At 39.2% G+C, this 144179-nt stretch overlaps 1 protein-coding gene and 1 long non-coding RNA gene across 2 annotated transcripts; one reads left to right on the top strand and one right to left on the bottom strand.

Moving 5' to 3' along the window:
- Positions 1-46388: 46388 nt before the first annotated feature.
- Positions 46389-102400, bottom strand: LOC122490372. Its single transcript, XR_006299141.1, has 3 exons — positions 100505-102400; positions 99579-99646; positions 46389-47113 (listed from the first exon to the last, which is right to left on the bottom strand). It is a non-coding gene; the product is annotated as an uncharacterized LOC122490372 (long non-coding RNA).
- Positions 102401-111066: 8666 nt separating this feature from the next.
- Positions 111067-140905, top strand: TBX18 (T-box transcription factor 18). Its single transcript, XM_043593038.1, has 8 exons — positions 111067-111809; positions 112965-113169; positions 115350-115451; positions 118442-118613; positions 126506-126673; positions 130139-130203; positions 136250-136344; positions 137897-140905. The coding sequence occupies exons 1-8, from the start codon at positions 111503-111505 to the stop codon at positions 138619-138621; spliced, it is 1839 nt and encodes a 612-aa protein (XP_043448973.1). The 5' UTR covers positions 111067-111502; the 3' UTR covers positions 138622-140905.
- Positions 140906-144179: the final 3274 nt, after the last annotated feature.

Below are 144179 nucleotides of genomic sequence, written 5' to 3'. Positions count from 1 at the left end.
CAAAAAATTGAAAACAACTTGACTTGCAAAAGTCAGTCATTAAAATCAATCACTGTCTTAGCATTTATATCACTATTTTGAATTCTTCCTATGCTTGGCACTGTGGGGGTTTTTACAGTTTTATAGGATTTTTGTTGGGTAAGAGGTGTGCCATTCTTCTGTAAACTGGGAGAACGCTGATTGCTAAGGGAACGCCTTTATCCTAGGTGAGGTCTCATGCAGATCAATGCTATAAAGGAGCAGACCCGGAAGCAAAGGATCTGGAAATTGATTACCTCAAAGCTACCCTCAACTTTATGTCCCTTGAAAAGTTTTGTCCATCTTGAAGGGTGTCCACACCCCAGTTTAAAGACTGGTACAGCCAGCAAGAAGTCAGAAGCAGGAGAAAGTATAGTTGGATGCCCCTTGGGGGTGGGGGGAAGGAAAGCAGATACACCGAGGCATCCAGAACTTAGCTGGACCTAAGAGAATATGTAAGCTTTAGGTATTCAGAAAGAAGCAAGGGAAGGCATTTCAGTTGGGGGACTCACTTAAACAAAAGCATGGAAACAGAATTGACATGTTCTCTGCAGGAGAAGAGAAAGGGACTGACTGAAACATACATGCTGTGTGGGGCCAAATGAAGATCCAATTGTAAATGCAATACAGTGAGAAGGGTCCTCAAGAAACATTTTTGTTCTATCCCTGAAATCTAACTTCATCAATTCCAAATGGCAATGGACATATATGGTTAAGAAGAGCTTTCTAAGATCAGATCAGCACTTGAATTTAACTTCATGTTCAGAAAACAGCTTTAGGGGAATCACTTTATTTTCTAGGTAAAGAGGTACATGGGTACCTGGAATCAATTCATCAATCACACATATTTACTGAGTCCATTATTATTAAGTCTATACCATGTGCCAAGCCTTGGGTGGCCTTATAGACATCCTTTCAGCCCATACTCCAAAATCTGGACTACTTGACATACTGAGCTACTCAGAACTCTCCTGCTGAAGAGATTATGGATATAGGATACTAAAATTGTGTGCAGGTGTAAAGGGCAGCCACAAAATCTCCTTGGTACTGTATCCTGTTTGTAGGGCCTTGTGCCTCTCCAAAGTCTACAGTTTCTATGCACATGTTCCCTAAGTTAAAGTGACCTGGATAGAATAAGAGACTGTCTTTCTTCATCTGACTGTTGACTGTAGTTGGTATCAGCAATGTAAAAAAGATTTTTTTTAACCTGAACATATATATACATAAACACACATATAGGAATGTCTGTGTCCAAGTTTATTCACCTGCAGTTGGCGAAATAAGCCACATCCAAAATACAGACTTTCTGTAAGAATTTCCTTTCAAATTCATTTCTGTCAGAAATAGTCCCCAAGTGGTTTGTGGTTACTGATCTTATTTTTAGGGTGAACCATACTTAGATCAGCCCAAAGGCTTTTCAGTCCCTTTAGGAGGATAACATAAATGGGAGGGGAAGTTTATACCTAAAAGTCACCCCAACTTAGAGAAGGATTTTGAACCCATTTTCCCTCTCTATGCTGTACTCAACTTCAACCCTGCAAGACTGAGTCTCTTCTTCTCTAATTTCCCTTTTATGACTTGATACCTTTGTACACGGCCTTGCTGCATTTAGGATGATCCCTTTGGCTACTCTCCAGAAACCCCTCTAGCACTCAGCTCTAGTGCCACCCCATTTTCCCGATTCCTTCAGGCCAGGCTTTACTCTGTTCTTCCTGTGCTTTCTCTGAACTGAAAGTGCGTGTTCCCCACACGACATTATTATAGCTGTGTTACATTGTTATTCATCTTCAAATCCTTGGTACTTAGCAGGGTTCTTGGAACGTGGGTATTGCTCAATACATGTTTGTCGAATGAATGAACAAACTACTAAGGTCCTAGGACCCACCACGTAAATAAAAAAGAAAAATAGCTCAACAGCAACCATGGGTTACAGTTTTGCGCAGGTATATTCTTTAGGATTCATGATTCGTAGTGGGCCTCTGATGTGCAAAGTGAAGGGTTTTTGTTTGTTTTTGTTGGTTTTGTTTTGCCTTGCAGCAAGTGTGTGTGTATGTGTATAATGTGTATGTGGTATATGTGTATGGTGTATGGTCTATAAAGTGAGATAGCCTTCATTGTCTCCTGGAAATCCTAGAGTTAGATCTTACTTTTCTACCTTTATTATACTCATTCACAATTTTCTGTTCTGTTACCATAAGCCACACGTGCACGCGTGCACACGCACACACACACACGCGCGCGCGCGCTTCCCCTAAGGTTAAGTGGTAAGAATGGGCGATAAAATACAGAAATGTGGGAACATCAAGATCTCCCCTCATGTTTCAGTGACTCATCTAGCCAACTCAAAGTGAGATTTACCATTTTAATTGCCTCACCAAAAACTCTCTTTTGGTTTCCTTGATCTTTTGGGGTAGTCTGTGGGTTGGGGTGTTAGACATTAAATGTAGCGATGTTGGAGGTAGAGACTAAGCTGGATAAACATGAAGGACCCTGAGGGTCCTTAGGCATGTGGAGCCCCTCTGGTGGAAAATGAACTGGCATCTGTAAGATGCCTGCTGATGTGGGGTAGGGGCTTAGTAATGACCCAGCTTGTGAAATCGGCCCTTTGGGGCTGGCATAGAGTCATAAACCAAGCCAATTAAATTCTTAGAGGAAAATATAATTGTGTAAACTTCAAATGTTGAGTTGAACTGTTTAGCAGTGAGCTGTTCTTTTAACTGCCAACCGCGCCTGAGCCCGCCTCTTCCTGTTAGGTCAGCAACAAGCAGCAGCTCCAGGCTTGGACGTCTGGGTAATGGGAGTAACAAAGCTTTTTTGCCCAGAGTTTTAATATCCCAAAGGCAAAACTGAACTGATAGTGATAATACAAATAGGATGTTTGCCTTAGAGTTGATGCTAGAATTGGTTAAGACTTTTGGACTATTAGGATGGGGTGAATATATTTGTATGTGAAAACTGTGTGATTTTTGGTGAGCTAGAAGGTAGAGTGTTATGGGCTGAACTGTGTCCCCAAATTCCACATGCAGAAGTCCTAACCCCAGTACCCCAGAATGTGGCTCTATTGGGAGATAGGACCTTTACAGAGGTGGGCCCTAATCCAATTTGACTGGTGTCCTTATAAGAAGAGGAGATGAGGACACAGACCTGTGCACACACAGAGGAAAGACCACATAAGGACACAGCATGAAGGTGTCATCCGCAAGCCAAGGAGAGAGGCCTCAGAAGAAACCCATCCTGCCAACACCTTGATCTTGAATTTCCAGCCTCCAGAACTGTGAGAAATAAATTTCTGTTGTTCAAGCCACCCAGTCTGTGGTATTTGTCATGGCAGCATTAGCAAACTAGCATCGTCACCTAGTCCAGGAAATATTATTTTCTAAGTCTTATTTTTTCTAACTCACTGAGCTTTGTAAGAAATAAGCAGTATGATACTGGGGAAGGAGAAGGCTCCGGTTTTGAAAGGCCTAAGGCTTATATAATTTTGGAGAGTCCTCCTCAACAAAAAAAAATAAGTAGCAAAATGATTATTTTTAGAATAAGACAAAAAATCACAACAAATTTTAAAATTGTAAATAGGAGACAAATTCAAAAACACATATCATCTGATCACGTGAGCCAGGCCTCACTGGAGGGTTGGGCAGGTCGGGGCGCTGAGGCTTACACAAGGTTGGCTGTGTGTCAAAGTGCCTGTTTGAAATAATAGAGAAAGGCTGGACCCCTTTATGGTTAGATTTTCTGTCTTCCCATATTCCCAGGTACTCCATCACAGCACATCTGTAGACAGGATTTCATTCGCAGGAGCCTCCACCAGGCCATTAAGTTACACTGTCAGTCTAGCCAAGTATATAGTGCCTTCTGGGAGAATCCTTGCAAATACCCTGCCCTGTGCAGTAATTAACAATGGTCAGTTACTCTTTTCAGTAGTATGTGATGTAGATCCCCAGAACTGGGTTTTTCTGGCTGTCTGCCACAGGTGACAGAGCAAAGAGTGGGGCTTGGTGCCCTGGGTGCAAAGATAATCTCCTCTGCATTTGCACAGAAAACTGGGGAATTTTGGTGAAATTTTTCAGTTTCAGAATTCATTGGATCTCAAATCAGGTTGCCAGTACTGAGGTCATTGGTATGACCCTTTTTCCATTTTCACAGGCAAAGCTTCCCTCCTTGCTCAAGACAAAATTCATAAAATGGTGCCAGAGAAATATGATTTTTTTTCACACTTCACAAAGCTGTCAAAAAGCCTGGGTTTGCCAGTTTTGCTTTTAATGTGCAAAACCTTTCACATGGCTCCAGGAACAACCCAAGATCTAGTGGCCAACAAGTTGCATTTCCTTCCAAAGGAAACAGTAGAAGCATTGTTGGAGAAGAGGATGGCATTGACTTCAGCTGGAGCTGGTAAGGGATGGTATTCACATTCAAAAGAGCAGAAGCATTGGCTTCTGCAACAACAAACTTTATTTCAGTGGTAGGTTTAAGACATACAGGCATTGTGTGTGTGTGTGTGTGTGTGTGTGTGTGTGTGTGTGTGTATAGGGTGTGTGTGTGTGTTTACTCACACATGATAATCTTCTCTCTCATATGGGCCAAACTTTTTGTGTCCCTGTTGTAAATGGGACATCTGAGAAGCAGCCCTTTGCCAGGCCTAGGGACATGGGGTGATGAGTTTTATCAAATTTTCTTTGACTCTATTACACATGACTCTCAGTCCTAATAATAGCTTGTCCTGGACTTCTTCATGCTTTCCTTTTTTTTTTTTATACTTTCCATGCCTACTCTGAGGATATTTAGATAGCCAAAGTTCCATTATATTTTGCCATGTGTTTTCTTCCTCCTTTCTTCTGTTTTCTACACCAGTGATTCTCAAAGTGTGGTTCCTGGACCAGCAGTATCAGCATCACCTGGGAACTTGTTAGAAATGCAGGTTCTCAGACCTCATCCCAGACTGACAGTATATTAAATGGGGCTCAGTATTCTATATTTGAACGAGCCTTCTAGGAAAACCTGATACTCCCAGAAGTTTGAAAGGTACTGTCCTACATCACTTTTATCTGTCCTGAGAAGTAGATATCACAGCCTTCAAATGCTTACTCACAGTGGGCAATGTCCAAAGAGAGGGGACTCAATGGTAGTTGTGATAAGCGTTTCATACACATTAATCTGTGGAGACCTCACAGGCTCCCTGTAACTATCCAGCTTCTACAGTTGACACACTGAGGCTCAGGGAGGCTATGCAACATAACCATAGCCAAGATGGCTTCAGAGGGTATCTCAGAAGAATGTTCACGTGACCACCCACTGGGCCTCCTCTGTGCTTGCTCTGCAACATAAGACAAACTCCCAAATAGCTTTACTCCTTATGGACAAGTTCTTTATGATAAAACTTCTAGCAACATTAGCTCTAAGAGCACTCAGCTGGTAAGGGATGGAGCCAAGATGCAAAGACAGTGTATCCATATTTAATCCCTGTACTTTGGCCTGTATCTTGCAACTCTCTCAGAATTTATTGTTCATAAAGTGCAGGACTGGGCTCAGTGGAGGATACAAAGTTGAATGATAGAGTCATGACCCTTAAGAAGTTTAGGGTCTATCTGAAAACTTTGGTCTGTGGCTCTCCTCATGCATGGGTAGGCAGATCCAGACAACCCAGAATGGTGTTATGGAAAACACCGAGGCTTGAGTCAACAGCTCTGGATTTGAATCCTGGCTCTTCTAGACCACATGTTGTGACCACAGGAAAATTATTTAACCTCTCTGAACTTCAGTTTCAACATTACTGGTGCTTATTGTGAGCCTATATTGGGATTATATTTTTAGAAGTTTCAGTACAAAAAATAAATGAAATGGACTGAAAGAATGTTTTGAAATGTTTCGGTACAATGCTTGTTAATGAATGTCATTAACATTCTTGTATTATTTACTTACTAACAGGATTGTTGGCTGAGGAAGAGATAATGAAAGTAAAATTCCAGGCACAGCTTGGGTGCCTGAGAAATGGTAGTTACTTTTCTTTTTTTATTAGTAAATGCAATTACATTCAGTAGTACCAGCCACAATGTCATCTTTCCCTGAACAGAAGTTGGGCCAAGGCTGGCAGAGCTAGAAGCTGGGAATAAGGACTGTGGAACAATGAGGGAGTCCCACACTGGATTATACTGAAAGTGTTTCAGTGAGTGTTAAGGCGTGCTGTGGGTTGATCACTTGAATATTACCTCTTTCACTTTCTTTGAAATATTGAGTTTGGAGAAAAGAGCTGGTGAATGGTCACAAGATGTTGAAAATAGAAGACATTTCATAGATACCAAACGGTTCTTGCATATCGTACTAAAAGGGATATAGCCAAAAAATTTAAAAAGTTGACGAGGTACAAACTGAATTTGTTGCCACTACACTGTTTTTTTTTTGTTTGTTTTGTTTTTTAAATTTTTTTCTTCAACGTTTATTTATTTTTGGGACAGAGAGAGACAGAGCATGAACGGGGGAGGGGCAGAGAGAGAGGGAGACACAGAATCGGAAACAGGCTCCAGGCTCCGAGCCATCAGCCCAGAGCCTGACACGGGGCTCAAACTCACGGACCGCGAGATCGTGACCTGGCTGAAGTCGGACGCTTAACCGATTGCGCCACCCAGGCGCCCCTGCCACTACACTGTTTTAATCACACTGGACGTAAGCAGTCCTTCACCATCTGCAGTGTGGGCTTCAACTGCAGACTCATTGCCCAGAGATAGTGCTCGAATGTGGGGTTTTTTTTTTAGTTTTGGTAAATTTTACTAAAAATCAAAATCCAAGTCTTACAGATAGAATGCAGGACGTAGCTTTGGGGTGAAAATCTTCATAGATTTAGAATCTATGTATTGCAGAGCTAATTTGTTTCCCAGACTGTTTATTTTCCTTTAGGAAAAAAGTACATAAGCCTAGAGTATTTCGAGTTTTGAAAAAAAAATTTTTTAAGGAAAGGATGGAACATGTGAAACACCCCATAATCTCTAGAGAGATGAAGCAGGAAATACCAGTTTGAAGCTAACAAAAATGGTAATGACCAAATTTCCCAAGAAAGTAATCTTATAACATTTTATGGTCATCAGTTCATTTTACACATGCGTAAACAGTGATAAAATGAGGTGATATATAAGCAAGTTTGTAACCAGCTGTGCCTTTTATAATTATATAGATGCCCTAACTCTTGATTGAACAGGGGTTAATTTTTACAGTGGAAAACAATTACCACATTCATTCATGTAATTCTTTGCAAAGAAACAATTCTGTTTAACTAAGGGGTTAACATGTGTGTTGTTTATGTTTTTTTTTTATTTTTTATTTTCTGTATATTGTGGTGTTTTGATATTTGAAAAACCTGTCTGGGGAGAGACTGCTCCTCTTGGGTTAGCCAATTCTTAGACATAGCATAAGGCCAGCTGGGAACATGCGTTTGATTTACAAACCACTCCAAAACCATACCTCCTTTATCTGGCGGCAATATTCCTTCGCCTTAATCACCCCAGAGCTAGGTGCCAGGCAACTAAGGACCACTCCTATAATTTAGAGCCCACAGAAATTATTCAGACTAGCCAATCCTAAGCTATTGTACACTTCCCTGCCTTGCCTTTCCCACAGAAACTCCAACAAAGGCTGTGGCTTAGATTCTCCTCTCTCCCCTGCCACTCTTGCCTCCTGACTACCATTGATGCTTCCCCATGTGGTCCTGTGTGGCATGCCTCCTGTCTTTAGGACCCATGAGTATAGTAGGCTTTGTTTCCCTGACTCTCTCCTGTGTCTCCTCTTGTGCCCACACCCAACTGACCACCATCAAGAACACAGAACTACACGTAACAATACTGTTTACATCAGGTTCCTGCTACCAGGTGCCATACTACCTTTTCCGATTGACACAAGCAACTATAGAGCCAGGCCATTAAATTCAGAAAGCCTCTGGACAAAGCTGCACACAACTTTGTCCCAGTTGGCCCCTTCTGCTTCCCAGTGTCTTTCTCTTTGCCGATCCTTTAGACCTTGATTTCACCTTGATGATTTTTGTATACTCCCTGCTTAAATCTGGTACTCCCCTGCTGACACGTGGTTCTTGACACTGGAGCTCTTCCTCCTCTACCTGACCTCAAGGGCATTACAGCCCAGTTCCCCTCCAGCCACTCATCCCTCTCGCCTCGCTGCTGACCTTAGTCTATACCATATTACATCTTACCTTGCTTACCTTACCCTTTACACTCCACTCACACATACAGTAAAATGTGCCATTTGCCATAGCTATCTAAAATAGGCGGCTGAGTTTAGTTCTAAACACTAACTACATAGAAGTTTAATTAGAAAATATGCTAGCATTTTTTCCTACTTTAGGATATTTAGGAGCTATCTACATTCAATATCATATTATGTATGTATGCAAGTATACTATCTTTATATAAGTTGTGGGACTATAATTACCATCTCACTAATTAACACATAACATAAAGCTGTTTTATATTACTGGAAAAAAATGTTTAATTTCTTCCTATTAACTGCTAACCGATATTTATTACTATACCTATTTTAATGAATAAAAACTTCATTTCCATATGTTATATTTATGGAAATAAAATTTTCCATATAATTGATGTGCTAAAACATAAAGCAAATCAGTAGCACTATGTTCTCTTAAAGCTAAACAAGCCTTTTGAAATCTTTCCCTACACTGTTACGTTGTTTGCTAAGTATTTATTTATAAAAGGTATAAGGATCAACTTAAATTTGGATTAAATAACCACAAATGGAATTAGTAAGCAAGCTTTGCAATTTTGTTTGCTATATCTTTACTTATACATAGTACAAAGATAAACTTGGATCAAATAAGCACAAAGAGAATTAATAAATAAATCTTACAATATATATTTTCATACACAGACCTACAAAGAGTTTTTAAAAACTCTACTTGGGTTACATTCACCATTGCCACTATTTACCATTTCCTCCAAAGGAAACAACTCACCTTCTCACAGCACTAGTTTGAGTAACAACAGGCATGATGTCTCATATCTACAAAGAACCCACTATGTTGCAGATGCTGTTCTACATGTGATAAATGTGCCAATTGCTCCTCCAATTGTAGGTACTATTGTTATCTCCATTTCACAGATGAAGGGACAGACAGGAGAAAAGGCACTCATCCCAAATCACACCCCGCTATAGGTGGTCAGGGAAAAATGAAGCCTGGTCTTCCTCTGGAGCCTGTGTTGGAGCCCCTTTGCTCTTAATGAGTTCAGAATCTCACCATGAGTAGGGCTGCAGAGGCCGCAGAAGGCAAAGGGAGAGATGTTTGGGCAAAGGCAGAATCAAGTAATCATCCATCTACCTTCACTTTCTCTCTCAACCCCAATAAAACAGCTATAAAGGGATTTTTTTTTAAGACAAATCCAGAAAGAGGAGGGGAAATGGGAGATAAAAGGCACCAACAAAATTTAGGAAACTGGAAAGCCAAAGGATGAATAGGAACTGAGTGGCTCATCCAGAAAACCAAATCCTAAGCTCACAGTGGGGAACCTAATGACAACTAATAAGCACCCCAGAATGGACCAAAGTCTTGGAATTCACCAGGAATCTCTGGATGGGGAGTAAGGGAGGGAGGAATGGGTGAATTCTATTGAGAAACAGATCCCCAGATCCTCAGATCCCCAGATCCCTGTTGTGCCCACCAGAGTTCTCTCACCCTCTATTTTCCTGAAGAGTTAAGAGTTCCTTGCATGTTTGATAGTGTGAACCAGTTAAGGAAGCTGAATTCAGAGTTTTCAAATTTTTAATTAATAAACACCATTTCATGCTCATGAAAATGGTTAAAACATAAAAGACTGGCGGGGCGCCTGGGTGGCGCAGTCGGTTAAGCGTCCGACTTCAGCCAGGTCATGATCTCGCGGTCCGTGAGTTCGAGCCCCACGTCGGGCTCTGGGCTGATGGCTCAGAGCCTGGAGCCTGTTTCCAATTCTGTGTCTCCCTCTCTCTCTGCCCCTCCCCCGTTCATGCTCTGTCTCTCTCTGTCCCAAAAATAAATAAACGTTGAAAAAAAAAATTAAAAAAAAAAAAACATAAAAGACTGGCAAAACCAAATATAAGTGAGGTTCTTGAACAACCAGAACTCTCATATGCTGCTGGTGGAAGTATAAAATAGTATCAGCACTTTGGGGAATGGGTGGGAAGGTAAATTTACATCTATCCCATCACCTACCAATTCCACTCCCAGGTATTGATCCAAGGAAAAACTAAGTGCATGTCTACAAAATGATTTACATAGTAATGTTCATAACTATCCTATGCAGATTTGCTAAAAGCTGGAAACATCCTGAATTTCCATTAACAGGGGAATGAAGGCAAAACAAAACAAAAAACCCTGCCAAGTGGCCAAATAGTGGAATACTACTCAGTAATGGAAAAGAGTGAAAAGCTAGTATACTCAACATCATGGATGAATCTCAAAAAATTGTGTTCAGGGGCGCCTGGGTGGCTCAGTTGGTTAAGTGTCCGATTTAGGTTCAGGTCATGATCTCGCAGTCAGTGAGTTCGGGTCCCGCATCAGGCTCTGTGCTGACAGCTCAGAGCCTGAAGCCTGCTTCAGATTCTGTGTCTCCCTCTCTCTCTGCTCCTCCCCCACTCACGCTCTCTCTCTGTCTCTCAAAGATTAATAAATTAAAAAAAAATTTTTTTTAATTGTGTTGAGCTACAGATCCCAAACACAAGATATTTGTACAGTGTATATGATTCTTTTCATCTGGAGTCTAAGAATAAGGAAAGCCATTCTACAGTGATAGAGTCAGACAGTGGGATAGAAGTGAGGAAATGCCTGAAAAGGCACATGAGGGAAACTCCAGGGATGATGGAAATGTTCTGTATGTTGTTTGAGGAAGTATACACAAGAGTTCAAACTCCCCAATCTGAATACTCATAATCTGTACATTTTGTTTAATGTAAAGTATACATAATAACTTTGTAATATTCATAAATAGCAAAATATATTAAAAATGTGCACTTATAAATCTGATTTACAATAGCATTTTATGTTCAAGGCACTTTTTAGAGCTTTATAAATACAAACTAATTCAGTCTTTGTGATATCTCAATGAGATATTATTACATCAATTTTACAGTTAAAGACACTGAAGGCTATAAAGTAAGAAACTTACCCAAAGTTATACAGTGAGCCAGTTGTAGGGCTGGGATTTGAAGCCAAGTAATATGACTCTAGAGCCTTTACACTATTTTATGGTACCATGCTGCCTTCCACTGACTAAAGAAAGAGGAGGGTGAAGAAAATGCAGTTGAAAAAAGTGACATTGAAAAAAGTGACACCTAAGTCTTAAAAGAGTTCCTAGGTCCTTAGTTCAAGTTGGGACGGCCCAAGCTCCTGGGTTAGAACTGCCTAGACAATCGGGATTGAGGAGGTACAAGACCTGAGTTTTGTGTGATCTCATTGCTGAGGCATGGCATGATATAGTTATTCCAGAGCATTACCTTTAGCATCAGGTCCAAAGTCCAGTCTATGCCTAGGGTGTTATATTTGTATGGCCCTCAAAGCCTTTGTTTTCTTAACTGTAATCTCACGATGCTGATATCTATGCCAGAGGTAAGACATGTGTAGCAGATACAGCTAGGTGTCTTCCCAGTGTTCACTTTCTCCTTCTCCCTCATTAACAGACACCCTAGTTTGTTAAGAGTGGTGATATGCCTGGGGTGCCTGAGTGGCTCAGTTGGTTAAGCCTCCGACTTCAGCTCAGGTCATGATCTCACGGTTCATGAGTTCAGGCCCTCATCAGGCTCTGTGCTGACAGCTCAGAGCCTGGAGCCTGTTCAGATTCTGTGTCTCCCTCTTTCTCTGCCCCTTCCTTGCTCTCTCTCTCTCTCTCTCCCTCCCAAAAATAAATAAACATTAAAAAAAATTTTTTTTAAGTGTTTAAAAAAAGAGTGGTGATATGCCTAGTGAAGGACCTTCCCAGATGCCCTCACAATGAAGGCTGTCATGTGACACAACTCTGACTTAAAAGAAAAACACAATAAGCAGAATTCTGCCAGGGTGTTCGAGCAAGTTGTGGGTCTCCTCCTATTTATACCTGTCTGTTCTCCCTCCTCTTGTCTGGAACTTCAGTGTGAGTCTAGATGTGAAGCCATCATATTGCAACCATGAGGATGAAAGCTATATAAGAATGGGAGAGCAAAGATAAGAGGCCAAGGACACTGCTGACCATTGGAGCCCCTACCTGCCCAGGATGGTGTATCTCCATACTTCTTGTTACGTGAGGAAAAGAAAAAAATCCCCCAGTGGACAAGTTACTATATTCTGGGTTTATGTTACATACAGCTGAATGTCATCCTTAACTTACTTACATCCAGACGGTAAGAACCATTAATGGGTAGCAGTTAATTTCCCCCCAGATGAACAAAGAATATGTCTATGTTATTTCTACTTTTGGTATGGTGTTTCTAACAACAAAATATATCAGAGATATGGCTGTACATCACATCTCCATCCATACATGTTGCTGGTGTTCCCAGGCATAGGCATTAATGTAACCATTTTCAATCACGGTTTCAAGAGATTGTTTCTGTTAGTACTTTATTTCTGGCACAGTTAAGAATAATGCTTGATCATTTTTCAGTCCCATGCACTTGTCTTATAGACATTTGAAGGATTAAATTATCCTTGTCCTCCTTTCCTTCAAAGCCAATTTGTTTAGTATGACGTTATAATACAAATAAACTACACTTACTAGGCATTTTTCATACTGATCAATGTTTTGAATATTTAACAATTCAACTTATTTGATGTTCACAAATATTATTTGAAAGGACTATTATTATAAATACTCAACAAAATCAAGGCTCCATTATAAGTATTTTTCAAAAATGAAGCATAGAGTGATTAGGTGGAAGGTGGAAGAACTAGGATTTGCGATCAGGTGCTCTGACCCAAAGCCTTCCTAACACAACTCATACACTGTTTCCTTAGCTGCTGTCTAAAGTGACTTGGAGTCAAAACTGGTCAACAAGATTGGAACTATTCAGTAGGTACACATGCAATTGTGTGTAGGCGGGTGTGCGTGGATGAGACAGAGAGAGAAAGAGAAAGAGAGAAAGGGAGGGAGAGAGAACAAGAAATGAGAATGGATGGTAAGAAGTTTTGTTCAGGGGGAGGGAGAACATTGTAAATAAGGGGAATTTTTTTTAAATGACACTTATGACATGTAAAATGAAAATGTCATTTTTAAGCCTCTTGTTCATAGTCTCGGGATGTCAGAAATTTAAAACTGATGACCAAACACGGGCTGAGTTTTCAAAACTGAAAAGAAAGTTGAATAAAGTTATCATTTGATACAGTAAATTCCAGGCTGGAAATGTCTTCTGTCATTTAGGGAGCAAATTAGACTCACAATTCACAGAAAATGAGATTTTATGCAGAAATAATGGTACAAAAAACATACTTCTTATCTAAAAATAACTAATCTTTAAATGAATAGGAATTATCATGAGATAAATATTAGCAACTTACTAATTTATCTAACATAATGTGAGTATTCTTTCCTATAATTCAATTTATGATAGATATAAGAAGATTGTTACATGAAATGAGACTTAATTAAGAAGTACAAGCAGAGTATTATATATAACAAGCATTCTTACTTATTTATTATAATAATATATAAGATGCTGTACTATAGGACATAATGGAAAAACCTGCCTTTATATTTTATTTATTTTTTTTAATGGAGGTAAATGGTGAATTAACTGAACCAGATAGATTTAGCCCTTCAAACTGAAACAATGTTATATAAATGATTTTTAAATCTCAGGTTTTGATCTCTCTTTGAGTTGTTTTGGACTATTGCATCATGTTATTTCTGGCTGAGGATTTTTGAAACTATGAATATGCAGGAGTAGTCCTAGACAACAGCAAATACAGTCAAGTAACCAAGAGGTAGAATTGGAAGAAGAGGGAATGGCTGTTGGCTAGCCAAGGTCAATATTGGAAAGTCATAAGGACATCTTAAGAGCTAAGCTAGAAAGTGGAGCATGCAAGCATTGTAACTAGTTTCCAATCTACTGATTGGAAATACACATATTTGCTTTTGCCATATGTTATCTTAAATATTCTCTCTTAGGAGATTCACTGTAGAGTTGTTGAGACATTTAGTTCTCTGAAATTTACCAGTATCATTTATGTAGAAAAGGTAACTGAACATGTTCTGCACTCATTCCTAATTAGAAATCTAGGAATGGGCTAGAAATAACAACACAATAAAAAGTATGTACATTAAACCTACAGCTAATACCATAATTAATGGTGAAGCAATGGCAGGGGGCCCAAGAATGTCCAGAACAAACAAGACCCTGCTCCCTGCTACTATTGGTAAACTTGGGTTTAAGTTTCTGGCTAACACGGTAAGATAATACTGAGAAATAAAAGGCATGCCTAAAGAGAAGAGAAAAATTATCATGTGCATGTCAATTCTTTTAGCTTTAGAACTAAAGTAACACAACTAAAAGTTCTTAAAATAAGGAAGACAATTCAGCACAGGGGTGAAGTAGGAGATAAATATCCAAAGTAAATTTTCTTTACGTGAGCAATAACCAGTTAGAAAATTCTATTCACAATAGTAACCTGCAACCTCAAATAGCTAGAAAAAAATAATAAAAACTAGCAAAAAGAGTGACTTTTATGAAGTAAACCACAGAAGAGATTCAAAAGATACAAAAGAAGAGAAAGACATGCCATGTTTACGAATGAGACTACATATTCAAGATAAATCATTTATTCACCAAAATGTATGAATATTTCTAGCTTATCAAAACTGAGTCTAATATTAAACTAGGTCATAAAAATAGAGATATGAGAATGGGTTATAAAATCCTGAAAAAGGAAATACTGAAGGCACACTCACACTACCATATAATAAAATGTAATATAGAGTCCTGGTGATTAAAACCACATGATATTGGCAAAGAAGTGACAGATGAATGAAACAAAATGGATAACTTTAGAACAGACATAAGTATATAGAAGAGCATATTCCACAAGAGAGGGAATGTCACAAACCATTGAGGAAGTCTTTTTCATCTGACAAATAAGATGGAAAACATTAATAAACTTCAGAGAAAAGTAAGATCCTCAGAGAAGAAACAGAAATGGTAAATAAAAATATAAAAAGATGCTCCATCTTGCCAGTAATTCAGGAGACATAAATTGAGGCCACATTGATTTACCTTTCAATATCCACTAGATAGGCAAGAATTAGGAAAACATACTGAATGCTGGAGAAATGTGGATCAAGGAAAAATCATATATTTTGTTGGTGCAAATATAAATTGGTACAGTCACATTGAAATTTGCATTATCCTTTAAATTTAAAGCTTACATCCCCTACAACCTAGCATTTTCAATCCTCAATATACACTTCATAGAAATTGTTAAATGTGTGCATCCATAAATTTGTACAAAAATTTTGAGAAGCATTGTTCATATTAGCAATAAGCAAACAAAACAAAATATTCATTGTCAATAGAATAAAAAATACATTGTGGCACATTTACATAAGGAAGTAATATATACCAGTAAAAATAGATGGGAAAAATCTTAAATGAAAACTAAAAACAGTTAAGAAGAAAAAAGCAAGTAATAGAATACTATATACAACTTGATACTATTTTTACAAGACCCCCAAAACAGCAAAATTAAATGTCAAACTCTTAAGATCGTATGTGTGACAAAACTATTGTTTTAAGCACAGTCGTGATAAATCCAGCACACAGAAGAGAACAGGGTTGTTCAACTTTAGCCCTCTTGACATTTGAAGCCAATAACTCTTGGTTGTCTGAGACCATCCTCTACATTACTGGATGGTTAGCAGCATCCTTGGCCTCCTCCCACTAGTTGCCAGTTGTAAACCCCGCCCCAGCTGTGACCGCCAAAATGTGTCCAAATATTGTGGAAAGTCTCTTGAGAGATAAAATTGCTCCCAAATGAGAATCCCTGGATAGAGGTTATCTCTGAGTTTGAGACTAGGGAGCAAAGCAGGCAGACAGTAGGGGAGGAACCCAGGGGAAAATGCCAAGTTAATCATAACTTTCTAGTCCCTGCTTTGAGTGGTAGGTTCAGCAGTGCCAGTTTATTATTATGCCTGACGGCTTATGGGTTTTTTATATGTCAGATAGTACCTACATGATTTTAAAATTAAATATACATGATAATACACAGTAAAAATACTAGAATAAAATACCCCCAAATTAGCAATATACATTCTTAGAGACAAAGGTTATTGGTTTCTAGTTTCTTCTCTATATGGTCTGTTTTCAAAAGAAAAAAAAAGAACATGCATTAGTTGTATAAAAAATGTTTTTAAAACCTCTACAAACGAGTTGACAACAACTCATCATTTGTTAATGAGTTACCAACAAATGAGTTGATAATCAACACTTGATTCATGGTGGACTATGACACAAAGAAAATCATTTCAGAACTCATGAAAAAGTTCTTTTCTTTATTTTGTTGCTTGTATTTATTACACACCTAATTTTAAAAAATAGCATTTGACCTGACAAGATAACATGTTCTTCTTCTGGGTGTTCTATATCTCAGAGAGTGCTTATTAATCTAGTGTGCACCCAGCTTTATTTTTATAAAAGATAATAAAAAAGGATTTGAAATTATTTACGAATTTGCTACATTTGAAACTGCGGCTTGGTGGGTCCCAGGCTGTGATGAAGCATGCCGTTTGTTTAATCTGTTCTCTACCAGCAGCTGACGCACAGCATGCTCTGCTCTTTGTATTTCTAATTTTTGTGATCCCTTTGATCAAAATCTGATGATGTAAAAAACAAAACAATAGGATCAGTGGCGGTGGCAGCTAAATGAATTCAAGAAGTTGCTTAAAGCATTGTCACAGTTGAGAACATGATTCCTTTCCTTCAAATTAGATCCAAATTCTAGATGTTAAGGGAGAGAGAATTAAACATTATTTTATTTATTCCTGGTGAGAACGTGCTGTCATAGCCCAACTGGTAAATATTCGATGTGAACTCCATGGAGTCCCAATTCAAGGGTCATCTTAGCCAACACGTACTGAAACTTCTTTATCACAAGGAAGGAGATGCTTCTCTTCCTCTATTCATGGGATACATAACTAGATAGATTTATGGCACAAACATATGCCACCTGTTTCCATTTAACCTTCATTTTTAAAAGGAGGCAGAACAATAGAAACCCTGGATTTGAAACAAACCCTTCCTGTATAATCTAGAAAAAAATCACCTAAACTCTCTGAAACTTAGTTTCCTCAGCTGTGAAAGAGAGTAACCAGAACACGTGCTCATCTGACTTTACAGGTAGTTGAGAGAATTGCTTGAGGTTGTGTTGAGGAAAGTGCTTTGGGAAATATTTATATATGCCTACCTATACCTTTATCTATATACCTATATCTCTATAGAGATGTAATGTGCAATAATTAAATAGATGGGCTTATTATTACCAGAATGTTCCTATTCGAGCACAAACCATTTTATTGGGGTGGGGAGTCACAAAGTGTAAGTGAAACAGTTTACTTATTTTGTGAGTGATCCCATTCTATACAGTTCACTGCCCCTCTTTTCCTAACAGTCAAGCATTCTCGCCACCATTCCTACACTTTGAAACACTGTTGCTTAAGTGAAAGGTCAATCAATCCCTGGCCTCTTATTTCAGGCTGCAGACACTGATATGCCTAATTCAGTATTTCTCAACCACAGTCAATTTTGTTCTTCTCTCAGGGACATGTGATAATATCTGGAGATATTTCTGATTGTCACAACTAGGGTGGAGGTACTACTTGCTGTCAGCTAGTGGGTAAAGGCCAGGGTGCTGCTAAACATCCTACAGTGCCCAGGACAGCTCTGCATCCCCGGCAACAAAGAATTATCTGGCCCCAATATCATCAATAGGGCCAAGACTGAGAAACCCCCATCCAAGTCAATATTGGGCAATTGTGAAATGACTCCATTTTTTTTGAAGTTTATTCTCCATCCCACTCATGTATCCAAGGTAACTGCTGATTAGAATGAAATTCAATGGTCCTACTTGCTTTGGCTCATTTACACCACTGTATCAAGAGGTTTGAATAGGTATATGTCTATCAGACAGTCTCCAGGAAACTGAGCCAACTGAACATTTTAATATTGGATTCAACTGCAGTCAAGTAGAATTCTTTTTGGTCTAATAAATACCTCTGATTTTCTTTCCATTGGCTCTCTCCAATTGGTTCCTTACCTTTTTGTCTGATTGTGGGTGACTCATTCTGAGTTTAGGTAGAAAAGCTCCTGTTTAGGGGTGAATCGCTCCACTCTGTCTTAAAGACATTCAGTCAGGCAGGGTCCTCCATTACACTGGAAGGGACTCTAATGAGCCAAAAATCATGAAACTAAGCAGACAGCGAGGGGTGTCGGATGGTTTTCTAGGCAAATAAGGAGGCAGCTGCTAAGCTGTACCGCAAAAGCAAACAATCAAGAGGCTAGGGACACCCATATCACTTTAACACCACAGACAAGAACCTCAGAAGATTATCACTTTATAGTACATTTAGAAGAAAATGTCTCCCTGTAATCACCAATATACGATAGAGAATAATAAAATAATTAGAAGAGTCAAAGTTATGTAGCAAATAAGACACCACCCAAAGTAGTCTTCATTTTATTCTTAGTTACCATTACATAGTAATGTCTTTATTAGGCTGGTGATATAATACCCCAAGATGACCTGCTACAGATGTCATTACATATTCTAAAAGAGCTCTCTTAAATTCCACTGGAATTTAGGAATCAATTTTGAAGAAATGCATCCACAGAAAAATCATTACTGATTCTCATAGGAAGATAATAGTTTCCCCTCCCCCCTTTTTCTTTTATATCTCCTTGACATTGACAGTGTGACTAATGTACTCACTGGTATGAGAAATCTACAAGGCAATGACATCACAACATGTAATTTTTCCCTTGTGCACTCAGGAAAGTCAAAGTTCTCTTGTACACTTAAAGAATCAAAAAGCCTAACTTGAAATGGGAATAGTATCCAAAATAAACAAGTTGTATTATTCTCTTTCCTCCTCAACCCAGCCTTTTCCCCTGTAGTTTTAAAGTTTGGAATTAGGTTGTCATAATAGTCTGACTTTCATTTTTAATTAGCCAATGATTTAGAAAAGAAAGAATGAAAGAAGAAACTCTTGCTATATATTAAAATCATTGATGTGTAGTTTTCTTTGGGTTCTGGTGTTTGATGAAGTGCCTTACGTTGTTTTTTCTTGTTGCCAGCAACTGAAATACCTACTAATTCTTTCTGGCTTTAAAAGAACTGCACAGCATTGGCTACATATGTTTACCATTATCCACAGAACTGTCAGACCCTTTATTCCAGTGGAGGCATGCATGGAAATAGGCCAGAATGCGAAGGAACACAGTTCCGGTAGTGAAATTAGCAACTGGACAACATTCCCAGGGAAGTGGCTGATTTCAGTTCTGGCAAAAATCCCATGGCTGCTGGTACAAAAAACAAACAAAAAAAAAAAAAAAAGAAGAAGAAGAAAAGAAGAAGCAGCAGCAGAAGAAGGAAAAAAAAAGACAAGAAAGAAAAAGAAAAACTGTGGCTAAAATTTATCCCAGGGAACAAAAGGGAGGCGAAAATATATAATTTGCACAGCCTATCAAAAAATAATCCTGATAATTCTTTTCATTATTGTAAATCTTTGGTTATTGGGTGACTTCTGATTTTGAAATGGCAAGACGCTTTTCTGAATCCAGATTATGCATGAAGGTTTAATGCTTAAGACTGGCAGCCTTTTCACCTTTGAAGTGAATTTTAAGAGTTTAATCTCCTTCTTGTAGTCACAGGATTTAAAAGCCATAATTATGGATCAATTACATTGTGGCCATTGTTTTTATTTCCCCCAAATTGTATGCATTCGCCAAACCAACTATGGTGAAATAGAAAAAAAGCCAATTTTTCATTATAATTTGTAAAATGTTGGTAGGAGTAACTTAAAACCTGGATAATCAGTAAAAGATACATTACCAGTAATTTCTGGTATTTCTTTAGTGGTCAATTAGGTTGTTAGGTAACATAGATGTATTTGTGAAATACTGCTGAATATTCAAAATATTAAGGAGGGAATTTTGATATCACAAAGCTTTTGGGGACCAGACAAAATCCATAATTATACAAATCTGTATAACCATAAAACAAGAATGTATCTTGGCCTTTCAGATTAAAAAAAATACTATGTGTTAATCATTGTATATTTGTTATTCTATTTAAACTTAGCAACAATTGCTGAAATAGGTTTTATTATCCCTTAAAAGGTAAGGTAATAGAGGCATGAAGACTCACGTGAGAATTATTTGCAGAGCTAGAATTTGAACCCAGGTCTGAATCTGAACCTACACTGTAGACTCAATAAACCCATTTCTTCTTTCTGGACCCACAGCTAGACTTCATTCTTAACCTCCCTGGTAGTTAGATATGGCCATATGACTAAGTTCCAGGCACTGAAATGTAAATGGAAGCAATGTTTACCATTTCAAGACTGGCCTATAAAATCTTCCTTGCAGAACCTTCCTTATGCTATTTCCCATTCCACTGCTTTGAGGCAAGTATGCATGGACACCTTGGATAGGTTGAATATGACAGAGGCACAGGAAAAAAGGTCCTGTGTTCCTGTATTTCCCCTTTGAGAAAAGTGCCATCTGCCAATCAGACACTTGTATTTTGGAATTTTTGTAAATAATAAACTTCTATTGTATTTGAACCATTATACATTTGGGGCTTTGTTACAGCAACTAGCATTGCTTACCTGTTTATTATAATAACAGGTCTTTCTTCATATTGAAAAGACCTAGGGAAGTCCATACAAAAGGGCAAACCTATAAATAACTTTTAAATAGGGATCTGAAGAGAAGAGATGTGAAGGAACAAGGGGACACTTTATCAACTCTTTTAAAGAAACTTCCTTTCAGAAAAGACATCTCTTATTTTTTGTATGTAATCAACAAACATCTCAAGAACCTGGTTTAGAGTCATAAAATCAACTAATGGATATTTTAAAATTGTATATACTGTGTGAAGACCAGTACTATGTACACAGAGATGTTCAATAATTCTTTTTTTCAACAACCCCTCTTTAATAATTATTTTTATTTTATAGATTTTATTTGAAAAACTTAGAAAGCAGGGGAAAAGAAAGCAAGAAGCCCTATTATACCTCAATGGAATCATTTAATTTAGAGCAAACAGGAGTTGTTTATAATTAGTTAAAATCTTCAAACTCTTAGGGGTATTACACTTCACTTCTGTAAATTCTGGTGATCAGGAATGAAATGAGACTTCTCTAAAAATCAACATTAATGTGATGAGGTTTCAGGTTAGTTATGGTTGTATGAAGAAACATCCCTTAAAGCTTACATTTTTGTGCATCTATCTTTTCCCATAAGAGAAAAAATGTATTTTAAAATGTCTTTTGGATAATGCCAGAGCTTTGTAGAATTGTCATAAAAATATTATATGATCTAAAAGCTAAGTCTTAATGTCTTCAAGGAGAATAAGGTTGTTCTAGGTAGAGCTGGGACAGTGGAACAAAGACTGCTTCTTCCCCAGCTGTCCAAATCCAGGCCCATTCTGGTCTGGCATTGATCTCTGAGGATCCCATGTGCTGGCATCTCTGGAAGAGAAGACCCTTACGCGTCAGTGAATTGTGTCAAAGTTCCAGAGAGGAGGCAGAGAAATAGAGTAGAAAGATCATAAATTCTAGAATGAAAGACACCTGCGTTTTCTACTCGTTAGCTATTTAGCTTTGGTTAAGTCATCAGGTAGCTCTAATTCTGAGTTGTGGTTTATCTGCTAAAGGGGACGATGCTCATATCTTGAATGGTTTTGGTGAGATTTACAAATAATACAAAAGGATCACTTTATAGATAATAAGGGGAAGTGGTTATTGTCATTGTTGAAGCACAGTCTAATCTTAGAGCACTGTTCTGTCTCCAGGGGAGGTAAGTTGACAAGGCTTGTCTGGAAGGCTCCAATCTATAGTCTAAGGGCCAGACTAAGGTTTTAGTTCAAGTAGGGAAAAACTGGTACAGAAACACATAGAAAACAGATGCTCAGTCATAAGGATAGAGAGAAGATTTCAGGGAGAATGTGAAGCCACTCCAGGATCGCTAGGTACTAGGTTTATGACAGCGTGATTGCTCTAGACCTTAGCCACTGGGAATGGAGCTCCTAGTGTATGGACAACTGTGGACAGGACTGTCTCAAGAACTGGCAAAAGATAAGCCTTCAGGTTATAGCTATATAATATCTGCATCTACATGAGTTTGAGGCAGGCAGGGACTGAAAGTTGTTATGAAAAGTAAGTCATATTTCTGAATTTTATTTTGCTTTATTTTTATATCATATTCAACTATAAGCCATTTTCAAATTCTTATTTGCAATCATGAGAATTTTTTTTTAATGTTTTGCTTTTTTTTAGAGAGAGGGAGAGAGTGCAAGTTGTGGAGGAACAGGGAGAGAGAGGGAGACACAGAATCTGAAATAGGCTCCAGGCTCTGAGCTGTCAGCACAGAGTCCAATGTGGGGGTCAAACTCATGAGCTATGAGATCATGACCTGGGTTGAAGTTGGACCTGTAACTGATTGAGCCACCCAGTTGCCCCGATAAAGAATTTTTCAATTCTTTCAAGTACAGCATTGTATTATGAAATCTGAAACTCTGTACCTTCTAATTTCTAAATTATTTATGATCCTCATTGCATTTCTCCTTAAACGATATTTATTTGTGTATTTAATTTCATTTGCCTACTCAAATAGCTTTTGAAGATAGAGAATGTGTCTTACTGTCCTCAGTCAGTGTCCCATAAGAAAACAAATGGCCTTCTCCAGAAAGACAATTGTGTCAAATGAAATGAAGGACTATTTACAAAGATATGAGCAAGGCTCAGGAAAGTCAATAAGGGACACTGCAGTTCTCTGGGACTAGTAATGTTGGGAAGCTGGTACCACCCATAGGGCTAAAGAGACAAGGGAAGGAGAGAGTAAGGGTCATATGATTGAGACTGTGGCCTTTAGTAGAGGTTCACAAGCAACTGAAGAGAAAGAAATACTCTGACCTCATGTCCCCCATGCCTTCTCAACTCTAACTTTCTCCCATTGCCTGTTATTGGCCAAATCCAACCAGAAAACAGAGGGCAAAGGTAAAAAAAAAAATCCATACTCTTCCTTTTAAAAATCTCTTACAGGGGGAGCTCAGCTGGCTCAGGGCATAAAACGTGTGACTCTGGATCTTAGGGTTGTGAGTTCAAGCCCCACCAATAGCATGGAACCTACTTAAAATCTTAAAAATAAAGAAATAAATGACAATAAAAATCTCTCATAGATACTGAACATATTATTGAATTTAACTTTATGCTTTATTGGTTTATAAAGGCAAAACAAAAAAAATCTACTAAATTACACTGCCAACATTGTGTCTTCCTGAAGCCTCTTCATATGAATCCCTTACCCTCCCTTTCCTTCCTCCCCTTCTTCCTTTCATCCTACCTACCTTCCTTTCCTTCTTCCTTCCTCCAATGGAAACTCAGTCTCATGGGGGTCGCAGATGTAAACTGATGCTAGTCAATAGGATGAAGTCTTTAAATGGAGGTACCAAGATGTGTACAAAAGGCTATGAGAATAGGGAAGAGCAGTCCTGAGACTGCCACAGGGAATCAGAGAAGTTGATGCAGGACCTGCTCTTGAAAGAGTATTCCGGATATGTCAAAATGAGAAGCAGGAAGACTGCTAGGGTGCTGGCCAACCATGATGTTTCTCTTACCTCTGTGCTCAATCATGAGATGTGTCAGCAGAGCGCAGGGACAGCCCCAGAGACAATCACTTCTAAGGCCCCCTAACTCCAGTGAGAAGGAGAGAGGACACAGGGATGAGCGTCTCTAACTGAAGAAAACTTGACTCCAGAAGTCGGCTTTCACTACAGACCTCCTAAGGTTGGATATGGATATGATTAGGGTCTGCAATAAGTGACATCTGTTTGCTCTGACCTTTGGGTAATGTGGCGTTTCTTTCTCTGGGGCAGATGCTAGAAAGGTGTTTATTGTGAGTTGACAGGGGTCTTGGTGGGTGGTGAGGTGTGAGTCAAAATTCGACTATGCATTTTGGCATTTTGTCTACAGATGTTTCTCAGATGTTTGTGGGCGGGCATGTCTTTAAATAAAGAAATACTAAATGTATGTTTCTTTTGTAGAGGAAAGGAAAAAAACTCACACTTAAAAGCTTGGCCCTTTTATGACTTCAACGGCACTCTAGTTTCATGGCCAGATTAGAATTAGCTATTGCATGTATTTTCTGAAGAGAAAGTTTGATCATTTAAGGAAAAATCACCTGTTAGTTTGAAATTAACATGCTGATGAAGAACGTGACATGGCCATGGGGAAAGTATGGGAAACTTCATGAGGTACCAGATACTAGCTTTATGTGGGCTAGCTTTCCTTCATCCTTCTGGGGTACCCTTCCCCCTACTCATGCCAAAAAACTGGATTTGGTAAGGCTTATTCCTTACTCCAAATGTCCACTGCAGTTAGAATTATGGGGGGAGGGAGGTGTCTTCAGAATTCACAATCTATACCCATTTATTATACCATGGAAGTCGTATCTTCCATTGTAAGTGATGATTTTATAATATTAGAGAGAGACTTGACAGATATTTAACTTTTAATTTCCTCAGAATTATGTTGAAATATAAAAATTGATTTACAAAGGTAAGGAAAGTCCAATCACACTTTTGAGATTATCTTTCTCTTTTTTCTACTTTAAGAAAAGTAAGTAAAAGAAAAATAAAATAGCCCATTTTGATTTTTTTTCCAGAAATAAAAGTTTTAAAAGAAAGTTTCTCAAGTTTCTGAAGAAATTTTGTAACTTTTAGTTTGAAAAATCTACTTGAAAAACTTTACAAACAGATGACTAGAGTTGATTAATCTGCTTAGTGAATAAGTGAAAAAATAGTGATGATGGAATGAGCCTGGAAACCAAGAGCTTAAACATTATGTAGAGTTTCCTGCTTCATATCAAAACTTCTTGAAATAATGTTTTCGACAGACGCTTACTTTGACCTCGACTTGTTAGCAGTTATATGGACTTTACCCCCCCCCCCACCCAAAAAGTTTATTTTCAAAATAAGTTTGTTGTGTATGGTTAACTTTTTCAAGTTAGCTCACTTAAAATTTGTAAACCTTAATGACTATCTTAACAAGAAGGGAATATTTTATCTAATGCTGTGGCTTAAAAAAACAAACAAGAATATAGCTGATGAATGATTATAAGGATGATTGCAAAATTCTAAGACTTATTTGTTACTGGCTATGTTCTGATATGGATATAAAGACTGTTTCTTCAACTTAGCTATTATACAGACCTATACTGTAGGTCTTCCACAGAAATAAAACTGATAAATGTGAAATGTGAAAACCCTCATAAAAATTTGCTTACAGTCTTGATTTTCTTCCCCCCAATCAGGATAGCATGTTCCAGCAAACCTAGAGAATAGAGCCACCTTAAAATATTTAAGGTACATGATTTCTTCCTTTTAACTCATTGTTACACTAATGACTGACTTGTTTCGACACCTTATGGAAAGTGGGCTGTCTTTACTAATATTTGAGGACCTCACAGAGTCTAATTGTGGCCAGTCAGTAACTGTTGCTCAGTCAGAAAGCTGCATTCTTTTTCGTTTTCCCTTTTTTCCTGGGTCTTATCCCACTCCTCCCATCTCTTTCCTCACCTCTCATCTACTTGGAGGTAAAAATTGTGGTAAATAAAGATTTATTTTTCTTTACCCAAAATATATTCAGCAAAAGGTCCTGAGAACAGATAACTTGGCTTTACTGCTAATGTAGCAGGATGGCAGTCAGTGTTTATGAGGTTCAGTATTACATGTTGGTCCAGTATTTTCAAGGCAAATGTGTCAGTCAGGATAGGGTAGGTTGTGTTGTGGAAGCAAACAACTCAGCAATCTCAGAGGCTAAAATGAACAAAGGTTTATGTCTTGCCCACGCTATATGCCCAAAGCAGATGGTGGGAAGTTCTGTTCCCCAGACCCAGGCCAATAGGTGCTCCTCATCATGGAACATGAGAACATGGGGAATTTGAAGCCATTGTCCTGGAAGAGACATATGTCAGTCCCCCTCCATTTTGTTTGGTCAGAATACGGGTCATAGTCATGCTTACCTTCAAGAGGACAGGGATTGAAATTCTCTACATTTCCACAAGTAAGGAGAAATATTAATATTACCACAGTAAGTCTGGGATTTGGGGGAGAAGGTTGTTTTTGTTTTTGTCTAAACCGGCCCTCTAGACAAAATAAAATTAACTGAAATAAAAGTTTCTGTCTTGCATGTAATAAACATTCAATAAATATTTATGAGTGGTGGTTTATTAGTTTTCTATTGCTGTATAACAAATTAGCACAAATTTAGCAGCTTAAAACAGCACCCATTTATTATGTCACAGTTCTGTAGGCCCAAAGTTCAGCATGGTATGACTAGGTTCTCCGTTCATAGCATGTGAAGCTATAATCATGATGTTGGCCAACCTGGCTTCTCATCTAGTGGCTCTGGAGAATTCACTTCCAAGTTCATTTAGGCTATTGATGGAATTCAGTTCCTTCCAGTTGTAAACCTGAGGTCCCCATATTCTTGCTGGCTATAGGCAAGGTCTCTTAGCTCCTAGAAACTGCTGGAATTCCGTGTCATTAGGAAAGGTTCTACAAAGCCAGCAACAGAGAATATCCTGCACATCAAATCATTTTTGTGCTTCAAATCTCTCTGGCTTCCTCCATCTCTTATCTCTAGACCCGCATTTTTTCTTTATGTTTATTGATTTTTTTTGAGAGACAGAGAGGGAGACATAGAACCCAAAGCAGGCGCCAGGCTCTGAGCTGTCAGCACAGAACTTGATGTGGAGCTCGAACCCATAAACCATGAGATCGTGACCTGAGACAAAATCAGACGCTTAACCACCTGAGCCACCCAGGCGCCCCTAGACCCACACTTTAAGGCTGCTATGTTTAAGTCAGGCTTACCCAAACAATCTCTATATCTTAAAGTCAACTGATTTGAGATCTTAATTACAACTGCAAAATCTCTTTTGCATATATAGTAACATAATCACAGGAGCGATATATTATTCTATTTACAGTTTCTGGGGACACTCCGGGAGAGGAGATTATATAAAGGTGAGGGGCATTAAGGGTCATTTTATTTTTTATAATTTTTTTAAAGTTTATTTATTTTGAGGGAGAGAGAGAGAGAGCATGAGTAGGGGAGGGGAGAGAGAGAGAGAGAGAGAGAGAGAGAGAGAGAGAGAATCCAAGCAGGCTCTGCGCTATGAATGAAGAGCCCGACGTGGGGCTTGTACTCACAAACTGTGAGATCATGACCTGAGTCGAAACCAAGAGTCAGACACTTAACCAACTGATCCACCCAGATGCCCCATTAAGGGTCCTTTCAGAGTTCTGTCTAGCACAGCAGCCTGGCCAGAGTAGAAAAAGTATTATTAAATTAATTGTCCAGATGACTTGGGTTTAAGACCCAGCTCTGCTGGTTATTAACTGGATAATTTGAAGCAAGCCATGAGCCTTTCTTCTCTGTCTCAGTTTCCACAATTGTAAAATGGGAGTATTATTCCCTGCCCTGCAAACCCCAGAGAGTAGTTGTGAGACTCAAATGAGATTATATGAAAGCACTTTGTAAACGTTAAAGAGCAACACAAATGCAAGTTATTATTATTTTCTTTGAATTTAACTTTGCTTCTGAGGGCCTGTGAGACCAGACCTTTTAAAAACAACGCTGGAAGAGGAGGCAGGCATAGGGGTGGAGGAAGGGCCTTGAGAGACACAGGCTTTTTGGCTTTCTATCCTCACAGAACACAAATTTGATGAGCTAATCGTAAAATAAGTGAAAGCATATGCTACACATTTCTTTTTTTAATGCATGAAATAGGTGTAAAATTTTAGAGGATCACTTTGGCAAGAGGTTTTTGGCCTCTGCTCTATATAATGATAATAATACATTACCATATATTTATGTGGTGTTTTCGACAGGAACTGAAACACTTTATGGATAGTACTGTTCCTCTTCTGAATATGACAGTGAGGTAGTAGCAGATGTAAAGCATTTATCCATGTATAATATTAGCATATAGACAAGGCCATTCCAGAACACAGGACCCCAAAGCCATACATAACTACTTTCTTTTTTCCCTTTGATTTATGATATCTCCCTCGGTTAACGAATAGTTCAGAACTTTTACGAACCCCAAGCCCACCTTATTAGCACATGCCTACTCCATATTTTTTAATACTAAGGTTGAACATCAGAGTAATTGCTTGTTTCCAGTTAGACATTCTCATTTTGTTGTAGGATCAGATAAATAAAAGTTCACACTGATTGTTTCTATGAAGGTATCACTTAATACACAGCCTTTGAATTTGCCAGCTTAAACACAAATACACTGAGTGATTGTCAGACACCCACTTATGTCTTGAGACACAGGACTAAATCCTGTGGTCCAAATCCATTACCTTTGATCTGAATCAATTATGAAGGACAGTACCCAAACAGGTGTAGCCACTCTGGAAAACTGTATGGAGGGGCCTCAAAAAGTTAAAAATAGAAATGCCCTATGATGCAGCAATTGCACTACTAGGTATTTACCCAAAAAAATACAAAAACACAAATTTGAAGAGGCACATGCACCACAATGTTTATAGCAACATTATCAACAATAGCTAAACTATGGAAAGAGCCCAAATGTCCATTGACTAATGAATGGATAAAGATGTGGTGTGTATACATATATCTATACACACAGACAGACACACACACACACACACACACACACACACACACTGGAATATTATTCATCCATCAAAAAGAATGAAATCTTTCCATTTGCAATGATGTGGATGGAGCTAGCGTGTATTATGCTACGTGAAATAGAGAAATACAAATACCATATGATTTCACTCATATCTGGAATTTAACAAACAAAACAAATGGGAAGGGGGAAAAAGAAAGAGGGAAACAAACCATAAGAGACTCTCCATGATAGAGAACAAACTGAGGGTTGATGGAGGGATGTGTGTGGGGGATGGGCTAGATGGGGGATGGGTATTAAGGAGGGCACTTGTTATGATGAGCACTAGGTGTTGTATGTAAGTGAGGAATCACTGAATTCTACTCCTGAAACCAATATTCACTGCATGGTAACTGACCAGAATGTAAATAAAAAATTAAAAAAAAAAAAAGAACACTATAAGGGGCACCTGGGTGGCTCAGTTGGTTAAGCATCTGACTTTGGCTCATGTCATGACCTCACTGTTCATAAGTTCAAGTCCTGTGTCAGGCTTCGGGCGGTCAACTTACTTTGGATTCTGTGTCTCCCTCTCTCTCTGCCCCTCCCCCACTCATGCTCTCTCTCTCTCTCTCTCTCTCTCTCTCTCAAAAATAAATGAACATTAAAAATTTTTTTAATAAAAAAATAAAAAAGGACACTTACAAAGAATGTTTTGAATAAGCTCATCACTTATGGAAAAATAGTCTCAACATCACTTAAACTTTGTTTCCTCTTTAGTACTTTCTCCTTATCCCATGGAAGTAGGAATCTGGATGATTTTATTTCCAATGAAAACTACACAAGAGAAAATGTTTTTTAACATGCACCATGAGAAAGGAGGTTAGCTATAAGGAAGAACTTTCTGGCAATAATAGTTGCTTTGTGATTTGCTACCCAGGACGATTTTAATGTCTGTGGTATTTGTCCCGGTGTGAGCCTAGAGATGAATTTCAGATTAATTTTTCATGGCTATTTTCTGTGATTCTCTTATTCTTTTTTGATTTTTTTTTCATTTTTCTTATTCTTCCCTTCTTCTTCTTCTTCTTCTTCTTCTTCTTCTTCTTCTTCTTCTTCTTTTTAAGAAAGGCAGACTGCCACATGCAGCATCTCATTTGGATGTGTCTGGAGTCTTTAAAGCTTGACTACCCTACCTTCTCCTACAAATGGACCTTGAGAGCTTGTTTGGAGGTTCTAGAAGGGGAGCACAGTTAGACATATACCCTTTACAGAAGAATGGTCCTCCTCTATCAGAGATGGACATCCTCTTCCACTGAGCACACAGCTTAGGGAGGGATGCACATGGAGTGATGAGGGAGGAAGGAGACACCCAGGTCGGCCAAATCAACCCTGGCCATCAATAGAGTGACAGATGTCACAGCCAGATTACCATCAGATCCTCTCTTATTCCTTTCTTTAACTATGAATTTTTAGACTGAACTTAGAATGGCCACACATCTACTCTAAATTTTCTATCTAAAATAATTTTAAGATTTTGTTTGTTATTTTAAAATCACAATTCTCCCCTCCCCAAACCATGGGCTCTAGGTTTGAGGTTCCTAATTTGTTCCTCACCTGCTGGATTTGTTTTCTCCCAGTTCTAACATTTCTGACCTTTGACACCAGAAAACCAGGTTGTACTAGATTTTGCAAGATTGTCACAAGGAGAAAACCACTCTGGGGGCATAGACTGATAATCTGCCTGCTCTTAGTTGTCATCTGGGTCCATATTCCTTAAAATAGAAATAGTAATACTTTTCTTATTGACTAAAAAATATACCTCAGCAGTTAGAAACACCCAAAATGTTAGATCATTTAATTTCTGAAGCTGTGAAAAATTTTGTGGCATTTGTCTTTTACCTCCTAGTTTTGTAAAATTTCAAATACCATTTAGATGCTTAACAATTAGACAGAGGGTCAATTTAAAGCTCTTTCTTTTTTATTGAAGTATAATTAACATATAATGTAATATTAGTTTCAGGAATACAACCTATTAATTCAACAATTGAATACATTACTCAGTGCTCGCTGAGATAAGTGTAGTCACTGTCACCATACAACATTGTTACAATATTATTGACTATATCCCCTATGCTGTACTTTTCATCTCCATGATTTCTTTATTTTATAACTGGAAGTTTGTACCTTTTAATCCCCTTTGTGTTTTCATTCTCCCCCAACCTGCCTCCTCTCTGGCAGTTTGTTCTCTACCAGCTTGTTCTCTGTATGAGTCTGTTTTTGTTTGTGTTTGTTTTGTTTTTAGATTTCACATATAAGTGAAATCATATGGTATTTGTCTTTCTCTGCCTGACTTATTTCACTTAGCATAATACTCTCTAGGTCTATCTGTGCTGTCACAAATGGCAAGATTCCATTCTTTTTTATGGCTGAGTAATATTCCATTATATATATATATATATATATATATATATATATACATATATATATATATATATTCTTTATACATTCATCTATTGATGGACACTTGGACTGCTTCCATATCTTGGTTATTATAAATAATGTTTCTATAAATATAGGGGTGCATATGTCTTTTCATATTAGTGTTTATATTTTCTTTGGACAAATACCCAGGTGTGGAATTACTGGATCATATGGTATTTCTATTTTTTAATTTTTTTGAGGAGTCACCCTACTGTTTTCCACAGTGGCTGCACCAGTTTACATTCCCACAAGTAGTGCATGAGAGTTCCTTTTTCTCCACATCCTCATTAACCTTTGTTATTTTTTGTCTTTTTGATACTAGCCATTCTGACTGGTGTGAGGTGATACCTCATTGTGGTTTTGATTTGAATTTCCCTGAGGATTAATGATGTTGAACATCTCTTCATGTGTCTCTTGGCCACCTGTATGTCTTCTTTGGAAAGCTCTCTCTTTTTAATAGCAAGTTTCTAATCTTGCACATTCATATGCAACTGTTTAGAAATGACAGCAGGACTTACAAGTTTCAGATATGAGTAGAGTTTGACTAGTAATGAATCCTAATAATGTGACATAATGTCAGATAGCAGGTTGTTTCTTTCCTTTTTTTTCCCCTATGCTAAGGCTAGATATACAGCAAGATTTTTTAAAGTGAATTATAGTCAACTAACTTTGGAAAAGAAAATATAATAAAAAGACCACCCAGTTGATAGCCCTTAAATAACCTGTTAAAAAATATTTATATACCAAAGTGAGATCCAGACACAGTTCTGGTTATTTTTTAAAGATTATTTGTTTACTTGTTGGTTCAAAAAAATCAACAGATAACAGTGATTTCCCAAAGTGCTCACATAGCTATACAATATTTAGTAACCTAAAGATATTGTACATAGGGAACAAATTAAGTTTTCTAGGCTGTAATTCCAAGATAACAGGACAATAGTGTAGAAAACATGGACTGCTTAAGCACTGAATAGGATACAAAGCAATGAATGATTAATTCCATCTTCCATCTTACTCTTTCTTAAATGAAATACACTATCAGCCTCCCCCTTCCCCCACCCACACACACACTCCTTCCGGACACCCACAGATTCAGCTTCCCAACACATGAAGGTGTAGAGAGAGAAATTGAGAAGACTGGCATGGCCTGAAAAACCTGAAGTGTCCAGCTCCAAAATCCTCTCCTGCTTACTTGGACCTCTGTAGGGTTCTTCTCACATAAGAATGAATAAGTCAGGGGCACCTGGGTGGCTCAGTCAGTTGAGCATCCACCTCTGATTTCAGCTCAGGTCATGATCTCAGGGTCCTGGGACTGAGCCCCACATTGGGCTCCACGCTAAGCGTGGAGCCTACTTAAGATTCTCTCTGTCCTTCTCCCTACTTGCACTCTGTCTCTAAAATTAAAAAAATAAATACCAAATGAGTCACTTTGAACATATTGCTGGCTTCTAAGCTAAGCTATGCTTTTTTTTTTTTTTTTTAATCTCTTTGATGCCTCCATCTTAGTCCTCAGCAGATTTAAGAATCTTCTGGTTCCTGACTGTTTCCATATTTTATGAGCAGGCTTAAAACTGATCTAAAGTTATTATTGCTTTGTCGTATTCCTTTAGCCAAGACTGGAGGAAGCAGAAGATAGCAGGACAAATTCTGAATCTATATGACTCCCAAGGGCAAGGCCATTGACACCAGCATGTTGACTCTGCTCACTAAGCAGCCTCACAGATGAGTTCTGATTGTAGAAGTGTCATTGCCTACTTTACAAGTGGGAAATGCTTTGAGGTCCCCAGACTTCTGCAGGGTGTGTTTCATATTTAATTCTATCAAGAACCATAGTTGGTGTATTAATACCTCCATTTTACATAAATGGAAGCTGAGACTCCAAGAAAATGAGAAACGTGCCCATAGGAAGCTGTGATTAAATGTTAGTCTGACTCTCTAGAAAGCTCACACCCTTTTTTTACTCTTTCCTTCAAGCTACTTGAAGAATCCATTGTAAAATTTCCCTTTTATCATCCAGTACTATTTGAATGCCTAGTTAAACATCCATCAGGGCATCCATATGCTTTGCTCAGATGTCTTTCTGGCAAGAACTAGAAAACTGTGGGGTGATAGACTTCCAGATGAAGGGTTAAGTGAACTAGCTATAACAACTTAGACTGTCATTTATCAAATCTCTATCTAAGCCTTAATAACCTGGGAAAGGATGACTCACAGAGCCCAGAGGCTCTTGTTGGCTTAAAGGAGAGCTGCAGTGTGTCAGAGGCAGGTCTGCTTAGTGCAGCCTGTTCAAAGAAGCGCCTGAATTCTGACTCACACGAGCTACATGACTAAAATGGCCCCTTCTAAAAAATCTGGAAGCAATGCTGCCCTCTTGGACTGCACTCTTCTGTGGCACCAACACAGGGTTATTGTCCTAATGTGTTTATAACAACCAGAGAGACATCAGAATGTGAAGTCTTCAGGACACATATTTCATAGTGGTTTTGGCACAGTGTATTCCACCGAGCCTTGTATGTTTATGGGAAATATTAAATAATCATTTGATTGGTGATTGGGGATAACAGACTGAGAGCTGGGGGACATAAAAGCGTGGGGTCAGAGAGATTTTCTTGACTACAAAAGATAAGGAGCTATAGGCTGTGGGAAGTTTTTATGAGAGAAAGCAGTCTCTATGTAGAGATTCTAGGCTGGCTGTGTGGGCATGAAGCAATTAGGTCTGCAGGTGAGGTGAATCAAAAAATATTTCTAAGAAATTTTAAAGGTGTGAAGAATTTGAGAAGACAGATAGAAGAGGAGAGAGGGCAAACTGATCTGACAGACCTGCTGGAAGACTAACTGAAATTTCTTGACCAGTGCTAATGAATAGAGTCATGCATATTTACTCAAGAAAGAGAACACTACAGAAATATCACAAAATTCCAGAAACACTAAAATCACCACTTTTTTTATGTGGAAAGGCAAGAAGCTACAGACAAAAAAGGCCAGGTGACTTCATAACAATTCTGGCCCTGATTGGGGCAAGGATAGAGATATTCCAGTTATTTCACAGGTCTACAGGCAATACTGGGCCCAAAGCTATTGTGTTGCACCATTGAGTGACCTAATCAAATGAGTACTCTCAGATTTACAATGGAACTTTAGATCCAAGTGTGGAAGAATGGTGTGATTTTGCATAAAGATGAATTCCGAAGGCCCTCCTGGGTGGCTCACTTGGTCGAACATCCATCTCTTGATTTTGGCTCAGGTCATGATCAATTTGGTTGTTGAGATGGAGCCCCATGTTGGGCTCTGAGCTGACAATGCAGAACCTGCTTGGGATTCTCTCTCTCCCTCTCTCTCTCTGTCCCTCCCTCGCTGGTGTGTGCTCTCTCTTTCTCTCAATATAAATAAATAAACATTTTAAAAAAGATGAATTCAGAAGACACATGGGGGGACAATGAAAAAGGACTCTTCATTTCATTTATCAACACTGCTGAAGTATCTCATTAAACCTTATCTCACATCCATGTTAGTCATGTCCAGTCCAAGTCATCATCAGCACAGGAGAATCAAGAAAGATTATATAATGATTCCTTTAATTATTCTAGTCTAATTCTTACATTTCTTGCCTGGATCATTGGCAGAGCTTCCTAATTGGTTTTTCTTAACTGTGGTGACACACTGTAAGGTAGCTTCCATGCTCCCCAGCTTCCTGGGATTCACACCTTTGTGTAATCTCCTCTCTCAAGTGTAGGCAGGGCCTGGGATGTGCTCCTGACCAATGCATTTTGGCAAGGTAATGGGATGTCACTCCCATGATCATGTAATGCTGTATAAGACTCTGTACTACTAACAGACTTGCTCTAGAGTTTGTCTGTCTCTATCTTTCTCACTCTCTCTTTTTCTTTCTCCATGGCTGGCTTTTAAGAAGACAGCTAAATGGGGGCGCCTGGGTGGCGCAGTCGGTTAAGCGTCCGACTTCAGCCAGGTCACGATCTCACGGTCCGTGAGTTCGAGCCCTGCGTCGGGCTCTGGGCTGATGGCTCGGAGCCTGGAGCCTGTTTCCGATTCTGTGTCTCCCTCTCTCTCTGCCCCTCGCCCGTTCATGCTCTGTCTCTCTCTGTCCCAAAAATAAATAAAAAAAAAAGAAAAAAAAAAAAAAGAAGACAGCTAAATGAATCCTACAGCTGCAAGAAAATGAATTCTGTCAACAACCAGAGGGAGTTTGAAAGCAGACCCTTCCACAGTCAAACCTCCAGATGAGAACCCAGCCCTGGCTGACATCTTGACTGCAGCCTAGAGAGGACCCAACTGAACTTACCCACTCCTGACTCACATAACCTGTAAGATAATACATACATGTTATTTTAAGCCACTAACTTTGTGGCAATTTGTTACACAGAATGGAAAATTAATATACTGATGTCACCCTCTATTCTCAATAATATGTATTCTCAACACAGCTGCCAGAGAATCCTGTTTATAAGTACTTTCTTTATTTAAACCCTTCCAGCGGCTTCTTCAACGCAGAGAAAAAGCCAAAGTTTATACCACAGTTCACAGAGACACATTGCCTCTCTCACTGATCTATTGCTCTCTCATTGCCCAGTTTATCCCTCTTGGCCATCCTGCCAACTCTCCAACATGCCAGGCACACTTTCTGGGCCTTGATACTTTGTGCCCTCTGATATCCACCTGTCTTATACCTTCAGCTCTTGCATGTCTTGGCTCAAGATTCACTCTCTCAATGAGGCCTTCCCTGATAACCTTATAAAAAGTTGCAATATTCCTCCCACCCCATCACTCTTCACTACTTTTCGCTGATTTTCTTTTCTCCATAGTACTGGATTGGCATCATTGGATATACTATGTGTTTTATTTATTTGCTTATTGTCTATCTTCCTGCAATAGTCCATAAACTACATGTGCACTGTTTTATCTCCAGCACCCAGAACATATACTACATGCTCAATAAGTATTTGTTGAAATAAATTGCAAAACTGCATCATGAAATCTGCTTTTTAGGCTATATTTCCAAATTAAAGTAAAATTTTCTGTTTAAGCATGACAGAAGCATCATCAAAAATTCTCAAGTCTATTATCTAGATTATTTGCCATATGACCAAAGGCATGGACCATTTCAGAAAAACAAATTTGTGCTGTGGAAGAATACCAAGATCACCCTGACTCACTGAAACCCACCACATATTCAAGTTTTCCTTTGGTTTTACATATCTGGCACCCAACTCTACTATCATAAGATCAGACTTCCCAATAGGGAACTGACATAAAACTAAAGCACCAAAATCAAGATACTTTCCACGTGACAAAGTTGGTCACAAACCAAAGTTCTATCAACTAACTTTTTCTGTATGGTCATAAAATGAGTAAACTTATTTCTTTAAGCAATCGTAAGGCTAATTTTGTCAACACCTACTTGTCACTAACTGGCACAACCAGATCTCTAAGACCTTAGATCTGTAATCTTATCCAATACCTGGGGAGCAGCAAGAGTCCAGGCTTGGTCCTGTGGCTCAGCCCCTAAGCTGGACAGGCCTTGTGGGGCTAGGAAGGGTCAGGATACTTCTATAGCTGCTGTCTTAGCAGCAGAAGTACAATGATTTTACACATTGGAGAATAATTGTTTGAAAAGAGAGAGCCTTGGGGTAGTGGAAAGAGAGTGGATCTTAGAGTCAGAAAGACTTGCTTAGTTTAAATACCAACTGTGGTCCTGACATCCTGACCTTAGGGAAATTATAACTTTTCAACTTTATTTTTTAATTTTTAAGATGTGAATATAGTTCCTGAATTTTGGAGTTGCTATAATAAATAAAGGTGATAGTAAGTATAAATTGCTCAGAATGGTGCTGACCTAAAGTAGGGGCTTGGTCAATGGCAGCTATTATTAATAATAAAGGCACATTAAAGGACAACTTCAAACATTGCATTATTGGTGTGGAATAAAAGCAAACACTAAAGAACAGCTCTAAGCAGTGTGTTATTGGCAATAAAAAGAGCATGGCTAGATTTGAATAAAAAGATGTAGATTCCCAGGTGAGAGCACAAAGCTGTCTTCATATACATACAATATACACATTTGCTCATGTATGTATTTGCCCTTTTTATGACCCATATGGATGATGACTGAATAGCAGAATTTTCTACACTATGTATTATACTGTTTGGTTGATGATTCATGTTTCTATGTAACTAGAGAACCAACGTTCTGCCTGGTTTTTAGTTCATTTATTTGTGGTTTACTATAGATGTTCTTCTCTGTACTGGCAGGATGGAGTAGGTAGCTTCCAAATTCCCCTCAAGCCCCAGCTCTAGGAAAAGCTTCATTTAGAATACTTTTACTTTATTAGAGTAAACTTCTGGAACATGCACAGACTAATTGAGACAACTTAACCTTTCATACTACATCACACCTAGCAAGAATACATTGCCCCTATATTAGGTGAGGGATGTAGCAGCATGAGAGACCCTACTTCCCAGAGTCTGTACTCTACGGCTACCATCACACAGAGCAAAGGAGTCCCACAGGGACCTTACAAGCTGATCCAAACAATAACCAGACTCTCCAGCTGGGGTGAGGGCTCTCAGCTGGGTGTGGTTTCTACAAACAGCTTCCTGGACCCTGGCCATATTTTCTCAGCATGTGCTGCTTTAGTAAGGTTTGCTTTCTTATGGTAATGGTGGTGTTCTTTGCAATGGGGGGTGGTGATAGCACCAAGGTAACAACACCCCACCATGGTGTCATGAAAGCTACAAAGCCTCCCTCTTTGGTTCTTTTGGTGCTGTGGTCAGTGACTTTGTGGAAGGCTCTGTAGTGCTATCAGATTCTCACCTACCTTTACAATCCTTGACTGTGCTGACCCCTCAGGAAAGGCAGTGGTCCAGACAAGGCATCTCAAGCCCACCCACACTATCTCCTGCTATCAAGGCTATGTGCAATGCAGGAGCAGATACAGTGAATGGAGACGAGAGTCTATTAGTTTCTGTACTTTGGGATTTCAAGACAAGTTTTCCCAAATAAATGCATTAACAAAAAGCAACTGCAATCTAATAACAGAAAACAGTACCATTTAGCCTTTATAGTCACACTATCTAGGTTGTATCCAAATTAGACACTTAACAGTTGTGGGACCTGGGAGAAGATGCTTAACTAGGCTATGCCTCAGCTTAGTCTCTTCAGAATGGGGATGATAGCTGTACTCCCCTCATAGTCCTCTCCTAAAAATCACAGATGAATTATCTGCTACATGCAGCCAAAGCACTTAATACAGGGCCTGGCACCTATTGTTACGCTCATTATTATAATTTCATAAAAGAAAGATTATTTGGGAGGGGGGTGTCTGGGTGGCTCAGTCAGTTAAGTGTCTGACTTCAGCTCAGGTCATGATCTGACAGGTCAGTCCATGAGTTTGAACCCCACAGTCAGGCTCTCTGCTGTCATCACAGAGCCTGCTATGGATCCTCTGTCCCCTTCTCTCTCTCTCTGCCCCTCCCCTGCTCTCTCTCTCTCTCAAAAATTAACAAAAATTTTTTAAAAAGGAAGATTATTTTAACACCAAAAAAGTAGAAACTATCTCAGAGTAAAGGACAATCTTTCCCAAAAAAACACAGCTGGCAAAGTAAATACATGTGTGTGTATATATGTGTATGATCACTTAAAGTTTCATTTTATAAATGATAAAATACAACGATTTTCTTAAAACCTCTTGGCTAGTTTGCAGATATAGTCAAGAGTGTTATTTGAAGTGAAAGTCAAATTCAGCTCTGTCCTATAATCTTATTTAAATGCAGTGTTGAAAATATAGTTTCTCTTAGGCTTATTTTGAAAAATGGAAGTAATACAATGGCAATACACTCAATTCAAATGTTTGGAGCTGATTAAGAAAAGTCAAATATAAATAGCCCCAAGGAGCCACGATAATATGCCAGTTTCAGCCTCAGGAAGGTATCAGGGAGAGGCCTACTGGACAATCCTAGTTCAGAGTCTCTATATCAGGGCCCAATCCATAGACTGGTTGTCCACCATTTACCAGTGACTACTTCTCTAAATACCTGGTTGGGAACTTCTAGCTCTAGAAAGCCTTGAATTACAATACTTTTGCTCCCCTCTCTTTGTCCATTACCCTTTCCTGTCCACCACTTGGAAGAAGAGTGACACAAGATTGGATTCATTACTCTATGTGCTGAGTGATTTTCATACTGTTGACTTTTGGGCTTATGTTACCGTATTTTAATTCTCCCTACATGAAGAGGATGAAGGGCATAGCAGTGTAGATTCCTGTCTGTCCTTGAAACATATTTTATACCTTGAAGCAAGAGAATAAATTGGCCAACCTCTCAAGGTTTCTGCTAGCCTCAGTAACCAAGTACCAAAAGTCACAGTATTAGCTGACAGAATTATATTGGAAAGACACAGAAGCAGGACAATGGATAGTATACTGAAAAATAGAAATTCAAAGACCAAGATTTGGAAAAAAGTTTAGAAGTAGCTGATAATTATAACAATGACACAGTAATCACCATTATTAACATTATCCTCTTTGTCCCTAACCAAAAGGAGTGTTTTAGTCAGGGTGTCAGCTGAGATTCACCATAAGGTTCAACTAAAGACATTTTAGTGAAGGGGCACCTGAGTGGCTCAGTTGGTTAAACATCTGACTTCAGCTCGGGTAATGATCTTGTGGTTCGTGGGTTCAAGCCCTGCATCAGGCTCTGTGCTGATAGCTCAGAGCTTGGAGCCTGCTTTGGATTCTGTGTCTCCCTCTCTCTCTGCCCTTCCCCTACTCATGCTCTGTCTCTCTCTGAAATAAACATTAAAAATTTTTTTAATAAAAAACTAAAGACACTTTAGTGAAGATACTTTTTGTCTAGATGTCGGAAATAATCAAAGGATGTGGAGGCATCCAGAGACTAGCAACAATGGGAAATCCTAAAGGTCAATGGAAGGAAATAGTGTTGCTGGAGCTCACTGAGAAAAAGCTGGGGCAATGGGAGCCATGGATAGAGAGAGACCCAGCTGCTGATGAGAAAGCAGTTCTAAAATAAGGAGGGAGAGGAAAAGAAATACCCCAAGCCCTCTCTTTCCTCCCTCCCTGGAAGTCTCTGGCCAGTACCTCCTGTTGGGCTACTGGGCAAACTCAACTGGGGGCCAGCGAGCAAGAGGCATTGGGAGATGCCATCTGCAGGCACAGGACAGAGCAGTACTAAGAAAGGACATGGGGGGCAAACAGAGAATAACCAGAACAAGCACTTACTATCTGCTAGGCCCTGGGCTGGGTGCTTTAGGTAGATTATCTTATCTAATTATCAGAATGCTTCTGTGAGGTAGGTACTACTGTTATTCTTGTTTTTACAGGCATGAAAATTGAAGCTTACAGAGTTTTTTTGGTACTATTTCTATTATAAGCCAGGCTTCAAGAAACATCCTTATAGATCAATGTTTGAGTACATCTGTGGTGATATGCTTGGATTAAATACATTCATAGAAGCAGAAATGCTAGAAGAATGGGAATAAACGTTTTTATTTAGATATAAGTCATCAGCTTATCCATAAATCAGCAAGATAAGCATGAATACCCATGTCCCTGAATCGCCACTCAAATTGGCCATTCATGATAATAATAATAATCCTATTAAGCTAAAGAATAGCTGCTAGCTGTTACTAGAAATTAAAATTTTTATTACTATGAAATTTGAATTTTTCTCATATTGTTCAGTCATTTGAATTTAGTTTTGAGTGACCCATTTATTTTCTTTGGAAAGTAAACATTCTTTAATAACTCTCCATGTTACTGATATTGTTTAAGATTTAAGCTAAAGCAGATCCCTGTTTCTGAGCCTTGTAATTGAGTTTTATGAATTTCTTCCAACAAAGAGACAGAATCGTACACTGTAAATGCATGGGATTGTCAAGTTCCATTTCCCCGCAGAGACTTGTTTCAGCACACCGTCTAGGTTGGCTATTTGAGCTCCCAGTGAATCAGTCTCCTAGTTGGGTCAGCATACTTCAGCAGCATCTATGCAAATGTTTTCGGTGTCTCTCTCTCTTCCCATTGTCAATCTTGATAGCACCAGAGAGGTCAGATGGTAACTTGCATGAAATCCCAGAAAGCCTTTATCTGTTGCCTCAAGAGCAATTGGTAAAATGAAGTTTGTTTTAATAGTTGAGCCCTTGAAGCAACTCCTTCAGAAAGTATTGTTTCTGAGCATTTGCTTCTCCCCAGTTGATGTCATTAGAATCTGAGTTGAACTGGGATCCAGCTTTCTTGTGTGTACCTCAATGATTTTCTCTCCAAATCCCTTTCTTTTCAATATTTATGCATTCTCATTGGTCAAAGCTACCTGTCAATGTACAATTTAATGTTCATTCCTCTGCTAATGGCACGCAGATTTACAATAAAATTGTGGCAAGACTCTTGTCTATATTCCTACCTGACTTTTATTAATGAAATTTTTGTATAAATTGTATGTTTGTGGGGTGCCTGGGTGGCTCAGCCCATTAAGCATCTGACTCTTGATTTCAGCTCAGGTCATGATCTCATGGTTCATGAGTTGGAGCCCCACTTCAGGCTCTGTGCTGACAGCGTGGAGCCTGCCTCAGATTCTCTGTCTTTCTCTCTCTCTCAAAAAATAAATAAACATTAAAAATATTTTTAATTGTATATTTGTGTGCAGGTATGTATCAAATGTATTTTGTTTTTACTATGGGGTTGCGTCCCCAAAATTTTGAAAACCAATGAATTAGCAGGCCAAGGAAGATTACAAGAACTAAAACAATAAGAATGGAGAACTACAGCCGGGTTTGGATGGCCAGGCCATTTCTACAAGTGTTCCAGCTAGTAAATCCACGTGAGCTGGCGCCTGAGCTCCCATTGGCTGCACAGGAGCAGTACTAGCTGCATCCGAACATAAGGAGCATGGAGAATTCCTGAAAACAGCAGCAGGTAGCTCTGTTGGGAACTCTTTCTCCCTGGCTGTACAGGTTCGACAGGGAAAGCCCTGCTTTCAACTGAGAGCAAATGACAGAACTTAGGAGCAGAGTGTGTTAAGCTTTAAAAGACTTTGAAAGCCACGGAACCCTCATTTTATATTCTGGCCAAGAAGGGTGTGTGAAAACCTCCTGGTGTCCAGGATGGCTTGCGAGCTTCTTTCCTTTTCCCCTACCGATACTCCTCTGCTAGATAATCCTGCCTGACATGAGGGATTTGATAGGATAGAAGTATGTTGGCATCCTCAAAATTGGGACCTCCCCATCTTAAAGCTCATCAACATGAAGTCTTTCCTAAGCTGAAACTTGCCCATGATTATCAAATGATATACGGTTGTTCGCGATACAGATAATGTTCCAATAGGGACCTCACTAAATATCCTCTAAAAACTCCTATTATACAAGACCTCTGGCTGAACTTCACCCCTCTGCTAAGGAGTGAAAAAGAATGGTGCTGTATCTTCTAACTTCTCTCCCCAGCTCTACTCTAAATGCTGGAATCATTAGGCAAATTATCCTATTTACCTTGTAAAAAGTTGGACAAAATGAGGCATCAGCCTCTAGAAGAATGTAATTAATTAAAGATAACTCAGTTGGTTGAATTTAATATCCAACTCTGGAGTGCCTACAAAAGGACAAGGTGACCATCTATTATTAAGTTCTTAGTAGCTTTTGGCTTTCTTTATAACAGATGTTTTCCTGTGTTGGTCAATAGTATCCTATGGGTTATAAAATAAAGAAAGAAGTCTGAACAATTGATTGGCAAATTTCCCAAACTTAGGTCAGCTTTAAGTATATGAGAAATGGTGCTACACCGAGGGCAAATACCAAAAAAAAAAATCAATTTGATGTTATAAAATCTATTTAAGTTTGGCTGCATGCTGCCTGAACTCCCACTGCAGAGAATGGCAAGCAGTCAGTGTATAGTTCCAGACATCAATATAAAAAAAGTGTTTATCTGATAGTAGTGCACAATCTCCTTAGATTTGCTATGTAAATTGCTGTTAATACAAGAGAGTTGTTCTGTGTTTATCAGTGGTATTTTCCCTTAGAGTTCATACTCTAACTGCAAAATTATTTTCGTAATGAGAAGATTGAAAATCTATCCTGACCAACATTTTCCAAATATTAAGTGTGATTACAAAAGTATTGAGACTTTCTAAAAAACAGCCATGGAAGGTTGAAAATATCATCTAACTCTACTTTCCTTGTTCAGGATGTAACTGGAGCTCCTTTTTTTTTTTTCCTACTTAACAGTTGTATTATCTTGGGCAAGTATTTTAGACTCTCAGAGCTTCCATTTCCTCATCAGTGAAATGGAGATTTGTCCCACAGATATCTGCTAGGGAAACACAAATACAGCATCTTTGCAAAAATATTTTTTAAGATTAATGAAATAACATGCAAAGTTTCCAACATAGCAACTAGCTCACAGTAAGTCTTCAATACATGGAAGATGTCATTATGCCTGATTTATATATGGCTCCTTCTACAAGACATAAATCTTACTCTATCATCTACAATAAAATCTTCAGAAGTGAAACAAAAAATGAAAATACAAAGGACATCATTCTGCCCACCCATCAGCACTGTGCCCTTCTGTCTATTCCTTGCAGTACAAAAAGTTTTGGTGTGTGGGGCGGGGAGGATATCCACTTAATATCTCTGCTTAAGGACCTTTTCAACATGCTATGCATTTAGAATTCTTTTTTTTTTTTTAATTTCAATTCCAGAATACTCTCAGAAGCATAATATAAAGATTCAACAATTCCATACACCACCTAGTGCTCATCATGCAATTAAAATTCTTAATAATCTGGCCTCTACCTGCTCAGCCTAACTTCCATACTGAGAATCTAATCACTGCTGCACCATCTCATTCATGCCTTTTTGGGTTTGAACACAATGCCTCTCTGCTTGCAATGTCTGTCCCTGATTCTCCATCTGGCAACCCCCATGTAATAGCATTTCTTTTTCCCACCTCTACCTTGCACATTTATTCTCTCTTCTGTCCTGTGCTCCAGTATCACATTGTGTATTCTTGATGTATTAAAATTACTTGCTTGCACACTTATCCCCATCAATAGAGTACACAATAGTATCCCAGAGTAGAAACCATGGGAGACATGATTGTTTGGAGATTAAGAGCAGACACTCTAGGGTAGAATAAACTTGGGCTCTTGCCCTTTACCATCTTGGGTGGGCTACTTAACCACTCTAAACCTATTTGCTCATCTGGAAAAAAAGGATCCTACCAGTACCTCCTTTATAGGGTTATCATGAGGATGAAGCAAAATGATGGACAGTCAACACTTCACATCATATCATAACATCTATAACTGTTAAATGCTTTGCTTATTTGTTTGTTGGTTGTTGTTTATTTATTCCTTGAGTCTTTCTAGTAGCTAAGGCCTAGAACATAGCAGGTGTTTAGTTAAAGTGGAATAAACAAATGAATGGGGACTCAAAAAACGCCTCAGAGTTACATCTCCTTATGTATAAGAAGCTTTTTTTTTTTTTAAAGTACTTCCATGATTCACCTGAATAACATACCGAAGTAGCTTACAATTCCTAAATTGAGAGATGTGACAGAAGAGATGCGATAGAATCATTTTTGGAAGAAAGATGGTTCATTTACAAAATGTATACTTGTTGGAATTTTCATGTTGTTATGATTTAGGTATGACTCAGCAAAAGTGCTACTTTTCTGAAAAGTTGCTCCTATGACTCCAATAGACTTCACAGAGAAAGGCCTTTCCATGGAAAAATCTGATTGCAAAAGTATACTAAATGGGGCAATAATCCCATCTTTGGGTCATCCTCAGACTAATTTGTCTTTTTGTTACCACAATGTCCTCTGGTGTTTTAAAGCTTGTGGGTACTGTTGGATACCTAAATGGGAAGCCAGGTACCTGCCTAATGAGTCCCTAACCTGGGATGGGACCTAAGGATCCTGGTCCAAGATTTGTACCAATGCTTCCCACAATGCCACATGAGTGATAGGAAGACAGACGGGGAAAGAAACCCCTGATTCTTCTATCGCCTTGCATTATTCCAGGAGTTCTGTTAGAAATATGAGAATATGGATCCCTTTTATTTTATGCTTTGCTGTTTTACAATGGGACTTGGTTTAATGGGGCTTATCTGCATAATAATAATAATAATAATAATTATTATTATTATTATATTCATACTTTTTAAACAAAACCTCACCCTGTAAATTTTAATGCATTACATCTTGGATTTTTCTTTAAAATTTTTAAAGACTTTTTTAAAGAGCAATTTTAGGTTCAGTTAAGAGAAGACACAGAGATTTCCCATCTACTCCCTATCCCTACACATGGGCAGCTTCCCCCATTATCAATCTCCCCACCAGAGTGGTACATTTGTTAGAAGGGGTGAAGCCTATATTGACACATCATAATCACCAAAGGTCCACACTAGGGTTCAGTCTTGGTATTGTACATTCTATGAGTGTGACAAATGTATAATGGCATGTATTCCATCATTGTAATATCATACAGCGTATTTTCACTGCCTTAAAAATCCTATGTTCTATCTATTCATCCCTCCCTCCACCCCCTGCCAAACCCTCACTTTAAACATTTTATTTTATTCCTGTGGCTCCTCCTCCTATCCTACTATCTCCTAAATCCACACCCTTGTTTCTTCACTGACAGATAGTATATGGTGTAGACTTTGTTTTGTATATGCAGCAGGCAACATTTTCATTATGTTAAAGATTTGTGCTCTGTACTTTTCCTTAGCAATATGTTCATTCTTTATGAGTCTGGCCCTAAAACTCCATGGATTTTAATTATTCCTAGAGTCTGGTTATACATCAAAAGATCTCTCTCGCTCTCTTTTTCAGAATATGGTGCTTAAATGAAAAGCTGCTAGGTTGTTCACACACTGCTTTGAGGAACAGCTTTTCACAGATGGAAGGGCATAAAAATGATGGGCTGTTATCTTGTAGCCTGAAACTCCACTCTCTGAACACATGAAATATTGATATTAAATCAAGCTGTACCTGGTTTCCTCCATATGAATCCTTCCAAGTTCTTGACCTCTGTTCTATTGCTGTTTCATTTTAATCAGAATTCCAGTGTCAAGGTGGAGATGGGGGGATATGTGGGCTCTGTGAAAGAAAAATTGAAGTTGGACTAGCTTCTTGTGTATTTTTGTAAATTCAGGGATGACATAGAACAGTAAAAATCAGTGTAGCGATGATGTGGTCAAATAGATAAACATTTATTCACTGTGAACTATTGCATGCATTTGCAATGACATCATTGAAAGCTGACAAGCAGCACTTCTAATGTTAATATATAATAAATTATGAAAGAAAATAAATTCTATACTAGATACTAATTAGAATACTAAAGTATTGTTTTCTACTATTTAAAAACAACAACAAAGCTTATAATGGCTCCAACACTTATTTCTCACTCATTACCATCAAAATGAGTGTTCCTGATTAACTGGGGCTCGCCTCTGGGCACTGATTCAGGGTCCTAGGCTCCTTCCATATTGTGGCTCCACCAGCTTCAACATACAATTTCTAATGTTGCCATATCCCTCTGCATCAATTCATGTGAAGGAAAAGAGCATAGAGAGCCTATCATGGGAGATTTTTTATGCACCAAGCTCAGAAATGCTACATATCACCACTTTTCCTTCCATTGACGAGAACTCAGTCATCTGGCTGCACCTTGGTATAAGACGCTCTGGTATATAGTCATCTGGCTATATGCCCTGGAAAAGGAAGAAAAGCTTGTGTTAATCATCTAGAAGCCTTTGAATAAGAGCACACTTTCAGTAAGAGCATCTTCAAAACTTGTTTTCACTACTCCTGAAGCCAAGACCATCCTGTATGCTAACTAACTTGAATTTAAATTAAGAAAAAAAATTGTCTTCATAGATAATTTGACAAGATCATGAAACACGTGGGTTTTTTTTTTTTTGATATAAAACATCCCTTCCATTAAAAAAAAAACTTATATTTTCAAGGCGCCTGGGTGGCTCAGTCGGTTAAGCGTCCGACTTTGGCTCAGGTCATGATCTCACAGTTCGTGAATTCGAGCCCCATGACGGGCTTTGTGCTGACAGCCTGGAGCCTGCTTCTGATTCTGTGTGTCCCTCTCTCTCTCTCTGCCCCTCCCTCACTCGTGTTTTCTCTCTTTCGCTCTCTCTCTCAAAAGTAAATATTAAAAAAAATTTTTTTTAACTCGTATTTTGAATACATTCTGAAAGGCTGTCTGCCCTTTCATTCCCTGTAATTGTCTTACCATTCTGTTTAGAAGCAATATAGTAAAAGGAAGTCATATACACCTGGATTTTCCAACTTCACATAGACAGGAAAGCAGAAACTGTAACCAAACCCATATCTGTCAGTCTTCAAAGCCCAAACCATTAAACTCTAGAGGATTTTGCCTCTCATTGGCTACACTGTGTCTAGTCCAAACTCTGGTTCTTAATATCTGGTAGCACAGCCACAGCATCATGAGGACATGAAACAAAATCAAGAGGAAAGATTTCTGAAATATTAATCATAAAAACTTTCAGTGTCAGTTATTTCCTGTGACTCCTCTATTATTATTTCAAGTTCTTTTTAATGACACTTGTCCAATCACTTATGTCCATCCTGGGGATAAACTGTACACCTTTTGGAGGTTAACTATTTCAGAACCTGACATACAATTTTGAAAAAGTCACTAATTGGCCCCACGAGGGGCCTAACCACCAACAGGAAGATTACTTTATTTTCCACCGTCACCTTTGTAACCAAATTCTATTTATACAAGTTTTATTTCTAGCTTTAAAAACTTGTACTTCAAAATCAATTTTGTACCTGTTCTTCGAGGTACGTTAGCAAAATAGAAGGCTGACATTTTTATGCCGAAATTCATGGAAAGCTTACTATCTATCCCTTATATTGGTTCTTGCAAGAAGCCTCTCCCTCTTCCATGTTCTGCTGTGTTAATTTATCAGTTTTAAAAATCACTTGGAAAATCAGAAAAATTTTCAATGTCATTTACATATAATCAATAATTATTTCTTTCTAAACACAGGTTTCTGTGGTTCAAGAATTGAGATTAATTTTGCTGAGTTCAAGAAAAAAAACACATGATGAATTAAATACATATCTTCAGCTTTCCATCTGATTATGAGAAGTTTTTTGAGCATCTATTAAGTGAATACATCATAACACATTGAGCATAAGAGGAAGAAAAGACATACTTTGCTTCTAATAAGGCAAAGGTGAAGTAGTAATAGATTCACTCGATTTAAACCAAGAATGTATACTAAGTAAAAAATAATAAATAATATAGGCACCTGGGTGGCTGAGTCAGTTGAGTGATTCTTGATTTTGGCTCAGATCATGATCCCAGGGTTGTAGGATCAAGCCCTGAGTTGGGCTCCATGCTGAATGTGGAGCCTGCTTAAGATTCTTCTCCCTCTCTCTCTCTCTCTCTCCCCCCTGCCCTTCTCCCCTACTCATATGCTTTCTTTCTCTAAAATAGAAAAAATATATATATATAAAAAATAAAATGTTTTTTTAAAAAATAAAAATAAATCCTCTCATAAGAAGCAGTAAGTCAACAAATGATAAGTCCTCTTACAGGAAGGCAGCTTAGAGAACTATTTACTTTTAGGTTAGATTATGAATCTCTAGAGGAATTATTTAACTGATATTCATAAGCCCTTGATGTGTTATTAAACAAAACAGTTAAGCAACCTAAGGAGAAATCTAATAATCTGCTTTAATATTTAGAATCCATAAGACTGAGTAAATAAAGTGATAGAAGAATATAATAATTAATTCCATAAATAAGTAAGTTAAAAAAGAAGAAACACCATTAATGAGAATTATTTTCTTTCTTAGAATTGCCCTATAAAAATGTTTCTAAAAATCCCTTTGATTTAGCAAAAATAGATGAAAAACTCCTGATAACTTCAGTTTCTGTATGCTTATCTTTCTTGAGAAAAAAAAGTTGGTTCCTGATTGGATAATCCTTCAGAGAAAAGGTGTTTTGTTTGTTTGTTTGTCTTTTAAATGTTTATTTTTGAGAGAGAGAGAGAGAGAGAGTGAGAACGAGAGACATAGTGTGAGCAGCATAGGGTCAGAGAGAGAGGGAGACAGAATCTGAAGCAGGCTCCAGGCTCCAAGCTGTCAGCACAGAGCCTGACACGAGGCTTGAACTCATGAACCAAGAGATCATGACCTGAGCCAAAGTCGGACGCTCAACTGACTGAACCACCTAAGTGCCCCAGAGAAAAGGTGCTTTTAAGAAATGATCCACAAAGGAAAACCACGGGAGAATGCACATCGATTCCCCAAAAGCAGAACCTTAATAAAATATTTTAGCAGGAAACTTTATTTAGTGATAGTATAGCATAGTGTTGATACCATCAGCCAGTGCTGATGAGTATTCCAACTATGGATATAAACTAAAATTAAAAATACAGATTACTCTTTAGGTAAAAGAATTATTTCACCAAATGAATGAGAGAAGCCTAGGCCTGAGTTACATAGCAATCAGAATATGGCTAAAAAAAAAAGTGGTGATCAAATAAAGTTGGAAAGCAGCTGCACTCTTGGTCTAAAATCCCTTTCAAAATGTAATGTCACCAAATTGACAGATTATCAGTTTGTTTTGATTCGAGCTGACTCAGTTCTACAATTAATAATTTGCACTCCGAATGTAAAATGATCACAAGCAATGTGGTAAAGGTGACACACTTCTGGACTGAGTCCACATGCACCGTTGATTATTCCTCAGCCGTGTGACCTTGGGCAAATCCTTTTAACCCTCTGGGTCTTGCCCTGAAACAGTGTGTATTGGAGGGCTCTGCATCCTGCCTGCTGCCTCCTACTGTCCATCACTCTGCTCTCAGGGTTCTGACAGGCTCGTGACCCGAAGATGTTGGCTGACTGTGGTAGGGTGAGTCTGGAAGATGGGTGGTCACACAAGAGAGCTCTGGAGGGAAACTATACTAAGATGAGGTCTTTGAAAGTTTTTAGAAAAGACAGCTCATGCATTTCCAGAGTCATAAATTGTCACACAAAGCCAATGATCTCATTTTAGTGATATTTGCTATTGAAAGAAATATGGATAACAACTTGTCTTAAAATCATTTCATGATGTTGTGGTAAATAATATCAAACTAGCCTGGAGCGCTGGCATTTTACACCGCCTTTAAATATTAACAAACAAACAAAAAAGAGACCTCTTGATCTTCCCTGAATAAAAACAGGTGGAAATGTAAAATCATCATATCTATTTGAAAATCAAGAGTATATCTCCATTTTTGTCATGAAGTACAGTGCCATGTTTGCAAAATTATTTTTATTTTGTATGTACCCTGTAGTGCTCAACATTTTAATTGCTACTTCCTCAATAAAATTATTGGAACTCTTCCATCTTGCCATTAGCACTTGCAAAATAACTGTTAACAATATGTTATCCAGACACAGAAACTTTATAATTAATGTTGGAATAGTCTTCAAAGTCTAGTGACTAAAATATATCCTATAAAAATTACTGGACTTCATTCAATGCTGTTCTGCCATTTTAAAGTTCAATAAATGTGTTGAGAGGGAGATATTTGGCAACCTAAGTTGGGCAGTCTGGCAGCGAGAACTGAGATGCTGGAAGTTTTGATTTCTGTTGTGTGGTAAATATACCAAAAGCCTCCAGGGTTTTAGTGCAACCCCTGAATGGCTAAAGGAGATCTGACCAAATGCAACTCCCAGTGGGAATCTGAACAGTCATTCGGGGCTATATTCCCACCTTGTCAGATGATGAGGCGCTGGGACAGGTTCCATTTAAGCAATAAAACACAACAGGCCATGTATATATCTGGGTGATTATAGCATAACTCAGATTGTGTTATAAGTCATGAGGCTGAAGGCCAAGTGTCTTAACTCCATGAGAAGTGCAATATTGGCCCTGAAACACACTGCCTGAAGTGTCTTATTGCTGTCAAGAAATGGAATTTCTACAGTACATTAAGAAAAGGAAAACACTTAGCACAGTGGATTTAAAATAACCATGGCTATGACATCACTGACAGCTAATCAAAACTCTAATTGCAACCAGAGTTCTGAGGCTATTGTATAAAAGGTCTTAACAGACACAGCCATGGATACAAGGAAGAACAATGCCTTATGCCATGAGAAGAACCCCAGTAGCACAGGATCTTGAACAAAGAATGGGATAGTTGGCAGTTTTCATTCTCATTAGCAGTGAATTGGTAACATTGCAGTTAACTAGCCTTGAACAATTAAGCCAAAAAAAAAAAAAAAAAAAGCAAGCAACGCAAACACTTTTCGAATATTTTTCATCTTCATTCAATTCAGTTTCAATATTCATTTTCATACAGTTAAATATGTCTTTAAACAATTAAGGGATGAGACAGCATAAATGCGGGAAAAATCCAGTTCAGATGCCTTGGAAGAAATGAAAGATTATAATGAACTGAGAAGAGTTTGGGGGTCACATGTTGCTCATGATCCATGCAAGGAATTTCCAGTGATATTAAGTTGAAGTTATCCAAAAGGACTGAAGTCACTATGTGGTCATAAGGACCCAGTTCAGATTTTACATCTGAATCTGCCTAACACCACAAAGTGGAACGCACCATTTCAAGGTCCAGTTAACAGCCTCAATAAATTTAACTATGCCAAAGCACACACTGAGAGGTATGTTCAGAAGGTGCCACAGGGAGGCATATAACATCATAAATGAGAGTGAAAAAAGAACTTGTCTCAGGAGTCAAAGGATTTGGGCTTAATGATTTTCTGGGTCACCATGGATAAGTATTTAATTTTTGTGGGCTTTAGTTTCCCCCCCAGTGAGCTCTCCTTGGACTCTGGTTATAGGCATTCCTTCCTTAGGCTCAAAATGAAGCTACCTAGCCATTTCCTGCAAGTTCACTGACAAAGTCATAATGAGGTAAAATATATGTAAGAGATGCTGCCTTTGTTTTTTTTTTTAAGTTTATTTATTTATTTTGAGAGAGAAATCAAGCATGAATGGGGGAGGGGCAGAGAGGGAGGCAGAGAATCCCAAGCAGGGCATGCTATCAGCACAGAGCCTGATGCAGGGCTTGATCTCACTAACCACAAGATCATGCATGACCTGAGCTGAAATCAAGAGTCAGATGCTCAACCAATTGAGCCACCCAGGTGCCCAAAGAGATGCTGCCTTTGATACATCGTGGGACATACATGTATATTTGTAAATAAAATTTACATAAGAACTTTGTCACCAGTTTCAGCAAAGATAACCTTACAGACAAGCAATTATCAATGCACTTTTACTAATGATATTAGAGCAGCAAATTTTTCATGTTCTTGTGAGTAAAAGCAAGTAGCAGTTTGTCCCATCAAATAGTACACTTAACTTCTGGAACAAAGGCCCCACAAAATCATGTTTCTCACTTTCTTCCCAATTTATGGAAAATTTTTCTCTATATCAGATCTGTCAGCCATGGCTATACTAATTTACAGGTAATAATTGTATGCTACCTATAACAAAATATTTCTAATAGTTTTGTTTATATATATTTCTAATAATCTTTATATCAGTCTGGATTTTTTTGTTAAATGAGTAACCAAATGACTAAACTTGGATATAAATAAAATTTCAATTCCTTAAAAATATCATCCTCTTATTTTTATGAAATAGAGCAAACACTTATTTTATTATGTCAAAGTTTTGTATATATTGAGATTTTTAAACTTAGCATTTGTTCAGCCAACCCATTTAAGATAGTTAAGAATCCTGGTGGTTTTAATGACTTTAGAGGTTTAATATATATTTTAGTATAACTTGAAATGATCTGCATTTCTAAGTTCCAATTTAACCAATGATCCTATAACAGATCTTTCAAAAATAAAATTCTTCACAATTATAATAACCTATGTTTTGATAATACAAAGAACTAGATTCCAATATATATTCAATTAATGACAGGATGTAAAATATTGTCACAATTTCCAAGCTTGTCACTGAATATGTTCAATAAAAAATGTTTAATTAAAACCATTATTAAAAGAGTGTTGTGTCCTGTAAAAATGAAGTATTATACAGACATAAGCATTAGGTTCTAATGACCAGCTAGTAACATATTAGTCAGAGCCACTAAAAATGATATTATCTTTTGTTGTGCATCAATGCAATAACTACGTGTAAAGCTGCTTTCAAAGTACATGCTGCATATCTCCAGTAACAATGTAACAGTTTCACTTTTGAAATGGCCTGCCTGGGATCAAACACGGGCTGCCAAAATTCCCAGTTATTTGAACGAATAAATGGCCTAGATACGTTAAGTCCACAAAGCAGCTCTCTTATTCTAGACATTGTTTATAACATACTTGTTAGAGAAGTGTTGCTGGGTTGTTCAGGATATTTGGCTAAAGGATCCAAAATATGCATATTCTTCACCCACAATCACCCTTCCTCAGAGGCTCCTGCTGAGACACAAGTGCTAGCACACACACATGTAAAAGGGAAGCAAAGTGCAAAGCACTAGGAGTTTTGTTTCTCTTTTATTGGCTTAACACTACCCAATCACATCCAGTGTGAAGTGAAGGTTAAAGTAGGTTGGATTGTGCATGCAGCATAGTCTAAACAGCTAAGTGGAACCTCTTCTTATCCCTAGCCCCTAATCCATATTAGGCTGTTACCATCTTCTGACCAGTCATACGGTACAGAAATCAAAATGATGACTGACAAGTAGAGGCATGCTATGATGGAGAAACCAGACGCATTTGGGCATCTCATTGCATAGTAGCCCAATGGAGGACCATGGAAGAGAGCCCATGAATGCGTGAGCATGAACACAATAACTCTGATCATCAGACCACCAATCAATCATCCCCAACTGAACAATTGGCTTGACAACCCTTCCTTACTTGGGGAAGGGTGGGGAAGAGGCTAAACAGAGAGGGACTGGAAATATAAGATTCTCTCTCTCTGCTTCCATGGCTCCTCTCCTTTCCAACAAACCGTCGACTCTACACGTTTAATACTGTTAATATACATATGCTGGGAAATGGGCAAGAATTGTGAGACTTTTTAAAAGTGATATATTAGGTGGGGCTAAAAGGAAGTCTGTTTGCCAAGGATATCCTCTGAGGAGTAGCTTCAAGGAAGAGAACATGAGGAAGGAAGAAGTTGTGGGGTGGGCAACAGAGAGCTGGGAATTACCTGGCTGGGTATCTCATCAAGGTCTCTGGACTATAACACACCATGTGGAGAAGCCTGCTGGCAGCTCATCATTCACTGAAATCTTCTTTCTCCAGCAACCCATATCTTCCATAGAGCAAAGAGATAGTGAAAATGTAAGTCTATACCACATGGGGTGGAGGTGGGGGTGACAAACCACTTGTCCCACAGACAAAGCCTGTCTGCAGTGTAATCGCCAAAACAGTGTAACTTAAATCTTTCTCCCCAGATGACCAAATCAAATAAGGAAAAGAAAAGAGGCTAAAAAGAGAAATAAAATATTAAAGAAGAAAAGAAATAAAATAGCTTAAAAGAACCCCTAAGAGATGAACCAACCCTTGAGTAGTTAGGGTGACAGACATGATAATGGATTGAATAGTGTCCCCATAAAATTCATGTCCACTCAGAACTTTGTGAACATGACCTTATTTGGAAATAGGGTCTTTGTGGATATGATCAAGGTAAGATGAGGTCACGGCCTATATCGAGTATGACTGGTGTCCTTATAAAAAGAAGGAAATTTGGACACAGACACACAGGGAAGATGACCATGAGATGACAGAGGCAGAGATTGGATTTAGGCTGACACAAGCCAAGGAAAGACAAAGATTGCTGGCAACCCCCAGAAGCTAAAAAGAGGCAAAGAAGGATCCTCCCCTAGAGCCTTCAGCGAGAGCAGAGCCTTGTTAACACCTTGATTTTGGACTTCTAGCCTCCAAAACTGTGAGATGATAAAATTGTGTTGTTTCGAGCTATCCAGCCTGTGATAATTTGTTATGGTAGCCCCAAGAAACTAATACAAACACTAAGTGTGTATTACTAGAACTTGTATGTTACATTGCTCTTTCTTCACGTGACAATTTATTCCACTCACATTTTTTTTTTTAATTTTTTCTTCAACGTTTATTTATTTTTGGGACAGAGAGAGACAGAGCATGAACAGGGGAGGGGCAGAGAGAGAGAGAGGGAGACACAGAATCGGAAACAGGCTCCAGGCTCTGAGCTGTCAGCACAGAGCCCGACGCGGGGCTCGAACTCACGGACCGCGAGATCGTGACCTGGCTGAAGTCGGACGCTCAACCGACTGCGCCACCCAGGCGCCCCTCACTCCCATTTTTAAAAATAGCCTTTTGCACAGGAAAATAATACTATTTACCTGCTCAGAGAAAAACATGCACTTGGATTTTCTTATACTCATGAGAATTGATTGGTACAAAATATTCCCCCCACTTTCTGTTCATTGTTCTTGTGATCATTATCATTCATTTGCAAGTTGGAATATCAGGCTATGAGTACAGATTTCAATCATGCAGAAGAATATCTCTTTGTGCTATGAGGCCTATGTGGAGATAAAACCTGTAACTCAGCCTCATGAAGACTATTATCTCCTAAATGACCAAATAAATTAACTATTAAGCCATAATGGGGTCATGAGAATCATTATACAGATAATGTGGACAAATTGCAGCATTTCTTTTAAGCATTGTTTTCTTTCCACTATAATATATTATATATTTGGGAATTATGACGTATTGAGAATGAAATAAGCCATGCTTCTATAAGTTGTAGTAGTGGCTTTTTAAATCCTTAAAGAGTTTTTTTTCCTCTACCTCATGCTACTGATTAAGAATTCCTTCTCTAAATTAGCTTAATTTGCAGCAAGGGATTAATAAATGGGAATAGCATTAACCTTTGGCCTTACAAATACACTCAGAAATAATGATCAGAACTATCCTGCTGGGAGTTTTATCAATCACAAGAATTGGCAAAGGTGGATTTATCATGTAATGGGTCTAATGGGACCCAACCTTTGGTTGCACGTATGTTTTGCCAAGTATCTTGAGTTGAGTGGAGGTTTTGGTGGGAAAGTCGAACCCTCAACATTCTTATCTTGGTCCCAGTGTGACTGGCTCCTGAATAAAAATGATAATCACAATGATAATAGTAATGACAATGACAGTTAACATTCACTGAACACTTAATGCCTATGTTTTAGGAACTATACTAAAAACTTTACTTACATTACCTCTCTTAACTTCTATGATATAGGTGCTATTCTTACCACTGTTTCATAAATGAGGAAGCAGATTTAGAGATTAAAAAAAAGGATGGTACCAATAGAGATCCATCCCAGCAGGGAAAGATGGCACCCTCAAAAGGGGCGAATAGAGTTTAATGAAGAGACTATTTACAAAGTTGTGGACAAAGTTAGGGGAAACCAACAAGCAACGGTGAGGGCCTAACCCTATCAGGAAGTTTTTACTATCCCCAGGTGAAATATTGCACGGCCAGCTAGCAGAAGCCAAAACCTTTGATAGAAAGACACAGCCACTGTCAAACTGTGACCTGGCAGGCCCGTGGCTGGGAGAATAAATACCCTGACCTCTCTCCTCCCTCTCTCTGATCTCCTAAAGCATTTTCCTTTGGCTGACTCAAATAGAAACCAGAGGGCAAGAGCACTTAGTGATGTAGTCCCTAGAGGCCAGCTTTCAGGATACAGAGCAGGGTGGAGTGGAGAATAGATTTGGAGGGGCAAATAGTGTTTATGCAGCACAGGAACTACTCAGAACATACAACTACTCCTCATTGGATGAAGGCAAAATGCAAATGTGGGCAGACTAGATGGAACTAGGCCCTCAGGCCCACCTTTGATGGCTCATCAACCACCACTAATTGCTACAGCTCATGACCTGACTCCAACTCTGTTGGGATAAATCAGGACACCATTAGTCCTGTGACCCTGCCAAGCCTCGTCCCTTCTCTATCATTCCTCCCACTTATGCTACTTCAACCTGAACAGCTGATATCTCTTCAAACTCTTATGCTCTGATTCATCAACCACCCCCTGTATGACTGCTGGAAAGTTTGCTTTGTGTTACAGACTCCCAGAGGCAGTAACAAAAATGTGCTGTTCAAATCTACTACTGTTGGGAACAGAACTGGCTAATGCTCCTCCTCTCACTGCTGCCTCTTTGGGCTGCAAATTAAGCTAATTTACACTAAGAGCACACTTCCCACGGGCTCCTCCCAGACAATGACTGAGCACTGTAGGGGCACTCAGGCAGGCCCCATCCTGAAAGAGGTGGGAATTTTCCAGAGCTGATGTTGCTTGAGGCCTCCTCATTAGCCTCATTAGTTCAAGACTCCTCCTTTCCAATCCAATTTCCTTCTCTCTTCTTTCTTTCATTCCATAGATGTCAGACCTACATGTAGTCTAAAGGCTCTCTCCACCTTTTCCAGCTTCTCCCAATAAATCTCTTACATGTCTAATTCCATCTTGGCATCTGCTTTCAATAGGCATGAAGTAATGCAAGAGGTACTGAGGGGGGTCTGAGAAAACAGATGGTGAGATGAGAACATGAGGCTGGCTTACTCATCACCTGAGGGCAAAGATAATGCCATCTTGAATGGTAAGTTGAGGCATAGACAGTCCCTGGAACAAGTTAGCAGCTCAACTGCTAACGATTTCATTAGTGGTGATCTGGAAAATGAGTGGAAGTAAACGCCTTGCAGATGAAACAATCCAGGCATTTGAAAGATCTGAGGTAGCAATGACCACAAGAATAGTGAAGGTGGCCACTGCGAGGTTGTTTTGATGCCCTAAGAGGGATGATGAGAAACTGATCCATCAACAGACAGTTAAAAGCTAAGTATGAGAGCCAGAGCATCTCTCCGGTAGCTTACAAAGAGGCCCTTACTTCCTGGAGTGGAAGAGCAGACACAGCTGGGCAGCATACTGCAGCTCAGAGAGTTGCATATCAGAGTTCCAGAGATGGCTTGAATGCTCACCCAAGGCAGGTCCTTATGCTAAGGACCCTCTTGGGAAAAACTGAGACCCTCAAATATGGGAGAGAGCCATCTGCATGGACACCACTGAGGATGGATACTGGCTGGCTCTGCAGAGCTCCCTTGAGACTGTTGGAACTATGTGTCTTCTCATTTTGTGGAGGGGTCAGAATTTCTTCACTAGTGAGCAAGAACTAGGGAGTGGTACTATTGAGACATGGGAGGTCTTATGTGTAAGAGTGTATCTAGAGCTGAACAGCTTCTGTTGGTGACCACCCCATTGCAGTCTTCCTGTTAACACTGGTATGCTTCAGGACTTGCCCTGGAAGTGGCACCCCAACTTTTCCTCTGTGCCTGCCCACCAGCCTCAGCTCGCCTAAACTCCTGCTGCCTGACAATGACAGACCACTCTGACCCAAGAAACCCAGTAAACATCCCAACCAGTATTGGCAACCACATCTACTCCAGTGATGTCTGAAGCCTAGCCATGCAGAAGGACTCTCCTTCCAAGCTGTTCTTTCCATGGGGATGCTTCCTCAGGCCAAGGGTTCTCTTTGGAGTCCTTTCTATGCCTGGGTGGGTCAGTCAGTTAAGCGTCTGACTCTTGGTTTTGGCTCAGGTCATGATCTCACAGTTTGTGGGATTAAGCCCCACCTCAGGCTCTGTGCTGACAGTGCAGAGCCTGCTTGGGATTCTCCCTGCCCTTCCCCCCTGCCTCTCTCCCTCTTTCTCAAAATGAATAAACTTAAAAAAAAATTTAGAGTCCTTTCTATATCCTTACAGTTACTCCTCTATATAGTTTAATAATTCTTTATATTAAACTGTCCCTGTTCATATTACATTGTAGTTTCTGTTTCCTGATTAGACTCAGACTGATACAAGGTATCTAGAATGTATACCCAGGTATCAAGAATATAAAATTAAATGAGCAAAAATTTGTTGGCTTGGGGGTACTATCTCCAAGCTAACATATTTATATTTAAGTCCTTGGTAAGGACCCCAGATGATGCAGCAAACTCACTACTAGAGTAGCTCCTAGATGCTTAGAAAAAGTTGTGGCCAATGCTGAGAGGAATGGAAATGTGTGGGTTGCCTAGGCTGATGGTACAGGAAGAAATAAAGAGGCAAAGGGAAGTGGGCATGCTGGAATAAGATTACATTCCATAGTAAAGCCTACAGAACATATAATTTACTAAGGCCACTAAAAATGCAGTGGTAGAAGAGGCATGAGCATCACTAGGAGGAATTCATGGTAGCTCTCCTCTGTAGGCTGGGGCTGACTGAAGAAAAGGCAATCATGGAACTAAGCTCATTAATATTTATAGGAGATGATGGGGCTGTAAAGTACTAGAGGCTAGGTATATAACCACCAGAAACCAAGATGTTACAATCACCATAATAAAGAACCCAAATAGCCAAAGCAATCTTGAGAAAGAGCAAAGCTGGAGGTATCACAATCCCAGATTTCAAGATATACTACAAACGTGTAGTAATCAAAACAGTGTGATTCGGACACAAAAATAGACACCTAGATCAAGAGAACAAAGTAGAGAGCCCAGAAATAAACCAATCCATTATGACAAAAAAGGCAAGAACATACAATGGAGAAAAGACAGTCCCTTTAATAAACGATGCTGGGAAACTGGAAAGCTACACACAGAAGAATGAACTTTTTTACACCATATACAAAAATAATCTCAAAATGGATTCATTAAATCCATGAAATAAATGAGAGACCTGAAACCATAAAATATCTAGAAGAAAAGTAATCCTAGAAGACAGTAATCTCTTTGACATCAGCCTTAGCAACTTTTTTCCAAATAGGTCTCTTAAGGCCAGGGAAACAAAAGCAAAAATAAACTATTGGGACTACATCAAAATAAAAAGCTTTTGCATAGTGAAGGAAACCATCAAAACAAAAAGGCAACCTACTGAATTGGAGAAGATATTTCCAAATGATATATCTGATAAGAGATTAATATCCAAAATACACAATGAACTTCTACAATTCAACACCAAAAAACCCCAAGTTAATAGAATTAAAACTTTCTCCAAGGAAGACATATAGATAACCAATAGACACTGATATTCAACAACACTAATCCTCAGGAAAACACAAATCAAAACCACAATGAGATATCACCTTACATCTATCAGAATGGTTAGAATCAGAAAGACAAGAAATAAATAGTATTGGCAAGAACAAGGAGGAAAAGGAACCCTTATGCACCATTGGTGGGAATGTAAATTGGTACAGCTACTGTGGAAAACATTATGGAGATTCCTCAAAAAATTAAAAATAGAAAAAAAAATTACTATACTATAGTAATTCTACTCCTGGGTCTTTACCCAAAGAAAACAAAAACACTAATTTGAAAAGAAATATGCACCCTAATGTTTACTGAAGCATTATTTACAATAGCCAAGATATGGAAGCAACCCAAGTGTTTACTGACAGATTAATGGATAAAGAAGATATGGTATATGAATATATATATATATATATATATATATATATATATATATATAAAATGGAATATTACTCAACCATTAAAAAGAATGTGATCTTACCATTGCAACAACATGGATGGACCTTGAGGGTACTTTGCTAAGTGAAATAGGACAGATAGACAAAGACCAATACTGTATGATTTCACTTATATGTGGAATCTAAAAAAAAAAACAAACAAAACAAAAAAAATGAACAAATAAAAAGAAACAGGCCCATAAATAAAGAGAACAAACTGAAGATTCCAGAGGGGAGGAGGTGTGGTGGGGGGGGGGGGATGAGCAGATTGGGTGAAGGGTAGTGGGAGATATAGGTTTCCAGTTATGAAATGAATAAGTCTGAGATAAAAGGTACAGCATAGGGAATATAGTCAGTGGTATTGTAATATCATTGTGTGGTGACAGATTGGTAGCTACACTTGTGGTGAGCATAGCATAACATATAGAGTTGTGCAATCACTACGTCATACCGCTGAAACTAATGTAACATTACATGTCAACTACACTTTGCAAAAGAAAAAAAAAGTGAAAAAAAAGTTACCATAATGATAATGACATGCAAGACCAAAGGAGTAGCCAAGGGGTCTTGATCTATAACAAGTTATGGAGATGGTTAATGGCACCTGTAGGGACAAAATGGACCAGTAGCCAACAAGAATGGTGCCTAACTTCTATAATCAGAGAAAAGTTACAAACCCTTAGTCACTTTTCAGATCCAGAGTTCCTTGACTTGAAAGGGTCTCTATAAGGAAGAACACTGTAACATTGTAAAAAGTACAAATTGTAATGATTTCCCCCAGTCCTTCCCCAGTGGGATCTAGGGTCATATACTTGGGTGACTGGGTACACTGGGGGAAGGAAAATACCAACTTATTAAGGCTACTGGATTCAGAGTCTCAAATGACGTTGAATCCCAGAGACCCAAAGTATCATGGTCCCCCTTTTAGACTTACAAATGCCAGGTAATAAATGCTAAAGTCTGACTTCCAAGTTCTATGGACCCACCTAGTGGCCATTTCCACAGTTCTCTACCATATAGTTGGAAATGACATGTTAGGGAGTTTGAGTAACCCCCACATTGGATCGTTGGCTTGTGGAGTAAGAGCTATCATAGTGGGGAAAACCAAATGGAAACCTTTAAAATTGCTCTTGTTTCATGGACCAAGATAGTAAATCAAAAACCATGGAGGGATGGTGGAGATTAGTATCATCACCAAAACCTAAAAGATGCAGGGATGGGGGTCTCAATTATATCTCTCTTTAATTCAGCAGTCTGGTCCCTGCAGAAACCAGATGAGGCCTACCAAGCCTTAGGCATCTTTATCCAGAAACAGAACACAGTTATTTTGTGGTAACGATTATCGGACACTCAAATTTCATCATGTGAACTCTGATTTATTACTCAAGTTATGGATATCTGTAGATCATACCAAATTAGAACTTAAGAGGGAGCATTACGGCTATGAATTTAAACAAAGAAGATAATATGCCTTCTGGACTTATTATAGTCATCCTAATTGGGCTCCATCAACAATGATCTCCATGACAGTTTCAAAAAAAGCACATTGCTACTTGGTGCTTTACTGCTCCAAGCTTCTCTACAGGGACTATTAATCTTTCTATATTTTGCCAGGTATACCACAGCATGAATTTTAAGACAACACGAGAACCACCTTTACCAAGAAGTCTCCCTGAAATCCCATCTGCACACCAGGCTGGTTTAGAGGTCCTTTCTTGGTGCTCCAATAATATCCTTTGCAGTTTTATACTTGCCAATAATATCCCACCTTGTTTTATAACTGCCTGGTAATATACATCTGTCCCCTCACTGGACTGTGAGCTACTGGAGGGCAGGGACTGTATATCATTCGTCTTTGAACCTCAGTGGTTTAGAAGAGTGTCTGGTTGGCACATGGTTGGCATCCCATAAATCCTTCTTAATGAAAGAATAAATGATTAAGTACATTTAAATATGCCATGTTGATGTTTGGATTTTGTACCAGTTTTTCAGAATGCAGCACTTTATGGCTGATTTCTGCCAGAACACATGAGACTTGTTTCATGAATGTGTATGCAGGCAAGTTTCCAATTTATTCTTTTGAACTGGAACAATACTGTTCCAGACCACCCAGCAAGGACCAGTCTCTGTGGTCAGTGCTCTGCAACAAGATTGAAACATTAGCCTTCAGTCTACTCTGGGTAGAATTCTTGCACACATCATCTCCACAGAAGGTCAGAAAAGTTATCAGCAGCAGAATTCTTGATCTAGGGTGCTCCCAGATGGCTTGGGGTAATGAAGTAGCCCCACACCTGGCTCACTTGCACAGAAATGCCTAGTCTGCCAAAGTTCTCTTTAGGTGACATGGCTCTTCATTCTCAGCTTAAAGCATCACTTTACCAGGTTCCACAGAACTAGGTCTGCCATGTGTCTGAGAAAAGGAAGCTCTCACATAGCAGTGTGGTCAGTTGTAGCTCAACCTAACTAAAAGCTTTCACAAGTCAGATTTTGCATTACTTCTCAAGCCACACAACCCTGATTTTACCATCTGGAAGAAGGACCTCTTCAATCAAAGCTACAACTGGGATTTGAGTACACCACTTACAGAAAGTCAAGTATTACAATATAATTAACATGAGTGAATGAACCTTCAAACATTTGTACACAGCAACTAATATGTTCGTTATTCTTTTGAACCTGTTTCCACTGTCTGATTTATCTTCCCAGATTTGAAGTGTAAAAATATGAGACATCAATAAACCTAGATGTATGTCGTGACCAGTGCAGAAAGGATCCAACTATACATTAGGACCAAACAACATCACCATCACATAACTTGATCCTTTGTCATTCGGGAATATGAAGGAAGGGAGAGTACTTCATAGTACTCTCATAGTAATTCTCTTTTGAATTACACTAACCTGGATTCTCATCCAGACTCCATCACTTAACAGCAGTATGACTGGACAAGTTACTTCATCTGATTAATTCTCAGTTTCACTGTCCATAAGATGGGACAATCTGTTTAACTGCAAAACTTCACCTCCTTCCATCATATCATGCTGCTTGTCATTATAAAACATGATCTTTGCCCTTGAATATATGGCTCTAAAAGGAAAAATAAGACAGAAAAACCAAATAATTAAAATACAATCTTAACACTTCCCAGTTGCTCACTGAAATCTCAGCCCAGGTTTCCACGAAAACATCACAGGTATAAGAATTAGAAACAGCATAAGCCAATGTCTATCCCAGGGTCTGATACAGAATAGATCCTATGGAATATCATGACCATTTAAGTTCAGTTGGATCAAAACTACACACTTACCCTTCTGGCCCTGGGTGAGTGTTCACATGGGGCAGGCTCCTCCTTGTTAGTGATGTACTTTTTTATATGCAAATGAAGCCTCATCAAGCCAATTCTATATGCCCGTGTCACAGTACTCTGCCCTCTGGACTTCTGGGCAGAGTTGGTGTCAAATTGAATCTTTACTACTTACTAGCTACGTCAGCTTCTAGTCTATAAAATTGGGTTTATAATACATGTCTCATAAAGGGTCAGTGTGAGGATCAAATATAATAGCATATTCATTTAAAAACATTCCACAAATAATTACCAAGTTCTCGCTTGTGTCCTCAGCTGTATGGCTGCAATGATAAGAAACAATAACCATTCTAAAGGAGACTTAAATGAACATTTAAGGGTACCTGACATAATATATTCCTCTAAAAATAGTTGTTGATATAGTTAGAATTCTGATAGCCAGAATGATGTCCAAGTGTATGTAATCATAAGGGAGACACATTCCCTTGTCATCTCTTGAACCCCTTGTCTACAAAAAGATTCTGTGCCTGGGTCCCCATAGTCTTTATTACTCAATTTTGTGGGTATGAGGACACTCATAAAGATTACTGCAAAGCATTTTAGCTCCAGAAGACTCCAAAGATAATTTATACCAACCCACATTAAAAAGATATGTCATTATTTTCTTTTAATGCTACCTATGTATATATCATTTGTTCAAACTTCATAAAAAAAAAGAGCATTTGTTTCTAAAACATATTCCCCCAAGTGGGATAATACAACTCATTATCTATGCATAGTTTTAGGTACATCAACCTAAAGTGTATTTTATAGTATTTCTTCTGGCTGAGTTTCTGTTTTTCTCATTCCACCATAGAGTAAGTTATCAGATCTAATTTTGAAATATGAAAGCTATTATCCAAAATGCACCAATATTTCCAGGTGCACTTTATGGAAGTGTAGAACTATTTCTCAGAAGCATAAAACAGTTGTTGAAAAATGCTTTAAAGTGCCAACAAGTTAGAAGTCTTATGAGTTGAGCAGGGTCAAGCTCAGGGGAGTGGAACGCTGAAGTCTATATGCCCTAGTCTTACACTCTTGATAGGCCTCATATTCAGACCCATGACAGTCTATACTAAAAAGGAAATATAATACATTTTATTTTGAGAGTCAAAAGCTTTATTTTATTCCATATAAACGTTTAAAATACATCACATCACATTATTTTTACTCTATTTGGCATTTCTTTATTGTTTAATATACTGCAAGTCTCAAAAATCGCCCAGGCTCTCTCAAACTTAGAGAAGACCGAGAGGAGAAGAAAGATCCTCAGGCAGCCAAATACATTTGAGCAGCAGAGCTCCAAGCAGAGCATCAGTCATCAAACAACTTCTTTCACGATCATACTTTTGGAAAACTCATTCACATGACTGAAAGTCATGAGACTTATCTGTGGCAACGTCCCAATTTAATGATTTACAATTACTGTTAGAAGTACTGTATACACCTTATGCACAGGTGATTAGTGCATTCATACGAAGAAAAGGAAAGATGTTGGGAAAGCCCATCATGAGCAGACAGCAATTTGCTGATTTTTCTCTTTTTTTGTAAGCAGCACTTATTGAATACCTGAAATATTCTGGGTTATATACCTGGTGCTGTTCAGAAGGAAGGAAGGAAGGAAGGAAGGAAGGAAGGAAGGAAGGAAGGAAGGAAGAAAGAAAGAAAGAAAGAAAGAAAGAAAGAAAGAAAGAAGAAAGAAAGAGAAAACAATTGCTTCAATTTATGGGGACTTTGTATATATTTATGTCAAATATTTTGCAAAAATTATCTCATCATCTCATTTAATTATTACAAAAACATGAAAGATTATAAGGCCCACTGTAACAAATGAGAACATTGAGGCTCGAGAAATAAAGTGACTTGCATAATACACACTAGTAAGTAGAACCAGGAATCAAATCCAGATCTGTCTTTCTGTAAAACTCTAGCTATTTCTATCACATGATGCTGCTTTTAATTTAATTTAATACAGGGTTCAGCAAACTAAGGCCTGGGTTCAAAATCTAGCCTAAAGCCTGTTTGTAAATAAAGTTTGATTAGAACACAGTCACGTCCATTCCTTTACTTATTATCTGTGACTGCTTTCTTGAGAGAGCCTCAAAGTTGAGCATTTGCAACCCAGACCTTATAGCCTACAAAATATTTGTTCTCTGGCCCTTTCACAGAATAAGATGGCTGAACCCTGATTTAAGACACGATCTCTGTTCTAGCATCAATTCCTCATTTACTATAAGCTGCTTCCATGCCCAGCTCAGCAAATTAAGGCCAGGTATAGACATACTTGCCATACAGACATGACTGGATCCTGAAATCGTATGTGAGATCCCCATGATAATGAACTCTCTCTTATCCACTCACATACTGCACCTTCTCCTAGTTGGCCCTCTGATATCCTCCATGTCTTCTCATGCTCCTGCTGATACGTGTATATATCCTGGCTCTATAGTGCTTTTGCCATGTAACTGTTTCTTCCTGAAGCAGCCTTGTACTTCCCTCCTCAAGCTGTGCTGAGACCTGATCCAGGTTTTTATCTGAAGGCAATGAAATATGGTAGGTGACAGACCTTAATGACAACCAGCATCATCTTCTGAGGGATTATCCTTAAGGTTAGGTCATTGAATACTGTCCAGGGAAGAGGAGACTCCTGGCCTCTGGCGAGAAATAAGGACTTGCTTCGGATGGCCAGGGAATTCAGAGAAATTAGGAGTTAATGGTCCTCAGGCTCATTCACACAAATGTTCTCCTCCCAGTTATCAGGATCCCAACTCTTTCCCTATCAGACCTCAAGAACTATTGAGGCTGCACATTTAGTTTTCTCTGCAGACTTGCCATCTTTATACTCAGATCAAAGGCCCACATTTTAGCCTAGTCACTCCTGTGGCTGCAGAAGATGAAAGTTTCTCCAAAGCTGCCACAAGGTCCTCTGGCTATCACAGCATGACACAGGTTAAAAATTGTCTTTAACCTATAATTTTTCTTTTTGCAAGGCTTCTGGTGATGTCAAAAGCAGCCACCCGGCACCACAATCCTTATAATTATCATTGTTTTCATAATATTAAAGTACAGTAGACACAATGTTCTAATGCTATGTCATCCACCTGCACCTCAACCCAATCAACAAGAAGTGAGAGCTTTAATGATTGTAATGCCACAGCATACCAGAGGTTGTTACCACAACATTTCTCATACCAGCTTTGTGACCCAAAATCTGGTCCATGGACGAGCAGCATTGGTATCACTTGGGAGCTTGTAAAAAAATGCAAAATCTGAGGTCCCAACCCAAGAATATTGAATCAGAATATGCATTTTATTGAATTCCCCAGGTAATTATTATGAACACTAACATGTGAGGACCTTTGCTCTAAACAAAAGCAGATCCTGAAGCAAAGCTAATATGCTGCCACATTTTTGGAGAGTATAATCGCAATGAAAAAACAGAAAGGGGAGAAGGAAACAGGCAGAGAAAAAAGAAAGCAAATGCAAGAAGGTGCATTGCCAGTTTATCACAACTTCTCAAGAAAGCACAGGCTGCATAATTGGTCACATGGTATTTCTGCATGGAACCATAACAACTTGGAACAGTCTGCTGTTGAGAGGAAGGAGGCTGAAAAGTGAGCAATTTATTTGCTGGTTCATTTCTTCTTTTTTTTTCTTCCAAGTTTTTATTTAAATTCTAGTTGGTTAACATATATGATAAAATTGGATTCAGGTGTAGAATTTAGTGATTCATCACTTATGTATATAACACCCAGGGCTCATCACAAGTGCCCTCCTTAATACCCATCCCCCACCCCCCACCCACCTCTCTCCATCAACCCTCAGTTTGTTCTTTATAGTTAAGAGTCACTTATGGTTTGCTTCCCTCTCTCTTTTTTTTTCCTTCCCCTATGTTCATTTTTTTTTTGTTTCCTAAATTCCACATATGAGTGAAATCATATGGTATTTGTCTTTCTCTGACTTATTTCACTTAGCATAATACACTCTAGCTCCATCCACATTGTTGCAAATGGCAAGACTGCATTCTTTTTGATGAATGAGTGATACTCCATTGTATATTACATATATACAAATACCACATCTTCTTTATCCATTCATCAGCTGTTGGATATTTGGGTTCTTTCCATAGATTAGCTATTGTTGATAATGCCACTATAAACATTGGGGAGCATGCGTTCCTTGGAATATGAACTTTTAAAGGTTTATTTATTTTGAGACAGAGTGTATGTGCATGCAGGAGAGGGGCAAGAGAGAGAGAGGGAGGCAGAGGATCTGAAGCAGACTCTGTGTGCTGATGGCAGACAGCCCAATGTGGGGTTCAAACTCATGATAATGATCATAACCTGAGATGAAATTTAACTGACTGAGTCACCCAGGTGCCCCTCAAATTTGTATTTTTGTATCCTTTGGGTAAATACCTAATAGTGAAATTGCTGGGTTGTAGGGTAGTTCTAATTTTAGCTTTCTGAGAAACCTCCATACATCCAGAGTGACTGAACCACTCTGTGATGCATTCCAACCAACAGTGTAAGAGGGTTCTCCTTTCTCCATGTTCTTGCCAACATCTGTTGTTACCTGTGTTGTTAATTTTAGCCATCCTGACAGGTGTGAGGTGGTATCTCATTGTGATTTGGTTTGTATTTCCCTGATGATAAGTGATGTTGAGCATCTTTTCATGTGTCTGTTAGCCATGTGTATGTCTTCTTTGGAAAAGTGTGTATTCATGTCTTCTACCCATTTCTTCACTGGATTATTTACTTTCTGGGTGTTGAGTTTGACAAGTTGCTTATAGATTTTGGATACTAACCCTTTATCAGATATGTCATTTGAAAAAGCAATCAAGGAATTGATCCAAAAACAATATTCACCAAAAACAATAAGATACCCAGGAATAAACCTAACCAAAGAGATAAAAAGTCTGCACTCTGAAAACTATAGAACAGTTATGAAACAAATTGAAGAGGACAAAAATAAATGGAAAAATATTCCATGCTCATGGATTAGAAGATCAAACATTATTAAAATGTCTATACTACCCAAAGCAATCTACACATTTAATGCTATCCCTACCAAAACACCACCAGCATTTTTCATAGAGCTAGAACAAACAATCTTAAAACTTGTCTAGAGCCACAAAAGGTCCCAAATAGCCAAAGCAGCCTTGAAAGAGAAAATCAAAGATGAAGGCATCACAATTCTGGACTTCAAGTTATATACAAAGCAGTAGTGATCAAAACAGCATGGTACTGGCACAAAAATGCAATTGTAAATGGGATCAATTCCTTGACTTCTTTTTCAAGTGACATTTCCAAAGAAGACATACAGATGGCTAACAGACACATGAAAACCCAGAAAGGGACCCACAAGTATATGGTCAACTAATCTTTGACAAAGCAGGAAAGAATGACGAATGAAAGAAAGATGATTGATGTTGGACATCTTGTCATGTGTCTGGGTTTTCTATTCTGTTCTATTGATCTAGCCAACGTCCAGCTGTGTCCTCACATGGCAGAGAAAGAAAGTAAACTCTCTGATGTCTCTTATAAAAACATCAATCCTATTGGTTTAGGGCCCCACCCTTATGACCTCAGATAACCTTAATTATACCTAAAAGCCCTATCTCCAAATATCTCCACATTGGGGGTTAAGGCTTCAACCTATGAGTTTTAGGGGACATAATTCAGTCCACATCAGATGTAAGCCCAGAGGAAAAAGCATCTTAGAAGAAACAGTACAGTGAGATGAAAACTTGGGAAAATAGTCACAGAGAAGATAGCTATCACTTTACAATAAGATAAGAAACAGAAGATGGTGCATTCATAAACCAAAACAAAAGGACTTTTAAAAGAAACATTTCATGAAAAAAATAACTTTTGGTAATTAAAATATGATAGGAGAAATAAAAAACCATATAGAAGAGATGGAGAATAAAATTGAGAAAGTGTCCAAAAAAGTAGAGCATAAGGACTAAGTAAAGTAAAATAGGTGAGAAAAAAAATTTAAAAAGTTAAAAGGTCAATTTAGGAGGTCCAGCAATCAAACAAAAAGAATTTTAGAAAATGACACAAAAAAAGACACAAATGTATATCCAATTGTATTAGCTGTTACATGGCAGTCAAACCACACCCTGAGACCAGTTTGTGTTGCCCAAGAAAAGATGGGAGACATAGTACATCTATGCCTCAGAACCCAATTTCTAAGCCTTAGTTTGATCTGCTGATTTACCTAGCTTTTTAACCTTGAAAAACCTAGGATATTGGTCTTAGCATTTTAAGTCCTGACTTTCTAGTTCTGAACTATAGCTGCTTGTTAATCCTTTCCTCCTCTGCCTGGATATCTGAACTGCTGCTCTGTCTGACCAAATGTAATTGGCTATCCTTGATCACTGACTGGTTCTTACTGTTCCATCCATACCAGGAATCCTTCAACCAACTGTTGTAGACCCCCTTGTTATAAAGGGTATGACTCTACCTTATTCAACCAATAGTTTTTAAAATATAAAAGAAGTAGTAATGAGGTCAGATAACAAAATTCTAACAAGCAAAGCAAAGGTTAGAATTTTCTATAATTAAAAAGAATCTAATTCTGTTATTGATTTTTAGTTTAATTCTGTATGGTCTGAATACATACTTTGTCTCATGCCAATTTTGTTAAATTTTCTTAAGCTTGATTTGTGGTTCAGAATATAGTCAATTTTGGTAAATATTCTAAGTATACTTGACTTTTTGGCTGATGTTGATGGAGTGTTTTTCTAAAAACCAATTGAGACAAATTAGTCTTCACTGTTGTTCAGATCTTCTATATCCTTACTGATTTTCTATCTACTTGTTTCATTACTTACTGAAAGAAAAGTGTTAAGTCTTTAGTTATTATTGTAAATCTGTTTATTTCTTCTTTCAGTTTTATCAGTTTTTGCTCTATGGATTTTGAAGCTTTGTTATTAAGTATATAAAAATTTATCATTATTATGTCCTCTTAATGAACTGACCTGTAATTTATCATCAAGAAATGTTTCTTCTTTATCCCTGATAATATTACTTGATCTGAAATCTACTTTGCTATTAATATAGTGACTCCGGGGAGGGGCCAAGATGGCAGAACAGCATGGAAGTTCTCTGCTTCTCTCATCCCTGAATTGCAGCTAGATTAGCATCAAACCATTTTTCACACCTAGAAAATTGATGTGAGAATTAACACAACAATCTGCACAACTTGAGCCACAAAACATGGCAGGTATGCAGTGCAGAGAGGTGAAATGAGGGAGAGAGAAGCCTCAGGGGGTAGGGAACGATATTTTCAGAGAGGACAGAGAAAGTGGGGAGAGTACAGGAAAGCATTCCCCCTGAAAGTACCTGGAGAGAAACAGAAAGAGCAGAAGCACCCACACTTGCCTGAACCAGAGGGACACAGGCAAAGGACACTGGAGAATATGATTGCTGGTACTGGAACAAAAACGCCAGGGTGCAGTGAAACCTGATGTGGTTGTGTGTTGTGATTTACCATAATCCCTGAAACTCTGCTGCTACTTATTCTGGGGCAAGCCAGCATCCAGTCACAACCTCTGAGTCTCTCCAGCAGTGTGATCGCAGGACTGTTCCGGCACTGGCCATTGTTCAGCAAGATGCTCCCCCAGAGGGTCAGAGCAGGTCCAAGCCACAGGGCCCTCAGAAGTGAGGGCTTTGGAAACACAGCCCCATCCAAGATAAATGGAAAGGGGTGCTGCCTGGCAGGCTGACAGCTTGGATGCAGATAGTGTAGAAGGAAGCCAGAGACAAAGGAGGGGTCCTTGATTGCCAGTTGGGTAGAGCACAGAGTTCTGATGCTAGAGACTGGGAAGCTGGGTGATCCCATTTTCACCTCTCCCGCGCATGCACACACATGTGCACACGTGCCACACCCATCTGCCCCATTAAGCTAAGGAGCGCCACCTGGTGGAGAATGGAGCCATTGCACCAAACCCCATCCAACTGCACCAACCAAGCCCTAGAAGAGACCACAAGTCTCTCTGCCTGATTAGTGTATGGACTATAAAGTGCTTCATAGTTTGATTTCTAGGGAAAACTGTATGTAATTTCATAAGGATTCTGTTCACTGGTTCATCTACTCGGGGGTGTTTTGTTGTTGTTAGCTTTGTTTTTTCTTTTCTTCCTTTTTTTCTTTCCTTATTCTTGGATACAGAAAGAGAAACAAATATTTTTTATTTTCCGTTTGTATATAAATTTTTTTTTAATTTTTACTATATATTTTTTGGAAATTTATTTTTTTATTCTATTTTACCTTATCCAATTCATTTTATTCTATTTTATTGTATACATTTTCTTAATTTTAAATGCTCTCTTACTTTCTTTTTTTCTTTTTCTTTTCTTTTCTTTCCCTTTTTTTGTCTATTCATCAAGCTACTTTTAACAACCAGACCAAAACGTATCCAGGATCTAGCTTCCTTAATTTGATTTCTTTTTGTTGTTTTGAATCTTTTTAATTTTCTTTTTTAATTTTATTAATTCAAATTGACAAATGACAAAATGACAAATGACAAAACGAAGGAATTTACCCCAAAAGAAAGAATAGGAAGAAATGACAGGCAGAGACTTAATCGACACAGATATAAGCAAGATGTCTGAATTAGAATTTACAATCATGATAATAAGAATACTACCTGGGGTTGAAAATCCCCACAGAATCCTTTTCTGTGGAGATAAAAGAAGTAAAATCTAGTCAGGACGAAATTAAAAACGCTACGACTGAGATGCAATCTTGAAATGATGCCTCAGAGGCAAGGATGGATGAAGCAGAGCAGCAAATCAGCGATACAGAAGACAAAATTATGGAGAATAATGAAGCAGAAAAAAAAGAGGGAAACTAAGGCAAAAGAGCATGATGTAAGAATTAGAGAACTCAGTGACTCACTAAAAAGGAATAACATCTGAATCACAGGAGCCCCAGAAGATGAAGACAGAGAAAGAGGGGGAGATGTTTTATGTGAGCAAATCATAGCAGAAAACTTTCCTAACCTGGGGAAAGACACAAACATCAAAATCCAAGAAGCACAGAGAACTCCCATTAGATTCAACAAAAACTGGCCATCAACAAGACACATAATAGTCAAATTCACAAAATACACAGAGAAGGAAAGAATTATAAACACAGCAAGGGGGACAAAAGTCCTTAACCTATAAGGGAAGACAGATCAGCTTTGCAGCAAACCTATCCACAGAAACGTGGCAGGCCAGAAAGGAGTGGCAGGATATATTCAACATGCTGAATTCCAGCAAGGCTGTCATTCAAAATAGAAGGAGAAATAGTTTCCCAGACAAACAAAAATTAAAGGAGTTTGTGACCACTAAACCAGCCCCACAAGAAATTCTAAGGGGGACTCTCTGAGAAGAGAAAAGATGAAATAAAATCAAAAAGACCAAAAGCAAAAAAAGACTAGAAATGACCAGAGAACACCACCAGAACCTCCAACTCTACAGGCAACACAATGGCAATAAATTCATATATTTCAGTACTCACTTTCAATGTCAATGGTCTAAATCCTCCAATTGAAATACACAGGGTAACAGAAGGGATAAGAAAACAAGATATGACTATATGTGGTTTACAAGAGACCCATTTTAGACCTAAAGACACCTCCAGATTGAAAGAAGGGGATGGAAAACCATCCATCATGCGAATGATCGCCAAAAGAAAGCCAGAGTAACCATGCTTATATCAGACAATCTAGATTTTAAAACTAAGACTATAACAAGAGATGAAGAAGGGCATTATATCATAATTAAGGAGTCTATCCACCAAGAATATCTAATAATTATAAACACTTAAGCTCCCAACATGGAAGTACCCAAATATATAAGTCAATTAATCACAAACATACAGACACTCATTGATAACAATACCATAATAGTAGGAGACTTCAACACCCCACTTACAACAGTGGACAGATCATCTAAACAGATGATCAACAAGGAAACAATGGCTTTGAATGACACACTAGACTGGATGGACTTAACAGATTATTCAGAACATTTCATCCTAAAGCAGCAGAATACACATTCTTCTCGAGTGCACATAGAACACTCTCCAGAATAGATCACATACTGGGTCACAAATCAGCCCTCAACAAGTTCAAAAAGATCGAGTTGATACCTTGCATATTTTCAGACCACAATACTATGAAACTTGAAATCAACCACAAAAAAAGTTTTTTGTAAAGACAACGAATACTTGGAGATTAAAGAACATCCTACTAAAGAATGAATGGGCTAACCAAAAAATTAAAGAGAAAATTAAAAAGTACATGGTCACCAGTGAAAATGATAACACGACAGCCCAAAACCTTTGGGATGCCACAAAGGCAGTCATAAGAGGGAAGTGTACAGCAATACAGGCCTTCCTTAAGAAGGAAGAAAGTTCTCAGATACACAACCTAACCTTACACCTTAAAAAGCTGAAAAAAGAACAGCAAATAAAAGGCAAAACTAGAAGAAGAGGGGAAATAATAAAGATCAGAGTGGAAATTAATGCTATCAAAATTAAAAAACAAAACAAAACCAAAAAAACCCCAGTAGAACAGATCAATGAAAAGACAAGATGGTTCTTTGAAAGAGTTAAAAAAAAATTGATAACCCCCTAGCCAGTTTGATCAAAAGGAAAGGACCCAAATAAATAAAATAAAAAATTAAAGAGGAGAGATCACAACCAACACAGCAGAAATAAAAACAATAATAAGAGAACATTATGAGCAATTATATGCCAATAAATTGGGCAATCTGGAAGAAATGGACAAATTCATAGAGACATACAAACCACCAAAACTGAAACAGGAAGAAATATAGAATTTAAACAGACAGATAACCAGTAAAGAACTTGAATTGGTAATCAAAAACCTTCCAAACACAAGAGACCAGGGCCAGATGGCTTTCCAGGGGAATTCTACCAAACATTTAGAGAAGAGTTAACTCCTATTCTTTTGAAGCTGTTCCAAAAAGTAGAAATGGAAGGAAACTTCAAAATTCATTCTACAAGGCCAGCATTACCTTGATCCCAAAACCAGACAAAGACCCCACTAAAAAGAACTATAGACCAATTTCCCTCATGAGCATGGATGCAAAAATTCTCAACAAGATACTAGCCAACTGGATCCAACAATGCAATAAAAGAATTATTCACCATGATTAAGTGGGATCTATACCTGGGATGCAGGGCTGGTTCAATATCTGCAAATCAATCAATGTGATACATCACATTAATAAAAGAAAGGTCAAGAACCACATGATCCCCTCAATAGATTCAGAGAAAGCATTTGACAAAATATAGCATCCTTTCTTAATAAAAACCCTCAAGAAAGTAGGGATAGAAGGATCATACCTCAAGATCATAAAAGCCATATATGAAAGACCCACCACTATCATCTTCAATGAGGAAAAACTGAGAGCTTTCCCCCTAAGGTCAGGAACATGACAGGGATGTCCACTGTCACCACTGTTATTCAACATAGCATTGGAAGTCCTCACCTCAGCAATCAGACAACAAAAAGAAATAAAAAGCAACCAAATCAGCAAGGAGAAAGTCAAACTTTCACTCTTCACAGACAACACGATACTCTATATGGAAAACCCAAAAGATTCTACCAAAATACTGCTAGAACTGATTTGTGAATTCAGCAAAGTCGCAGGATATAAAATCAATGCACAGAAATCGGTTGCGTCTCTATACACCAACAATGAAGCTGCAGAAAGGGAAATCAAGGAATTGATCCCATTGACAATTGCACCAACAACCGTAAAATACCTAAGAATAAACCTAAGCAAAGAGGTGAAAAACCTATACACTGAAAACTATAAAAAGCTTATGAAAGAAACTGAAGAAGACACATACAAAAAAAAGGAAAAATATTCCATGCTCATGGATGGGAAGAACAAATATTGTTAAAATATCAATACTACCTAAAACAATCTACACATGCAATCCAATCCCTATCAAATTAATACCAGCATTCTTCACAGAGCTAGAACAAACAATCCTAAAATTTGTAATGAACCACAAAATAGTCAATCCTGAAAAAGGAAACCAAAGCTGGAGGCATCACAATTCCAGACTTCAAGATGTATTACAAAGCTGTAATCATCAAGACAGTATGTTACTGGCACAAAAACAGACACTCAGGTCAATGGAACAGAATAGTGAACTCAGAAATGTACCACAAACATACGGGCAGCTAATCTTTGACAAAGCAGGAAAGAATAGCCAATGGAATAGAGTCTCTTGAGCAAATGGTGTTGGGAAAATGGGGCAGGGACCTGCAGAAAAATGAACCTGGACCACTTTCTTATACCATACACAAAAATAAACTCAAAATGGATGAAAGACCTAAATGTAAGACAGGACGCCATCAAAATCCTAAAGGAGAAAGCAGGCAGCAACCTCTTTGACCTCAGCCACATCAACTTCTGACTTGGCATGTCTCCAGAGGCAAGGGAAACAAAAGCAAAAATGAACTATTGAGACCTCATCAAGATAAAAAGCTTCTGCATGGCAAAGGAAACAGTCAGCAAAACTAAAAGGCAGCCTACAGAATGGGAGAAGATATTTGCACATGACATATCAGATAAAGGGCTAGTATCCAAAATCTATAAAGAATTTATCAAAGTCAACACCCAAAAACCAAATAATTCAGTGAAGAAATGGGCAAAAGACATGAATAGACATTTCTCCAAAGAAAACATCCAGATGGCTAACATACACATGAAAAAATGCTCAACATCACTCATCATCAGAGAAATACAAATTAAAACCACAATGAGCTACCACCTCACACCAGTCAGAATGGCTAAAATTAACAACTCAGGCATACACCAGATGCTGGTGAGGATGTGGAGAAAGAGGAACCATTTTGCATTGCTGGTGGGAATGCAAACTGGTATAGTCACTCTGGAAAACAGTATGAAGTTTCCTCAAAAAATTAAAAATAGAACTACTCTATGATCCAACAAGTGCACTACTAGGCATTTATCCAAAGGATACAGGTATGCTGTTTTGAAGGGGCACATGCATCCCAATGTTTATAGCAGCACTTTCGACAATACCCAAAGTATGGAAACAGCCCAAATGTCCATTGACAGATGAATGGATAAAGAAGATGTGGTATATATACACAATAGAGTATTACTTGGCAATCAAAAACAATGAAATCTTGCCATTTGCAACAACATGGATGGAACTAGCATGTATTATGCTAAGCGAAATTAGCCAGTCAGAGAAAGACCAATATCATATGACTTCACCAATATATGGAATTTAAGATACAAAACAAATGAACAGAAGGGAAAGGAAGCAGAAATAATATAAAAACAGGGAGAGGGAAAAAATATAAGAGACTCTTAAATATAGAAAACAAACTGAGGGTTGCTGGAGGGGTTGTGGGCGGAGGGATGGGCTAAATGGGCAAGAGGCATTAAGGAGGAGCACTGGGTGTTATATGTAGGGGATGAATGACTGGATTCTACTCTTGAAATCATTATTACACTATATGCTAACTATATTTAAATTTACAGGTTTGTGGTTTCAAGCCCCATGTTGGGGGTAGAGATTATTTTTTAAATATATATATATATATATATATATATATATATATATATATACACACACACACACACACACACACATATAGCTACTCCAGATAAACTCTACCCCCAATGTGGGGCTCAAAATCATGACCCAGAAATCAAGAATTGCATACTTTACCAACTAAGCCAGCCAGCTGCCCTTACTCTCTTTTGATTAGAGTTTGTGCAATATATCTTTTCTCATTCTTTCACTCTCAATCTGTTTTCTGTTTAAAGTAGGTTTCTTATAGGCTGCATAGAATTGAGTCTTGCTTTGATTTCAATCTGAAAATCCTTAATTTTTTAAAATATTATTTATTTATTTTGAGAGAGAGCGAGAGAGCATGTGTGTGAGCAAGGGAGGTGCAGAGAGAGAGAGGGAGAGAGAGAATCCCAAGCAGTCTCCATGATCAGAGTGAAGCTCAACACAGGGTTCTATCCCACTACCTTGAGATCATGACCTGAGCTGAAATCAAGAGTCTGACGTTTAACCAACTGAGGCACCCCTGAGAATCCTGTCTTCTAATTGGTATGATTAGATGACTTATATTTAATACAATCTTTGCTATGGTTGGATTAAAGTCTGCCATCTTACTAGTTGATTTTTATTTGTTCCATTTGTTTTTTATTTTCTTTTTTTCTCTGTTCCTTTACATTAACTGAGCATTTTTTTGTGATTCCCTTTTTATCTCCACTATTGACTTATTCTTTTTACCTCTGTATAAAATGATTTAGTGGTTTCCATAGGGTTTTAATTTTTAAGAAAAAAAAATTTTTAATGTTTATTTATTTTTGAGAGACAGAGACAGAGTGTAAGTGGGGGAGGGGCAGACACACACACACACACACACACACACACACACACACACAGAATCTGAAGCAGGCTCCAGGCTCCGAGCTATCAGCACAGAGCCCTACACAGGGCTCAAACTCATAGACTGTGCAATCATGACCTGAGCCAAAGTTGGACACTTAATTGACTGAGCCACCCAGTGCCCCGGGTTTAATTTTTTTTTAATGTTTATTTTTGAGAGAGATAGAGAGAGAGAGAAACAGAGCTTGAGTGGAGGAGGAGTGGAGAGAGAGGAAGACACAGAATCTGAAGCAGGCTCTGGGCTCTGAGTTGTTAGCACAGAGCCCAATGTGGGGCTCGAACTCACAAACCAAGAGATCATGATATGAGCTGAAGTCAGATGCTTAACTGACTGAGCCACCCAGGCACCTCCCTTAGGGTTTAAAATTTAGATAGTTAGCTAATCAGAGTCCATTCTGTATTGTTTAGCTTTACATGTGCTTCCATATGTGGTGTTCTTCTGTCATACATTTTAATTTTATATAATACTTTTACATAATATATAACATAGTACATTGTCACCGTTCTTGCTTTAGACCATTTATCTTTTAAAGGAATTAAGAAAAGTGAATTATATTTTTCATCATTTATTTCATTTCCAGCACTCTTCTATATGTATATCCAAATTTCTGTCTGGCATCACATTCCTTCTGCCTGAACAGCATTCCTTAGGATTTATTTCAGCACGAACCTTCTGGCAACACATTTTCTCATTTTTGGTTTTCTGGAAAAGTCATTAATTTTTCATATTTGAAAGATATTTTTGTTTGTATAGACTTTTGATAGTTTTTTTTTCCTTCAGCATTTTAAAGATATGACTCTTTTTATCTTATGATTAGCAGTTTGTGATAAAAAAAATCTGCTGTTATTCTTAGATTTGTTCTTCTGTAGGTAATTTGTCTTTCATTTCTCTGCTTTCCTACAAGATTTTCTCTTTGTCCATGGTTTCCTGTAATTTGAATACAATGTGTTTATATTTGGGTATTTTGTGTGTTTGTTTTTATCCTGTTTGATATCCTCTGAGCTTCTTGGATCTGTTGGTTGCAATCTTTTATTAATTTTGGAAAATTTGGGGTCATTATTTATTCTTAAGAACAAATATTTCATGTGTCCTATTACTTTCTTCTCTTCTGGAATCCCAATTATACATATGTTAGGCTTTTGCTATTGTCCCATAGATCTTGAGTTCCCTGTTCTGTTTCCCCCTCTCTTCTTTCTCCTCCTTGTTCAGTTTGGGTGATTTTCATCAGTCTGTTTTCAAGTACACTGATTCTTCCCATGGCTGTATTGATTTTACTGATGACTCAAGCAGGCACTGGGGGCAATCTTCATCTAAAGTGATTTTTTCCTAGCATTTCCATTTAATTATTTCTTATAGCTTCCATCTCTCTCCTGATATTACCGATCTAATAATACATATTATATACCTTTTCCACTGGATCATTTGACATATTGATCATTTAAAATTCCCTGTCCACTAGTTCCAACATCTGTTATATCTTGGTCTAGTCTGTCAATTGCTTTGTCTCTTGAAATTGTGTTGTATTTTTCTCTTCCTTCTTTGTATGCCTTGTAGTTTTTGTTGAAACCTAGATGTACAGTACAATAGCGAGCAAAGGAAATACATTTTATACATGGAAATGGGCATAACTTTTCCTCTGCTAGGACTTTAGTATGGGGGGCTGAGTCAATTTAATCAGAAATTTAAATGGGTGTGGAGGATGTTGTTGCTAAGGTTACACTCAGTGCACCATGTGTTTCAAATTCCCATAGAAGTAGTTTGTATTTAGCGTGGTGGCTGGTTTGCCAGAGGCTTTTCCTCCTTGTCTGTCCCACCCTCATATTTAGGTCTTTCCTTTGTTCCTGTGCCTCAGACAGGTCTTTCTGCACAATTGTGCCCCTCTACAGGCAGTGGGCCGCTATTAGCTGATGATTCTCAGTCTGTGTTTTAGGGCTGATTAAGCCTCAGTTTTAGGCATGAACTATGTCTCTGAGGTGCAAGGGTGAGGTCTTGGTGATGAAGAAGACCTAACTTCCAGCTGTAGAAGACCTCTAATGGTCAAGGACTGGAAATGTTCCTGCACCTCCCTCAGAGAGATTTTTCTGTTTCCTTCCACCAACTGTAATGAGTCTTCACCAGTACCATAAAGTGCAACAAATGTTGCTGCACTCCTCCCAGCAGCTTAAGACTTTTGTTCCTTAGGGGGTAAAAAAATAGAAAAGAAGGAACCAGGCAAATCTTTATCACCTTCCTACTGTGGCTGCTTTTCCCCTCCTGCAGACCCTAGGATGGCTTTTTTTAGGACTCTCACTTTGCTGTTTTGGTAGGCACTTTTTGAGATCTATGGAGAAGAACCTGAAAGTGGTGCTATTTCCCCTGTTTTCTACTGTGCAGGCATTCTGTATCCTCATGCTATCCCACCCTTGGCCTTGAGCAATTTGTTGAAGATTATAGCAACTTTTTCTTACCAGCTTGTGCAGTGTCTGGTAAGAGCTGCACTAAGTAAGCCCTAACTGCTCCTGTGCTGTCTCTCCTTAGAGGTACTTGTGCTTCCTTAGAGTTTGGATTAATTGGTTACCCTATGATCTCAATTTCTGATGGCTTCATAAATACTGTGATTTTCCATGTTATCTGGGGTGTGTGTGTGTGTGTGTGTGTGTGTGTGCGTGTGTGTGTATGGTTGTTGTAGGTTGAGAGTGAAGCTTTTTCCACTGTTCTGCAAACTAAGTAGCATGATGATTTAAAAAATCATTCCAGATGGGGGCGCCTGGATGGCTCAGCTGGTCAAGCATCGGACTCTTGAATTCGGGTCAGGTCAATGTCTCACAATTCATGAGTTCAAGTCCTGTGTCAAGCTCTGCGCTGGCAATGCAGAGCCTTCTTGGGATTCTCTGTGTCTCTCCCTCTCTCTCTGCCCCTCCCCTGCTCTCTCCCTCTTTCTAAAAACACAAAAAAACACTTTTAAAAAAGCATTCCAGATGATTATAAAGGAAGATGTTTGCTTCTGCCTTTCTTGCACTTCAGCATCTTTGGTTTTACAGCCCTCTGGTCCCATCTTGAGGTTTGCTGGGCTCAGCATGAGTTAATCTACTTCTTCAGTTTTTATGTACCATCTCTGACCTCACACAAGAACTCCTCATTTCAGCATTCATTCTTATGAACCCACCACTGGGTTCCTACAGCAATTTATTTCCCAAACATGGAGTAAGGAGTTGAATATTAAGGTGAAACTTTCCTAAAATACCTTAAACATATTTTGCAAAATGTTTGTTTAACATTTTCATAAACCGTATTGGACATCTCTAATTTTTTGCCTCTTATATCCTCAACTCCTGTTTTACTTCACCTATTGCTATAACAACCAGCTTTGCTAAGTGTAACTGACAGTACATCATCTCAGCTATACTGCATATTTCTCACTTTCTGCCTATAATATTAATGAAAATTGAGATAAAATTTAAAATATTTATGTACAACTCTTCTCTTCTAACAAATCAAATGTTTTTTTTTTTCCTATGCTTCCTCCTAACTCTTGTCCATATGCATATAATAGTTTTAGGTAGTTGATATAAGTTTGTATTCTGGTGGGTTTTTTTTTTTTTGAGGCTTTGCTTATTTGTTTTGCTTAACATACTATCATAATCATCTGTTCATGTTGCTATTCATTATACTTCTGATTTAATGACTGCATACTATTCCATGAAGTTCACAGACCTTAATTTAATAAATACTTGGTGAATATTTAGTTTTTTTCCAGAAATTTCAATAATAAACATTAACATATATATAACTGTATTTTTTCCTTTGGGTTATTAAAATAAATTTACGTAAGTAATATTATCAAATCAGAGCATGTAAATATGGACATGGTTTTTGTATTGACTGACAATTTTTTTTACCAAAAATATAATGATTTACAATGTCACCAAAGCAAAATTAGTGAGCTGGCTTTACTAAAATCTTATCAGCATTATCACCCATTTTAATGCATTTATTTAATAGATGTAAACATTTAAATCATTAGTGAATTTGTGTTTTATTGCTATTGAGACAAATTCTTTTTATTACAGTTATTTGTTAATGGCATTTTATATTATATAAATGGTCTTTTGCACATCTATTTATTGAGGTACAATGTTATATACTCTATATGATTTAAATATTAATATTTTGTCATATTTGTTTAAAATTATTGTTCTGTTGGTTGCTTCACTTTTTTATTTTAGGGAATTTATTTTATTTTTTCATTGCCAACTAAAAGTCTTTATTGATAAAATGCATATGTTTTCAAATTATGATACAATTTTCAATATGTAATATTTCAAATTATAATAGTTTATTTATAATATATAATATTACCAAAACTGGCTTGAGAAATATGTTTTTTAAGTGTTTGTTTTAATTTGTTAGTTAACATACAGTGTTATATTAGTTTCAGGTCTATAATATAGTGATTCAACACTTCCATACATCACCCTGTGCTCATCATGACAAGTGTCCTCCTTACTCCCATCATCTATTTAACCATAACCATCAGTTTGCTCTCTTTAAAATTTTTTTAATGTTTATTCATTTTTGAGAAACAGAGAGAGACAGGGTGTAAGCAGGGGAGGGGCACAGAGAGAGGGAGACACAGAATGCAAAGCAGGATCCAGACTCTGAGCCATCAGCACAGAGCCTGACTCAGGGCTCAAACTCATGAACCATGAAAATCATGACCTGAGCTGAAGTCTGACCCTCAACCGACTGAGCCACCCAGGTGCCCCAGTTTGCTCTCTTTAACAGAGTCTGTTTCTTGATTTGTTTCTCTTTTTCATTTTTTCCCTTTGCTTGTTTTGTTTCTCAAGTTCCATATATGAGTGAAATCATATGATATTTGTCTTTCTCTGGATTATTTTGCTTAGCATTATACTAGAGCTCATAACCTCACACCTGTCAGAATGGCTAAAATCAACAAGAAACAACAGTTGTTGGTGAGGATGTGGAGAAAAAGGAACCCTTGTGCACTGTTGGTGGGAATGAAGACTGGTACAACCACTGTGGAAAACAGTATGGAGATTCCTCCAAAAGGTAAAAATTGAACTACCTTATGATCCAGCAATTGCACTACTGGGTATTTACCCAAAGAATACATGAACACTAATTCAAAGGAATACACGCACCCCTGTGTTTATAGCAGCATTATTTACAATAGCCCAGATATGGAAGCAGCCAAAGTGTCCATCAATTTAAGAATGGATACAGAAGATGTGGTATAAAAATATAATGGACTATTATTCAGCCATAAAAAAGAATGAATTTTATTTAAGGAAGTGTTTCATTTTATAGGATCAAATTTATTGTATTAAATTTTATTTATTCTATTGCTTTTAAATTCACTGAAATTCTATTGCTTGCAGTTTAGTAAGTTATTTTTCTAAAAATCAGAGAAATATTCAATGCTTTTTACTGCTTATTTTTCTGCTTATAGTGTTGCTTTGAACCTTAAGTTTATTTTGTTTGAGTGTGGCTCTGAATTCTTTCAAATCTTAATTAATGTAATACTAGGTTTATTAAATATCTCAAGAGCCATTATTTTGTAAGGTTTCATCATGTATTAAGTTTTATATGTAAAAATATCAGTTTCTGGATTTCTATTGTATCTTATTATTATAAAAAATTATTTTGGCAGTATTTAGTGTTTTAATAATGTTGTGATCAAATCTTTGGCACTCTCTGGTCCTGTCCACCTACACCAATCATTTTTTAAATATACACACACAGGGACACATGGGTGGCTCAGTCAGTTAAGTATCAGACTCTTGATTTTGGCTCATGTCATGATCTTGGGGTTTGTGAATTCAAGTCCTGCACTGGGCTCCACACTGTCAGTGCAATGCCTGCTTTAGACTCTCTCTCTCTGCTCTTCCCCTGGTATCTCTCTTTCTCTCTCTCTCTCTAAATAAATAAATAAATAAATAAATACATACATACATACATACACACATACGTACACCTGCACAAAAAGTACTTAATATATTTTTAACAGCTTTACTGAGATATAGTTCACGTACTATACAATTCACCTACATAAAGTGTACAAATTCAATGATTTTTTAGCATATTCACAAATATGTGCAAACATCATTAGTCAATTTGAGAACATTTTAATCACCCCAAAAAGAAACCCCATACTCTTTAGCTGTCATCCCCCTACCCACTTACCACCACTCCTCAACCTCCCCAATCCTAGGTAACTACTGATCCGATTTCTGTCACTATATATATTCCCTTTATGGACTTTTCGTATGAACAGAAGCATGTAATATGTGGTCTTTTGTGACTGGGCTTCTTTTCTTTTTTTTTCCAGCTTCATTGAGATATAATTGACATATAACATTGTATAAGTTCAAGGTGTACAACATGATGACTCATGTAAATATTGTGAAATGATTTCCACAATAAGATTAGTTACATCCATCACCTCCTACGGTTACATTTGTGTGTGTGTGGCAGGGGTGTGAACATATTCTCCATGCAACTTTCAAGTATAAAAAATTGTTATGTATAGTCACAATTCTATACATTAAATCTCCAGTATGTATTCATCCTATACCTGGAAGTTTGTGCCCCTTGACCAACATTTCCCCACTTCTCCCACCCCATGAGCCTCTGGAAACCACCAATCAATTCTTTGTTCCTTTTTTTAGCTTTTTTAGATTCCATATACAAGTGAGATTATTCAGTACTTTTCGTTCTGGGTCTAACTTATGTCACTTAGCATAATGCCCTCCAGTTACATTCATGTTGTCGAAATTGGCAGGATTTTCTTCTTTTATGGCTGAATAATATTCAATTATATATATGGAATGCCATTGGAATTTTTATAGCGATTGCATTGAACCTATCATGGCTTTGGGTAGTATAGACATTTTTAACAATATTAATTCTTCTAATCCATGAAAATGGGATATATTTCCATTTATTGATGCCTTCAATTTCTTTTATCAATGTCTTATAGATTTCAACATACAGAAAATTCTTTGGTTAAATTCACTTATTTTTTTCACCTCCTTGGTTAAATTCCTAAGTATTTTATTGTTCTTGATGTTATTGTAAATGGAATTATTTTCTTTATTTCTCTTTCAGATAGCTCATTGTGAGTGCACAGAAACAGATTTTTGTGTGATTTTCTTTCATTTAGCATAATGTTTTCAAGTTTCATCTATGTTATGGCATATATCAGTATTTCATTCCTTTTTATGGCCAAATAACATTCCATGGTGTAGATCTACCCTTTTTACTCATTCATCAGTTGATGTATATTTGGGTCATTTCCATCTTTTGGCTATTAAAAACAATGCTTCTATAAATATTCCTATACAAGTTTCTGGGTGAACTATGGTTTTCATTTCTCTTTGGTACATATCTAAGAGTGGATTTGCTGGGACATACATTAACTTGTGTGTAATCACTTAAGGAACTGCCAGATTGTTTTCCAAAGTGGCTATGTACTTTTTTTACATTCTTACCAGCAGTGTATGAGAGTTCCAATTTTTTCTCACTATCCCTTGTTATTTTCTGACATTTTGATTCTAGCCATCCAAGTCTAGTATGTGTGAAATGCTATCTCATTGTGCTTTTGATTTACATTTCCCTGATGGCTGATGATATCAAGCATCTTTTCTTGTGCTTATTGGCCATTTATATATCTTATTTGGAAAAATGTCTATTCAGATTCTTTGCCCAGTTTTTTTTTTATTACCGGGTTGTTAGAGTTCTTTATCTACTCTTGATATAAGACCTTGAGATATATGACTTGCAAAGTGTGTGTAGCATTTTATTTGGCATGTTTTGATAACTATCTACATGATTACCATCTACTTTTAGACACATTTTCTGTATTCAAGTTAACTTCAAGCATGCTTTGTAATTAAATACTTCAAATTAAATGCATTGGATACATATTTAGTATTATGCTTTCTCTTATTAACATTTCTATTAGATCCATGCATACTATACACACCAACACATGGGCGTCTTACATTGTATTGGCAGTGGGTGGGAGGGGATAGCCCTGGAGCTAGATGGTCTGGGTTCTAATACTGGTTCCACTACTTACTAGTTGTGCTACTTAGGATGTTACTTCACCTCACTAAGTCTTAATTTCCCTTATCTGTAAAGTAGGGCTAAGCGTAATATCCACCTACTATATGGTGAAGTGATAGTGATTAAATTAGGTTAATGTAGTAAGAATGACTTAACCATAATTTCAGACAAAATTAGTAATAGCTATTGTGTTTATTATTGTTATTATCATCATGTTTCTTTGTTCCAAGTAATGTAAACATTTATATACATTATTTAATCTTCAGGAGAATTATATGAAGTTGATATTATTATAGATATTTTCCTTCTCATAATATGCAGACACAATTTTAAAGTATCATTGTTATATAATTATAACAGGCACAATCAATAACTACTGTCTACCTAAATATAATTACTGGATGAGAATATTTGTAAGATATTTAAATTTTATTTCTCCAAAACCTGGTTTGTTTACCTAGTCTTGTGGATTCATTACTTAATCACAGTATGACTTAAATGAATACTCCATTTTTTAAATAAATAATATTGACAGTGTTTGTTCTGGCTTCCTATTAAATTCTTCGGCAAACATTCACATTTTTTTTTTAATTTGAGTGAATTTTCATAGTCTTTCCTCAAACTCATTTTAGTGATTTACATTCACTAGTCACATTAGTGAAATAAATGTTAACTGATTGACTTAAATGTTTATTTTAAAAAGTGACCAGATGAAAATATTTCAGGAGACAGAAATTTTGGCAGACCACATATTCAAAGAGAAAGAAGGAAAAAGTTTTGAGGTATGTAGTATTAAATTCCACTGTCCCTGAAAACAGTCACCAAACCTTTTATGTTTGCTCAATTTATAATTTATAGATAGCAATGGAGTACCAATTATAAAAACAGATTTTGGAGGGCTGCTGGAAATTTGCATAGGCAATTTTTATTATCACCAGAAACATTAATTTATGTATAGGCTATTTTGCTTTTGAATAAATAATGTCTATGCTCTGATTCAACAATTGTTTACTTGAGCACCAAACAGTGAGATGAATGCTATCATATCACTACCATATTATTTCATTTATTCCCAAGAACAATGCACAGAGGTTGGTTTTATTATTACTTTTATTTTATACAGAACAGAAAACAGAAGTTTGTCATGTCTTGACAAAAATTCTTCAGCTTCTGGGGCGCCTGGGTGGCTCAGTCGGTTAAGCATCCAACTTCAGCTCAGGTCACAATCTCACGGTCCGTGAGTTCGAGCCCCGCGTCGGGCTCTGGGCTGATGGCCCAGAGCCTGGAGCCTGGTTCCGATTCTGTGTCTCCCTCTCTCTCTGCTCCTCCCCCGTTCATGTTCTGTCTCTCTCTGCCTCAAAAATAAATAAACGTTAAAAAAAATAATAAAAAAAAATTCTTCAGCTTCAAATATTTAAGAAGAATCTATTCTGTTGCTTCTCCACCAGGAGGTGACGAAGTCTTAATTGGTGAGTAGAGTGTACCCCCTTCTCCTCTTTTCTTCATCTTTCCGGAAACTTTGAGTTTAGGAAAGTATTTCTCTTTCATCTTCAAATAATCCAGTTGTTTTCTCTCTGTGACGTTCTATAGCTGTGGTTCTCCAAGTATGGTCCTGGACTGGCAGCAGTAGTATTACCTGCGAACTTGCTAAAAATGCAAATATCCCCAAACTACTGAATCAGAAATGAGGGCGGATGTATGTGGCCCAGAACTCTGTGTATAACAAGCCCTCCTGATTCTGATGAACACCGAAGTTTAAGAGTCATCACTCAGGAGAAGCTGATTTACAGAGATAGCTCTATTGAAGTTGATCTAAACGATCACTGTCACTTTTAATTCCAAATCTATTGACTTTAGTCCTCATGAAACTTACCTCCTTGGTAGCATTTAGTAGAACTCACCACCATCTCAGTCTTAAAATGGTCCTATTTGTTTTCAAGGACAAATTTTTATCTGATCACCCCTTCTGAGATGTCCTCACTAGCTCTCCTCTTTGTTCCTTAATAAGATTTCCTAAGGTTCCTAAATTCTCTTTTCACCTCTGTTCATGCTTTTGATGGTTCATTTCATCAACTTCCACAGCTTCAAGCATCACACAGATGCTGCTGACTTCCACATCCCTATCTCCTCCTTAGATCTTCTTATAAGTTGAATTATTTCATCGTTAATTCAACATATATTTGTTACTGTGCAGCAGGCACATTTGTTGAGGTCAGCAGAGGAGAAAACATTAAAATGTGATGTTCTTTAGGCATTATCCTAACATACCCTGTTGTACTAAAACCAACCTTCTGCATAAAATTTATTTTCCTTTTGAGTCTGATATCAGTATCATAACCCACATTGAAACTGACTCCTCCCTTTCCTTCATCCCACATATACAACCAACCCCCCAAATCTTCTTGCTTCTTTACAAACATATCTCACAAGCATCTCTCTCCCTCATGGCCAACGTTTTGAGTCCTGTTCTCATCCATACTGTAGTAGATCACAGTATATACTCTACTGCAGTAGATTCCTATCATTTTTTCCCCATTCAATATATCTTTCACTGTGTTGTCTGACTTATTTCCCTAAGCTCAGAGATTGTGTCATATCTATGTCCTGCTTAGAATCACACAGATAAAACAAACAACACACTTCAATGCTCCCAACTTCCCACAAAGACCAAAATCTTAAATAAAACATTTAAAGTCCCTCTAAATGTGGCTTCAACTTTCCTGTCCAGCCACATGTCCCAGCCTCCCTGTGCTACTGCACTACTGCCATAACTCTCCTGAACTGTGTCCCTACAAGTGACTTGATCAGCACTTCTTTCTGTGGTAGTATCCCACATCAGGACCCAGTTCCAGTGATGTCACCTTTTCTGTGAAGCCTCTTCTAACAACCTTATTCCAGAACCAGACAAAATAATAGCTCCCTCTTTCATACTCCTAGAATATTTTGTTGATGTCACTAACACTGTCCCATTGGACTTTTAACAACCTGAGAGCAAGAATTATACTGATTCATCTACGTATGCCTGGCATCTGGCTCAGGGCTTGGCACATTAGTAAGTGTTTAATAAACAGAGGCAGGATTGATCTACCCAGTTTTAATATGTTTGATTTCCATATTGCAGCCATCTAGAGGCAGAAACCTTTTTTTAAAAAGATTTTTCTACTTTCTATATGCAGACCACTGAAAGTAGAAAGAGGTAGAGCTGACAAGGTAAGCAATCTTAAAACCCAGTCCGCACAAGCAGGTGGTCATGGTCTCCTAGACGTTGGCACATAGAATCATAGCTCTTAGTGGTGATTCTTGTTAATCATAAAAAGATTAAATCATATTTTAAATTCTCTGTTTAAGGATTGGGAAAATAAGGATGTTTTGTTAAAGACATCCTTTACTAAAAATATCAGGATTTTAAAATTGTACTTATATTGCTTAGGATTGCATCTAGCAAATAAGTGAAATACCAAAATAGCACAGTCTTTAAAAATACAGAATCTTATTTCTTCCCCTCATGCCATTCTGATATTGCAGCCTAGTGTGGCACATTGAGTCCATGGTAAAAGGGACGGAGGTTCTATCTGTCTTGTTGCTCTGCTTTTCAGGGCTTCCACTCTCACGGCAGCTAAACATATCAAAGGTAGAGCCCCAGCAGTTATGTCTCACATTCCAGTTCTTTCCCTTTTAGCCTTCCCAGAAGGTGTCATACCACTTCTGCTTACATTCTCTTGCCCAGAACTTAGCAAATGACCATTCCCAGTTGCAAGGAGGCTGGGAAATGCAGTTTCTATTCCATATCTAGAGATTGTGGTTCTAATACTAAAGGAGGAGGGAAAATGGAGGCTACAAGACAACCAATATCTTCTTAAACCAGCATTTTAAGCTTCTATTTTCTGAAGCACTCCTTAATGTGCAGTTTAAAAATCTCATCCTCTGGGGCACCTGGGTGGCTCAGTTGGTTGGGCGGCCGACTTCAGCTCAGGTCATGATCTCACCGTCCATGAGTTCGAGCCCCGCATGGGGCTCTGTGCTGACAGCTCAGAGCCTGGAGCGCGCTTCAGATTCTGTTTCCCTCTCTCTCTGCCCCCCTCCCCTCGTTCATGCTCTGTCTCAAAATAAATAAAAACATTAAAAAAAAAAATCTCATCCTCTGACAGTGACCTATAGAGGAAGCATCACAATATTTGAAAGATGAGTCAACCTCCCACATCTGCATTAGCAAACTGTCAAGTAGAAACCAACTTTGAAAACACCTATTCCAGATGGCCAATAGGCACATGAAAAGATGCTCAACATCACTCCTCATCAGGGAAATACAAATCAAAACCACACTGAGATATCACCTCATGCCAGTGAGAGTGGCTAAAATGAACAAATCAGGAGACTATAGATGCTGGAGAGGATGTGGAGAAATGGGAACCCTCTTGCACTGTTGGTGGGAATGCAAACTGGTGCAGCCATTCTGGAAAACAGTGTGGAGGTTCCTCAAAACATTAAAAATAGATCTACCCTATCACCCAGCAATAGCACTGCTAGAAATTTACCCAAGGGATATAGGAGTGTTGATGCATAGGGGCACTTGTACCCCAATGTTTATAGCAGCACTTTCAACAACAGCCGAATTATGGAAAGAGCCTAACTGTCCATCAACTGATAAATGGATAAAGAAATTGTGGTTTATATATACAATGGAATACTACTTGGCAATGAGAAAGAATGAAATATGGCCCTTTGTAGCAACATGGATGGAACTGGAGAGTATTATGCTAAGTGAAGTAAGTCATACAGAGAGAGACAGATACCATATGTTTTCACTCTTATGTGGATCCTGAGAAACTTAACAGAAGACCATGGGAGAGGGGAAGGTGAAAAAAAAAAAAAAAGAAAGAGAGGGAGTGAGCCAAAGCATAAGAGACTCTTAAAAACTGAGAATAAACTGAGGGTTGATGGGGGTGGGAGGGAGGAGAAAGTGGGTGATGGGCATTGAGGAGGGCACCTGTTGGGATGAGCACTGGGTGCTGTACAGAAACCAATTTGACAATAAATTTCATATTTAAAAAAATAATAATTAGAGGTAGCAAAATATGCATTTACAGCATTTTAGGGCTTAAAAATAAACCAATAAATGTAGTTTTCAATGGTAAGTTTAATATTACCATTAAAAGTTTTATTTTAGGGATGCCTGTGTGGCTCAGTTGATTTAAGCGTCTGACTTCGGCTTAGGTCATGATCTCGTGGTTCGGGAGTTCGAACTGTCAGTGCAGAGCCTGCTTGGAATCGATCCTCTGTCTCCCTCTCTCTCTGCCCTTCCCCCACTCACATGCACTCTCTCCCCAAAATAAACATTAAAAAAAAAAAAGAAAAAAGAAAACACCTTTTCCAGTGACAGTCCACAAACTGTTATTAGCTCAGAAAGAGAGAAGATCAAAAATTGAGAACACTTTAAAACACCCAATAATTTGACATTTCAGATACATGCACCATGATCAATATAGTCATCTCACTGAATTCAGTGTAGACTAGTTCAAGTATCATCTAATTTATTCGGTAAGTCACATGTGGCACAAATTGAGTGTATGTCACGGATATCGGGACCATGTGTTGGTCCTAAATGGATTAGAAATTTAAAAATAAAGTCCTTCATAGAGAATTTGAGAAGCGCTGGTATACATCAGTTTAAGGGAAACAATGGGGCCAGAATATGGAGTTCCTGGCTTCTGATCCAGCATGAACCACCCTGGTCCTTCACTGCTCTCAGATGCTAGCACTGATGCCATCCAACCCACATTTCTGACCACCTGGGGAGCCCCAGAGCCATTTCTAACCAGAGCTGTAAACCTGGTATGGATGCTTCTGAAACCTGATTGACTTTTCTGTGTCTGGATTCCAGTATTCATGGGACAGGCCCTGTACACTTGGGTTCTGCTGGACATTTCACACTGAGCATTTGCCTCCATTCCCCTCCTATCCTCAACACCATTTTAGATCCTGCTCCAAAGTGCATAAACTACAGAAAACTATGATCCTAACTCTCACCCAGTTTTGAAAACCCCCATTACCTAAAAGCCACCACTGCAGCACTCTTCTTCAACACACAAACACACACACACACACACACACACACACACACACACACACAGTGGCAAAAGCAATGTAGACCCAACCCATTTTCTTTTAAATCAATTGTCACTCTCTACTAGTCTGACCAAGTTGTTGAATTCACTGAGTTGCTGCTGAATTGTTGTCAAAGTTTAGTTTTGGTGATTGTTCACACCAGTAGTTTTCATAGATGATTTGACAGAGTAGCTCAGTTATCAGTTTTCCATGAGTCACATTTCAGTTGCTGAAGCAATTCTCCAGGACTCAACATGGAGATGTGAATGGATGAGCTTTCCTTAAAACACACTTTACAGATTTTCTATTTCTGCAGGTGTATGCTCTGCCCGTCTCTACCTCTGCGGGTGAAAAAGGTTCTTTACAAACTCTCCTCCACCTGGTAAAAGATATATGCTTTCTGGGTTCCTGCCATTGGTAATTTGGCAAATTGATTTTCAGAGAACTGGTCTAGTGTCACCATCAAGTGCCACATCCTACTGGAGTTAAACTGTGTTTCCATTCACAGAGTAAATGATTTCAGCAGCTGGAAGCAAACTTTTAGGGAAGAAAAAGATCTTCACCAAAATCACTGTTTTTACATATACTTGTGGTGCCAAATAACATACCAAAAAACATTCACATTCACACCACCTCCACCCAGAAGTGTTTCTTGCACTGCAATAAAGAGTCCCAGCAGTTTGTGTGTGGATGAAGGGTGGGGGCAGATGAAGGAGAGAGGAGAGAGTACAGAATTAAGGCCTCTCTTTGCCTTTACCTTGATGTAGCACTTCACCATTTTAAAGCACTTTCAAATATACTGTTTCATCTGATCCACACAATCAGTTAATGTGTTTGCCAGGATCCACACTGCTCTATTTTTCAGTGGAGGAAAAGGAGGCTTATAAAGGTTAAAGAACTCCCCCCACAGTCACACAGGCAATAAGGGAAGGGCTCTGCACCAGAAATAAAACTCTCAACTCTTACTCCTTCATTTGGTCCTGACTCCTACGTGAACAGTTTTTTATACTTCCACCTAAAAGGATATCAGCCAAATACTTTTACCTTTATTTCCTTCAGGTATGATTGGTCTGCCTCTGACCTTGCTTTTCCTGCTCTATTAATACAGTTAATTTATTTTTTTTATGTTTCACACAGTTCATGTGGCTATAAACTCTTGAAGGTGAAGGCCAGATCTTCTCCACGGTTAGCACTGTTCACAACATATGTCTCTGGCATTCAATGGATCTCCATTTAGTTTCTCTCTTTGGCCAGAGCTTCTTTGGGTACTTTAATGGCCAGTGGATACTAACCAATCAAGCAGTTTCTAAGGTTCTGGCAGGACTTCTAAGACCTACTCACATATAAGTTCAGGAATGAGAATAATATGTCAGGCTATTTTAAACAATAAATGCAACTGTTCTAAGGGCAGACAACACAAAGGGTTTTTTTTTTTTTTTTCTAGTCTCTTTGAAGACTAGAAATACAGATCAATGTACAATGCCCATCATCTCTCCCAGAAACTGAAGATTTCAAGTTTTCTTCTATTAACGATCCATCTCATCTGGAAAATTTGAGCTGACTAGTGTTGAACCAAATATCCTAAAATGCTATTACAAAAACTGTTCAGTAAGAAGGTAAAATGCAAAAGCGTGTTGGGTAAAGAACTTAACAAGAAGGCTGCAACCACTTTAGAAGTGTAAAACTCCTTCCACAGGGGAGTTGGGACACTAAAACTTCCATCAAAGCACATGAAAATGACATCAGTGGTCTGTTAGCCCCTCATAAATGGACCAGACCTGGGCAAAGACGTTTGAGCAATGTCAGCCCTTGTCAAATCCATAACAAAATTTGACATCTGTTAAATCATTAAAGATACAAATAAAATGTTAACCAAGACTGAGAAGGAAGGCAGAGTGCTGATAGTATGTATTAGGACCAGAAGTAAAAGGCCAGAAAAGATGTGATTAATTCCTGGACTTCGGAATATCACTATAGCTTGTTGGCTAAACCTTCCCAAGTTTCAAGACACTGGAAATGACTCTGGTAATAAAAAGACTATGGAAATCTGGACTAGATGGATTTAGGGCTTTTCACATTGATATGGCTGTTTCTATAATAAGGGGATATCCTTTGGCTCCTCACATCTTCATCTTCCTCCAGATACCTGGTTTCAATTTCACAGAATGTAATTCCCCCTGACCTCAAAGAGAACTTTGTCCGTGAACTAGCTCCACAGAGCAAAACCCAACTACTGGCCTATAGTAATCATCTTAGCTTTTATACCTGATTAAACAGTGTTTTCTGTTTTCCTTGTCCTTTCAGTATGGGTCATACTAGCTTGGAGGTTCCCTTGTCCAGAAAAGAGAAGAGTTTCTCCTCAAAATTTGTGACAGAGAAAAAGCTACTCAGACATCAAATTGTTTTACTTCCATTTTCCTGGGAAAAGGAAATACCACATTTCCCATATTCTTCTGTAGGCACATGGTGCTTTGGGAATGATTGCTGGCTAACAGAATGTGACCAGAAGTCACACGTGTCATTTCCAGGCTGAGGTAATTAAGAATGGGCATGCTTTCCCCACACATTCTCTCTTCCCTTTCCACATCAAACTTGGAAGTCAAGTTCTGAATGGCATAACTATAAGAAGAGGTCAGCCTAGGTCCCTGAGTCAACAATTGGAGAAAAGATGCCACCTGACCCACATGGGGATCTTAAGTAAATGAGAAGCAAACTAGTATTGGGTTATTCCACTGTTATTCAGAGATTGTCTGAGACTGCACTTAGTATTAATTTCCATGACTAATAAATAACTTCTAGGGGTACCTGGGTGCCTCAGTTGGTTAAGTGGTTAAGTTTCTGACTCTTGGTTTCAACTCAGGTCATGATCTCATGGTTCATGAGTTTGAGTTCCACATAGGGCTCTGTGCTGACAGCATGGAGCCTGCTTAGGATTCTCTATTTCCCTCTCTCTCTCTCTCTGCCCCTCCCCTTCTCTCTCTCTCACATGCTAAAGAAAGGAAAAAAAATAACTTCTAGAATGTTGAAATTTTCTAAAATAGGTAAGTCTGAGACTTACATAATAAATGCGCCATAAATGGATGGGGATGAATATGCAGCCAGTTGACCTCAAGGAAACCTAACTGGCCCAAAGGAGAACAGACTCCAGCCTTCATATGTGGGTACATGGCAACTTCTCGCACTACAAAGGTGCATAAGAGGAGAGGTACACAGGAAGTACTATTCCACACCCTTAGGACCTGCCAATGGGACCTTTTCAAGGAAAAGCCGAGTGCACTAACGCACTAACAGGGACCTTCACTGCTGTCTGGGGGTGGGGCTGGGAAAGGGAGAATGGAGAATCAGCAGGAGGAAAAGGCAAGTAATCTGGACCACCGCAGCCCAACTCGATACAGGTAAGAAGGCAACATGTCAGCAGGGCTTCCAACATGCAAGTCCCAAGTGTGAGCCCAGGCCTGGCAATGAGAAGCTGGGATGACTATGGAGATCATATCAGTATCTTGAGGGCAGTGAACAACAGCAGCAGAGGCTCCAGAAGCACCAGTCTTCAAAGTGGAAGTGTAAGACTGTCGAGCCAGCTGGGGCAGGTTGAGGCTCTGGGAGGGCCACAGCATGAAGGGCTGCTTGGAGGGGCTTCAGTTTAAGGTGAGCACCGAGGACTGAGGAAGGCGCAGGGTTGCAGGCCCAGTGACCCCAGTGGTGGAAGTAGCAAGGAAGTGCCTTTTTGTGAGAATTTACTAGATCCTTCTCCCACCAGGACTGGTCTAGAAAAGAATTTACTGGTTCTGCCTACAGCCATATTCCAGAATCTATTGAAGACAGGAGAGGAATCCAGATGCACACCCGTTAACAGAGTATGGCTGTCTTCTCACTCTTCCTTTCCACCTCCCTTTCCCTGCATGAGCTTCAGGGAGTTGGCAAACATGGCCAAGAAAATCATGCCACAGTAACAGGTAGGCCTCGCTGAACTCCCTTCATGAGATGGATGGACCCCATTGCTGGCTGCATACCACATTGTTCAATGCCCACTATCTACACTCATGAGGAGAAAAAACTTGTTCCTCATGTGCCTCTCTCTTCTGCCATCATAAGGCCTATTTTCCTTCTATCACATTCTGTGCATTTGCTAAAGAAAGGAGCTGGATATTCGTTCTAGATCATTTGGCCTGTACCCTGAAACAACAAACACAAGCCTGATTGTGCACCCTGGCTGACATGGATATAAGACAGCAGGACTCGGCACAGAATGAGGCCTAGGTGTGCCAGCCCTCCCAAAGTTTAGCCTTCCCTCTTTTTACACCAAATTAGTGGATGTTATGAATAAAGGATAAGATTTTATTGACTCAAAAATATTTATTGAGTACAGTGGTACAAAACACTGGAATAGCTCTTTTGGAAACACTGATGCAGACACTGTTCCTGCACCCCTGGGGCTTATGCCATGATAGAGATAAGAAATAGTTTGCAATAATTTTAATGTAAGGAAGGATGTGTTATGTGCCTAAATGATGGAGAAATAAAATGCCACGAGAGCTAATTCAGAGAAAGAGGAGATTACTCTCAGCTGGATTCACTATCATAAAGTATTGGTGCTATGTGGCATCACTGAGTTCACCCCATGTAAATACTTTAGGTAGAAGCTAAGGATGTTAGATGATTACACAAGATCATGGAGCCAGTGATAGAGACAACGAAGCGTTGAGCCCCTTTCTTCTGAATCCAACTTTTTGCTCACCCTGCTATGCCATGCTGCTTCTTAGCAGCTTAGTCATGGGGCTGCCTGGAACAAATTACCTGCTGATCTAGATTCAGCCAATCAATGCATAAGCAGCATGAAGTTCATGACTTTGGGAAGCTTACAATCTAGCAAAACAGGTCAAACACATACATATAAGTTTCCATACTTTTTTAAGTTACAACTAACCTCGGCAAATATAGGGACTAGATTGATATATTTAACCCATTATCAACCTGCAAGATTTAGCAGGAGGAGAAGGGTGAGAGGTTAGGGTGTACTGAGCAGGTGAAAGACAGAAAAAGGAAGAGGGACAGAAAGAGAAAATCTCAGAGGCCATTTGCCCGGATAGTGCAAGAAAGGTGGTGGGTCCAGGACAGAGAATTGGTCTCCGTAAAACCTAGAACCACTGCTGGGTCCTCGGCAAGTACTCAGTTTAAAAGCTCTACACAGTAAGAGACAGAGTGAGTGGGGGAAAGGGGTCTATCACCTTGTATTTTGTTCCTGCCCCAAATCCCCATTATTTAAAAGAATACTGACTTTCTGTAGTGACCTGTAAAACCTTAGTGCTTCCACCCCCATCCAGCATAATACTCAGAGATCTATCAGCCTCCTCTTGGAACTCATTCATGCAGTGACCAAATATCAAGGTGATCCAAACAGCTGCCATCCACTGGTGACTAGGAGTGGAGCTACTGTATAGAACACACCAGAGGATCTGCAGCCTCTGGACCCAGTCCTACCCTTGCTGGTTCAGCGCAAGGCCTATCTTACCAACACCCTCTTGTGTCTCCAGAGGTTTAACCACTATGGGCAAGAAAGGAGGGTAAGGGAACTCAGAAACCTTGTTCACTTAACTGTACTAAAAGATCTTCACGTCCAAACTTTGGTATTCTCATTTGCTCTGAAACCCAAAAGTACAAGTACTCTTGAATATTACATTGCTGTGGAAAAATAGAAAGGAACCTAATGTTTGTATTATGTTAATGACAATAAAAAACAGCAGTAATAACCTAACATTTATAAAAAAAAAAAAAAAAGTCTCTTAGTGCCCGGCTCTGGAATACCCTCTCTATAAACCTATGGGATAGATTGTCTCCATCTTACAAAGAAAACTGGGTCTCAGAGAGAGATTAAGAGCCTTGCCAAGGGTTACAGCAGAACCCTAAGTGCAGAAGCCAGCACTGAATTTAGGTCTCTCTAATTCCAAAGTTCTTTCCAGACATCAAACTGCCTCTATGTAGAGAAACAACTTTATTTATTTATTTATTTATTTATTTATTTATTTACTTACTTATTTACTTATTTACTTATTTATTTATCCACATCCACTTTGGAGTCCAACTCAGAGGCTTGAACTTATGACCCTGGTATCAACACCTGAGCTGAGATCAAAAGTCAGACACTTAACCAACCCACTTAACTAACGGAGCCACCCAAGTGGCTTGAAAAACAGGTTTATATCAACCATAACAAAGTAAAAATATCCCAAAAAGAGTATCACAATGGAAGCGGTGGGGGAGGGGAGCAGTTGGTCTCACAAATAGAGCAGCATGTAAAACATGCTATGGTGCCTGGAATGTCATGGTTAGCATTACCACCACCACCACCACCACAAGGAATACGCTGCTTACTGTAAGAAACTGATATGATTTCTCCTTCTGCTCATGGAGGATCATGTTTCACTTTTCACTCTTCCTGCTAGGAGGCTCAGAGACAAATTTAAAGTTCTTCTTTAATAACTGTCTAGTATTCCACATACATATCAGGATTCTTATTTTCTTCTTATCTTGACCCCAGCATGTGATTTCTATTTTACCTTGTTCTACTCATTTACTCATCATTTTCATGTTTATTAGGTGGACTCTCGTGAGAGTCCTCAAAACTTCCGTGAAATAAGGTAAGGTATGCATGATATTAATTAAAAAATAACTTAACTTACCTGGGTAGAGCTTTCATCTGTAGCATCACACAGATTCTTTCGTCCTTTGAATTCTATTGCTAACAAATCTGAAAAAAGAAAAAAAAAATCAAGACACCATCTGGCTGTCTTTGGAAAGGCAGAGGTAATTCAGGTCTTTGATCTGCTCTGCACATGGACTGAGAGAGGCAGAGAGGACCAAATCTCCCTGACACAGACAATCACTTGCTTTATTAAACAAGTGTCTTATATTATACACAGAGAGTAGTGCATTATGTGGATGCACAAGAAAAACTTATGATGAAAAGTAGATACTGAGCATACTGAGTACTCTGGGTTTTTAAACATTAACGTCACAGCTGTTTCTAATAATTTTTCTCTAACTGCAAGCTTATTTCCACAATATGTACTAATGTAACTGTAACTGCCCCAAAATGTTTTTCATTTTTTTAAAAAATGAAGTCTTCTTAGAAATAACTATGCATCTGAGAGCTCATGACCATCTTAGATCACTACTCCATACACAGGTTTTGTTGCACTCATTGTTTGGTCTGCAATGAAGGTGGGGCAGTTTGAAACAGCTGATCTTAAAGAACTTGTGAAATGTGTCTTTATAAACAATAATAAAGCAAAACAAACAAAAAAGAGAGCCTCACTAATGAGAGAAATCAAGGAAGTTATTAGGTGGTGCGCCCTGGGATTTTACATGGCAATGGCAATGGGGGAGAAGTTTATTCCTAACTCATATCTGGGGCAATGATAATGGTAACAGGTCGTGTGGGAAGCTGAGAAAAAACCGGCCGCCGGTTGGCCCAGGGTTTGGGGAGATTGAAGTCTTCTGTTTCAGGGTTGGTTGCATTACAGCATTAAAACTCTGGGGTTTTCCTGTATTCAAGAGCAAAGAAAACGTGTATTACTAATCCTTTCAGGTTCCTCCTTCTAATTACCTTTTATTTTCAACTGTGTCCCTCCGTCCAGGTAGATGCTTCATTTTCCAGATGGTTTTATATTTTTGTGAAAGGTTGGGAGACTTCTGGGAGAAAAAGTTGATTTCTTCCTGGAGAGACTCTCCGCCTGGGTTTGGCAAAGTCAGAAACCAATGCCTTCTCTGAGGCTGGATCTCCTGCGCGGCTCTGGGTGGTCTCCATCGCGTCTGCGCTTCAGGACAACGCACACGGCTTCCCTTTCAGCCTAGGTTGCGGAAGCCGACGTTCGGCTCCTGCCGCGGGTTGCGGACTCCCATGGCTGCTGCCCACCGCCGCGATGAGGTGGAGGGGTCAGCCCGGAGCCGAGTACGGGGCGCGGGGCCAAGCCTGAGTCTGCGGGACGTGCCGGGCCCGGCAGCTCTGCTTCGGGCCGGGATGGGGCAATGCGGCCAACGTTGCCAAGGGCGCGCTGTGCCCCAACCCGGCGCTCCGGCCGCGCCCGCCCGCCTTCCGGAAGCGCTGCGGGCCCCAAGGAGCCTAAACGTCCACGAGCCCAGTTCCTCCCGGAGGCCGCAGGCCAGGGCCTGAATACCTCAACCTCCACCTCCAAATATCTGGGGCGGGCTGTGAACAGGCACACAGCGGGATAGTTGACAGTCTCTCTGCCTCCCCGCCGCATTCTATTACCCCACCACCCGGCAGGCGAGTCCGGCAAAGATTATCCCAGTTGTAACTTTGAGGAGGTTAAGGCGGGGACGTGATCAAGGTCACGAAACAAACCCGTGCGGAATCGCGTCGCAAGCGCAGCCTGTTCTGCCACCTCCACCCCGCCCCGCCCCGTCCCGGAGTGCTCTGGAAGGGCGGACCACTGGCCCGGGCTCAGGCCGAGGCCTGAGGTCAGGGTGGATTGGAGATTACGCCCCGGGGTGAGGAAGCGGTGGGAGGCGCGGCTGCCGAGGACGGCTAAGGCCCGGGACCGCGCGCGGGGCGGAGCGCGAGAGGGGGCGTGCGTCGCCGAGCCTAGGAGCCACAGGAGGCTCCGGCTCCCCCGACCGCGGCTGCGGGACCTCAGCTGCGAGCGCCGTGTGCACCCTACCCGCTGGCGCTGCCCGCAGAAAAGTGAGGCCCGTGCAGTTCCGGAACTAGAGCTCCCCGCCAGAGTGGGAGGAGGGGGTCTTAAGTTTTCACTCACTTTGTTCTGTAACCTAGTTTTTAAAGGAAATTCTAAATTCAAATGGATGCAAGACACGAACCGTCTTCTCTTCCCCACTCGTTTCCCTCCTCGGCTCTACTGTGGTAACCGAGATAGGCAGACCAAGCCTCACACGCGCGCACTCTCACGCAGGCACTCTTTAAGCCTGGGGTCTTCATGGATTCCAAGGCTTCCGCCGGCAGGGTGGTGTGGCCTTAAGGGTGTGGGGAGGTTTCTGAGAGGCTTGATGGTCCTTATTGTCAGTCCCCTAGCAAGAGCCAGACGCCGCGCCAGGCGGTGACAGAGGCTTCGTACCCTCTCACAGGCGAGAGGGGGCGTAGGGGAAGGGCGCGGGCGCCCACACTAATCAATAACCCCCTACGGGCTCTGAACAGCAGGGGCCTTTTCAAGACAGATGCCCCGGGAAATGATCTATTTATTGTTCGCACTTACTGTGCACTTAGCACCGAGAGGGTTGTTCTTTACACTTATCAACGGAAACCCGCGGCTGGGATTCCCTTTGGCCGCTGAAGCGCGAGTCCGCCTGTAGCCGCGCGTCGCCGCCGCCACAGGCAGCGCAAGGTCTTGGGCTTTACCATTCCAACAGGTGGCGAGGGCCGGCGGCAGCCGGTCGGGGCGCCCCTTGCCCTATCCGACCTACAGGTCCCGGGGCGCCGTGGCCAGCCGCCTCGCTCACGGGAAAAATGCGAGGGCTTGGCGGGAGCCGGGGTTCCGGAATGGGGCGTGTGCACTGAAAAGCGAATGCGCAGGCGGACGCCGGGCAGCCAACAACTACGGCGCCGCCGCAGAGAACTTCCCCGGGAGGCACCCTTGATTTCCCGTAAGAAGAGTTAACTGTGAATAGCTAAGACGAATATCCCTTTCAAGTGACTTGAGCAGAGGACCTTCTTCGGGATCCAGACACTGTGGAGGTTGTTACTCCATGCTCATCACCGCCCCCCCCCCCACCCCGCGTCAAGTTTGCTTCCCTTAGTCCTCTTTGATTTTACACACACACACACCCACTGGAGAATTCTCGATGGTGAATTGGAGGGGGGGGGGGTCGCTAAGGCGTAGCCATGCCGTTCTCCCCCAACGTGTTGTGTTCCTTTCTAGGATAACTCTGAACTCGGGACCGAGTCAGCGGGTCGCTCGGATCCCCGCGACTAAGCCCCATTCACTTGGGCCAGGCGAGCCCAGCGGCTGCTGAAAGGCGCTGCTGCTTGCTGCGGGCGCGCGGCTCGGAGCGCGCTGCTTCCCGAAGCCGCCCGCGACGCTGATTTATGCTCCAGCGGCTCGCGAAAACCCCAACGCTTTGGCTGGGTTAATTTTTGTCAATTGTTCTTCATCACACTGAGATAGTTTGCAGCTTGAGGCGGGTCTTATTTATCACCCTGCACATTTGAAATACAGTCAGACATAAAAATAACTGACTCTGGGACTCTGGCGCAATATTGGAGCCGTCGGGGAATAATTTGGCTAACTGACTTGGACGTTTCACCTTCTAAACAGAAATGCAACTCTCAGTCAAACTGTAAATCAGATTGTCTTCGGCAATGGGGGGGGGGGGGGGAAGGCACCAAATCCAGAAGGGAACACAAATAAAATGAAAGAAAACGCACATATTGACCAAAGGAAAAATGAACTTCAGAAATCCAGACTGGATTTTAATTTTAGACGTGGAACCTCATCGGGAATGTGAATTCCTAAATGTTTTACCAGCCAGATCCGTCCCAGAAATTTCTAGGGTGCTCCCCGGAAACTGAATTGATTGTTTCATTTCTTATTGTTACTGCTGTTTTTGTTATTGAATGAGAAATGCTTTGGGGGAGCTCTCCTTGAAGAGCTCTAATTATAAATGTTAAGGAGAGGGTGCAGAATGGTTTGGGAAGGAAAGGATGGGAGCTCGAAAGTGACCTAAAACTTGGAAAAGAAGGAAATCAGAAATTGCCCTGGCACTCGCCTTGTTCACAAAGTTCTGTGAACAGATAGAAAAGAATTTGGTATTGTTTTCTGCGCCTCAGCGATTCCTGTCTCCGCCTAAGTGGAAGCCCCCAATAATGAAAGCTCAATTTCTTACCGCCCCACATAGACCAAGTGGTTAAAAGTCTGGCCAGGACTAGCCTTCGGTAAGGCAGGAACTGGAAAAAAAAAGAGAGAGAGAAAGGGAGAAAATCCATGCAGGTGACCACTCAACAATTGATCACAAAGGGAAACTCAAAACACAACCAAATAAAACTTATGCCCAGAAAGGGCACATCTGCTATCATTCTGCATTATTTCTACCCCAGGTAAATTTCATTCTAGCACACCAAAGTGGGAGATCAGCCTCCGGCTTTCACAGAGCAAATCTGAGGACCGTTTTCTTGACTTGAACCCACAGCGACCTTACCTGTAGGCAGTTGCTCCGCTTTTAGGGTGTTTAAACAAGTATATATTTGTTTAAACTCCTTTTTGACCAAGTTCTTTCACATAACTTGCTTCTAACATTTCTCCAAATAAAGTTGAACAAGAGAGCTGTGACTCTTAAAATCCACAAATTAAATTTAAACTTAAAGATACCACAGGGGGCTTCAGGTAGAAAATTGGAGGGATTATTTTAAAATCACTTTGAAGGTTTAAGGAAAGATACCTTGGTTGTTGCTAGTACTTGGTATCCATCGATAATACTGAATATATAATATTATGATTGCAATCAAAATATGTAGTTTCAAAGGTGTGAAATGAAATAAAATTAAATCTAATCTTTTGATGGAAAAAAGATCAGCGATTTGGTGGGCATTTTTTTTTCCTCAACAGTAAAGTGAACTGGTGGTGCGTTTTTGACATTTGTGGGATCCAGTTCTTAATCTGGTGGTTTTTCCATCGGCCCCAAGCTGGCTTTCCCCAACTTGACATCTCTGCTTCTTCGAAGAGGGATCTCTCTCAATAAATTCAGACCGCTATGCTGCCGGGCAATACCCCTGTTGTGAGTCATCCTTTGCCAATAGATGGTCTGATGTCCTTTTCAGTATAACCAGCTGGGAAATTAAAAGAAGGATGTTTGCTTCTCCACATGTTTATTTATTGGGGTTTCCCCCCCTTTATTCCTAACACATCAAGATGAGTTCTTTCTCATAGAATCCCAAACCACAAATATCTCCAAAAATGTATATTTCAAAAATTAAATCTACAGATGTAATACATACTGTGAACCCTATAAAATGCGTTTACAATGCTGACTTAAAGAAAGAAATTTATAACTTTCATATGTACCTTCCTTGTGCAATAGGCAACTGCCATATGTTTCCGACTTCCATAATTCAGTTTTTTCCTGGACATCTGTAGCAGGTAGTGAGTGCTTCTTAAAGTACATTTTATGTAATATGAGAAGGAACCCGCACCAAAGACTAAAGGTTAACATAAAAAAGCAGAAGTCTTTCTAGAAATGCTAGTTATTCTAAATTTACATCACCTATTACCAATGGCCTGAGATAGGTTTTTTTCCTCCCTCTTTCTTCATGAGGCTGGATTTGGAAATGCAGTATTGTATACTCTGAGGATTCTTTACAAGCAGCATTTCCCAAACATCGAAATGTTTTGCTAAGAGTTCCTCTTGTTATTACCATTCTTTAGGCTTTTGTTTGAAGATTCTCATTTGGTTCTTCCTGAAAACCCAGGTTGGAAATGTATTCCAGTAAGCTTATTTTATTTAATGCAAAGTTTAATATTTTTGTATTTCCCCCTATATTTTTAAAGGAAAAAGAACTCTAACCTCTTCGTTTTTCATTTATCTCGATTGTTCATGATACATTTCTTAAAGGATGAGAGAGTTCACACAATTAGAAGTGAAAAGAAAACAAAACCAAAAGTCATGCAGAAACGTCAGTTTGTTGTCAGACTTTTTGCCCATGTGTTCAAATTCAGGCTTCATTCCCAATGCTATTAATATTTTTCTATAGTTTACTTCTTTTTGTGCAATTCCTGTGCTAACTTTAAATTGGTAAAAATTTTTTCATTCAGCTGAAACTGAAATGTCTCATCTGTCAGTAGAAAAATATGAATAAATTCCAGTCACATTCTTCATTATTTATACTTTCAGCAGGTTATATAAATGCGCACAAAATTTCCACTGTTTAAGAACTTTGGTATCTGCAGTTGTGAAATATGAGAACAGGCCCCAATTTACAGCCAATTAGAGGATGTAATAATTTTTACAAAAAGCTAAAAACCATACCTAGTATTTCTTACATGGAGCCTAGACAGGGATACTTAGTTACATTTTTAATTCATTTTAGTAAGCAGCAGATTCAAGATAATCTTGGATTATAGGGCAATAATATTAAATATTTAATTGAAAGAATATGAAGGTATGTATTTTAAAAATCAATTTAAACATAGTATTATATAGCATAAGCTACTAAAATGCCCACTAACTACTTAGAAGATATTATTTAATTTCCCCACTCATTGTCTCAGTTTGATTTATATCCAAATCGACCTGTTGCAATATTGGTATCAGCAACATCCAACTACCCATCTTTAGTATTCATTTACATCTGGATGTTACCATTACTTCCTTCAAGCCATCTTATATTTGAATCAGGTTTTAGTGATAGAGAAAGTGTGGCCTTTCTCGGACATTTCTGTTACTAACCCCTAACTGTAGGGTTGTGGGAGGAGTGTGAGTCAATGAATGACCAAGTGAAGGCAGCGATTTTTTTCTAGCACAGGGTGAAAAAGAATTGTAGTATCCTCTGTGGACAGAGAGCAGATACTGCTGGAAATTGGGCATGAATGGGGAAGCTCATTAGCCTAGCAGAGTGAGTTTTGTTATGGACACATCACAGGTCCAACCCCTCCACTTGGTAGGTCAGAGGCATCATTCTCTCCCTTCCTTCTCCTTCTGGATGCTGGAGTGCTTGGAGATGGAGAGGGATGGAGGAAGGAAGCTAAACCTCAGAACACACTCTCCTTTGGCTCTACCAAAACTCTGTACTATTCTAAGCCCCACCGAGAAATGATCCTTGATTTAAAAACCAACACTGCAAGACAATCTCTCTGGGCCCTGAGAAGCCCTGAAGGGCTCTTTGGATAGGCTGCTGGAGTTCTTTTGTAGACGCATTGTGTCTCAGATGATTAGAATTGGGAAGAAACTTGTTGTGGAAGAGAAGAATGGTTAACAGTCATCAACACACGCAGAGGTGCCTGTCTGTGTGTGCCATGAGGGAGCAGTGAGGAACTGAGGTTCTGGATCACTCTCTCCGCAGGGCCTGGGTTTGCAGTAGTAGCCAGAGACTCCACAGAGAAGCCGGCAAAGGAGCAGCCAGACAGACCCTGGCCACCTGAATTTATTCTTGTAGACTTTGGAAGCTGGCAGGTTGCAACTTATTATTTTTATTAATCCAAATAAGAGTGAGAGGCAAGAAGAAGAGTATGTACGGAGAAAGAAGAGAGTGGGGAAAGTAGGGGAAGGAATGGAGGAGAGAGGGAGCCCTTGCCCAAGTGTGTGGCATAGTCCCGTGATGCTGGGCGGCTTCTGGCATCCGTAACCCCCAATTAGGATAGGGCTCCTTCCCAGGTCAAGTTACAAAGTAAGGCAGCCAAATAAGAATCCCTCTTGGTAATTGAATTGGGCCTTCCCTCACACCTACTCTCCCCTCTATTACTCTATTTCTTGCTAGGCTAGTCTTTTAGCGAATAATAAATGTCTTTCAATGAATGGGAAGGAAGTCCAGATCCTGCCTGTTTGGAAATTCGGAGACAACGTGCTGCGCCTCAAGTTCAGGGCAAAAAACAGACTCTCCTGTATGCCAGGGTAAATCTCCCTGTGTCAGATCCTGAGTCTGGGAAATCAAACATGAGGTTAGAAACTCTTACATTGATTGTCAAATGTAAAAGAAAGACAAAAACAAAACCAAAAAAAGTCTATTTAGAGAATGAAATCCTGGCTCATAGGGTTTTAAAATTTGGAATTAAAAATAGTTGTTTATAAATAAAGTACAAAAATATAAAATGCAGAACGAAATGCAAAAATATAAACAATAATAGTAGCTTAGGTGAGAAGCAGCAGCAAGCTATCTCCAAACATAGATAGACAGGTATAGAGATAGATATACAGTGCAAGTCTTGGCTAAAAGCACAGCAGAAGCCTACAGAAAGAGTGAGCTAAAAAAAAAAAAAAATCTTTCTTAAGGATCCAATTTTAAACTGTGAAAGAAAAAAAGGAAGGAAGGAAGGAAGGAAGGAAGGAAGGAAGGAAGGAAGGAAGAAAAGAAAAGGAAGAGAAAGAAAGAAACGGGACGAACCAGATATGCTTTTTAGCCTACCCCTGCCTTAGTTTTGCTCTCTGGCTGGATACAGATTCCACTAGGTACCATTCTTCCAAACCTGGACATTCAAGGCTCTTATGTCCTTTCCCCTCTCGCCGAGTCTCAGAGACAGACCCACGCTGATGATGTTCTTCCCTGGATGACTTTTATTACAAATAGAGCCTGGATAGTCTTGCCAGAGGCCTGACGGTTTAATTAAGTTTTAATCATTTCCTTAATATAGCACGACCTGGGAACAGGCATTTTCTCTCTTAAAGTGACAGGAGGCGCACGCTCCCTGTACATATGCTCTCACCCACGTTTACACGCCCGCAGGTGCACACACGCGCATCCGCATACAGGCACGTATAGACAAGTGCACACGGGCGTACTCACGTGCACACAAGCACATACAGACATGTGCACACGCGCACACGTATTCCACCGAGCTTTTCTTCTGAGGATTCGCATCCTGTCCCCGTTTCTTTTGCTCCCTAGACTCCCGACGTGCAAGGCCCTGGCACGCGCCAGCCACACTTTTGAGAAAACGCCTTGTAAGGACATTGGCTTCGCCATCCCTCGGAAGGCCGCGAACGCCCCCCCACCTCCCCCCCCCCCCGCGGACTCTGGCCTGCTTTCCTTCTCACGTCTGGGAGAGATTCGGCGTCCCTTCTCCCGGAGCAAAGGTCCGGGTGCGGTGGGGTCTGCGACTTGCTGCTTTGCGGGGTAGAGTACAGCTGGTCCTGCTAGTTCCGGAAGCCTGATCCACTTTCAGCGCGACTCCCAGGCTGCGAGCGGCAGCGCGGGCTCCACCGCTATGGTTCCCAAAGCCCAGTCTGGACCTAGACTAAAGGGACCAACGCTTCCTCCTGCCCTCGGCGTCCAGAGCACACCTGGATTATCTCTATCTGACATCCTGGGTGTCTGTGAGGTCCATCTTTTCAGCTGGTCGTCTATGTGGACGCAAGTTCTCCCATGTCTGTGGGTTCCGGGGTCTGTGTCCCTTTCTGCCCCAGGTAAAGGTGAAAGAAGGGGCAGAGAGATAGTGGAGGCCTTGGAGCTGCGTGATCCGGAGAGCGCCCTTGCAGGCGCTCTAGTCCCTCCTACTTGAGTTTGAGCTTCGGAGCATATAAATGGACAAGAACCCGTCTACAAAGCAAGCTTCGCGTCTGGAAATTGCGTTCGTCCTGCGGCCTCAGGTTTCTCAGGATGAGCCACTCTTTCTCGGGCCACTGGGCCGGAGTAGGCCTGAGAGCCCCGGCGACTCCACCCATGGGCCTCAAACACTCCTCCGAGGTCTCAAGGGCTGCTCAAGGGAGCCGTGGGTCGCTCCTTCGCGTCATCAAGATCCTGGGCCTGGAGCTGGGCGCTCGGACCTCGCACGCTGCCAATGCGGGCTTCAGACGCCCAGTGCGCGGAGCTCCCGGAGCAGCCTCCAGCCGCATTTGCGCACCCCCCTTTCGCCCTCACTCCCAGCCCAAGCCCTCCAGGTGAACCCTGTGCTCTCCCAGGCCTGCTTCCCCTTCCGCCAGGCTTCAGAAATCGGGTTAGCGCTTACATTTTAGGCTGTATTACCCGCCTGGGGCGCCCTCCGGGGTCTGCACTGCTCCAGACTGTGCAAAGACTTCTTTTACAAATGCAAAACATCTCCTTCCACTTGAATCGGTTTCTTAAGCATTTAAAAGAGCCCTCTTCCGCGAGGGTGTTGCCGAGTCGTTTTTGACACAGGTTGCTGTGGCCCCGCAGGGCGGCGAGTTCGTGGATAACCGAGGGCACCGCCTGCTCAGGTTCCTTCTCTTCTAGAAGGTTACCTTAGAGGAACCGCATGTTCCCGGGAGCTGCGGTACAAAGATTTCAGTGGCGAAAGCTACTCCCTGTATTACTCTACCGAAAGCTCAGAGAGAAGTCGGAGATAATGAGGAACCCAGCAGTTGTAGAAGTTGAATTGAGCGAGCGAGCAAACAACAACCCTTTGTTGTGTCTTTTATACCAAAGATTTAAGAGTAATATGTATTAGGAATTTTATTCTACGCGAAATTTGCTCTCTTTACACCAAACGCATTTGGGGTTTGACAAAAAAATCGAGTTGAAAGTACAAACAGTACAGATGCGTGTTTGGTGTTATTCAATTAAAAAGCGTTTTTTTTTTTTTTTTAAATTTGTCTTGAAGAAACAAGTTGACTCTTAAAAAAACTGAGAAAAGAAGTGGCAAATTTTCTAAAGCAGGACAAATATGGAGTTAGGTTAAATTACAGAAACTTTTTAAAAAAGCTGCAATGGAAATTTTATCGTGCCTTAAAACTGATTTCATCGTGCGAAGTTTTGGGGTTTTGAAGCTAAGTCCTTATCATTGAAGCCACACAGAATTAAAATCCTAAAACTCACGTTTTGAAATTAATTATCATACTTTGAGAGGAAAGGGAGGCTTCAGAAAGGGCGTGCTTTTACAGACTAGTAAATATGAGAGACTAAGCGATAATGTAAAAAAAAGTTCGCTCTCTTAAATATAAAGGACTTAAATATATCTTGAATTCCCACACGTTCCCCAAGAAAAATCCGCTAAGTAAAACACAAGTAAAGAAACAAACATAATTAAGCAACCCTAGTGCCATTCGTGGCACAGAATGGGCGCTACTAAAGGCAGGAATGTTTAAATGAGGAATGTTAAATGAGAAAAGGCGGGCTTCGTGGCTGTGAATTGTCTCCACCCGAAAATGTTGCGAGTTGTAGCAAAATTAAGTGATAAGGGAGTCCGACTGGAGTTTAAGGTTTTTTGGAAGAGTCTTGATATTCTAACTTTGGTGATCAACTCGGTTTAAAGCCGGGAGCCTCACACTTTCCAGGTCTAGGTGAGGAAAACTAGAGACTCAGGGGCTGGAATGGGTTAAGGCAGCCAGAAAGACTGGGTTCAGCGCCCGCGGCTGGCACTTCCAAGCCAGACGGCGGCGCTTTTCACTCTTTTTTTTTTTTTTTTTCCTCCTGCAACCTTGTAAGGAAGTGGGCGCGGGCTGCGCGGAGTCGGCACCTCCTGATTGGCTGGGCTGCCAGATGATTGACATGGCCTCAGACTCCACCCCTGCCGCTTTATTGACACTAATGAGCAAGTTCTTCCCACCGCTCTCCTGCTTGGAAGTGCTGACAGATCAAGGCAACAAATTTCAATTACAATCCCTAATTTGTGTCCGCAGAGTGTTTTTTACCCATGGTAGTCCTCTCTGGCGCATCAGTCGAAGCAGATCTTGGAGCAGCAGGAGGAGGTGGAGGGGGTGGGAGCGAAGGAGTGCATCAGTGAGAGAGCGCGCGCGAGAGACCGAGGGAAGGAAACTTGGCGGGCGCGTCGCTGGTTCCTCGGATCCCAACCCAAGCGAGAAAGAGGAAACGCCAAATTTGTTTTTGCCCGCGGCGGGGAAGGGGGCAGATCGGCCTGCGGGAGGCCCCGAGAGCCGTTCAAATTTTGGTGGGGGAGTAGAGCGAGTGTGTGCGTGTGCCCGCTTGAGTGTATATGCGCGAGGGGCGGGCGGGCGCCAGGCGGCGGGGATGGCCGAGAAGCGGAGGGGCTCGCCGTGCAGCATGCTAAGCTTGAAGGCGCACGCCTTCTCGGTGGAGGCGCTGATAGGCGCCGAGAAGCAGCAACAGCTTCAGAAGAAGCGACGAAAGCTGGGCGCGGAAGAGGCTGCGGGGGCCGTAGATGACCGAGGCTGTAGCCGCGGCGGTGGCGCCGGTGAAAAGGGATCCTCTGAGGGAGACGAAAGCGCTGCACTCCCGCCACCGGCCGGGGCGGTATCCGGGCCCGCCCGGAGCTGCGCAGACCTGGAACGGAGCTGCGGCTCCCGGGGAGCCGTGGGTGAGTCGGCCCTTTCCCGCCTAACTTCTTCCCCGCGCGTCCCTCCCGGTCCCGCGGGGAATCTGAACTTCGGCGAGTTGTAGGAGTGCGCGCGCGCGGTACCCGTCCGTGCCTGAGGCAATTCTGCCATCAGCGCGTTGGCTTTGGGTGTCCCGGCGCGAAGCTCACAGCCGCCCTGGCCGCTCTCGCCATTCAACTCTGGTCGCCCTCCCAGAAGGTTAAAATGCCGCTCCTAGCCTCGCATTTCAGGCTGCCACAGCCCACTTGGCGACCCGCGCCCTCAGCCGCTGCTCTTTTCGGCTCTTGGCGGTGTAGGGCTTTGCCTTCCGCATCTGCCTCCCTTGGGGTTCCAGCCAATGGGTGCTCTTTTTTCTTTCCTAACTTTTAAAAACAAGGGGGTGGGGGGAGCGACGGCATAACCCCCCCCGAAACCGGAACGAATGCCCTAAACAGTTTGGGCAAACCAGGAAGAGGGCGGTGTATTTGCAAACGTGGTTTCCCGAGGGGTAGCCGAATCCTTCCCCTTCCCCTCTGGATTCCCGACACCAAGGCCGACGGCCACCGTGGGCTGGCTTTTGGCTCCCTTCTCATCCCTTCGCTGCTTGGCTAAGGAGTTCAGGGCGGTCGGGGAGTTTGGCGGGAGTGGAGTCTGAAGAGCTTTCTAGAAGATGCCTCCGGCCGGGCCCAAAGCGAGCCGCCTCGGAAGCCTAACGGGAAGGGAGGCCCAGGCACTTCGGACCAGGGATCCAGACGCCAGGCGGTTTTGCAGCGTGCGTTTCGGGTTTGCCGGGGTTTGCACTGGGGGTCTGGACTCCGGAACCCATTTCAGACTCTTTTGGGCACTTATCTAGACCCTGGAAGCGGCGCGAAACTTATTTTGGGGCCTTGACCAGGCGGAGGCCCGAAGGGAGGAGTGGACGCGGCCCTCGTGCCTTGGGACTCGGGGGTTCCGCTTGCACGTCGAGTCCCTTTGGTAGGCAGAGCGGTTGTCTACTCCTGGACCAGTTTGTTAGAAGAATCCGAAGGCACGAAAGCTCCCCCTTTTTTTCCTGGTCCTTTTGGTCTCCCCAGCCGCCCTCCAGGAGTCAGTCTCCCCTTTCGACTTCCCCTCTCAAAGCCCTCACCAGTTACCCCTCTTTGCCCTTTGCTGCCCAGGCGGCTGTGAGGACGGCTTCCTGCAGGGCGCTTCCCCGCTGGCGTCCCCCGGAGGATCCCCGAAGGGGTCCCCCGCGCCCGCCCTGGCACGGCCGGGGACCCCGCTGCCCTCGCCGCAGGCCCCGCGGGTGGATCTGCAGGGAGCAGAGCTCTGGAAGCGCTTTCACGAGATCGGCACGGAGATGATCATCACCAAGGCGGGCAGGTAAAGGGCGATCTGTCGCGAACGCCCCGGCCCTGGCCTCACCCCACGATGGGTTAGGAAGAAGGAGGGCCTGCAGAGCTGTGGAGTCTCCGGTTAGCACTTTTGTACGGACAAGACAAGGCCCGGGTTGTGGTTCACTTTTGAGACTGGCTTTGCCTGCCCACACCGCAGTGCAGTCGGTGAGGGGCACAGCCCCGCCGCCCTCTTGGATGTTAGGGAGAAAATCACCGTCCCCGCCGAAGCGGTGGCTGTTGCGGTTGATACTCGGTGTGCTGGGTAGTTCCAAATTCGTGGTTCTGTTTACGTCTGTCCACGTATTTATTTAGGCTCTAGTTATCGATTCCGGAACTACGGAACAGACGACTCTCCTTAACCCGTCCTTTTTTAAAAAGCGCAGTTTACTCTTTAGAAAAGTATAATTTGCTTCTTTTTTAAAAAAGACTCTGGACTTCCAAGTTGGTTCTTTATCAGAAGATTTCCTAGCAATGTAAGAACGTCTTGTGCTATTTTGATATTATATTAGAATGAAAAGTTACTGGAATTATCAGTAATACATGTACAATCGCTGCAAAAATAATTACCCGGTTTTTAAAAACCATTCTGTTGGTGGATCCAGTTACATGGTTCCATTTTTTTTTCTAAATGAAATCTAACACATTCGCCTAAATTTGTTGAAGGATACCACACACGCAAAAATGTAAGAAGTTATATCTGTTTTTTGAAAATGTGAAATTTGCACACTGATTAGTAAAATAAATAGTTTTGTTGGGCAGATACCATTAATTTGAGGGAAGCACAGACGTATTTGCATGTTAAAGTTTTCACTTCATTTAGTGCAGTGAAATCTATGAATAATATCTTCTTAAAAAAGAACTTTAAAAAAGCACAGCAACTCTTTCAGGGAATACACATGGCAAAAACCTGGATAGCATAAAAGTATCCAAACTTATTAGAAATTACAAAAACATATTTTATTGAATCCATATGCTACCTTCTACATTTTCACAGAGCTTTTATTAATGATCCAAATTCAGTCTTCAACAACACAAAGCAACAGTTGTCTTATAAAGGATGTAGTTAAAGACCTTTACTCTTTATCTTACAGGTGCACTGAAATAACACTAAAACAGCAGCATATTAAACTGTTCTCATGCCTAGTTAGGAATAATGGACTTTCTTTACTCTGGAAGTGGTCTTAAATGGCATTAGTGTTATAGAAAAAGTTTTTAGTAAATAACAGTACTAAAATTTGTGTTACAAGGTTAAATTAGCAAAAATTAGATTAACTGGCAGGGTCTTAGACATAAATCTCTAGATGAAAGTTTAAAAAAAGAGAACTGCTCTATTTGTTTTTTAATATACAATAATTTACTGTTCTACTCATGCTACTGTATCCTTTTTAAAGGATAGCTGGGTGTACTTTAGCATCTCTGATATGCATCTCTGATATGCATCTCTGGGAAGCCTAGAGAAATGCAGATTTTCATTTGTTTTAATTAGCAAAGTTTGAGTAAGTGCAGCTAAATAAGAAAGTATTTCCAGGGTATAGTGGGGGAAGGAATGATTTGGTAAATATACATTGTGTTTAGTTTCTGCTTTCAATAAAGAAGTTTTACTATACCTTTCAAATTTAGAGCAACTTTTGCACTTCACCTTTACCATGCTGCAGACAGGAAGTCCTGTCTCAATAAAGAACATATTGTTTGGTTATAGCATGGCACATTGGCTCCTTGTGGTTTTTTATAACCCTTTTAAAATTTCACATTATAATATATTTTATCACTTGTACAAATTCAGATTTTCTATTTCTACCATTTGGAACATTTTATTATTCGTATTATTAAAGTAAATATGCTTATTGATTTTTGTTTAAGACATAAGCTGCTTTTTTTTTTTAGTGCTGTTACTCCTTCAGTGTACAGTTCTTTTCCTTTTAAGCTGTACTGACATTTCAGTAAACACGGTGCATGAGAGTGTACAACAAATTATATTTAAAAGCCTCAGTTGTGATGTGTCCTGTATTCTGATTCTTTGAATTACATTACCAAAGTGAATGCTACAAATTTTTCCATATGAAAAACAGAGAAGTTTCCCTAGGTTTCTTGGCTTATTCATTGTCCATGCCTAATCACAAACAAAAACAAAACACATAACCTCTTTCCTCCCCTCCATATGCATAGGCGCATGTTTCCAGCAATGAGAGTGAAGATCTCAGGACTAGATCCTCACCAGCAATATTACATTGCCATGGACATTGTGCCAGTGGACAACAAAAGATACAGGTACAGTGATCAGATGGATACAAGAGGATAAGAAAATGCCAGGAGTTTACAGGCTATGCCTGTTTCATCTGTGATAACTATGATGTTTGTTTCAGAAACCTGTAGAATTTCTAGATCTATAACCCAACTCCCGACAGTTCCAGTAGCCCAGATGGTGCCTTCTCTTACAGTAAATGTGGAAACTTAATTTTTGTTTTGCTTTTAACAGATATAGAAGAAGTGTTTTTTAAGTATTGATAACTTTAAATAAGGGCTAGTTTAGTGTTGCTAAACTGTGTCTTTTATAATGATTCACTTTTCAATTAGGATTTTGAGAGGAAATGTTAAATATGTAGGTATACATAATATTCAACGAAATGTTTCATTTTCTTTGTGATTGTTTCGATCTTTAAAGAAATTCCCTTTACCTTGTTATGTTCAAAATCATAATTGTTGGTAGGCTTTTTTCCTTTAATATTAGAAAATTATTGAGGATTTTTATAATTTAGGAAATAGAATCTCCTAATTCATTACGATATTAGGACATCTTTAAACTGGTAATGAATTTGTTAACCGTTGTTTTTTGGTTAGTAGTTAACACAGTAGATTTAAAAAGAATGTTGTAACATTTAGATTTTGAAAGAGTATATATTTATTTGGATATCAGGTAAAGTTGGAAAAGATACACATTCTTCAGTTTCAAACCTACCTCTGCTCTTTTTCTTCTGCAAATAAGCCAATCAGCAGTTTTCAATGACAATGCTTTTTACTTTCCTGAGGAGTTAAAAATGCTAACATTTAAAAAAGGAAATTTCGAGTAGAAGATCAGAAGATGCTGCTTTAAATTTTGTTCTTCTTTGTTTCTATGTATTTTTTAATTTTTATAAACAGCTAGAGCATTTAGTAAGTTTTTTAATGAAGTCAGATTTGGTTTTCATCACTTTTTAAAATTTAGGGAGTACTTTTTTGAAACGGGCTTATCATGTCAAAAGTATACAGATTCAATTAGTACAGGCGCACATGGAATGCTAAAAGGATGGGTAATAAAAAAGACAGTTTTATGATTTGTGTTTTGTATTGTTACTGATTTTAATTAAACAACTCATTAAGGAGTTTGCTAAAATTATCTACTACGTGGTAGAAGCTAGAAGGCGTTTAGTCCTTAAATATACTTGGTTTAAAAATCCATATTCTAATTTGGCTTTTGTGTTGAGAAAGATAATGTAATTCTTAATGAGCTTAGAAATTATTCCTTTCTCTTCCAAACTTCTCTCCTATTTCTCCAAATATCTTTCATGTATTTTGGGTGGTTTCTTTGACTTAATTGATTCTTATTATTCTCACATACAGCAAGAAAATTTGCTAGTATAGTATTTGCAAGTATAGTATTAAGATGTCAAATTTTGAAAGATCAAATTGTAAATCATTAATTTGTTTTCACTTACAATGCTTACCAAGAAGTTTGGTTTTAGCAGTTGTATTAAGAATGTTTCACAAAGAATATGTAACATGTAATGTGTATTCTCTTGGTGGGTGTGGGTTTTTTTGGAATAACTATAGTGCAGTTTTTTTCTTGAATTTCTAAGATTTGCATTTTATTTTCTAACTTTTTTAGGAGTAGTAGAAAAAATTTTTTGGTTATTTTCTGCTATCAAAGAGTGATATTTGATTGTTAAAAATCCTTGTGATTTATTGTAATGTAAAATTAATATTCACAAAAGCCTAATTCATTATACCAATTCAGGGAAATTTTTAAAAATTATTTTTAATTTTGTGATTATATATTTTTTCCCCAAGGATAGGAATTAAAGAATAGAAGGCATATTGAGCTCAAAAGAGAATAAAATATATGACATTAGTTGAAACAGAGAGCCTTACCAGAGATGTTATGAAAATCTGTCATGCTATTTCTAAAAGAAATTTGCATATAACACCGGTAGAATTCTCTGAGACTATTCACAAATTATTGCTTTAAATTGTATGTCATATTTTAAAATACAAATGGAAGGAAAACACCTAAGTATGTAATTTAATTTTATACCCTTTTCTAAGTGAATCATCATATACTAGTTTCTAGTTTTTGAAATAGTGAATTTTAGATTAACATTAATAAATGATAATCTGAATATAGGATTGAATATATGATCTTATTTATTACCTAAAACATTATTATTTAAATGTATTGTTCTTATGGAGTCAATATATTTGAAACAAATGAACAGAAGAGGATGTTTGGTCTCTTTATTTGAAAAGTAATATTAATTAGATATGCCCTTATTTTCAAAGTTTGATGTATATTTTTATTAGTGGAATTTGAAAACTGAAGAATTTTCTTATAAGGGTTGAGAAAGAGAAATATAGGCTATAAAGACCTACATTTTTCATTATACAAAATTTTTAAGTTAAACTTAATACATTATCTGCAATTTTTAGCTTAATTGAATTAGAAAAATGTTCTAAATGATAATAGCTAAACTTTTTTTCTAAGAAAATGAAAGTATAGAACTTTTGACAGTTTCCCCTTGCCTTTCTACCATTGACCTCATCAGCCTGTACATTCCTAAAATGGGAAGTGGTCTTAAAGGAAGTGGGGCACTTTAAAGGTATAGCTCTCAAGGTGTTTTGAGATTCACTTAAAGGTGAGCTTGACAACTTAATAGTTTCTTCATGTCAATTCAATATCCAGATGAAAAATGGAAAATATCAGTATGCAGATGGAATGTCTAGTGTGAATAAGTGTGAATCATAAGAATGAAGATACTTGAATTTATGGTGGTGATAATGTGCATAAACCCTTAACACATCACTTGCTCTGAAAGGTCTGTAAACCACGGCTGCCTCCGAGAGTTTTTGAAAAGTGCTTGAAATGTTATTTTATGTGTATTGGATGTAAAGAACAAATTGTTTTTTAGACTTAAAAAAAATAAGATATTCAGTTTGTCTGATTCTACTGACTTGGAAATTCCAAGAAAGCAATATTCTATATACTGAGCCTTGTCATTGCCTTCTAGGTATGTTTACCACAGCTCTAAATGGATGGTGGCGGGTAATGCTGACTCCCCTGTGCCACCGCGGGTGTACATTCATCCGGACTCGCCTGCCTCCGGGGAAACTTGGATGAGACAAGTGATCAGCTTTGACAAGCTGAAGCTCACCAACAATGAACTGGATGACCAAGGCCATGTGAGTAGATGGCTTCCCTAAGGTGCCACCATTGGTGGTATAGACATATATGTACTGTGTCTGACTGAATGGCATGAACTTCTCTCAGATCATAATATTCCTCTCTTGGTTGGTCAGCATGTGCTTAATCTGTGCAAAATCAAGGTTATATTTGCATCAGAGACTACGCCTGTGGCCTGAAGCATATCCTATGAAACATTTAATAGGTTAAAACTAGATACTGCATTTGTATTAAAATGAAAGAATCTCAGGCAGACTTTTTTTAGCCAAAACATATGTTTGAAACCCTATAAGGTGCTAATTATTATGGTCTGACTATGAATACTTAGGAGTTGGGTCAACAGGGATAATGGTTTATTGTGTCCTGCCTGCATCTAGCTCTTTTCCCTCTTGAAGCTTATTGCTTCTCAGTAATGGTCTAGGCTTACACTATTTGTGTCCCATTTTTATAATCTCATCTAATGTGTCAAAATGTTACAGTAACAATTCTTTTTAGTCTTAAAATTGCTGAAACATATGTAAATCAAAGTCAGTCATTCCAATAATATAGTGATTTTTAACGCCTTATTGTTATGCAATATTATTCGTAGGCAATATTTCTACCTTATTATTTTAATAAATAAGTAACTCTGGATACATGCTGATTTCCATCAAAAGCTAGCATTTCTATTAGGTTTTTGTTATTTGAGAGGGTTTTGATTGAGGCAGGATTGAAATATCTTTTGAAGAACACATCATACATAAAAGGAATATCGAATATCAACTAGTTCATTTTTCAAAGTGTAACATAAAGATAGCATATTTATAAGTAAATCTTTTCAAACAAAAATGCAAACTGTCATAACCTAGTAATACACTTATGACGGGGTATTATTTGTAAACTGCTAGATAGTATCTTAAGCAATGACCTTAGAAACATTCAAGTATAAATTTCATTGTGGTACAAATTCAGCATCTAGATTTTTAAGACACATCTATTTTACATTGCTTTTGTTTGTTTGTTGCCTTTTATGATTGAAAACAAAATCAGAGGGCTTAATTGGCCTGACTCTTGATCTCAGCTAAGGTCTTGATCTCAGTGTTCTGAGTTCAGGCCCCACAGTGGTGGGTGTGAAGCCTACTTAAAATAAAAAAAAAAAAAAATCAGAAAAGCAACATAGTAGATTTCATTTCTGAATCCAACTTCATGCTCTGTATTTTAGTGCAGTAGTTATTTCTGTTTTTATTCTTTATTTACAAAGTCAAGTTGTAACAGTTTTCACTTGACTTCAGGGAAGGAACACTAGTTTCTTCTGTCTCATTGAGGGAGTGGACTGAAATATTGCCAGCCTGTTCATTGAGGGGTCTTTTGTTTTTAGAATAGAAAATTTAAAAATAGGGGCGCCTGGGTGGCTCAGTTGCTTGAGTGTCGGACTTCAGCTCAGGTAATGATCTCACTGTGAGTTCAAGCCTGCGTCAGGCTCTGTGCTGACAACTCAGAGCTTGGAGCCTGCTTCAGATTCTGGGTCTCCTCTCTCTGCCCCTCCCGTGCTCATGCTCTGTCTCTCTCTGTCTCTCAATAATAAATAAACGTTAAACAAATTTTTTTAATTTAAAAATAATACTGTTAAGTGTGACTTGTTTTCAAAAGCTTAAGTATCTTCTACTTTTCAGAGTCCTACAGTTTAAGAATATATCTTTTAAAGAGATAATTGGGTCTAAAAACTATACACTGTCATATATAAAGTACATACTTCTTTCCGTAATTTAAATCACTTTCTAATTCTAAATTTTTCACATCAGGTAACTGGCTTTATATCTAATACTTAATGTATCTGCAATATTTGATGTAGATATGGTAATTTATGTATATAATTTAAAGTTTGTAATCTCATTAGACTTTCTGTCAAACAGTATTCTCCAGAGGAACAGAACCAGTAGAATGTGTATAAATATATATAGAGAGAGAGATTTATTTAAGGAATTGGCTCACGTAATTGTGGGGGCTGGTAGGTCCCAGAACTACAGCAGCAGGCTGGAGACCCAGGCAAGAGTTGATCCTGCATCTCAAGCATGAAGGCAGTCTCAAAGCAGGATTCCTTTTTCCTCAGGGGACCTCAGTCTGTTTCTTTTAAGGCCTTCAACTGATTGAATAAAGCCCACCCACATTATGGAGGGTAATCTGCTTTACTCAAAGTCTACTGACTTAAATATTAACCTTGTCTAAAAAATAACTTCACTGGGACACCTGGGTGGCTCAGTCAGTTGAATGTTTGACTCTCGATTTTGGCTTAGGTCTTGTCATGGTTTGTGAGTTTGAGTTCGATTCCCGCATTGGGCTCTGCACTGACAGCATGGAGCCTGCTTGGGATTCTCTGTCTCCCTGTCTCTCTGCCTCTCCCCTACTTGCTCTAATGCTCTCTCTCTCAAAAATAAATAAATAAACTTAAAAAATTTACAAATTCCTTCATAGCAACATCCAGACTGTGTTTGCCCAAATATCTAGGGAACATGGGCCAGCTAAGTTGACACATAAAATTAATCATCACATAGCATTTGTTTAAACACAAAAGAATACATTGCAATTGAAATTCAATTGCTTATACCTAAATAATTATATTTCACTTTTACGAAAAACAAAAAACATAGAAAACAGTAAAAATCTAGAGAAATGTGTCATCTATCAATGAAATTTTTCTTTTAAGGTTACGGCAGGATGTAATATTTTAATACAGGGTAGGTAATTAATGAGTGTGGGAAACAGGGAGATAAAGATATGTACCTATTTTGGAAGCAAGAAAATTGCCTTTGTACATGGTAAAAATGTATGAATCAGTTGATACTAGAGGGGAATGTAGGAGGGAAGATGCTCTTTTCCATTATTTATCTTTAAAAAATTATATGTTTTTAAATTTATTTTTATTAATTTTTTTTCAAGTTTATTTTAGAGACACACACACACACACACACACACACACACACACACACACACACGGAATGGGTGGGGGAGGGGCAGAGAGAGAAACACAGAATCTGAAGCAGGCCCCAGGCTCTGAGCTGTCAGCACTGAGCCCGATGCAGGGCTGGAACTCATGAACCATGAGATCATGACCTGACCTGAAGTCAGATGCTTAACCTACTGAGCCACCCAGGTGCCCCTTAAAAAAATATTTTTTAAGACTTTGTAAAATGTATTATAATGTAGAAAGCCATAGTCTCTGCCTTCAGTGATTTAACCTAGATGGGGAGAGAAGACATGCATACAGATGATCATGCTGTCTGCCCAGAGAAATACAGATGCCACATTATTTCAGCCAGGAGAGATTGGGAAGGCTTCATGAAGAAGGTGTCTATATTGTATTTTTTGACTCAGTTTGATGACCCCAAGTGAGGTTAGATTGGAGATTAGGAAATTGTTCCTCCTTCTATTGTTTATTTGTTTATTTTTAAGTAGGCTTCACGCCTAGTGCAGAGCCCCATGCAGGGCCTGAACTCAGGATCCTGAGATCAAGAGTCAGATGCTTAACCAACTGAGCCACACAGGTGCCCCTCTTACTCTATTGTTGATGTGGTTCAGCATCTAGGAAGATAGTAGTGCCATTATGGTGGAACTTTCTAATTCAGTAGTCCTTTTCTTGACTCCGAGACCTCTTAGGAACTCACCCCTCTGTCATCAGATGGTGAAGGTCCCCCTAACTGCAAATTCTGAAGGAAGTGATAGTAATTTCTAATTAATCAAGCTGTAGACACAAATTAGAGGTGAATTTTGCTTTCTTACCTTTTTTGGCCTCTCACCTCCCAGTTTTACTCTTCTAAAAGTATATAAGCATTCAACATAGTGACCTGAGAACTGCATGTAGACTTGGGACTTTCATGAAACACAGTGTGTTTAACATAGGACTCAAATCTTCATAGGGCTGTGACTGAACCTAGAACTGCATGAGACATGAGGTTATGTGCTACTAGGTTTTCCTCAATGTGACTTCATCTTTCCAAATACCAGGGATTATCTAGAGAGGAATATTGAAGAGAATCTAGGCTGGAATGTCCTACCCCTCCACAACTAATCCTTGAATGTTGTAAAGACTTTATAATCTCTACTTCATGGCGAATCTGTAGTCAGCTTTACGTTGGATTGTATACAGCCAAGACTGGTCCTTGGGCTACCCATGTGTAGATGGTTAGCATGCTTGGGTAAGGTATTTCCTTCTCATCATGTGCATGGTTCCCTGTTCATCTGGAGTTTGTTGTCTGGAGGGACACATTTTACATGAACATCTCTGAAAAATTAGAAGACGTTTAACAGGTAATGGTGTCTTTAAACATTGGCAGGACTCCTACCCACAGTGCTGGGGTGCTTTGGAAGGAAGCATGGCCAGCTTGCCATAGTCAGGAGACCTGTGGAGGGTCTCTTTCTCAGCTGCCAAAGGGTTGGTGACATAGTCACCGTAGCTCTAAGTTTGTCCTCACCCTCTTTCATTTCTGCTTGAGATTCAGGTAGGGAAGCAAGGCATTACAAGGGAGATTACCAAGATCTCCTTGAGAAAAACTTGTAACAGCTTGGAGATCCAACATGTTCATGTTCATGAGCATGTCACTTTCATGCTCTGAGGCTTGTTTTTCTCATGTGTTTTAGTAGAACCAGAGGATTTTGAGTGAATCAGATGAGCTGATGAACTTGAAAGTACATATTTGTAAGGAGTGTTGTATATTCAGCATCACATCTGAGACAAAACCAAGGCCATCTTGCCATGGAGCTTGTGATCCGATGTTACTGTCTTGACCCCTACCTTTAAAATGAGTCAGTACCAGTCATCACCAATAATGCAGGGAGCTAAGTATCTGCTCTTCCTCGGCCCTTTACTTGACTTGTTCCAACACTGGCATTTAGGTCATCTAGAAAATTTCCAGAGTCAGCAGGTAATGTTTCCTTATTGAGCTGTTTTATAAGGCACAGCTGGCCTGTCTGTCAAACTTCAGGCACTTTAGGCCCTTCATACTAGAGATAAGTATATCATGCTTCTTTTGACTCAGAACTAGTGTCTTTAAAGTGGAAAAAATGTGTATCAAAGAAAACTGTGTTTATGAACATTAGTCCATGTAGCTATCTATGTTACTAGGTAATGCCAAAAAGAAAACAAAAAAATCCTCCATTTAAACAGAACAGAGAGCATGCATGGTACATGCAGATCCGATATAATTATTTAAGTTTCAGCATTATCATGGTGGGCTCCTTGTTTATAAGGCCAATAGTTCTCCTGGTTTTATTTCTTCTATTAAATAAGGAAAATGTTATTGACCACTCATCATTGTAAGTTTGATAGATCATTAAAAAGCAAATAATGCTATTTTATTCAGAAGAGCTAGGCTTGTTTAGCATTACCTGAAAACGTCCAGGAATATACTAAATCTGTATAGATAATATTGAAAACACGTTATTTTGCTTGAATGATCGATCTCCAGTTTACTATAGGCAGTTGCCATTTAATGTGCAAACATAGGCATACATCAGCTACTTCTATACCTTACTCCAGTATACCCCACCTTAGGTCATCTTGTAAATTCTGTAAGGATATAAAGAAGGAAATAAAACTTAAGTATATATAGCAATATGGAGAAATCTGCTTGAGAGAACAAAGACTTCATAAAATCAGAACCTACGTTCATTGACTAGTAAACAGAAACCCAAATCAGTTTTAGTTTCCTTTATTCCAAGTTAGTTTATTCTAGTCTTCCAAAATTAGCTATGTATTTATTTTTGTTTATTTGATGTGAGGTAGCTTTCTCCATTTTTTCTTCTCTGGAATTTACTGATCATTAGAATCATTAGAATACATCTTGCATTTGTGTTTTACCTGGCTCACACAACCACACACACGCACATGTTACATTATGACCTAGTGTAAGTAAACACACACAAAGTGAACAATGTTTTGCAAAACAGTACTTATCCTTACTATAAGGAGCACACTCGATGTTTCTACTTTATAATTTTATTTATTTAAAAAGTTTCTTGTTGAGACCTTTTAAATTGATTTTTTGTGAGCCACTAATGGGTTATTGAAATTCTGTCCTTTTTTTAGATCTGGAAAGAGACTTTTCCAGAGGCTGCAGATTCATGTGTGTGTCCACACGTGACCATGAGAGCTATTGTATTCCCTTACCCTTTCCTTATACGACTAACCGCCTTCCCATCAAATGGGTCTGGTAGGCACTATCATTAGATCCGCCACCCAGGCATTTCCTCTCCTGAGAGGAAATTTTAGGGTGAAAAACAAAACAAAATTGACCACTGTGCTCGTTACTGCCTGGGAGTAGAGACATCCTCTTATGGTAGCAAACATGCTTTCCAGGTATAGAGCTGTTTGTTTTAGGGCTGACCGAATATTCTGAATTTGGCTTCATTAAACTGTCTGCATCCTGAAAAACATGAGGCAGGTCAATCACTGTGTTTTTCCAAGACTTTGTTTAAGTATTTCTTTTCTTAACTCCCAAACTCCCAAGTCTGAATTCAAATTGTGTAACTCAGGAAAGATATAGCTTTGTTAACTGAACTAATTAATGAATACCTGACTGTGGACTCTCAGCAGCAAATAAAAAATTTCACTGGACAAGGATATTTCTTTACTCTACCTCCTATGCCTTGAAAGCATAAAACGTATACAGAAGGAGAAAAAAATTCACCCACAATCCCATCATCTAAACATGACCACTGTTCATAGCTTTTGGTGGGTTCTTTTTATTGTCTATTTTCATATAATTGTGATAAGTTTATAAACTTGGAACATTTAACGTTTAAACCAAAGCATTTTATTTTGTGGTTAAAAATGTCCTAAACAGGCTTTAGTAATGGCTGAATAACACCTATCCCATTGTATAGACTTTCATTGACCTAACCAATCTGCTCATGTGGCTTATTGTTTTTCCACCATTATAAGTGGTGCACTGCCTATTCCACATGAAGTGCTGTTTTGGATTTGAAATATTTCCTTAGGATAAATTCTCAGAAGTGAAATCGTTGGGTAGAAGGTAGCTGAACCATATTATCAGATTTCCCTAGTAGAGTCTGAGTGCATTAGCTTTTCCATCCCCAGGTGCCTGGGTTTTGAAAGTTTCATTGTCATGAAGGTGTAGACACTGGGTTCTCTGGGCAAACCAGGGATATTGCAAGCCACACACAAGGCAGACCCTTGGGTGTTCTTAAAATTCCTTTTGCCCTTGAATAGGCACGTTGTCATCACCAATAGAGGAAAAATGCTCTCTTAAGAAAAACCTTGGTGTGCAAATACTTATTTTTAGGGGATGATTGTGGTGGAATTTAAATAATCATTTAAATCTCATTTTTAGTTTTACTGATTTGGATTTTGTGTTCCGTTTGGCTCATTATAAATAAAATGTTGGGGCACCTGGGTGGCTCAGTTGGTTAAGTGTCCAACTTCACTCAGGTCATGATCTCACAGTATGTGAGTTTGAGCCCTGCGTTGGGCTCTGTGCTGACAGCTTGGAGCCTGGAGCCTACTTCAGATTCTCTCTTTCTCTGCCCCTCACCCACTCACACTCTGTCTCTCTCTGTCTCTCAAACATAAATAAACATCTAAAAAAATTAAAAAAAATAAAATGTTGATGAATTTATTCTTGTGTTTTCAGAAACAGAAAATTAGATGTTAAGTTCATGATTATTCACAGGGTTCCACCAAAATTATGACTCTCTTTTTCCTTTTGTAGTTTTATGCATATTTTACAAATAACTTCTTAGCCCTTCCTCTACAATTTTGATATATTTTATTTATTTTTTTGATATACTTTATTAAACTGGCACTTCTGCCAATTTTTCTTACACATTAAATATTTAGTCATGGTGATAAGACTGGGCAGAAGTTCTTGATATTTTTGGCCTTCTTTCCTTGATACAGATTATTCTTCATTCTATGCACAAATACCAACCACGAGTCCATGTCATCCGTAAAGACTGCGGGGATGATCTTTCTCCCATCAAGCCTGTTCCATCTGGGGAGGGAGTAAAGGCATTCTCCTTCCCAGAAACTGTCTTCACGACTGTCACTGCCTATCAGAATCAGCAGGTATTGTTCTCAGAATTTGTATCTTTCTAGACTTTTCGTTTCAGGGGTAAATTGAAAGCTAGCTATCCTTTTCACTGTATCTCAGTGTTACCAACTGTCATAAAGCATTTGCCATATGAGACATCCAGGGTGTGTGTGTGTGTGTGTGTGTGTGTGTGTGTATAAAAATAATTCTTCTGTGATTCTCCAAGTAAGGCTACTATCACGAGAATTTCTTTAGACAAGAATGTGTCTCATGACTGGCAATGTAGGTTTACTTTCCATTTTGAGATATTGAATTATAAAGTCATAATTAAAATTAAAAAGCATGTGGAAATAGACAAGAAGAATATGAAAGATTGCCTAGGAAATAAACAAGTAGAATTTGAAAGATAACACATTATTTTAAAACTATAATCCATGTATTATAGGAAATATTTCAGAGGCATTTATCTTATATAGTCATTTTGGTACATATACAAAAAGGGCTGTTTCTTTTTTTTTTTTTTTTTTAATTTTTTTTCAACGTTTATTTATTTTTGGGACAGAGAGAGACAGAGCATGAACGGGGGAGGGGCAGAGAGAGAGGGAGACACAGAATCGGAAACAGGCTCCAGGCTCTGAGCCATCAGCCCAGAGCCTGACGTGGGGCTCGAACTCATGGACCGTGAGATCATGACCTGAGCTGAAGTCGGACGCTTAACCGACTGCACCACCCAGGCGCCCCAAGGGCTGTTTCTTTCAAGATAGGCTTTAATTGTGACAGAGGGTGATACATAGGCTTATAAGCTGAGAGATCAATTGTGGAGTAATCTTTTCATAAAATTAGTAATAATTTCAGAGGTGATGTATTTCTTTTTGATATTGGTAAGTGTATGTATTTCTTTAAGGCTGTGTCAAGTAAGTGGAAAATTGATTTGAGGCAATTTTTTAGTCCATGCAGTTACAGCGAGTTTTCATAAAAAATTGTGATGTAGTTGAGGCTGATATGGTATGTGGTAGATTTTTTCTTCTTTAGTTTTAGTGATCAACAGAATTATTTTAGCTCTCCACTTATTACGTTTATTTACATCTCAGTTAGATGTTAAACTCTGTTGTGGTTTCTGTTGTTTTAAAGCTTATGAGGAGGTTTGGATTCTGTCCTCTGCATCTTACTTTAGGGCTGGGAGGCTCATCCCCTCTCATCCATGGGGAGATGCCAGCCCCACAGCTGAAGATGTCCCGTTCTCTCATTCACGTTGTCATGCTTTTATATAGACTTTTAGAAACAAGCATGAAATTAACCTTTAGAAGGACTGGAGATTATTAGGAAGATATTCTTAAAATATATTAGGTGCAGATAATGAATTTTTTTTGTTTTAGGAAAAATGCATAGGGAGAAAAAGAGCTGAGATATTCACTACCTTTTAAGGAACCCCAGTTATCTTCTTTCTCTCTCTCTGCCTCTTTCTCTGTCTCAAGCACAAATTAGCCATGTCAAATGTGTGTATTCTCCCAGCCTCTGTGATACAATAAACAAGATACAATAAGCTTTTGGTACATGTTGGTGACTAACACCAGTTGATAAACATTGACAAATCAATCAATTAATAGGGTAAGAAACTTAGAAAGGAAATTGATAATGACAAAATGCAATGATCATTTTTTATCTTCTTGGCTACTATTTTTAAGAACTCATGGAAAATTGGTAGGCAGCTTAGCCTGGTGGTTAGCATGGGTTCTGAAACCTAGAGTCCCAGCCTAATTCTATTGCCAAGTAACCTTATGAAACCATAGGAAACTTAAGCCTCAGTTTAAAAAAAAACATAAAATTGGGATAATAACTATGTATAAATTGCCATGAGAATTAAATGAAATATGTGTATAAAATTCTCACTACAGCATACATAGTATGCACTCAGGAATAAAAATAATGATAATAGTAGTATATCTCTATTCAGACAAGGCACCATTATATAAATCTGTACTCTTCTTTGAAATACTACTTTAAATGAACATTTAAGTTATTTAATGTTATTTAAATATTATTTAAATAAACAAAGAATTAAGCCATAATGAATTATAAAGAACTCCATCAATGACAGAATGGCAGTCATGCTGAATTAATTAGCAAACCTTTACATTATATCTTTTATAAGGTAGGTTTATCCACATACTAAGACAGTATCATGTGGAGCACATGTATCTCAGGTACTGCACAGAGCACACAGAGGACAATATAGGGGACTGCAGAAGACTTTCAAAGATGCCCCCCCCCCCTTTTTTTTTTGGCCTTAGTGTTATCCAATAGTTTTCTTTTGTCCTTAGCCAAAATGGTACCATCGGAAGTATGTTCATTAACTTGGTAGATTCCACTAAACCAAAGAGCATAAAAAACAAAGCATGATGTGCTTCTTTGAAAATAGGCTGTAAATTCCTTTGGGCAAGGTGCAGATCTGTTAAGAAATAGATGAGATGTTGTTTATTAGTGTCAATTACAAGATGGTATAACTAAAAAATATGTTTAATGGAAATGATTAGGCCATGTGTAAAAATTCTACCCCCAAATTTTAGTTAAAATTAAAACATCATTTATTTCTACTACATGAAGAGGATTTAATCTCATTAGAGTCTTCCAGTAGGGTTACCTCTGGTTAGACATTCACTATATTGCTCTGACCAGGTCAGGATTCAACAGAAAAAAAACAGGAAAGAATAAAACTTTAAGATGAGAGCCATAAAGATGATTCAAAGAGAGACAAAGAGGGGCGTCTGGGTGGCTCAGTCGGTTAAGCGTCCGACTTCAGCTCAGGTCATGATCTCACGGTCCATGAGTTCGAGCCCCGCGTCAGGCTCTGGGCTGATGGCTCAGAGCCTGGAGCCTGTTTCAGATTCTGTGTCTCCCTCTCTCTCTGACCCTCCCCCATTCATGCTCTGTCTCTGTCTCAAAAATAAATAAACGTTAAAAAAAACTTAAAAAAAAAAGCCAAAAAACAAAGAGAGACAAAGAAAAATACAAAGGCAGAAAAGTTAAAGAAGTGTATATTACCTTCAGAAGAAGAGAGGAATATGTTGAAGCTTAATAGCATTCAAGCATATAAATAACTTGAATAAATAGAAGTTGGATATTAGCTGTTATCCATTACCAATAAAAATAGGATTAAACCATGTCACAGAGTTAAAGGGAAGTGCTTTAGTTCAGAGGGATTGAAAACAAAGGACAAGTTATCAAGAGAAGATTCAGAATTTCCTTCTCTAGTGATATTAAAAGCAAAACAAATGTTATTTACAGAGTTTGAGTATGGATGGGGATTGTCTTTTTCTTAGCAGATGAATGTCTAGGTGATTTCTGAAATTTTCTTTTGATTTGCAGCTAAAATAATAAAATACCTGAGAAATAGGGGAGAGTCAATTTTGGAATTACTTGTAGTTCTTCTACCATTTCTGTCTTTAATAAACTTCCTTGACATTTCTAATATTTGATATGACTTTTTTCCTGCTCTGCAGATTACTCGCCTGAAGATAGATAGGAATCCATTTGCCAAAGGCTTTCGAGACTCTGGGCGTAACCGGTAAGTCTTAGTGAAGAGCATTTTGGCTCTGATAAATATATTTGGCTTTTTATTGTGAATTTTCCATTACAAGGTAAAGAGTTAAATTTACTGACATGATTTTGAAATCATTTTCTGATGAGGATTAAAATTTGTCGCTAACACTGGGCCTTGGAGGTAACTTAGTTTTGGGTCTAGTGCTGGGGTCTGCCCATTCCTAAGGTGAACTCTGATGTGTGATGCTGGCTGAAAAATGGAAGTTCTCAGGGTGCACAGTGCAGGCCACCTCTGAAGGGGGCTTGAGGAGACCTGCCCTTTAGGCACGGGGCTTCAGTATCTCAAATCAATAGCCTGCCTTTCAGGCCCTGGGGCTTCAGTATTCTAAGTCAGTAGCCTCTGTGCATCTGCTCACGGTTTAGAATTTGCTTAGTGATATCACAACAATCTATTGATTCTGTCTTTCGAACATGATAGGGTTTCTCTTTCCCTCAGATTTCCAACTAGAATATGAAACTACTCCCCTTTGCCAAGAGAGCTGGTATTCTTTAGTTTCCAAATTTGTCTTGGCTCCGCTGACAGCCACACACTTGTTTATTTTTTCTGTGGCGTGTTTTATGGTGTTTGTACTAAGTGGGAGAGCTACAATAATGAATTCCACTCTATTACTTTTATCAAAAAAGCAGATCACCCTAGTCTGTGTGCCAAGGGTTTTTGAATTTATTGATATGACTCTATTCCAATAGTTTGGTGCAACATTTTCTAAGATAAGTATTGATAGTAACAGTTATAATAGACTAACGGTCTCCAGAGGCCTTTTCAGGGTAAGGCTTTGCCTTAAATGTTTTTAAAAGCATTTTGCTTTTAGAAAGAAATATTTGATAAAGTTTTATAATTTTACTCCAGAAATTATTCTAATACTTCTTGAAAACTTGGTATTCATAGGCTGTGTCTATAGGAAGTCAAAATCCCAATTATCTTGTTTTAGGAACTGTTTGATTTAAAATTGTTGAGAGGAAACAATCAGGTAGTAGTCCAGATTTTTCATTCTTCCAGTTGATTAATCAGGCAAGGTTGGTGCAGACAGAGATTTTTTTTCTCAGAATACACTCAAGTGCTTGAAGAGGTTTGATTTCATCTTCATATGCAATGGCATTGTTAAAACACCGTGCAATGGGAGGACTAAAATGCAGCTGAAATGCACTGAGAGTGGAGTAGCCTTTAACTTAGTGCAGGTAGATCAACAAGACTGACGAATAACAGGACTGGCCAATAATTCCCTCTGAAATTCTTCATTTTGTAGGAAGATTTGCAGGTATTCCTATAATACCTGTTGTCTGATATATTGAAATTATTCTGTCTTTTTTTAGATGTTTGTTTCAGTGTGGAGAAAACTTTGCTTGGCTTTTGCTGTTACATTAGCTCTTAGTTAACTTTGCTGTTCAGAGGAGTTTTTAAAAGCTGAATAATTTAGTAACCGAGGTGGTCACTGGTGAGGGACTGAAGGGAGCCTTTGGGGTGACTTCTTTTCTACCTGGACAAGCACTTAATGGAATCTTCTTGTGGTTTTGGTTATAGCAGTATAGTATTTATCCATTTAAGAGTCTTACATTACTTCCAATTCATTATTTTTTTAAAGCAGAGAATACATTTATTAAAACTCGCTGAAACTCCAGGAAGGCAGCATTGAGGCGTAAAGAATATATAGCCAGGAACTGTGTCCAGCTTCTCCTATAGGACTAACCTACCAAACACATCACTGCTGTCAACACTGGGAGAATCACACTGCTTGTATACTGTCGGTTCATTTTTGAAGCAATACATTTAAAAATATTTTTAAAGGTGTATTTTGGATAGATAACAATAGTGAATGAGCCTACAAATAGAAGTGAGATGATAAGATGCATGTGACAAGTTTTCACAAAGAATTCTAGAAACATCAGCATAATGAAAAACATTGGGTTTTTAAAATTTGGTCAGTGAAAAAAAATCTGTGGGTTTGGTGAAAATAAACTAAGTCTTTGTTTGGTATCACGAAGTCAAAATACTAGGTTTGATATGAATTTTTTCCTTCCCTTTGTTTTACAAGTATAGAGTTGTCGCATCCATAGTGCTTGTTCCTATTTCTTTACTGACTCTTAATTTTTTAGTTTTTAAAAAAATTTTTTTAAATTTACGTTATTTGTTTTTGAGAGAGAGATAAACAGAGTGTGGGGTGGGGGGTGCAGAAAGAGAGGGAGACAAAGAATCCGAAGCAGGCTCCAGGCTCTGAACTGTCAGCACAGAGCCTGAGGCAGGGATCGAACTCACGGACGCAACGAGAGATCATAACCTGAGCCGAAGTAGGATGCCCAACCAACTGAGCCACCCAGGTGCCCCTAAAATTTTTAGTTTTTAATGGACATACAGAACATAATGAATTATGTTTTAACACTTACTAAATTTTAAGTTTTAACACTTTGTTAAATTTTTTTTGTTTGCGCCAATTATTTAAGCAGTGTCACAGTACAAGAAAAACATGTTGAGCCTCTCTATAGCTTTTTGTTAGTGAAGTAAATAATTTTAATTTTTAGCTTATTAAAATTAGTTTTCCTGCTTATGATAGATAGCTCTTCAGTCCTTATTTTGGAATGCTAAATATTTATAAATCAATATCCTCTTTTTAAAAATTTAATTTTAACATTTTCTATTGATAAATGCAAAAACACATGTATAGAGGAGCGGATTTGGTCAGCTTTGAAGATTTCTAACTTACCTATTATTTTCCTTTAAAAAAAGAGTAAGTTATATGTAAAACTTGGAGGGTGCCTTGGTGTTGAGGGCTTGGGGAAGGAGTGATATTTTTTTCACAGAAATAGAGAAGAAAGCCCAAGAGAAAAAGTTAATTATATTTCTTTAATACCCCTGGTTGTGTTGTCTTGTTGATACTACTTTTTAACATAAATTCTGTTTTTATTTTTCCCCACACATGAAATAAACAAATTAAGCAGGACAAGAAATAAACATGGACTTGTGATTTTTTAAACTTTATAAAACAATTTGCTTTAATTAAAAATTATCCCTTCCTGGTTATTTATGGCTCCACAGCCTATTTTATAGGAATCAGTAGCTTCAACCCTTAAAAGCTCTCCTGCAAGACATTTGCTACGTGAAAGAGAATTTATGTGCTGAGAATAGTTTCATTCTTCAGTTAGGCCTTGGGTTTGACCCTATAAAATTTTTTACTCAGGAAGGTACAGAAATTTCTCTGCTTTAAATACTTCAGGAAAAACATAACCATTTTACTAAATAAACTTGGCCATTTGATAGCATAAATTAGGGTGGTGATAAAATGTGGAAATTGTTCAAAGGCATCTTGTATAAATTATCGCCTTGGCTACACTCCTGCAGGAGGTGCTTTTATCTTTTCTTTAACTAGATGGGAAAAGTCTCCATTACTGGAGAAAATGAAGGCCTTTTTTAAAAAGTCCAGATTCAGCTAATAAATATTTTATAACTGTTTCCTGCACAATATCTGAAATCCTTTCTGGAACTTGCAGTGTGAAACAGCAGCCTCGAGAAAAATATCGATAGCTCCAAGTCAGCTGACTTGTCGATATGTCACCTTCAGAGCATCCCTTTAAAGCTTGGGATTATACATTTGTGATGATCAATAACGTCTCCCCAAGAATTTGGTCTATGGATTTGTATTTGAAGCATAGTAAAGTTTACACGGCTAAAACAGATAATGCAATAATGCACATCTCTGCAGTTAATACATGTCTAAGTCCAGTGGATGCTTATTAATTACCTCTTAGCAAACTCCCCTTGAGACCACTCCGTGACCACTTTGGTATCCTTAGTACTTAGAACTGTGATTACTAGAACTCATCCATGTGGTAATAAAAAAGCAGTTTTATACAAAACTGCATCCTAACATTCTTTAGGATTAAAAAAAAGCTTGTTTCTAGAAAGTCATAAAAACTGAGTACAAGCTAAATATAGATGAATCAGATAAGTAGTCCCCAGCATTCATTAGTTGAGTATTAAATGCAACCTGCAGGCTACATGGGTTTTGGGACTGACCAAGCTGCCAAACTGCCCCCAAATCAATACTTTCATGTATGTAAAATATTACTGAGTAGAGTGATCTTGCATTTGGCTTGTAGTCAGCCACAGATATGATGTCTGGTTTTGGAAAAATCACTTAGTAGCAAACAATTTTAGCGCTAGGAAATGAGGCAGAGCTTTTGTAAAGAATCCTCACTTTGTGGGAAACTGAAGTCCAGGGAGGTTAAAACATTTACTTAGGGTCACACAATGAATTTTAATGAGTTGCAGCCACAGCCCAATTCTCCTGACCCCCAATCCAGTGTTCTTACCATGAAATAATCCTTTCTCTGTGCAACACTGATTATATCCAAAGCCAGATTCTGCCCTTCAACTCTCAGTGCAGCCCAGGTGTAAGGCATGTGCAGGGTCCACTCTGTTCCCCTCTCTCCCCTTTGGCAGCCCAGTACTAGCACCTGTGTGGGACTGGTGATGGCTCTTTGAAGTGCTTTAAGAGCAGCACCCCCTGAACTTACGACTTGAGAGATGAGTCAGCTCCATGCTTGGGCTCACGTGAGGATGGCTCATACACGCAACCGGTGATGGGTACTCACACCACCCATCCACACACATATCGCTGTCCCTTCTATCACTAAGATGTGGTAGTGATGCTCCGTGGAGTCATGATAGACGTCAACAAATTAATAGATTCTATACTCTGAACACTCTAAGGAAGTAAATTCAGTGTGTAAAACCTTAGAACAGTAGGGCAAGTTGTATAAGATGTTTTTATCTGCATATAGCACTCACTATGAGTGTTTAGAGAGTTTTCCCCATGTCATGTAGGTGATATGACTCCAGGATGAGGGGGTTCCTGTAGTCTTTGTTCATAGTTCTTATTTGGGGATGCAAGGTGTCCAGAGGAAGTAGCAAGTTGAGCACAAGCTATTAGAGAAAGACCTGATCTTTAACATTTGCATTAAATATAGATTATCTGTGTTAAATAAAAGTGTGTTTGACAGTCACAAGAGATGTCTGAGTATTGCTGGACACTCAGAAAGCAGGCATTTCCTACAAATCACTTAGGGCTGTGGTAGTTGAGGGAAGACTGAGGTCTTGAGAATGGGTGAGTGAAGTGCCTCATTTCCAGAACATAGAGGACTTAGTTATCTGATATAAGGAGAAGAAGATTCTGAATCACTTACGGTAGGAGATACATACATACCTTTATGTATGTATTTAGAGTAGTTACCCTTGTTTTCAAATATACATATTTCATGTAAATGGTTTACAACCAACTTGTCCTGTGTCTTTAAGTATCCATTCATTAAGTGTTTGTAAAGGCCTGAAAAGAATGATGCTGATACTAGCCCCAGATACTACACCAGCCTGTGAGATCACCTTCCTGTGCTCCTTCTGCATGTTGGGCTGAGAGGTCAGTGCTGCCTCCTACCTTCCTGGACTCCCTGTTGCTGGAGGGGAGCCCATCCTGGCTCTACTGGGTGTGGTGGAGATTGCGCCCCCCAGAGAGTAGTCAGTTTTCTTTGGATGAGTGCTCTTCTAAAGTTGGCTACTGAGGCACTGAATGATGGGCAGAAGTGCCTCTTCAGCAAAATTGGCTTTACAGGGTCATGCTTTTGTCGCAAAGCCTTGCTCATCAGAGGGAGAAGTAATGTTACAGGGAAAGAGGGTGGATTCTAGATCCCAGCAGGGCCTTGGACTCACATCAGCTAGGATGGACCTCTTCGCCTCAGTTCCTTAGCACAGAGGGACAGCTTTTTATTCTCCGAGGTCGGCTTAGTTTTCTGAGAATGTTAACAGGACATCTTGGGTGGTTTCCATCATCTTGTGCACCTGGTGACAGAATGTAGCCCATCTCTGAAGCATTTCTTCGTGCCTGTGCCAAACTCCTACCCTACCAATGTGGGGGGGCCACCATCAACACCGGTGATGTTTTCTGAGCTGCTTATTACTGCCGAAAGCTCCAACTGCTCCTAACTAGGCTTCTTTTGTCCGCCTCCATCCCGATCCTTCCATTTAGAATGGGTTTGGAAGCCCTTGTGGAGTCATACGCATTCTGGAGACCTTCACTGCGGACTCTCACCTTTGAAGATATCCCTGGAATTCCCAAGCAAGGTAAAACAAAGTCTCCTGGGTCATAGATACAGCCAGTTCTTGACTGGAAGCTCGGGCACTGAAAAATGAATGAGTCATTTGCATCTACAATGGTGACCTCATTACCAACATCCTCTTGTGACAGGATCCATCTCTTCTGTGTGGAATGAGGATGGGGACCAGAAAAATGGTCATAGGTGAAGTCTTGGATGTTTTAGGCTGTTTATATATTTCACGACCTTTATGTCACCCTTAAACATCTTGTTAAAATTAGCATCGGACTGTGAGCTCCTGTGCCAGGCGCACTGCGCAGGGAGTCGCCAGTGGTGGTCCCAGTTCACCCTTTCTTGCCAGCTTCTTTCTTCACTTCCTTCAGCAGCATTGCCTGTAGACACGGTTCTCCTGTTGGATTTATGCTGAGAAGGTCAGGCACACTCAGGCAGACTTCCTCTGGCTCACCTCTGAGTATTACCCCCAAGCTCAGGCTAGTGTTTCCTCATGGAGAGCTGCATGCCAAGGAATGATGCTTCCTTCTCTGCTCAGTAGGTAGGAAGCTCAGCCCACTCCTGCACTCAGGCTTTTTATGCCTGATCCTGCCCAGCAACCCGGTGACAATTAACATGCTGGGTTTTAGATAATTATCATTGACCGGCTTGGGCTTTTAGATTATTTTGAGAAGCTATATAAAACACTGTTGCTGGAGGAATGAAGGCTTTACAACCTGTCCAGCCTGTTGGAATTCTCCTCTCCCCCTAACTTCTGTCAAGTTTGCAAACATCAATCTGCCAGCGAATCCAGAGAGGGGAAGAGGACCACCACCACCATTATTGATTGGACCCAGGGTTAACCACCCTCTCTGTTTCAAAGGACTGTTTATATGGTGGGCCTTTGCTCTCGTGTTAGCATGTGAGTCACCAACCTGTTTTCTGGTTGGAAATAAGATTTTTGAAGTTCTAGACTATTGTCTTCTTGCAATAGCCCTCTGGGGTACAGCCATTGATGCACGCAAGCTTTTGGTGGGAAGCTGCAGATGTGTTTGAGGCAGGATGTGTCTTTGACCAGTTTGACTCTTTCCTTTAAGTTACTTCTATTTTCTTGCAAGAAAACATATCGACCCAGAGCAAGGTCTGCTGAAAAAGTAAAATAAGGAAAGAAGACAGATGATGACTATACTTTCTGAAGATGATACAGAGTGAGATGAAATTTATAAAGTTGCCAGAAAAGTCAGTATTCGTAATATTTATTAGAGAAAAATCCGAAGCCTTTGGGAAAGCTGATGGAGGGAGAAAATGTGAAAATTCTATGTGGCAGTGTCCTAATATCCTCTGCAGTAAAAACAAAAAATTATTGCCTGGGGAGATCATTTGCCTTGGGAATATTGAGAGGATCTGTGTCTAACATGTTGCTGTCGGAATTCAGTTAAGTTGTAATTCCTTGAGAGACAAAAGCATCTCCTTTTCGTTGTTCAGCATAGGCTTCCTTGTGACAAGCTGTGTCTCGCTCATGCTCACAAAATCGAAAGGCAGACATGGCTGTAGAGTCGTTGCTCTTTACATTTCAACTTCTTTTGTAGGAAGTACGAGTTCCTCCACATTGCTCCAAGGCTCTGGGAGTGGTGTCCCTGCCACCCACCCTCATCTTTTGTCTGGCTCCCCTTGCTCCTCTCCTGCCTTCCATCTGGGGCCCAACACCAGCCAGCTGTGTAGCCTGGCCCCAGCTGACTACTCTGCCTGTGCCCGCTCTGGCCTCACCCTCAACCGATACAGCACATCCTTGGCCGAGACTTACAACAGGCTCACCAACCAGACCGGCGAGACCTTCGCCGCGCCCAGGACTCCTTCCTATGTGGGCGTGAGCAGCAGCACCTCTGTGAACATGTCCATGGGCGGCGCTGATGGGGACACTTTCAGCTGCCCACAGACCAGCTTGTCCATGCAGATTTCGGGGATGTCCCCCCAGCTCCAGTACATCATGCCTTCACCTTCCAGCAACGCCTTTGCTGCTAACCAGACCCATCAGGGTTCCTATAACACTTTCAGGTTACACAGCCCCTGTGCCTTGTATGGATATAATTTCTCTACATCCCCCAAGCTGGCTGCCAGTCCTGAGAAAATTGTTTCTTCCCAAGGAAGTTTCTTGGGGTCCTCACCGAGTGGGACCATGACCGATCGGCAGATGTTGCCCCCTGTGGAAGGAGTGCACCTGCTTAGCAGTGGGGGTCAGCAGAGTTTCTTTGACTCTAGGACCCTAGGAAGCTTAACTCTGTCATCATCTCAAGTGTCTGCACATATGGTCTGATGAATCCTTGAAGTTTAAACCATATTCAGATTGGTCTAATGTATTTTCTTTTCTTGTTTTCTTTCTCTTTTTCTTTTTTTTTGAAAGCAATATGAAAAGAAACTATCAGTAGCTTGTAAGATTTACATATAATAGGAAGTGAAGGCTCACTGAGTGTTTTGACTTTCTCATGGTGAGATTGTAATTATCTATGGTATATACATATACCGTATATAGCATGTGAAGTTTTGCAGCCTACAAAACCACATCCTCCCTCCCCCCCACCCATTTCGTCTAGTTGCACAGAGTATTGGCATAAGTAATAATGTTTAACCAAAATTCTCAGACTCTTTTAAAAACCAAACAGCAAACTTAAAACTTGGCAGTGATACTAACCAGACCAAAACTTATAACTTAATTTATCAGAAAAATGCTCTACACAGTTTCATACTTGAGTGTTGATAACTAACAGTAACCAGCACACGGAGTCTTGTGATTTCTGTTATTCTTGGGCACAATGTGAGAACCTAAAATGCAAAAGCCAGTTGAGGTCTTGGTATTAGTTCTGAGGTATTTGTAATCATGAAGGATTAGCTTTTGTGTTCTTGCTTGCTCTTGTTTGTCACAGATAGTAGATGACCTTGGTTCTGTAAAAATCCATGACCTATGATAATTTTTCACTTAAGTAAAGTGGAAGAGAGGCTTGTACTTTCTTTTCACTTTCCATTGGGTATATAAGAGGTACTTACTCATCTGCAGAGAATAAATTTCTAGTATTTTGGGTTTTTTGCTCATTTTATTTAGTTTAAGTAGACCGTTAAAGAATGTTCTAGTAAACATTTTTAAATTCCAGTTTTTGCCAGGGAAGGAACACATGATATGAGTGGAATGGTAAAAAGAAAATAAATCCACCTCAAATTCTTTGATTCCAATGAGAAGTGTCTGTCTTTTTAAATCAAGGGGAATAATGTTGTCAGCTATCCCTTAGATTTTTATAGTGTGGTTTTTCATTCAGGATATTTTTTCCATTTTGCTTTGAGATTCCTGATCCATGATCTATAAGGAAAAAGGCATTTATGCTACTTATTTACGTCTCGTAACTCCTACAAATTGAAACCTCCCTTCCTCCTTAACTTTGTTTCTCTGAGTCTTTCCTGAAACAGATAGATTCTAGGCTTTTATGGTATTAAATAACACTGTGAGGAATTTCAGGGGGTTATCTCCAGCAATCTGTCTTTTGGGGGTTGTAGTGCAAAGGCCAAAGCCCATTACTATAAAGACCCTCTTACAGGATGAAGGAGGAAGATACTAATTATGATAAAGGATCTATAAAACTTTTAACCTCAGCAGCATTTTCGACCTCAAAACTGGAAAAATGAAAACAGAATTAGTTTTTGAAAAATCCCTAAAATAATGTATACATGGTTAAAGATTTCAAAACAAGTAACTTCGATAGCACATTATGAGATGAATCAGAAAGGCTAAGAATGCATGGTGAGGAGCATTACCATCTGTCTGTTGAGAAACTAAAGTAATACGTCTGTTCCTTGACTCATTAACGACCTTTCATATATTTGTCAAGCTAAAGCAGTGTGATTTCCTTCCATTTGTAAACAGAATTGCTTTAACTCTTCCCTAGTTTAGATGGGGAAAGGGTGTAGTTCCTGATTTGCTTCTGTACTTTAAAACAACATGGCTGTTAAATATTTAGGCTGATAACTATTTGAAAAGTAGTTGCACAGGATATGACTCTGTTTATGGATGTTGATAAATTTCCCCATGGATTCTGTAACAATTCATCAAATTAGTATTGATTTTTAAATTGAAGATTAGCACGAAGGGACACAAACTATTTCCAGTAGGTAGATCTGTATAAGGTGTTTGTGTGTGGTGTTGATTGCTTGACAGAGATTTAGGAAAAGTCCTCATGAGTACATCCCAGCCTTAATGCTTAGTACAGTTCAAGAACAAGAGTTTTCTATCTTAATAAGACATGGAAATTAATTAATGATCCATCCCCATATATACTAATAGGGAGAGCATTTTCCTTTTTGCTGTTGGTGATATGAAATGATACCACAATACGAGTAGAATTTTTTATTAATTTTTTTGATTTAGCAATATTGTACAAATTGCTGTTTCCTTTAGGCTTTACTGTAAATATTAATCACCATGTCACTTCAAAGACTAGCCTTTTATCATTATATTAAATGACATACATGCATTGATAATTATAATTATATATCTGTATTTTATTAAAAAAGTGCTTAAGAAATTATATATTAAAGTGTGTTACTAAACCCTTTTATGACTTTGGAGGGTAATCATTTAAAGTGTCTATAAATGTTGTTCCAAGAACAAGCACACATATGAACACCCCAAACACAAATTTTGTAGCTTTCGATTACAAGGCATGGCAAAATGGGTCTGGCATTCATTTTTCATGTGTTAAATATAATTTCTTGGTGCCCTGACCATGTCATTGAAGGTGAAGCCCTGACAAATGTTGAACACATGAAAATTCAAATGTAAGAAGAGAAGGACATGGTGGTATGTTTTGTTTCTGGTCCAGGGGAGAAGGGCAAGCATACAAGAATGAGGCGCTTTTACCACTGACCAGTGATGACAGATCACTTCTAGACCCCTTGACTGGAAAACATTCCAAGGGACATTGTGATGAGGTGATGTTGCTGCTATCACAGCCAGTCACATTTTGAAAATTAACACTTGCTTCTATACAAGCTCCTTCCCAGAGGTCAACAGCTTTTCACAAGCAGGGCACCCACTTGCTGACCCCTGATTTCTGGAATGTAGGGGGTCAGGAGACTTCCACAGTCCCCAGAAGAGATTGGAGCACAAGGTTGCTGATCTAGCAAAGGATCACCCTCACTCTTCACATTAATTAATGGAATTTTGAGCAAAAGAAACCTCACTTTAAAATGTGAATTCCTCTCAGGGTGCCTGGGTGGCTCAGTCGGTTGAGCACCCGACTTCGGTTCGGGTCATGATCTTGCAGTTTGAGCTCCAGCCCTGCATTGGTCTCTGCTGACAGCTCAAAGCCTGAAGCCTGCTTCAGATTCTGTCTCCTTCTCTCTCTGTCCCTCCCCCGCTCTCTTTCTCTCTCTCTCAAAAATAAATAAACATTTAAAAAAATGTGAATTCTTCTTGAGACATCACTCCCCAGATTTAAACCTAAATCAGCAACTTGCACCTCACTATGAATTAGATAAACATAAGCTTTGGAGGTAGCCAGAAGTTTGATTAGAAGAAAAGAGCAATTTTTGGAGTAGGGCAATTCTGGAAAGATTTGGAAGGGAAGAGGAAGGTGCAAGGAGAAGGCTCTCTAACCAAACTTGGTGTAAAGCCATTAAAAATAATCATTTCCTGAGCTTCTTTCAGGAGTCATGGCAGAGCTGGTGGATGCTATGCTGATGCTGTCTCTAATTAGACAGGTTTGTAAAGAATCCTTTCAAAGTGCAACCATGCCGGGTTTCCTCATGGGGAGTTTATTGACTCATTTACATGGGGGTTTTCTAAAACTTTCCATTGGAAATTAAATAATTTTATTAAGTTATTACCACATTATGTTTTAATATCCTTGATTGTCAGTCATTCTGTAAAATACGTGCTGAGGGATGCCTGGATGGCTCAGTTGGTTAAGTGTCCGACTTCAGCTCAGGTCATGATCTCATGGTTTGTGAGTTAGAGCCCCGCATTGGGCTCTGTGCTGACAGCACGGAGCCTACTTGGGATTCTCTCCCTCTCTCTCTGCCCCTCCCCTGTGCGCTCTCTCTCTCTCTCTCTCTCTCTCTCTCTCAAAATAAACTTAAAAAATACATGCTGAGTTGAGAGTAAGGTTGACTATGTGAACAGTTAGGTAGATATACATGAATGCAACCTTCTAAGAGCTCAAAGCTTAAAAACATTAGTGATGGAAATGAGCAAATAATAGATATTCAAGCATAAAAACATCCAAGACATATATAAACATAGTGTCCTACATGCTGATAGACTTTCAAATAATAAATTTTCTTTTTTTTTGAATTTTGGTATGGTGAGAACATCATTCCTTGGGAATTAGGGAGCTTGGTTTCAAACCATGGACTTCCCAATCATGATTTTGGACAAAAACTTCATCACCTCAGTTCTCAGTTTTTTTATGTGTGAAAGGGGTAGCCGAAATGAGGAACTTTACTGTTCCTTTCAGTTTTAAATTCATATGACAGTTTATAGAAAACATTCCCCGCTGTATAATAGGAAAATAGTTTTATAAAAATATATCTTTATATAGGTCTTTTGGAAAAAAATACATATTTGTGTATATCTATTTTTACAAAGAACATACCATAACCAGGATTATTTTATTTTATTTTATTTTATTTTATTTTATTTTATTTTTTTAACGTTTATTTATTTTTGAGACAGAGAGACAGAGCATGAACGGCGAAGGGTCAGAGAGAGAGGTTAGACACAGAATTCAAAACAGGCTCCAGGCTCTGAGCTGTCAGCACAGAACCCGACGTGGGGCTTGAACTCAACAGACCGCGAGATCATGACCTGAGCCGAAGTCGGACGCTCAGCCATCCAGGCGCCCCTGGCAGGATTACTTTAAATTTAGTGGATTAGAGGGGCGCCTGGGTGGCGCAGTCGGTTAAGCGTCTGACTTTAGCCAGGTCACGATCTCGCGGTCCGTGAGTTCGAGCCGCGCGTCAGGCAATGGGCTGATGGCTCAGAGCCTGGAGCCTGTTTCCGATTCTGTGTCTCCCTCTCTCTCTGCCCCTCCCCCGTTCATGCTCTGTCTCTCTCTGTCCCAAAAATAAATAAACGTTGAAAAAAAAATTAAAAAATTTATTGGATTACTTAGAATTTACCTTTTAAATGGAACTATCCTTTGTTAGTTATACTATGTAGAGCATACTTTAATGTTTTAGTATTTGGAAGAATCTGAACTTAAGGTATTTGCTACTTTACAGTGAACAGAAAAAGATGTTAATAAAATTTCTTTTTCATGATGCTCTTATTGAATGGCATAAAATTATTTCAATTTGGAATAAGTAGTAAAATATCTAGAGATCATTTCAAGTACATTCAAAATAAATTTAAATCATCATCCAGAAAACACTTGAATGTGTCTTTTTGAAGGGTTTGATTCATGCTGAGACTCACATACAATAATATAAAACAGTTGATTATTCTCTAATTCATTGAATTTATACAAGGCTGGATCTTCATACACATCCTGTGTCCACATTTTACATTATAGTGATCAGGTCCTAGAATAACTTAATAAGGGCGAAGTATTTTTCTGAATAACAGCTTTGTTGAGCCACAATTCACAAGCCATACAATTCACTTATTTAAAGTGAGAAATTCAATGGTTTTTACTATATTCAGAGTTGTGCAACCATTGCCACAATCAATTTTAGAACATTTTCATCACCCTGCGAAAATCTCTGTGCCAATTAACAATCACCCCACCTTTCCCTCTACCCCTTCTTTACCCCAAAGTCCTAGGCAACCACTAAGCTATTTTTCTATCTATAGATTTGCTTGTTCTGGACATCTAATGTGAATGGATG

Source organism: Prionailurus bengalensis, chromosome B2, assembly GCF_016509475.1.
Source record: "Prionailurus bengalensis isolate Pbe53 chromosome B2, Fcat_Pben_1.1_paternal_pri, whole genome shotgun sequence".
NCBI classification, from domain to species: Eukaryota; Metazoa; Chordata; class Mammalia; order Carnivora; family Felidae; genus Prionailurus; species Prionailurus bengalensis.
The sequence above is the reverse complement of the archived record's forward strand: the minus strand, read 5'-3'. Positions and strand labels throughout refer to the sequence as shown.

Bases quoted from the DNA above. Each gene is read 5' to 3' on its own strand.
- TBX18 (XM_043593038.1), top strand. From the start codon at position 111,503: ATGGCCGAGAAGCGGAGGGGCTCGCCGTGCAGCATGCTAAGCTTGAAG. The intron at 126,674-130,138 runs GTATTGTTCTCA...CCTGCTCTGCAG, and splicing joins CTGCCTATCAGAATCAGCAG to ATTACTCGCCTGAAGATAGA. The intron at 136,345-137,896 runs GTAAAACAAAGT...CTTCTTTTGTAG, and splicing joins CCCTGGAATTCCCAAGCAAG to GAAGTACGAGTTCCTCCACA.